The 121896-nt window shown below is 42.7% G+C and overlaps 1 protein-coding gene across 1 annotated transcript; it reads right to left on the bottom strand.

The window, feature by feature from the left end:
- Window positions 1-4141: 4141 nt before the first annotated feature.
- gria3b (glutamate receptor, ionotropic, AMPA 3b) lies at window positions 4142-85534 on the bottom strand (the record flags this gene model as incomplete). Its single annotated transcript, XM_084550185.1, has 16 exons — window positions 4142-5012; window positions 6917-7164; window positions 11498-11612; window positions 12397-12644; window positions 21606-21804; window positions 22297-22670; window positions 24814-25020; window positions 26856-26960; window positions 28996-29100; window positions 29510-29677; window positions 30392-30553; window positions 31456-31509; window positions 43688-43875; window positions 62613-62852; window positions 84839-84997; window positions 85456-85534. 15 exons carry the CDS (start codon window positions 85532-85534, stop codon window positions 6919-6921), a joined length of 2649 nt encoding a protein of 882 aa, XP_084406311.1. The 3' UTR covers window positions 4142-5012; window positions 6917-6918.
- Between the last annotated feature and the right edge of the window lie 36362 nt (window positions 85535-121896).

Here is a 121896-nt window from a genome sequence, read left to right as displayed (position 1 = left end):
TAATAAACACATGCTCCTCCATCTGCTTCGAACTGCACTTTTTATTGTAAACAATATAGTGTGTTTATTGTATTGCATTGTAGCGTTGGACATACAGTTTGTGTTATAATTTTATTTGTTTTCTTTTTGATGCTAATGATAAATGGCAAATTTAGATGATGCCACAAGCTCAGACAGCACAGCTTGTCGTTTATCAGCTTTCCATGCGCATCTCTCGGAATCAAAGCGCCGAGGCTTGTTACGCTTGGTACCAATACTAAAAACAGGACTGAAAACCTTGTTGTAGAGGGAGAACCACCAATTTCTCCACGGAGCCTTAACAATCAATAATGTAATGCAGCCGCAAGATATTTTGTGTTGTGTTTTGAGGAAGGGGGTTCAACATCTTCTCCAAAGCCTCCCCGAGCGCAGCTTTTTATTTTTGGATGGAAATGAGAGGAAAAAACATGACTCGAGGTATCAGGGAGGAAGGTTAAAGGAACGAAAACTGACGATGCGCTGTTGGGTTTATGAGAGCTTCTAAAAGTGGATTCTTTCTTTCTTTCCCTGGAGAGATGTGTGATGTTGGATTGTCCGTCCGACTGATCGAACAACTCCTCCAGCTCTCCAGGTGCTGATCATAAAAACCTCTCGTGTTCATGTCTGTTGGACAAGGAGGCCTTTTCATACCCTGAGCTGCCACTTGCAACACATGTGGTCTTCCTGTCAGCTTTGCTATTCTCACCTGACCTCTCACTTTGAGGTGTGACTCCTGTCAGGACTTTAGTTGACTGTATGTGTCTTGAACATCGGAGCCTTCATTCTCTATTAACTGTAGACTCTCCAGAGTGTCACGTGTACCACTCCCACGAGGGTAGCTGCCTCTGGAGACGCTGGGACTGGCACTCCTGTCTGCAGCGATCGCGCCGCGTTCAAAGTCACGCCACGGGTCTTGCCCATTCGGGTTTGATCAAACAGTAACAGAATCTCCTCTTGCTGTCTGCTCGGTCTCTGTGAGTCACACCTGTGTTATTCACTGTCTGGAGAAGTGAGGTTTTGCATAAACGGGAGACGCGCCAGCAAAACACGACAAATGTAAACCTTTTATGCTACGGATGGTGTCTAAGAATGAGTTGAGAGCCACGGTTCATGTAAATCATTATTTATGATTCAGCGCAGAATAGGCATGGTGTTTCTGTGCTAATATTATCTCGTTACAGCGGTGCCCCAGGGGCGCCACATATGATCTCCGCCTGTTGTCTCTCCACATCTCTATTGTCTTTGCATTCATTAAAATGCAGCTCAAAGAGCGTAATGGAAGCAAACGAGGGTTTAGTAACGTTCAAATAAATCAGGAATATTGGAAAACAGCAAAGAAGCAGCTGCACTTGGGAGGATGCCAATGTCAAAAAGCCAATGAAAAAAATAAAAAGCCAACTTCATGACAGTGACTTTGAACTTTTTTTTTTCTCCAAAATAATAGGGCACGTGTTTGGGAAGGTAATCAATGTCTACTGAACTTGTCAAGTGCAGGTCTCTTTAGGTGCACTTGAAGATAACTAAAGTGCAGAGAAGAGGGAAATGGAACAACTGAGTTGGAATCTGATTTATTCATTGTGTCCTTGAAGTGAGAGATAGGTGAAAGACTGCAGCACGCTGCAAAGTGGGGAAGCTGTTGAACCAGAGAGCCTTTTTTTTTTTCTTTTCAGCAGGGGCAATCAAAGAATCCTCCCCATGACACGTCCTTCTCCAGCCTTTCGAGCTCTCTCACGTGCTCGTTCGCCTCTTCCCTCGCGCGCACACATTTATAACCTTCTCTCCCCTCGGAGACAGAGTCCGTGTTAGATCAGATTAACTTTCGCAGCCACGGGCCCAAAGAGGCAGCGAGCACCGGGAGCCAGCCTCTGGTCGTGCGGTTCCACATGTTCAGGAAGTGTGTGACGAGACAGCGGGGGATGATTAGTTGTCCTCTTGTGGAAGGAACTGTGCTCTCCTGCCCCTGTGATTAAATTAACGGTCCACTGTCTGAATAACAGTCCTCATCCTAATGACTTGTTGCCTCTAGTCTTGTGCTTGCAGGACAAACAATGCCAATGTGTCGCCCTCTTTGATAGGTGAGTAAACTAATTCCAGACAATAGTCTCATGAGCATCATGTACTGCAGTGCAGTGCCATCCTCACTCGCACACCGCTCCCCCACGTTGTCTTATTCCTCCCTGGAAGCGGTCCAGGCAAAAGAAAGGGGGGGAAAACACCACAAAAGGACAGGCAGCGAAGCAAAGGAAGAACAAAAAAGCAATATCCTTTCATGCTTTGTCAGAAATGGGTTGTTTGGATCGTAGCGTTTCATACAGCCAGAGTCTGTTCCACAGGACTGGTGCGCTGAATAAATCCCAAATCATAGTGTCTGCATCCAAAAATGAATGAAAAAAACCCAAAACACTGGTGTTTTGCCACGTTTGCTGGATTTGTTATTTGAGCTGTGGCAGGCTGGATCTCTGGAAAGGAGGAATTCATTTTACCAGACAATGCAGAAGCAGGGACCAGTAAAATGACACAGACTATTGAGCATTGTCACAGTTTACTGTATATGTGAGATTTACACTGTGTGAATAAGCAGGGTTTAAATGATTAACTGTCCCTTTGCTGCATTAAAGTACACCCAGATGAAAAGGCCCTCCCTAAAATATCGCTTTAAAGCTTAAAAAATTGTGACGGAATTACAAGCGGCGCGGCATGTGTGTGTGTGCGCGCAGTATGCTCTGCCGGTCATGATAATATATTATTGATTATGTCACAATGCATCTTACGGGGAGAGAGAGAGTGAGAGAGAGGGAAAGAAAGATCACACGCCAGATGAAGCTGTCAATGGAGCCCTCAATCAGTGGATGCAAGGCAGGAGAGTGAGAGCGAAGCAGATGGTGCTCACTATTGATCCAAAACATGCACACACTTCCACCGACTAACGGCTCAATATTGGACTATTACAGGAAAATCTCCTCTCTTTGTGACTTCGTCTGCAGGGGGGCTTCTCGGGCTACACCACAATTAAAAAGTGTTTGACCTAAGCTGAGACATGCGCCTGTAATCCCTTTTTAAGTCCCAGCAGTGATTTATGCAACGCAGACCGGTTCAAACAAGTGTTGTGAAATGACATTAACGTAGACACAGGAACCTTTCTGTACATTTTTATTTACAAAATGTATTAAAATTCTCTGTACAGCGCCTCACTAACGAGGTTCAGCAAATTATGCATGCATCTTTTGCTCTTTTGTACCCACTACGATGCCTGGCATTTTTGTCATTTTTTTTGTGTGTGTTTTGTTTTTGCAGAAGGTGAGACGTACAAAAAAGAAAAAGGTGAAACTGATTTACAAAAGAATTACCAGGGCTGGATTTCTAACATCAACCTAAGGTTGGTTTGTGAGTAGCGGAGCTCTTCAAGCATCACTGGTTTCACATGCAGTTTCTTAGAAAAGAAAAACAGAAAAAGGGAAAAGCAGTCTTTCATCATGTAATATAAATAATTCTCATTTATCTAAATGTACACATCTTTATGGACTTGTTCTTTTTCTTTACATTGTCAATTTTATTTCTTTATTTTTTTTTTTTAATATAAAACTACCTGCCCATAGTTTCAGGTGATTAGATAAATATCTTCCTAAATCCTATGGAATCACAGTCTTTTTTGAAAGGACAAAAAAAAAAGTTATTACAGCAATATGGAAATGTGCTAAGCTTCAGGACTCTCCCTGGTATAACCTTGTAGAAATCTATTTTCCGTTGTATTCATATAGTTTTCATTTTCATTTACTAAGTGAAGTCACCAAACACTGTAATGCTCATTAAAAGAAATCAAATTAAAAGCAAACCACAGCTCATTGTAAAATGTGCAATTGTTAAACAAAATGGTAAGGTAATCCAAAATACTACAGTTTAAAAGCCATTACTGTTATCCTTTAACTGGATTGCAGCTGATCTACAATTGAATTACCCTTTTTGTTTGGTTTATAACTTTGATGTACAGGAGACTCGAATGACTCTAGACTTCAGGGAAAGACCGTTCGGAGTGACGAACCCTTAGCGACTCCTTTGATATATTTTACAAACTTCAAATCACAAACAGCTTTTCTTTTACTCAGGCATGAACACGTTGCTTTACACTCTCGTTGTCGTACAAAACACACTCTTGGCAGTATTGGAAGTGCGAACTATGACCTGTGGGTCCTGTGGTGCGTGAATGCCGAACCGAAGATCATCTTCTCATCTCCGCGAGTCCCGTCAAGCTTTCAGAAGACAGTGGCAGCAGCACCAGAGTTCAGAGTTCAAACGACACACGCCATTGTTTTGGGCTGAATGGCATTTCACTCCGATGTGGTCGGTCTATCTTTTAAAACAAGTACAAGGTCACTAGACGTGACTTACAGCAGTATAAAAGCTATCGTCTAATAACCAGTGTCTTACAGCGCACTGAGTAGGTCTAATAAAATAATTTGAACACATGTAAACCAGTGAAAATCTGGCAGCTGAACGATGAAGAGTAATCTGATCGTGTTGAATACAAGAAACCAATTTTGACACTTGTCACGTAAGATTCGTCGACGTTGTGGCACTTCAAAATGTGCTTAGGGTTGCAAATGATGGCTTTAGTTGTCTCATTCATGTTAAATGTATATCTATCTATATCTCTAAACTGCATTCATATACAGTAGATACAGGTAGATATATCTATACATAGTTTTTGTTTTTTTTAATCACTGCACCATTCTTCTGTTTTGTATGAGTTTCAAGCAAAAAGCAATATCATTGTGAATGAGTTGCATTGATTGGACTCAGAGTTCCATAAGGCACTGAGAGGAGGGAACCATGTCGGCTCTTCCCATCCGTGATCAGTCCAGTCGTGTCGTCATTGCAGATTATCGTGCTGTGTCCGCCCGAGCGGGGTTCGGGCCTGAAGCTCAATCCTCGTGATCCTGTGCCTTTCGTAGATGTTTCGTCACAGTTGTAAGGGACGGTGGACATGGTTTCTAAACCTGCGTCGAAAACATGGGAAGAGTTGAGGTTTGTACGTGAAAAGAATCCGCAAAACTCACGTTGAAAGCATTGTGAATATAATATATAGATTTATTAAAAATATAGGGACCTGACTTCAGTTTACTCGTTTCATAGCTTGGTCTGAAACCCTTTTCAGTTCACTCAACGACATCAAATACTTTGGACCACACTGACCTAAGTTAAATTTAAACTCAACTAATGAGCCTCATCAGGGACTTTGAGGTTTAATCAGATTTTTTAGCCCCCTCAGCTGTCATCACATTTTGATTACTTGATGTACATGACTAGTCAGAAGAGCTTAAAACGCTCCGGTGCCAGTCATCGAAATGCTTCTACTCTGGAAACCGTATGCAGCTGATTGACAAAATATGTTCTCTCTGCTGACGAGCCACGCTTTCAGCGCGAACACACGTGCGATCCATCTAATCAAACACAAGATTGACATTTAATTGTGTACTTCACAGTGCATATTTTCCTTTGTTCAGCGCAATGCCACTGAACTGCTGCGTATAGTTATCTTAAGACTTAAAACCATTCTCTAGTGACATTTCAAAGTGAGCTTTTACTGGAAATTCTGTGGAAACCTTTGTAGAAATGGCACCTACGAAAACAGTTCGCAGCATGTTCTGTGCCGTATTAAGTATTATATGGTCTCAAATTGCCTCATAGACGATACAATAGATGGTGCACAACTTTATTTATATTGGCAGTTGTTAAACGTCTGCATGCAATGTGGAACGGGTTGCTCGCAGAGATGGGGCCGTGGAGAACTATGGCGCAACCTTTAGCGTCTTTCAGCTGATTTTATTTGGGTTTACAACCTGCAACTGTATTTGCAATCAGTTCCAAACGTTTGCAGCCAATTTGCATGATTCGGCTACACTAGGACGCACACTGATTTATTCATGTTTTTTAATTAAATTAAATTTCATTTACCTAAATTGAATCAAGAGGGAAACCGAAATCTAAGAGGTGGGTGAGAATAATGGTGATCTGCTCTGACACCATCCGAATAAATCATCAACCCACCATCCACCCGAACGGATTATCTTATCCATTTTAGAAAACCAGCACCTGATCCCACTTTACCATTATTTCTCAGTGGGTTATACGTAAGCGTGACGACACTCTGACACTAATCTGCTGCCGTTTCTATTTTTCTTGAAATAAAAATGGCAGCAGGTACAGTATTTCCACAATAGAGTTAATGCAGGACATATTGAATCCCTTCAACTAAAAATTATGAATATCTGCTCATCCTTGTCGGACAAATATTCACATTTTAGAGAACCTAATTAAGTAATATTTTCCTCATAATGACATAGGCTATTATTTCACCCACCGGAAACCCATCCACTATTAATCAGATTGTTAATTTTTATGACCCGGCATGTGGATTAACCGCAGCGCCTGTGGATTTAACTGCTGTCCGGGTGTCATTATTGGGCAAGTGAAACCAAAACCATCTACGGCTAAGTGGGACTATATGTTGATGGGAAAACAGACCCATTAAACATCCAATTTCAGTTTTACACAGTTATAAATTTTAAACTGATAGTTACGCAACACAAAGCTAAACAACAATTCTTTGTCGCTGCACTTAACACATAAACTTCGAAAAGACACTGTGTTCTAACCGTAACGTAGCCCGAGGCCCTGTCCATGAACCTATACTCTATGATACAAGGCAAAAACAATATCTCAAGAGTTTCGCATTTGAGTGGGCATGTGTGTTCTGTTGCCTCCAACTTGACGACCATAAACAACTTCACAAGCGGCAGCTGAATAATTTACTCTCACTGATATGACTGGGAGCTAAATGATTCATCGGCCCACAGTGCACACGGGGGCCCCTGTTGGACGGCGGGGAGCGGCGACGTACCTCTAGATCTTAACGCTCTCGGTTCCGTATACGTTGTAGCCTTCTCTGTATGTGGCAAAGTTCTGGGTGTTGGTCGGGGGAGCCGGCTTAAAATTCTGGGCATTCTTGGCCAATTTCAGCCGTTTGGTTTCTTGCCGTGATTTATAACAGAACTCTATCAGAGCCACCATCATGGCCAGCCCCAGCCCTCCGACCAGAATATAGAAGACACCAGCCACATTGCTTAGGCTGAGAGCACTTGTCTTGTCCTGGGGGAAAGTGAATAACATAGTTAAGAATTTTGCAGTAGAGCGAGGGCAGCAGAACAAAATGCAGCCTGTATCTTTCACACTGAGCCTCGCGTAGCCTTGTCTCGACTCAACAGTAAAACTGATTTAATTGTAAAATATCCTACTCTATCTTGCTGATGCTACCAGTGGAAGACTGTGGATACTAACTGCTATAAGCAACAGAAATTAGACATGTAATGATGTGCTAATGATGTGATTTTCCTACAAGTGTCACACTGAACTAGCCTGCAATAGTCAAGCCATTCTCCACTAAGGAGAAAGAAGCCAGCTGTTAGTGCCCTGTCTGCTGGTGAACGCAGAGCTTTCCCTGACCTGCCTGAAATATATTTATATATATATATATGTAAAATGGCTTCTGCTCTTGACCATATAAGGAAGCTGGTCAGTATCGCATAGGTCTGAAAATCCCTGTCTTTTCAATCCTCATAGCGACATGTACGTATAACTCTCATGGCAACACTGTCATACAGTACAGTCAAATTCATAATATATGAATGATAGCTCAATTAAAGTTAAAAAAAAAACACTAAATATCAAACCATTTTGCTGCTGCTTACCTACCAAACATATTCATTAAAAATTTGTTCATTAGAGTTTTACTATTTGCAGTTTAACCCTATGAGCGTGGCGCTACCGCGAGGCTATCTTGCGACCCTAACCTGCAACCCGAAGCTTTGACTGTATCTCAGAGGGTTAAATAGTGGGTTTATTACATTCCCCGACTTCTTGTAATGTGCAAACAAAGCCTCTAACCTCATCTGAGAGCAGCCACAAGATTCAGAGGACACCCTCCGGCGCCATCGCCGCTTAGAGGAGCCGAATTTGCGTAAATCATCACAATAAGAGGCTTTGCTTGTTCATCACACCACAGGAGGCCGGAGAATCTAATAGACGCATCGCAATGCAAACTAGTAACAACACAAATAAATCAAATTTTCATTAACAGTTTGGTAAATAGAAACAGCAGCATAATGGTCAAAGTATCATGAATGTCAAGAATGAAAATGAGCAAAAATAGCATTTATCAACAACTGTTACTTGCTGTGATTCAATTCAAATAGTACATCTGAGAGGCACTGTGGCAATCCCCCATAGTCTTATCATTACAGTTTTCACAAAAAAAGGAGTTTCTACATTTTATACTGCATCAAAAAGTGTCTCATCTGTATGCCATAAAAAAAGAGAAGAAAAAATGGGGAAGCAGTGCCTTGGGTTAAAGCCACATATGAGCTGAGTTACAGCTTGTGGCATTAAAAAAAAAAAAAAAACTGAAACACTAAGAAAAAAGAAAAACTATGTGTAGCAAATAAACAAAGTCTTGTCTTGCATATGAACAGTACGTCAAAATGCAATTTGGAATCAGTACAAAAGACCTGCAGCGACTGACCTTACTTCCAGAGTCCTTGGTTCCACATTCACCCTTATCGTACCACCATTTGTTTTTCAGCTTGTCTAAGATGCCTTGTTCACTGAGTTTCAATACTGCAAGGTTTACAGGAGTTCTTCACGTGGGAAATAACATAAATAACATTATATTATGTTATTTTATGTTATTCAACTTTTAAACTACTACATACTTTACAAAGCGATAAAGCAGGGCACCTGGCTATGTCAACATCACAAAGAGCAGGCATTCTACCTATTACCTTCATAACCCCTAGTCTAAAGCCAGGACCTACCCATATCGCTTTGAGTAATCGGCAGACGCTGTTACCAGGTCAACAAGCAGGTACTGAAAGTACGATCTGCAAGTCTATGAGCACCAAAAAGCATAGAGGGGCATTGATTCAGGGGCAGATAGTCTCAGAGGCTTTGCACAGCATTTAACCAGTTCTTTCCAGCAGGAGCTTTGTCTTAACAAACAGAAAAACCTGAACAATAGACTCTACCGTTCCACGTACGTGGTGTTACAGTAAATCCTGTGATATCTAACACTTCCGTCACTGTCAGTTCTGGAGGTACTACAGCCAATTTCCGATTCAAGCAACTACACCCAAAAGTGAAAGCTTAATTAATTCTTGCGCGTTGTATTCCGTCACAACGCTAAGAAAACCTTATCTTCCAATTATGCCAGATTAGTGTCAGATGAGTGTGTCCCAACCAAACTGCACTGAGCTGCAGGACTAAGCTCAAAAGTATCAGCGGAATAATTCATCTCATACTCGCCCGTAGCTGCCTAATCTAATGTTCGTCACAGATGTTTACTTGCTGTTTGATGTCTCTAGAAGTTATATCATGACTATAATATTGAATGTCAACATGAATTAGCATATAACTCTATTGCGCTAAATAACTTTGGGGAGGAAAAAAATAAACAACTGAACAATTCCAAAGCTAGATAAAGATCACGTTTTGCAGTCATAATACAACAGCAGAGCATTTGTAATTTAAGTCCATCTGTGAAAGCAAAAAGCAAATTGGAAGCAAAGAAACACAACAGTGCATCGATAAATGACTGACCTGACTACTCCCTGGGAACAATGTCCCCCAAGGGGATCCATGCAATGCATAATGCACTGAGAGAAGATTACACCACTGTATATCCCTCATAGCCAATCTGGGGAAACGGACTGTGAAGACCAGACCATTGTCTTGGCTTGGAGAGACATTGATTAACAATGCAATTACCCTGTAACATGCTCTGTGTCTGAAACTCAATCTAGGCCGCGCCGCGTTGTGCCTCTGGGCAAGAAAGAGCGCTGTTAACCGAGTGTGAGTGGATGTGCATGCAGCTGTGCGCACGGTTATGTGCATCTCCCGACGTCTGCTGGAACGCCGAGTTGTGAGCAGGACCGGGCCAAGCGATCCACTGTTTTGGAACGCGGCGCTCCAGGCAGCTTTATTCCACCTAATCGGGCCTTTCCACTGAGTCCTGGAGAGCCAAAACAAGCCAGGAAACAGACGGACAGTACATACCTGTGCATGATAATAGATCGATGGCGGCACAAGAGACAGATGCTTTCAAATGCTCTGAGCAGCACGGGGAGGCTTCCTGAGCTCAGTGACAGCAAAACACAACAATGTTAGCATTTAACACATAACAAAATGGGACTTTTGAACATTTTTAACATGTAATAAAACATTAGGCGATAGTTGCCTCATGCAAGCTCTTGATTCTCAATCATTCATTGTGCTCAAAACCAATCCATGACAGATGACATTAAGAGTGCATCGGTGCAATCTGTACACCATGTGACCTTGCAGTTTGTCTGTAATCTAACCAATTACCTGACCCGCATCATAACATCTGCGCTGACAACACAATTTGTCATTAAATTGACCTGCATTGTAAAGAATACAATTCTCCCGCCTGTGCGTTATTCTTGTTGAAAATATCACAATTCCTCGTGGCACATAATCAAAGTAGCATTATACGAAGTTGTCACAGTCGAGTGGAGTTTCACACTTTGCGCCATTAGCTGCTCTAATGGAAAAATCATTCATCATTTAACCGTGGAAGAAGGTGGAGAGATCTGATGTACAAAAGGGTCACAGCTGGGTTATTAATGATTTGAGGTAGGAAGCGCGTGTGGCGCAATCAAGCCACAGGTGGTTCATGGGATCACCCGTTAAAAACAATCTTTTGTTTAATTAGAATTCTCACGTTTGCCTGCAATGCTTAGTCCCCTCAAGACGCCGCTGTTCCCCTTGCTTTCCTGTTGGCCTCGGCTGAGCAGCTTTTTTTTTTTTTTTTCGTCATTAAGTAGAATTGGCTTTTAAGCTCATAGGTTCTGGGCCAGTTTCATGGATGTGAAGCAGCCGTGCATTGAAGTACTGCAAAGCCATATTTTACAGGATTAGCAAACCTCACCTTCATAAGGGAAGTTTGGGGGATTTTGGCCTATAGTACAACGTCACTGGAAAATGTGTCTCTTCTTCAACTACAGCTCCGTGACTCCATCAAGTGGTTTCATTCAAACTATCAAAGCTACCTAGATAATACCTTTAATATCTAAAACTAGTGATCTGCCCTGCACATGTGTAAGGCTGAATAAACAAAGCTCAGCTTTTCACAAATGCAGGGCAGCCACGTTCCCACATCAACACCTATCCTCAATCTCCTCTAAGTCTACAGTAAATATATTTCTGTTGGTCAAGAAAGGGCTCCTTAGATCGATCTGAGCTGTTGAACCGTCTGGTCAGACTATCAGTAAATTTGCCAATCTGCCTTTGAGGCGGCAGCAGCAGGTTGTCGGGACGGACAGTTGGTTTGGTTATGGTTGGGTTGTTGTAACAGCATTGCCGATTACTCTGCACTATGGTACCCGATTGTGGTGACATCGAGGCTGACCTTGGAGTCACCTCCCCCGCTGCCGCACTCTCCCTTGTCGTACCACCATTTGTTTTTCAATTTGTCCAAGAGGCCTTGCTCATTCAGTTTTAAAACTGCCAGGTTAACAGCATTTCTTGAAACGATAAAACATAACTTGTAAGAAAATGCACAGGTCCGTGAGAAATCTAATGCAAAGTAATAATTGCACTAAGCATCATAGTAATAGGTAATGGTAGAGAGACTACCACTGTCAAAAGCAGGGGCTTATGCACAGAATACTATCCGTTAATCAGAATGGTCTAGGAAAGGACAAATTGTTTAAGAATTTAAGGAATATGGAGAGATAAGAAAGGCTCATATAAGGTATAGACAGAGTTAAATCTTGGAAAAGGTGGCATGAAGGGTTACGTAGTTTAGAACTGAAGTGTGCGGGATGGGGACACTTGTCATTGAGAAGAAAAGTAACAACAACAAACATCATGCAATTAACATTCGTCACAAGTGACAGCGCAGCTTTTAAGGGCTAAATTGAAAAACCATTGAACTGTTAAATTAAAAGTGACAACACAACAGTCAGGTAGGACGGCACACGGGACAGAAGGAGAGATCGAAGGAGAGAAAAGCAACAGTAAGAGAGACATAAATATGAAATGATTGTTAGCTTTAGCCTCATGATCTGGATTTGATTCCTCTACGATAAAACAGCAACAGTTAACACATGTAGAAAAATACTGTCAAAAACATTGATGATCATTAATTAGCCTTTGTATCCAAGTGCATTGAAAGACATACTACCGTTACCTCTGTGTCCATAAAAGAACAAAAAACAAGAAGAGAAGAGAATGACAACAGGGGGACATCAGGGTAGGTGGAATACTATAACAACATGGGGGATATTGTTATATTATTCCACCCACCTTAATGCAGAGCCTTTGGGCGTCGCCACACCGTAGCCTTTCGAGTCGAGGTTCCCCCCCACTTTCATGGTGTCGCACGGCTTCCGCTGCTCGATGTACTCGTTCATGGTGGATTCAAGGAGAAAGGCAAACTTGCCCTTCGACTTTCGTACCCGGGCTACGCCATCGGGCGTGGTCTTAACAAACACAGAGGGTTCGGCAGATTTCATGTACGACCACATCTTCTCGTACACTGCTATTTTGGATCGCTGTGCAAGGGGGAAGAAAAGGAGAAGTAGTTTAGGAACACAAAAGTCATGTGCACAGAATGGATTTTGTAGGATTCTTGTGCTTAATGATCACATGATTTAAAGTGGCATCACAAAGTATTCATAGACATCTCGGAAAGTGGCTGCGTGATATCTTTAAATACTTCCAGGAAATATACAGTTGCAGGCGGACTTTTACAAGATCATTAAGTACAAAAATTTACAAAATCCATTTCTCTTCATCAGCACAAATGGACTCTTCAAATATGTTTCTGCAGTCTCAGTTTCACCGAATTACAGTAAGTGATGCATGCAAGCTAGGTCTTGGTAGAAAATATGGCATTTGCGTAGTAGTTATGCAAAAACATCCTCAACAATTCAACGCTTGTGACAGTCAATTGCTGGTAATGACCATTTTATTTGAAAAACTTGCACAGGTTTTGGAGTTTGTTGAGAATCCTGCCTCAGTGAACCGAGCCTTGGTTTATGGTCCTAATTTAACTTGTAGAGCTTATTGCAGTCATTCATTTCACCAACACTGTTAATGGAATATCTCTGCCGCGACTCAAAGGCGATGTGCAGAAGGAGCAGGGGAAGTGAACAACAAGGCAACCCATCACAAAGTGACAAAGATGAGCATTTTCCCAGCGCCTGAGGTCAGGCTTAGCAAGCCTGTAAAATCTGGGGGAGTTGGGTGCTATCTATAATAAGCATCAATTAAATTATTCAGTGCCGCTGGATTTATTTTGGCATAGGCGTTTCACACATCCTGGTGTGATCCCGGTCCAAGCAGTGATGAGCCATAATCTCAAGTGGCAGTGTGTACTGAATACTGGATCCCAACTATAAAATATATACTTTCTTTTCAGTGAAGGCCAGATAAAGTCTAAGGGTTTAACTGAATTAAAGGATACCGTCAACCAAAGGGTTTGTGTGTACAATATGGACACTGCTATAGATATACCAACATCTGTGACTAGGGGCACAAGTCATTTAGTTTAATTATTGTGCGTTCATGTGAAAAATCTGTTCTTGGCCCCCCAAGTTGGAACAACTTGGAATATGATATACGCAGAAACGCGGCGGACATACGTAAATGTAACCGAGTTATGTATGTAGTCATGTTATCCATCTCTCACAAGCGCCGAAGTCCATCCTTTTGAGCACATACGGACATTTTTTTTTTTTTTTTTACGATTGGGCATATGGTTGAAATTAGTCATATGTCATCACACTCCTGATCCAGTTCCCTTCTCACGCAAATACTGGAAACCGCTATCAGCGTACTACTTAAAAGCTTGGAGGAAATAAGTACAAAACAGTTCTTGTTGCAGTGCCCATGTCATTTCCATATTTCAACAGAAAACCGCACGAACAAAACAAAGTCAGGAATTGACTTCCCGACTGAGAACATGAAAATGAGAACATCTGAGGAGCATGTGAATGCGCCATAATTCAACGACAATACTCGTTTGCAGGCACGGCGATGCCAGCAGCTACATGCTAATGTTAGCATGCTAACGTTTCTCACCAAGACAATGCTAACGTGCAGAGGTTAAGAAGGTGTAATGTTTCATTTTGTCAAGGGTTTTGCAGGTATCGATCCGCAAAACCAAAATCAAAGTAACGATCTGAACTGATAATGATGCTTATTTTTAGCCAGGCTGCTGGTTAGCATGGCTAAAAATACCAAATATATATTTTCTCTGGGAATTTAGCTTTGAGTGTTTGGACTGACACAGAATGTAATGATTTTCATCTCATATTATGATATTTTACAGACTAAATAAGCTTAATTGAAAAAGTAATGCAGATATTTGTTAGCTTATCTGCTTGTTAAATGGGCATAAAGCCAGTTAAGACTGCTAGAAAAATGTAAAGGTCACCGAATGTAAAGCTCTTTATTCAAAGTTTAAGATAATTACACTTGAATTACAAGATAAACTGAGCTCTGTGGCTTTGCGTGTCCAAACATACTGATCAGTACACAAACAACACTGCCTTAAATTGATAAAAGCCCCCATAAAAAGAGCATATCCACAGCATATCCATCTCCTGATGCATTTCTATTAATAAACAAAAGCATTAACCTTGACCTAACCAAAGTGCTTTACTGGCTTTATGTAATCATATACAATTTGTTTGCAGGCATCTGTCACAGTGAATCATGCTAAGGGTGAGGATGAGATGAGACAGCAACATAACACATATTAAAAAGTTTGCATGATGAATGTTCCCAGCTCAGATGACAAGGATTTGAAGTTTGGGTGATTGCCATTCTCCTTTTGATGCAAGTACAATGAACGGGGTGGGGTGGATAGTCAAAGTTAAATATGATGTTTTTGTCGACAGTCATGTTCAGTTTGCACGCGTCAAACATCATGAAAAGGACACAAGTTTGGAGGACATTTCCCCAAAGACACTGGGCTCATCTGCTCAGCAGAGGGAAAGCTCCAGACGCCTCCTCAAATGAAGAGAAAGGAATGGATGTGGGCATTGATTACTGACGACAGAGTGTGCTGCCTCAGTGCTTTATGAAGTCAATTCATCAATATCAGAGCGGGGACGAAGTGCGACCAAAACCTGAATAGGCCGATTTCACTGCAACTGCGAGATTCTTGCAGCGGACACACAAAGAGATACAGTGAGAAAGCCCAACGGGGAAAGACAGATATTTGATTATTGACTTCTCTCACACACATATTCATCCTCACAGAAACAAACACACACATGAAAGTCTGCCCCAACCTCCTTTAAACACGTGATCATTCACATTCTCATCTACGGCGGTCATTTAAAACTCAGTTACGGAATAATGACTGAAAAAGCCCATCATCAATGAGCAGACAATTTGTTGAGCAATTAAATGCTGCCATAAATACCGCTTTGTCCATGAGGCGCTCCTTCACGCCTTAATAATGGCCCTGTTAGAACACGCTGCTGCATTTAGAATGAGCTTCCTGCCCATTAACAGGAGGGGGCTACATTTGATGTCTGTTGTCTGAAGCATAGAGAAATATGGCTCTGTGTTGGGTAACTTGCAAATGGCCCAACACTCCCCCTCCTCTAAATGCCTTTAAAATCTGCACTAAAGCCGTCATAATGTTGCTCCCTTCATAATAGAGTGCCTCGGTAGTCAGTCTCAGCCAGCCCTCCTACCTAGCTGACGCAGTTACATCATCTGTGTAGGTGTTCCTCCTGCAAATCTGTCTGAAGCAGTGTGTTTCCTGCTGACTAATAGCCATGAAGACAGGTCTGTTATTCAAGCCTGCTGACCTAAGACGAGAAATAAAAAGAAAGTGACTTGCGCCGTGAGCGAGATAACATTAAAGGGGAAGTCAGAGGAAATCTGGTGGTTCTTGTAGCTCTGTTTTAGTCTCCACTGACTCCGGTGGGAAATATCTGGCTCCGTTAACTGTTTCAGGATTGGGTCTGAGGGCAGATGTTATTTTTCCCCGTAGAACTTAAGTGCGAATACTTGAACTGTAAGTGCTGACAAATGACTCACGCTCTGCGTTGCACCCTAAGATCTGAGGTTTAATTAATTGGCTGTCCACATATAAAGATAAACAGTGTCCTGCATCATTCATGTCTGAATGGAAGTACTGAATGAAGCGGATAATATTATCTGAATTATTTACTTATATTTTATTTATACTGTGACCTAAAGCCCCGGTTTGCACAGCTCTCCTCATCTGGAGGCGTTAATCATAGAGAAGTGAAACTTTCAGCTGCTGTTCATTTAAAATTCCACCGATATTTGAAACTTTAGTTTAATAATTTGTGTTTTAGGAGCCCTTATTATCCTTGGGACAAACACCACAGCTAGACGCTAGAGAAACATCCATGAGCGAGAAGAAGAGACTGTGGTTAGATCAAACAAATCATTGATAACAGCTAATAGAGATGAACTGTATATATAAAAAAATGACAAGAAGAGATGTTTTTGGGATATGGACGAAACCATGCTCCAGTTTCCTGCCTCACTTACAGTTTTTCTCACTGGAGCTGCAGTTCAAAGTGACCACGGTTTTGTTATAGCGAGTGCTGCAGTAGTGATTTGTCTAAGTGGGATTTACATCGGCCTCGTATTCATAGTGTTATCTGCGGCAGATTTATAAAAAGTCCCATAAATATTTTGATTAAAACCTTAAAAGGAAACCCTTTAGCAACAGTCAGCCACCGGCCCATGTTTTACTACAACGGCCTGAGAAGATTATTACCCTCTTACACGGGGTAGCCTGTGGATATATCTTCGCAGTCTGGAGATAAAATGCTTACTGCTTGTCGTGGTCTATGATGCAGACGAGAAAAGAAAGACAAGTGGGAGAGGACAGAGTCCCCCACATCGCCACTATGAAGAGATGAGTGATCAGAAAACCTCCTTTGAAGCGGCACTGATATTTGTACTTTTGCTGATAACAAAGGAAATCCTTCCTTGGAACAGAGCGTTTTCTAAACAGCATGCTCTGTGCTTTGCTTCATGTGCTTCGATAATGACACTAATATAAAAAAATATATATAATTTATCAAGTTAGCTGCCTTTCTTCCTCTAAACCAGAGGTGTCAAACATACGGCCTGCGGGCCAAAAGCGGCCTGCCAGAGGGTCTAATCTGGCCGGCATCATGAATTTACAAAGTGCGATAATTAGGACGGCAATCTTTGAATAAAACTAACTGCTATTCCTATTTTATCCACTGTTTTAGTAAGAAAGGCGGACAGTACACAACACTGAGATCCAGGGCTCAACAGCAGACACCAATGTGCCAACATTTGCTCTTATTTGTCTTAAGAAATTACATTTTTTACATTCTCCTAATTTACTTCTTGTCACAAAACCAACAGAAACAATCTGGAGTTGTCGTTATTCATAGGTTACTATGCTGTTATGTTACTGGTCCGGCCCGCTTGAGATTATTTTGGGTTGTATGTGGCCCCTGAACTAAAATGAGTTTGACACACCTGCTCTAAAGCCTAAAATGTGTTGAGCTCAAACATGTCTGTAATAAGAGTGGGAGTTTTTCTGGATATGAGTGAAACCATATTATGTCCATGTCATGTCAAATTCTTATAGCAATTGTTGCAGTGGGTGGCAATTTGAGTTGTAGAAGCTCATGGAACAAGATCCCATTTGGATTTATGATACACTGGCCTTGTATTTGTAGTGTTATCTGCAGCAGATCTATATAACGTCATAAAGTTTGGATAAAAACTTTAAAAGGAACACCTTTAGCAGTGGTCAACTACTGGCCTCTATTTGTTTATAGCTGCCTGAGACAATTATTACCATCTAACACTAAAACTAAAAGTCTTCAATGACGCTGAAGGGAAAATAAAGATAAGAGGGGTTTACACAGCTGATCAGTGGTAAATCTATCATTTGGAGATTTTGTTGTCCCAGAATCTCCACCAATGCCATTAAAATGTCCGAGAAGAGACGAGTGATTAAAGTCCAAAGTCAGAGAAATTGACCCCTCCATTCTAAATAACCACTTAATCTGTATTGATTCTGAGTTACGCAGAATTTCCAGACCTCTGTCCACTGCCCTTCGAACTGCAGCCTGTTCTTTATTCTTCCTTTGGCGTCGCAGGCTGCTTTCATTACAGTCTCCCTCGCATGCGCTCCACTGCTCGCGTATCTAAAGGCCATCTCCGCAACACCCGCCGCTGCATTTCATTCGACTTTCCTTCGCTTCCATTTTGTTTGTCGGCGTCGCCACTTTCCCCCAATATCCTGTGTGCCAGGACTACCTGTATCTCAAGTATGCAGAGATGAAAGTTGAGGCTCTGGGGGTGTACTTCGTCATTGAAGTGGTGTGCGCTACACACTGAATACCAATTGCTCGTCTTTGATGCGTCTTGCTGGACTCCAATAGCTCCTCTCGCGCCTGCTGTTGCTGCTCATCTAAAGTTCGCCGCGGCCCTCTGAGGGCAGCGCTTTTCCTCAGAGTTTAAGCCTATCTTGCATTAGTCACTTTTGTCAGCTCTCTCTTTTATGCAAACAGACTCTAATCTTAATAGGCGCCTCCCTTTTACTCGGCACTGTATCGAAACACAAAGTGACAAGGGCTCGGGGAGCTGCGCTACAACGTGCTGCATGTGATTGCGGGGCGACCTAAGGATTTTCTTGTGTAAATCTCCTTGCCGACTCCTCTTCATGCAGCCCTGCCCTAATGCAGGTCTGCTCTGCATAAAAAGCTACTTATTAAACACTGTGTCTGTGCCACAATAGCTGAGACGTGAAATTGATTTTCATGCTTAGTAAAATGCATTGCTGACTGCACTCAAGCTGTTGTTTTCCGGCCTCCACCACACCTGCAGATCAGTGAGATGCACGATGTTTGCCGTTGAGGCTTTGATTTACGTGTGCTCTTTTGAGGAGAACAGAAAACAATGCCGCGGTCTCATTCCTCTACGTAATTATCATTCTTTCATTGTTACGCTGTTAAATGAGGTGCATGAAGGGACAGCAGTGTGGTTGTCTTTTGATGGTCTCACCCCGGTCTTTACACGTAATTAAACAGCCGCATCAGCTCATTTTATCACCCCAACCGTTATTACAAGCCGGCTTCTCCTTCTATGTACATTTCAAAACGTAACTGAGCCAAGCTTTTTCTTTTCTTTTTTTTTTTTTTTGATGGAATAAAACCTCATCAAGAGGATAAACATGGCCTCGCTGGTACAACTCATCATTTTCTAATCATCCAAAACACAAATGTTCGACTGACTGCATGAAAAGATCCATGACAGGAATTAAAATGATGAAACAAACCGCAGTGGTGCAGCGGCGCATGACAGCTGCTGTGCTGAGGGAAGAGCAACACAAAGCTCCCAGCTATCCCGCATTGTCTCAAGGTAAAGCAACAGACAGGCTGGAGACAGAGGAGAAGAGGGCGCCCAAACAAGCAGGGTAGTCTGGGGACGGAGGAGCCAAGAGCGGGTAGCGAGGCGCTGCCAAACGCCTAGAGCCAGTCGGGCTTCCGCTGGGCACGTCAGCGAGCTCTCCCAGGCCAGCTGTCCTAGTTGGTTGTGAGCGGCGGAATCGGGGCTTTCTGAGGGACCTACTCAAACACCACTCTTTGAAAATTCCTTCACAGCCCTACCGCCAAATGAAGATGCAACCAGCGATGGGAATACTGTCACTGTCAGGTAATAATCCGCATGTCCAAACTGTCAGCTTAGGTAAAAAAAAAACAAACACCTGGTAGGGATGTCTTAAACCGAAGAAGACACAGGGATAATCCGGCTGATATTAATACATAAAAACCACCTCGGTCTGCAATCAGTGAGCACATTTTTCTTATCACCAAGGAGAAAACAAACTAGGTGCAATCATCAAAAATGAAAGGCCATGTGGTGTCAGAGATGATGACATATGTCGGGTTTGAAACTTTGGACTTGATTTAAAATTTCCAGCTGGCTGGTGCCGTATGGGTCTAATTAAGCCTGGATGTATTTCCTGAAAAACAGATCTGAAATAGAACTTGAACTCCTATTAATCAGTGTGTTTTTTTCCTTGTCAGCCCTCCACAGCTTTAATTAAAAGTCCCCTGGAATAGCGGTTCACACATGTCATTTCCTATTTGAAGACTTGGGGATGTAACTAAGACACTCATTATACCGAACGGAGGAAAACCGCGATCGCTCCTCAGATCGTCCCACCAGCAGACCTTCGGTGGCTGCGTTGTCAGGCTGGAAATCGAATCTGTAATTGGCATCCGTCACGTCTGCGACACAAAGGCGTACAGTACACTCTAAATAAACCTGTGCACCAACTCTTCTGTCTGATGAAAGGGCGGTGACAGGCTTTGCGAGGTGTTCTGTGGAGGATAAAGTGATGCCTGTCAAGCTTGTCAGTTGCCATGTTTACAAGAAAACACACTCACACACGGTTTGTAACCAAGTGTTTACAGACGTTAAACTAAAGGATTTTCAAGCTCTGCAGACGCTATCTTGTCCCTCTTTGTCTGGAAAAAAATAAAAAATACAGATTTGATTCTGCATTTTGTTGTTATGAGCAATTCAACCCAGGGGTAAAACAAATGAAGTGCTCTCTCTGCCAACAGGCTGCAGCTGTGAAACATATGAATTGTTTCTCTCCTGCTGATGAGTAATGAGGGAGCGTAAGATAAAAGACTGTCATATTGCGTTTTCGTCATCACAGGCAGAGTGCCGTTTTATTAATTCGCTTTCAGCGTCGGTGAAGCCACGCCACGAGCTGAGGCATCTATGGATTTCGCAGCAGACGGCTGATCGCGTTATAGACGTGCAGCACTGTTTAACTCCTGCTTAGCGAACATGTGGATGCCTTGCAGAGACTAATACACTTTCGCTTCAGATTTGAGTTCATTTATGACTTAATTGCCGGGCTGGTCCCTAATGCCGATGGACATATTGCTTGTTCCATCTAAAACGTCTTTCAGGCCGCTCTGTTCGACCTACAGGGCTCTTCTTCATCAGGTCCAATTTGCCAACCACGGCCAGCTAGCTAATTATACTTCATGAACTGACCCTTCTGAGTTTGAGTCTGATGTGGGTGCTTTGATTAGCCTCCTGCTTTTATCACCTCCGAGTCTTCCATGTTGTTATCACGCTTTCTGCTGACAGCCTCAGTGCCTCAAGGTTGCACACTGCAGTACTGCTGCATAAATTTCACGTTCGTGTCATAAGAGTTCAAGAACTGCTTTTCTGTCAACATGCCTCATTTGGAGCAATCTCGGGCAGGTCAAGAGTGCTGGACTGAAAGTAAAAAATGGAAAAGCTGCGAGGAGGAGTTGAACAAGGACATTACGCAGAGCGGTTTTTATGATTTAGTACGCCTGAGTGCAAAATATTTACGCCTTTGCATTACTTTCCATTTGAGCTAAAAGGCAAGTAACCACCGGCTGATTAGCGTTGTGTATATGTGTGTGTGTGTGTGTGTGTGTGTGGAACCAAACGTGTTTTCTGACGCCACTCACCCTAAAAAATTCTTTTGTGGAGCCTGAATCCAGAGTGCCATATGCTATCTCTGTCTGCTTGGCCAGATCTTCGGCGCTTTCTATGGGAGAGACCATTCTTTCCACTGTTAGGAAGGCAGCCAGGTTGGCTGTGTAGGAAGAGATGATGATGAGGGTGAAGAACCACCACACGCCGCCGACGATACGGCCTGACAGAGACCTGGGAGAGAGGGGGGGGGGTTGATGACAGGGAAACACAGAATGTAATTGCACAGAGACATGTGTTGCCTATCAGCCCACTAAGATCTACCAGTTGTGTTTAATGTACCTAATTGCATCAGTAATCAGAATTTCCCTGTAAATCGTTAGAACAACTGGTACTGCGTCAGCACTATAAAACAGCACATTTTCACGGAAAACAGTACAGCTGTGTAAAATGTACTCTAATCCAGATCTTTAATAGGGTGTGAAACGGTCAGGGTCAAAGTTCAGGTCATGGCCTGAGCTATTCTGGTAATTTAAGCGTGCAAACTACAAAAGTCATTACACGTAATTACCGCAATAAATGCAAACTGAGCCTAGCTTCATATAATGAACACAGAAAAGGAAAAAGGATGCTCGAGTGTACACGCATCTCATCCCTTGCTGTTCATGTAGTAGCATTTCTATTTATTCTGCCCTGCCGTCCTGGTGTCTACTGGAGCTGACCCACCTGGGGGAGATGTCACAGCCCTGCTGCATGAAGGCGCCCAGAGAGAACCAGAGGGAATTGAAGATGCCAAAGTCATTGGGAGGATCGGGGGGAGTCTGGGGGTCTTTGGTCTCATCCTGTTCCTCGAGGTTCCACTCGTAAGGACTGAACCGACTGACCAGGAACAGGACCACGCTCACCCCAATATAGGCAAACACTATACACATCCAGATCTCATAGGCCAGCGGGTCCAGGAAGGAGAAAACGCCGGGCTTGGACTTTTGCGGCTTCTTTATCATAATGGAGATGCCCAAGCTCATAAACGGCTTGGAAAAGTCTATCACCTCCTCTCGAACCAGAGTAATGGTGAGAGGTGCAACGGCTATATCTGCTCTCTGGAAACAGGGACATGCACAGCAAGCATTAGTCATGACCTGCACGGAGAAAGAGGTCACTCTAAAATGTATGTGTGAATGGCTGGAGCTGGGGAGAGAGAGAAAGTGTTTTTTTTTTAATCACAAATTTAACACAGAAATACGCCACCGACTGCTACAGTTGAAGACGGGCTGAAAAATAAAGCACAGGAGAACCAGAGCTGCGTTTGCCGGGGATATTAGCTAATACATCTGAGATTAGAACAGTAAAGTTAATTGAAATTTCGAGGTGGGGAGAAGAAAAGCTCACTGCACTGCAACACCGTGAGAGAGGCAGCTTGGAAATAAGCCACTGAGGCCTAAAGGGTATGTGAGTCATGCTTGACCAAATGAGAAACTTTTTTTTTTCTCTTTAAAACGCACAATTTCATTTGGATTTTCACAATGAAAAAACTAGCATGAAGCATTTGCAGGTTCAAATAAATGGTTTTCATTTGCAGAACGCAAAGAGGTCGCTGTTGTCTGCGCAGAAATCAGCAAACCCTGGCTGGGAACGCTTCATCACATGCCATTCGGTGCGCCGGGTTCCCCGAACACGGCCCATTCTGGCATTAGCCGCATTTTTTCCAAGCTGTTTCTCTTTATCCGCCTTCCTTTGCTCTGCTGCTTCAATCACATTATGCTATCAAAACACATCCATGGAGGTGGTGGTGGTGCTGCTGCCTTTTTAGAGATCACAATGGTGTTCTCTGTAAAAGCAGAAGAAAATAATTAATCACGCCAGACAGTGTTACTGCAGCCCGCGTGCATGGGATTAATTAAATAACTGCTCCTCTTCAAAGGAGCCGCCGCGCAAAAGGACAATTCTTTGTTTTGCGACGTTTTTTTTTTTTGTGTGGCGACACTGAGTAAACACTGGATTGAAGCAGCATGAGGCAGAAAATGTTTCTTACAAGGTCAGACCACTAGCAAACACAAATAGATCCAATAAACATGACTGCTTTCTTTACCCTGTCAACAACACAACAATGTGAAGGCCTATAACCATTTAATCCTCGTGCAGGCGTAAGCAACACTCAATCAATGGTGAGGGAAACATAGCAATAAAGAGCAGCCGCGGGGCTAACCTTTAAAAGACCACTAAAATCAAATTAATTTAATGGTCAAAAAGGTCAAAACGTACAAAACTATTAGTCCCGGCCCACCTGCTGTAAAATTACAGGCCTGGAAAGACTTGACAGAGATGTGATTGTGATATTTTTTTCCCCTTCCATCTGCTGGGAGTGGACTTTTCCTATTTGGAAGATAATTTGGTGGCGATAGCACATCAAACTAGGCAATCTCTCAGGCTGATAGTTAGGAAATTGAACAGATGAGGAAGCCTAACCCTCATGCATTTTGCATTTGGCCCCTGTTCCAACTATTGTGGCCTCGCAGAAAGGCCGAGGGAGGGAAGGAGTCGGGGGGGGGGGGGCGGGGGGCGGGGCTAATTTGGGAACGCTCGAGGTGTTGCGAGAGCCCGAGCGCTCTGTCAGATGTAAAACACGCCATGACCCTTCGCTAATGTGAGAGGTTCAACCTTTATGGAGCTCGACACATATGGATCTTGTTGTTTCAAACCGCAAGCCACCATTTAGCTGTTGATGCTAAAGCAGATTTTCTCAGCTGTGAATTTACAATGTGGCATATTCATCATACACATGAAACATTGAACGTAATTACACAATGACTTCAAAGGCATCCAATCTTTCATTCATCAAAGTGATTACTGTGTGTTTGCCATATGGACTCATTGTTTTCATGTACCTACCTCTGTTTCGACTGTAAGAGAGAGAGGGAGAGAGGGAGAGGGAGAGGGAGAGCCAGAGAGAGAGCTTTCTAGGCTAAGCAAGAAGGATTAATTGCAATGAACAGCACTGAGAAATGATTTCATTTTCTCCATCTCAAGACGATCACCAACTCCCCCAATGCTTGAGGCTGCATTTGACAAATTCACTCACAGCTGAGCTTCCTGAGACAGCATCAGACTTTGAACTGGGCAAGAGCTGATGAGTTCACAATGGGTTGGTGATGACCTCGAGACAGAAAAATGAGATCTCCTCTCATGTTGAAGTTCCTTGCAAACTGTCATGTAATCAGCGAAATCGAGACTCCCAGTACTCACCCCGTAGACCAGTTCACCCACCATCCCGTTCCACGTCTTGGTCTCAGGGTCTCGGGCTCCGTACTTTCCATCCATTACTATAGACAGTTTGTACTTAATTCCAACATGTTTGGCAATCTCAGATGCTAAATCGACGCAGTAGCCTTCATATCTGTCATTCCCCTCCAGATGCATATAATTTTTCTTGTACATCACATAAGGGGCTTCCTGTTGATTCAAACACACGCTGGTTTATTCACCCCCATGCCCTTGCACAGATTTATACACACAGAAATATGCATACATGCGCTCATATGTGTCCGTGCGCACACGCACCCTCCCACACACAGATTCAAAATATTGTAAGCTGCTATAAACACACCCATGCAGTCGTGCATACACAGATGATTCCCTGCAAATGCACAAATATGCACTGATAACAGCAGCGTGATCACGTGGTCGCGCTGCTTTCATCGAGCTGTGGGAGCCGGCAGACACCAAGCCTAATGTACGCAGCCCATTTTGAGCCACAGGGTGCAACTCTGTGGTAAAGTCGAACAGGGTGGGCGGGAAGGGAGAACAAAGTTTTGAAGTTCTTAAAGGAGAGCACGGAAGGCTGGGGTTGTGTTTACGTCGGGCTGCGAGTCGCTGGTAGGCAAGGTGTGGGTCAGCTCAGAGGTGGGTGGGGATGGGAATGGGGATGGGTTTCATAAGTAAATGCCAGTGACAGGAGAGGGATCAGAGAGTGCCCATAGTATCTCAACATATTCAAGCATATTGCACCAATGCGCAGTTAAAGGCCATTTCATTCCCAAAAAAGAAATAAATAAAAATTAAATATCTTTAAATAAAATGAAAATCAGCTGTTATTAGCTATCCAGAAAAAAAAAAATGCAAAAAAATTAAATACTCCGTAAAATGAAATAATTACACGAGGAGAGCAGGAGCGTGCTAGTGTTCCTCTCCTTTTCAAAACGCTGGTGCAGTTTGTCTTTTCTCTTTCTGAGCACATCATCATTATCAAACAATAGGACTGCTCGGGAGAGCAGGCATTGTCATTACAGCCACACACAATTAGAGTGCAAGTAGGAGAGCAATGGTTTGTTTGTTCTGTGCTGAACGTATCCCCTCACCTTGGATCCATTGAGTATTTCCCTCTAGTTAACACGTGTTTACCTCCTGACTGTATTGCTCATTTAGTGATGTTAAACGTTTCCGCTTGCTGTGGAGTGAAGCCGGCTCGGGAAACAAATGGAAGCTAGCGGTGCATAAATTTCAGAGGAGCTGATCGCCTTTGCAAACATTTTTCTTTATCGTTGTGAAATGTTTGTTTGCAGAGATAAGGTACTGCACCAGGTAATTAAAACGCCATTATACAGTCAGTAAATACATTTTTTAATGGAAGTTGCCCAATAAGCCTGAGACATTCAGTTGCGTAAATGCAGTTAAAGGAAAATAAATCTAAGATATGCCGTTTCTTTACCCTGCTTTGATCTGGGAAAATGATCCTCTTCTAAGGCTCTGACAGGAAGTTATGTATACTTCAACACAGAACAAGCGGAGGAGCAATACAAAATAGATTGGAGAGCGATAAAAAGGGAAGATACCACACCTCCTTATCCCCGTCCAATGCTGTTTATTTTGCTTTGCCCCGGCTTGAGACACCATTGCAGTATCATTCTCTTGTCATTCTGCGGCCAGTCTATCCCAAGTGTCATTGAACATTTACTTGATGAGGACAGACAGGTCTACTTACGTATGCGTTTGTATGCTTTTTGTAATTGATGGAGTCAACCATTATCATTTACCATTATTGTGATGTCACTGCTACGACAGGCCACTGAAGTATGGAAAATCAAAATGCTTTGACACCCACACGGATACAGTTGAAACACTCCCCCGTGTGGGACCGACTGTTTCAACGTGTAATGAGTGGATGGAAAGCAACACAAAAAAGATGTGGTTCTACCCGCCCAGGACAGAATGTATCACTCATTGGAATCAACACCATGACCTTGAGTGGCAGAATATGTGAAACATTTAAAACTGCATGGAAAGTGTACCATAATAGTAGTGACCACAATCGTTCGATTTTCCACTGAGGAGTCGTTGGAGACCTGCGGGTCCATAATATTTACAAATCGCGTGTACTCGTTCCAGTACCCAATCTGCAAAGAGAGAACAGACGTTAGTAGCGCTTCCTAATTTGCTGACAAGACACGAGCGAGCATATAGAAGGGACACTTGCATGTACCACTGGGAGCTGCAGTGATGCGGGCTTCATTAAAAGCAACACTGCATTTCCCAGAGGCCTGCAGTCTCTGCCCTGAAGTTCAACCAAAATAGCAGCAAATGAGCGTAGCGCTAGAGCATACCAGGCAAACAGAAGTTTCCCGGTAATTTAAGCATGCAGTAGGGAGTTTACACTTCTACAGTCAACATGCAGCTAAGTGTCATAATTACACATACACTTTGGGCTTTAAGATCTATCGCTCAAACCGTTGCCAAATGGCAAATGTGCAGAAAATGAACGGCTCTTGTGCAATGCAAGAGCATAAGAGCATGTGGCATACGACTCCAACCCCTCCCACCCTCAGCTTCCCAGGTTTAATGCTAAATAATTGATATTCTGGCCTGTGAACTGCACACACATTTAATAATTTAGCATAATATTGCAGTGGCTCCACAGTCTCCCTTGCACAGTCCTGCCATTGCAGTTAGCTCTGCATTCTGCTGTACAGATGCTTAAGTCAAACCAATGTCAAGTGTTTGTTTGCCCATCTGAAATAATGGCTGCTCTGGCTCACGATGAAACGTGTTGCATATGTTGCTGCCAATAGTCTAACTGTTGCTGGCTAGGATTTTCCCCTTCACATCTGGTCCGCGTTTCTTTTTTTTTTTTCTTTTCTTTTTTTTTTTTTCGCCTCAGATCTTTCAGTGTTCGGGACAAGCAGGTGTACAACAGTGCAGCGTGTTTAAGCACCGAGTGGAGGCGCTACACAGCAGCTAACGTCTCAAGTTCTAAACTGCGGGTCACGGATGAAGTTAGAGCGCTCCCCAGATTGGGAAAAAAGCTCTTACACGGTTATTCCGACTCTTGTCCGACAGTGATATTTGAGAAGCCCTGCTCGGGGGACCAGACTGCTGGGACATGTGTCACGGAGTGCTGCTCCAGAGGCAAAGTCCTGATCTCACCCTGAGCAGCTGGGACAGATATCAGCCCATACATCACTCGTGACAGTCACAGCTAAGAACCTTCATCCTCTTACTGTCACTGGGGTGACTGGGGCTTCAGGTCCTGACAAAGTGCTGCCCGACCTGTCTCATCTTCCCTCGCTCCCTCACTCTCTCCCGCTGACCTCCTTTCTCCTACTCCATCCCTCTCTCTGCTCTCTCTCTACGAGGCCGAGCGGGGATGGCTACGAGGGCTGCGCAGTGCTAATTGAAGTGTGTGCTTTAGAGGCCTGGGAGGCAGGCGGCATAATCACACATCATATCAGACTGAGCCCACACTTATCCAGCTAACGAGAAATTCACAGCTGTCTCTTGGAACTCGGTGAGGTTATGAAATAAAACCAGAGGTCATCATGTGGTACTGGTTATAACGCGAATGTACCACTGGGAATTACCATTTTGAAGAGGAGCCAGAGGAATTCTTGGATCCCCTTTACAGTAATTGGTTATTTGAATGGTAATTACTGTCAGGAGAGGACCAAAAATCATATCTGCGCTGTCCCACGGCAACGAAATGGTCTTATATCATTCTATTGATAGGACAGTTTTAGCTATCAGATCGCAGGCTGTGTGTGATTTGTGGGGCTTGTAATACTTGGCATAGCTCATCAGCGCAGCTACCTAACCGAGGTAGGGAAAGGCAATCAGCATTACTCTGTGCTGTCCTCTCAGCCCTGCAGGTCCCACATGACTGCAAAAATCCCCTCTATGCTTTAATAAAAGGAGGCAGAGCCTTGTTTGAGAATGGGTTCCACTTTTATACATTTCTCTCTAAATGGATTCTGGGATGTCCAAATATGCGGCCAGCATTCGCTCACTTGTTATTTAGTGCAGGGGATAAATAAACCATTTAAAAGGTGCACGTTGGCCAAACTCTGCCATTTTGACAAGTAACAAAGTTAATGTTGACGTGTGCCAGCTGTGTTTGTTGACGGATGAGAGCTGATAGAGGTCACCGGTCTGTCTTACCTTCCTCGGCCCGCCGGTTTTCATCTCGTAAACATCTATGGTGTAATTGGTCCTGCGGCCATAGTTGTCAAACTGGATGTTCCCTGTCATGCCTTGCACTTGGACCTGGTGGAAAGACAGACAGACAGACAGACAGGCGGACAGACAGGCAGATCGACAGACACATCAAAATGTGTAATAGCCATCACTTTGCATATATACATCCGCATGACCATGGAGCTACTGGAGTACACGCAGTCTGTTAATCAAATGATGAACTGGATACGCTTTAATAAAAGATGTAGTTTTATGGTAATGAGGGCCTGGATTTGAGTCGGCTCTGTGCAGAGATATCTGGAGGCAGAGGGAGGAGAAGAGCTCTGCTCTCTCTTCCCTTCTCTCTGTCACTTTCCATCTTTATCACACTCTCACTCACTATCTCTGCTTCACTTCTTCCAGCCTTTTCTTTAGTTTTCAAATTGCCTCTCTCTCTCTCTCCCTCCCTGTCCCCTTTCCCTTTTCCCCTCCCCCTTACCGTTTTGAGGGCTCTCTCGATGTCTATGCCCTGGCTCCAAGGTACAGCGGGATTGGCCAGACAGTCCCCGGCGCTGCCTCGGCGAGAGACGTCCACACGCTGGCGCCGCAGGTACCTGAAGGCCTCTGCGATCACCAGGATGGCGTCATGGGTCAGAGCTGAAGTGTACTGCGCAAAAAGAAGCGAAGCAAACGGCAAATCAGCAGAACACAGTGACACGAAATCACATGGTGAGTGGCAAGAGATAAAACTGATGTTCTGGTGGAAAATCTGCTGAAATGAGAGCATCTCGGGGCAAAGTGGGGCAGTCTGCGCGTTGCTTCCAGCCCCTGCATCACTGCGCCTGGAGGCCAGGTCAGCGTGGGTGGGACGGGTGCAAGCTCTGACGCATTCGCTTGTGATTGTTTGATAAGACCGATTTGATTAGAAGAGCCAAGACTTGTCTGAGGGTCAGGACCCCTTTCAAAACTTTTAGTGCCGAGTTGGGGAGAAAATGGAGAATTAATGTGGGATTTTATCTCCCACGCACTTCCCCTCCAACTTCGCCTGACCTTTTAACCACTGAGGGTTGAGCCACTTGTTTGTTGACCACTGCACCATGACAAAATCTAATTAAATGCCATTCAAGATCCATTTCTTTTTTGATCATTGTTTAATTAGATGTAAATTGAAGCTGCAATATAACCTTGGCTCGCACCGGCCATCAATATATCGATTGCTCTGAGGGATGCAGAGCAAAGGCGGAGGAAGCGAGGGGTGGTAGGACGAAAGGATGACAAAGGCAAACAGAGGATGAGAGGAGAAGAAACGATAGAGAGCACTTCAGAAGGGATGATCGTGCTGCATGCACAATGAAAATGAAAGGCCTTGCAAGTATAGTACCTTCAGAGGAGAGTTTCGGGCTTCTGGGAATTCTCTTTCATCTAGACGCTCCCAGCGCTGCATAAACTGCTGCACAATCGGGTTCTCGGGGTTGACTATCTGAAACCCTGAAATGTTGGCTCCACCGGCGAAGACTTTGTCCAGGCTCACGTTGGAAAATCCCTGAGATGAGACGACAGAGGAAAAGGAGACCCGTGTAACTTGTTTTTTCTTTGAGGTTTTTTAATATATCCCGGGGCAAAGCACCAGAACATATTAGCAGCTATCCTGGCAGTGGGAAAGGTGCATTTTATTAAGAATCCCATGTTGTATGAGAAAGCGGCATGTGCTTGCCAAATGTTTCTCTTCACACTTTACACTGCGGTGTAACCTGAGTTTGTTTTCAGATAAACATCCAGCCAGTAGATTGCTTCAGAGTTTGCGCCACATCACGTAAGGACAAAATATTTTACCTGAACCAGCTGGCCTATTTTCATTCAGAAACCATTTCCTTCTTTTAAAAAAAAACCAACATTTCCTGATGCGATTTAAAAAGTTATGCTGTTTCGACTGTCTTTAACTTCCCTTCTTCAACCCTGACAGTTATTTCTTTTAATGGTCAGTTTTTTAAGTGCAGCGTTGTATCATGGTGCGCAAGGACACGTGTCCGACTGCTGCATAATCACATCCTCTAAAGGAGGAGAAACGGGCAGCGGGGGATCAACGAGCGAGGGCAGGGGCAGCCTTCGCTCTAAAACTCCCATGCTAATATCAAGGCTAAATGAACATATCCTTCCAGAGTCTGTAAAAAAAAACCATGGCCGCCCTCCAAAGACAGCTGGAAAAGGTTAAATGCTGTTTGTTTATTGCTTAGGACGTTCGTTTCATTTAAGCAAACATGTAGTATAAGTGGCAGACTGTGATTTGCAAAGCATGTGAAAGAAACACAAAATACATACAGGGCTATAATCCGCTTCTTTTGCATGCACATTTGAGTTCACGGCTGAGACTATGTTCCATCACATGCAGCAAAAAGAAAAGCAGGTTCCACTCCCTCCCAGGGGAGCGGCACGGTTATTACTCACAAGATTGGCCAGAATGTAGTGGTAACCACGGCTGTTCTTTCCCAGGGTCACAACCTATGGGAGAAAAACATCGATACAGTAAACCACCCATGAGATGAGAGCTGGGAGCCGCGGCTAGGCTAAGCGGCTACGACAATCTGTGTAAATGCAGAAGCGTCCAGGAAGCCACCGCCGGATCAAAACGAAGCGAAGCCTTCTGCGGGATACAAAGAGAGGGGGCAGTTAGAGGAAGTGTTCATTAAGGTGGAATCGCCAATGAGGTAGAAACGGGACCACCCTTAAATATTCAGCCGCTGCTGGACAGAGGGTAGAAATTGGAAAAATATTTCAAAGGCATGTACAGTGAGACAGTAAGATGTAGATCTCTCACTCTGCTTTGAAAATATCACACCTTAGGAGCATAACAGCATGTTTCATCCCACGCAGCTTGTCTGAAAATAGTAAGTGGTGTTCTAAAACATTCCATCGCTGTGGTACAAACCATATGCTGCCTTTTATTCTAGGTATACTTCATTTTTTTCCCCTTTTGTTCTGGGCCTGCAGATAAATCCAATAGTGAAACTCTAAATTGTCTAGGCTTTCTGTGCATTACATGCTGGACAGGGTTTTTCGGCTAAGGCCTCGCGAGGTCTTTTTATTTATGAGCTTGCAGTCTGCTGCAGATGGACTTCTGAACGGCTGCCATGCAGAAACCTGTCAAGCATGTCTCGGTTTTCATCCGCGTTCTACAAACACGGCAACACAAGTTTACAGCAAAATCAGCGTGTTTGCACATGTTCGGGCCCTGGCTCTGTCGCAAAAACAAACTGTCAGTTTATCATCCGTTTGTGCGTGTGTGTGTGTGCGTGTTAAGGCCGGGCACGCCGGGTATTTGTTACGGCCCCGCCGAGTAGGCGAGAGTGATGAAAGGCGCTCTCGTATCTTCACATCTAAGGGTGCAAAAATCTCCGAGGAACATTTTTAGTTTCACCCATTTCAACTACGATTAGAGCATTTCATTTAGGCGTGGTAATTCTAGCTAAACCGGGTGCACTAGCATGCAGTAGCACCAAACAATTAAACAATCATCCCCGCTTGGCCCTCAAAATTAAATAAACCACTTGTCTGACTACTTGTGGACATCTGAAGGTTGTCGACAAAGGGGAGAGAAGATGATTTTTACGAAGATTGGCGCATGCGGGAGCACAAACATCCAAATAATTTCACTATCCAGCTGCTGGGGTGGGTCAGCACTCCCTGACAGCCTCATTAAGGAGGTAAACTTCCAACACTGCAGGATGTCAGACAGATGGGAACAAATCAAGAAAGCAAAATAGAAACAAAGACGAAACAAGCTGATTATAATGCAGAAATTGCAGGAGATGGCTTTTAGAATTCATCAATGTGATACTAATGAGTAAGCGACAGCAAGCTTCATGGAAACAACATGAACACTGCAGTGGTATCAGAGCTAGACATATCACAGCAGCTGCTCAAGAGTTTGCCTTTTTGGACTTTAAGCCCTGCTGCATTTTCTTGGACAAACCACCACAGATCCACACTCCTTCACCGTGTGATAACCTTGACTCTGCTCCCCTCACACCTGCCCCGGAGCTGGGCAGAGAAAGACCTCACCACCTGCCTGCAGCCCGCAGCTCACAGCCGGGCCTGGCAGCGGCTGCAAGCAGCAAGCCTGGGACAGAGCACAGCAAGACACTGATGACACAGAGATACACAGAACCTCCGGCCAGAACACACAAACCTTTCCCCTCAACCTCTTTAATTAGGCAGACGGCACGACCCGACTCCAGAGGAGACGGACACATTTCACCGTGGCTCGCCGCGATGCGCCGCTGACTGTTCATGAAACCATCTGAGAGCACAGATTGTGATAACGATCGCTAAATGATATTCATAAGGAGTCATTATGTTCTAAATTATCTTTTTAACAACCAATTTATTTGAATAATAACATGGTATTATCAGAATCAATATTTACTCAGATTGGAGAAGGGAAAATAAATTCTGGCTGACTTGACTACATGAATAAGCAGCTGCTGTGGCATGGTTTTAGTTGGGAGTCTAGTGGTTTCAGGTGGAGTTTAGTTGTGTATGCACACATGTATTCCCCGCTGTCTTGTTTGTGTAAAAGACGCGTGACCTTAACAGATATTTAAATAGGTTTACATATTTTATTTTTTATTTATTTACACAGTTTCTAAAAGAAGATGGACGACCACAGGGTGACAAGTGGCTAATAGTGTAATACCACCGATGGCCGCTAGGTGGCGCCTCCAAAAATCCTCTGTCTCTAATAGACTCCCATTCAAACATAATTCAATTCCTTCAAGTACTGTAGTACTGAGCCACTACATTTTATTTATTTATTTATTTTTCACATGTCATTTTGATGCCACTGTCAAAAATTCACTTATTCTCAGTTGTCATTCCAGACAGAGGTATTTTTGGGGTGGCATGTCTGGATTGATCTACATGCCTGGTCTGGATTGATTGACAAACCATCCGCTGTTATCAGTCAGATCCACCCCTTGCTCATCCCCAGCTCCTCCCTCTCATCCAAATATGGTCACTTTGGGCTCCAAAAAAGATGCCAAAATGCCAAACTCGATGTTGGTGCAGCTACATCAATTTTTCTATATATCTTTGCTCATATGCCGTGTAAGATTCTCATTTAATTGGTCAATTTAAATACAACACTATTAATTTAAGTGAATATGCAATGTAATTGAGTGCCCGATTGTGTTTGATAACGTGACGTGAGCAACAATGATTCCTGTGTTTGTGCCAATGGAGTCTTGACTTTAGCAGCTTAGCAGCATCTACTCCCTTTAAGATAATCACATGAGAGTGGTAATACTTACTTAATAACTCCTAAAAACAAATTGCGCCATTTCCCAAAATGTTCATCTTTGCTGCTGTGATTATTCAGTTTGTTCTGATTTCTGTTGCTGCTGATTGTGTGAAGAGCACCTACAAACACAAGCCCCCTTCTTGTGATTGTGTTAAGCCGTTATTCTGCTTGCCGGTGACATGCGTTCAGTGTGTCTACCCCTTCGATAAAGCGTTTCCTCTTTTCGCGTGCAGCGTGCCCCTCGCACATCGATCCACTAGCTGGCTCCACCGCATTTTATTCTGCAGCTGAAGCGGAGGCTGCACTCTGCAGCCTGGAGTTTCCTTTAAAGCCTGATGGGGACAGACAACTAGGACGACCTTGACTTCACCCTCGTCCGGCCTCAGCCCCCGCCAGACAGAGAGCCCTGAATGTAAAACTACAGCTACACATTTTTAATAAACGTTTTCCTCCAAGTTTGACCTTTCCTCTGCAGTTTGCCACAACGCAGGAAGAGGCAGACCGAAAATGATAGGTTCCCCAGAGTTTGTAAATATCATACCATTCATGGAGGCGTATAAAGGACGAGCAAATAATGATGCAATTATTTTTAGCCTCCATCTGAACTATGAAAACTCATAAACTGATATGGTGAACTTTTCTGGGCTCCGTTTAAATAATATCTCCATATTGATAATAGCTGACTATTATATATTTATTATTATTATTTATTTTTTGGCCATTTGTTCCTTCATTGGATTACCATCATTGCAGGAAGACAGGAAGTATTAGGGGGCTAGAGAGTGACAAGGACTACCACATCTCAATCAGTGAAGACGTTCTGGCAGCTACTAAAATTTATTTTCAGATAAATGTCTGAATGGTCAGTTTTGTCTAACCAACATTTTATATTGTAAAGATATTTACAAGAACACAGAACAGAGGAGCCTGACATTTGAAAAGCTGAAAACAATAATTCAGTTTCCCTTTGATCGCCGACTTGAACGCTTAATCAATATCAAAACCGCTAACAAATAACTTTCTTTCAACAATTCCATTAGTCAGCTATTGACTGTAGCACCAATTTGTTGGGCTGCTAACCCAATTGGAACAGAAACTGAAAAAAACAGCCTGAACTTTGCCCACACACAACATACTGGTGGGGAAAAGGTGATCTGGAGTCACTCTGTTGGGTGTCAGTCAAACTGTTTAGGCAGGTATGATAAACAGAGGACTAACAGCAACATAGCTATGAATGTCATGTGAGCACGGTGGAGGACAGTGGCTCTGATCGGACTATCAAGTTGCTTGCAAAGTTAGTGTTTCATACCATTTTTGTGGTTTTTAATAAAATACGTAAACGCGTCTAAGTGATAGCACATGGCAAATCTTCAGCACTGTGCAGCATTAGCTGTGTTTCCAGTGCTTTCTTTCATTACCACCAAACAGGTCATTTGGTCAAATCATTTTTAATTTAATTTCACTATAAGGGTATGTATTTTTTTTATCTCTTCTTACGTAATAGGATTTCATAAAATATAAGAAAAAAATGTATGTAAATTTAATAAAACACACTTCTACCCAGGATATTGTGTGTAGATTCACTACCATATATACACTGTGCATACCGTACTTAAGATTGTCATGGTATTGTTTTTTGATATTTGTGTTCATGTTTTGAGTTTTGTTCATATTTCATGTTTTTCAGTTTCCTGTTTTATTTTGTTAAGTTCGTGGTTTCCTGTCTTGTGTCCCTTCCTGTATCTTCCCGCCTTTGTGATCGTTGTCTTGATTGGTTTCACCTGTTTCTTGTCACCTTCCTGTCCTGTGATTTCCCGCCTTTGTAATTATCTGCCCCGCCCTGATTGTTTTCACCTGTGTCTCCTCTGCCCTTGTGTGTGTGTGTATATATAGTCCTGCTTTTCCCTTTGTGCTCTGTCGCGTCATACTGTTTTCCACCATTTCCCTGTGTTTCTGGTCTTGTTATGTTACATTCTTGTCTTTTTGAAAGTTTGGATCTTTGTTTTTGGTCCTCCTGCCGTCTCAGCAGCGCTTTGTGTTTCCTTTTGTTTAATTAAATTCATTTTTGCCAACTTCTGCCTCCTCGCCTAGTGTCCAGCATTTGGGTCTTACCTCACCCTGAAAATCCACGACAAAGATGCTGTGTCTCACTAGAGACTTTAGAGCCACAGGCTACTATACATTGTCAAACTGATGATCGCTGCGTGTCAAAGTTGAGACATTTTTTACTTTTTTCCACGCTCCAAATAACACAGAGATGTGACAGCCAATTGTATACGTTTGTTTTGGCGGAAGTTCCCACATTCCATTGGTTTTAATTTATATATATTTACTATAGATTGAGTATGTGGTTTGATTGTCATAAATATTATAGTTTCTTATAGTTTTAGCAAGGGTTTTCTAAACAAAGGCTACACACACTTTACTTCACCCTGACGGTGACAATAAAAAATCATGTGTATGAAATAATAGTAATGATAATCAAAAAGCTGTGCTGGAAAACGTTTCAGTCTATTTTAAGCCTTGATCAATCTTAAGGAGAAGGTGGATGTGTCAGCAAACAACAGCTGATTAATACTTATTTATCTGTTTGCTGCTGTACATTGTCTGATTGTGATGCTGAATGTAACAGCTGGTTAGTCACTTACGGTTACATTGGTACGTTTGGCAGTTTTCTGTCTCCCCTTTGGCTCTTTATATTAAATTTATAGACTGTAAAGCGACTTCTCATTTAGTGATTGTAATAAAGGGATAAATCGTATTTGCATTATTAATCACAGTTACGCAAAGTGGTCCATTTCACAAAGGGTGCGACAATAGGGTGAATTTGAGCTCTTTGCTTTGATGTAAAAGGACTTCCCTCTTGCTCAGTCTTCATTTTCAAGACTCTTGTAGAAGTACTTTTGGTGGAGCACTCTCAAATTAACAGCCAGCTCTGGCCGCGGCTGAGATGATTTTCTTGGCAGCGCTGATATACATGCCCCCGAAGAGGGCTCAAAGGTTGGCCTTCCCCCAAACACTGAACATTTTAGAAACACCTGACTCTTACTCACACCATTGCGTCTATCATTGCTGTGAGATCCGAGAACAATTTGAGACTCGATACCTCGGGAGGAAGGAATAACCGACGCTGCAGCTGACACCCTTGTGTTTGTGTGTTTGCGTGCCAGCACTTTGAAACGTGAAGATGCCCTCCGCTGTCTTTACTGAAAGTGATCAGGGTAATATTGCATGACTGATGAGTTGAAATGCGTTTCTCTGGGTTTTGGCTCTCTGATTTATGTGCAGTGTGTTCTTATAGCAGCGAGTTCAAATCTCACTGTCACAGCCTCACCGGTCTTAGCCTCTCATTGAGTCGTTGAGTCAGCAGGTCACATTCTCTTTCATGATAACATTATAATCCCACTTAATTCTATAATCGGAGTTAGTAAATTGCCCTTAACAACCAAGGTTGGTGGCAGGGATTTGAATTACTAGCTTTACATTGAGCAGGAAGGATTCGGGTTATATTTCCTCCAGTCCTACTTCTTTACAACAAGCGTCTTTCATTTCACTGCATCCTGATGACTTTGACTCATCATGACACTCCGAATGCCTGAAACGGTTTTACGTGGCAGACTTTGTATCTCATCAAAAACACTCATTTTAGTTTTTAATACATTTTCTTGCACCTGTGTTTGCCTTCGTGTCACACTATGTAATCCCCGGGTTTACAGAATGCTGATACTGCTCCCTTTCTCCGCGGTGTCATCCACAACATTGATTGAGGACCTTCTTTTTATTGCTGACATTTTGTTATCGGCTGCTTGCAATCTATTGTCCGTTCTCTCCCTCTCCCGCGACTTCTTATCTCCCATGGTCAGATTTCCTTCTCCTTTTTTTTTTTTAAATTTGATATCACACAAAGATTTCAGATTCCATAATACACCCAACTGTGGATTTTCTCCATTCAAGAGGAGAAAGACGGATATGGACGATCTCCAATTCTCCATGGGGAGGCAATATGGCCACCCTTAATGCCTCTACAGGCGGCAGAATGTTGTTCTAACAAATCCCCAGATGCACCTCTCTCTCTCTTTCTCTCCCTCTCTCTCATTCAGTGAATCCCTTTCACATCTTATTGTTTTTTCCCCCCCTGCATGAAAATGCGGCTTTGTGGCTGGCACAGTGCTCACCGCCTGCCTGTCTTTGAACAGCTTGCCTGCCCTGGGCCAGTCCCAGACGCCGTTTTTTTTTTTTTACTTTTTAAAAGTAAGTAAGTATTTTTTTTCTCTCTTTACACTGGTGATGAGCAGGTTGTTGCCTCTGAGCAGACTCCAGCACAGAAATCCCGAGAGGGAAGAGGGCCAGTAAGGGGTATAAAGGAAGATATGAGCAATCTCGCAGATGGATCAGATTAAGTATGACAATATATGCGGTCAAACACGCACGCTTGCGACATACACTCAGAGGCGGGTAGTGTATGCGTAGCAGGGGTTGGACGACTTCCGATTTTTTAAAGTTGACTATTATGTGGTGAAAGTCGAGTCGACGTCGACTAGTCGATGACGTCACACATAAAAACACAGTAGAAAGTAATGCTTTACAACAATGAAATCTATATTCTTGACCTGCATACATACTGTAGCGTCTCACACAAAATAAGCTATTGAAGCTGAAAAGATAATATAATGTAGCCGGGATAAAAAAAAAAATAAAAAATGCAGTATATCTCCAAAGTCTTTTCCATGTACAGCAGCTAAAAGTCTAATAACTATAGACAATGAAATTCACCAGCAAATTGTTTAGTGCAGCCTCCTTCTCCTCCTCCAGCTTCCTAAGTTGTTAATTTACTGCCGTTGAGAGGATTTGGACCATTCCTCTGTTAGCGTTAGCGGATGCCTTTTCAGATGAGTGTACATTGCAGTGGTACATTTATTGTATTTTAGAAGTGGACTCAGTAGAATGGGCTTCATCTTTAGTGAAGTATTTCCACAGGGTTGATGAACCGCTGCTAGTTTGCTGCAATGACCCACTGGGCTCCTCACCTGCCTTGTCGGAGGCGTCCATGTTGTTATTGTCACGCAATCGGTGACTAGTCGACTTCCTGCTTAAAGCGTCAAACAGTAAAGTTGACCAGTTGACTAGTCAGTACAACTCCTAATGTGTAGTAGTAGTAATGCTAAGATGGTTAACTTCTAGTCAGCCATAGCTCTTGTTGAAAGCACTTCTTTAATTCCACAAACGTTTAGTCAACGCATAATATCATGAACCTTTGTGGTTTAATGCAACACACTGATGTGGATATGTTTGAGAGAGCAGAGCTGGCAGAGACACCACCATTTATTTATTTTTTTCATAAAGGAACGACTGCCACAGGGTTAATTTATCTGCAGTGCAGTATTGATGGAGATGTGGCAGAGTGGTAAATCCTGAGCAGTTGTTACAGCATAAAATGATAATGGCCCCGGTGTAGCATTCTCCTCGGCATCCCAAAACAAATTTGCGGGGAGGTTCACTCTGCTCTTATATACGAGTAAACAAGACTGATGCAGCAGTATGCAAATACTTCCTCTTACGGCGCTTTTACATCATGTCAAATGAAAAAGGGAGCTAATAAAAGTGACACTTGTGTCGCGCTGCGTGTGCTTGGACTGAAAAAAAAAGGCACTTTCTTTGTGTGTGTATGACAAACGCGTCATCCACTATAAGGAGCTGGGATGAGATTTAAACACTAAAACTAGTCCATCAATAGTCTACCAGAACCTTAACAAGCAACCATTTTAATAAGTGTTTAATTGTTTGATTATAATTTCTAGATCCAGATTTCTTTTCTGTACAAGGGTTTTGTGTGCTTTAATTGCATTTCAGTGTCTTATTATAGTTTAAATTTGATCTAAGTGACCAGCAGTTTGAATGGCCTTGCTGTTGAAAGATGCTGAAAGATTAGCTAGTTAACCAGAAGAACTCAACACTATATATACACTAATATAGCATCATTTAATGAGCGATAAAACATGAAACGTCTTCGGTCTCACTTAAATTACATACTGTAGCAAAAGGAGAGTCTTTTCTCCTGCAGGAAACCAATAAACCTGTCTTCTTCCGTAGCTAATGGTATCTGAACATAATTGCACACTGCGAGCTCTGACTTTCAGATAAATTCTCCCTTACGGGAGGCTCTTCACTGTTGTTGTCCTTGTTAGTTTGTTCTTACCAGACCACTGAATCTGTGAGGACATTTCAGACCCCCCCAAAAAAGTAGAATTTGAAGATGTAACCTCAGACTCTAGTACACAAAACAAACTGTACTTAGCAGAAGTACTAATTATGCAGAAAGATCCCTTTTACTCTGTATAGAATTGTGTTATTATTGTTCATGCATTAAGATGTCAGCAGTATTTTAACGCTAAAGCTTCCCAGTTTTGAATTAAATGTTATTACACAGAAAATGGGCAAATGCAGTTTAAATATGGTTATATAAAAGTGACAAGCAAACCCTTCCCTCTGAATGTTAATGGTAGAGGAATATGACTGCACTTAAGTTCGGTTACATGTAGAAAATACATTACCACTGGATATCCTCTTTGCTTAAAAGGCAACGGAAGAGCATTTCAGCATTTCAGTAAACTAGTAAAGCAACAAAGACTCAGCAGGACCAAAGCATTAGCAGCTACCTGGATCCAAAGTGGCGCCTAATAAAGAGCAGCGTGGGGATTTTCTCTTTTCTGTTCAACAGTTGAACGAAATAGTGCAATTTCGACACTTGTCTATTCAAGATTACTCCACACTCCATGAACTTCATTGCCTGGTTTTCATTCTGCAGTGGGATTACTCAGAGTGGAATCATAAAACTAAGCCACTGAGCTGATTCCCATTTCCCCCAGCAATCAGCTAGTTGGATCTGCCTCGCCTCCTGATCCTCTCTCAACAGGCGGATTGAGGTGACATTACGGCACACAGACACCGGACCTGGGCGCGCGGGTTCTGTTCAAACTCTCCCACCAGTCCACCGCGGATGTTGCTCTATCTGTTTGCAATCGTTACTTAATAGAACTACGACAGCAGGTAGAAGCGGCGGGTGTCCGCATTGCTGACGATGGTCGGCATTTTTTGGTGCGATTGCCCTCATGGGAGACTGTCCCTTCCTGTTTCACTCTGTGTAATGATATGGAACAATAGGACGCAGCTGCAGAGTGAAGTCCAGCAGCTTTCATGAATGCCTATGACTCATCCACACTGGCAGAGCCGGCCAGATTATTTCAATTAGCGCCGATGAAAAAAAATCCCACGCTGAGGTCGTCACTGAAACGAGGGGCAAAAGTGAGTACACTGCTGCTTTGAAGGTTAGCTGCTGTAAAAGCTTTGATTTCACCTTCTGCGCTAAAACAAAGCACAGAAAAAATGTCTGATGCTGATGGTAGGAGGCTGAGGGTGGTGAAGAGCTCGCCAAGAAAAAGAAATAATTCATTAACAGAAACAAAGACAGGAACAGGAGAACATCAAACAGATTATGGCCCTGCTTTCTTATTATTGTTTGCAGGGGGGGGAGAAAAAAAAAAGCAATTAACGCTTCATATGCGATTTGTAATGAATATTCTAAGCTGTTTTTAAAAGCTGATGCATATTCTCAACACAAAAAGGAAACAGATTTCAGTATAGTCCCTGGATTGTAAAGGGAGGGGGGGAAATCTGCAGCTCAAGAACCGAATTAGACACAGCAAATTAATACTAAAAGCAATTCTGCTTTAAACTCTGACTGTGGCATCAAATTAGATTCATAAAAAAACAAGAGAAACTAACAGTCGTAGAGGGGATATTGTGAGACAAAGAGAAGCCAATATCTAAATGAATGTTAACGAGCAGAATCCAATCCAGGAACTGATTGCCTTATAAGCAGGCGGCGGCAAACAGGGTGGAGTGGGGCACAAGAACAGAGGAGATGCACGGCATAATAGCCACTCATCTATTCATGGTAATTGTGTTTCCCCTACTACAAGGACTGGTGGACCTTTCATTTCCTCCTCAGGCAACGGACGTGATAGAGGAACGGAGGGGTTTTGGGTTGTTAAATGAGGATTAAACAGGCTGCATCATCAGTGGTCTCTCCAAATGGCTGCTCACGCTCAGACCTCTTCACCCCGAGCTCTCGGGCAGCTTCGGCATAACACACGCACAGACACACACGCCGCTTTTTAAACATGTTAGCCGCAAACTTAGCAAACACCGAACGCAGCTCCTGGAACACGGTTACTCCTGGGCTTCGTTTGATTTATTACTCGGGTATGCACTCGGGTAGCATCGGTGGAAACAAATCAGTTTTCAGATCTTAGTACATGGCTGTTTTATTGATAATGTAGTCCAATTCTAAGATACTGAATTATAGACTGAATGGATTTCCCAGAATTAGAGGGTCACTCCCGCAGTTTAGCATCTCTGATGAGAGTGAACCTAATCAGTAAGAATGAATTAGTCCTAAAATGCTCTGTAGAGCTGAGAGAAACTGCAGGATGCTCTGCAGGTCAATTAATGAATCCTTTCACATTACACATCAGTCATTTGATTCTTTCTTTATAGTGAAATACTTATTGGAGAAGCTTGAAAATGGAGTGGTCTCAGCTGCTGCAGCATCAATTGCATTCTCATTGTGGACCAAGCTCCAAACATATAAAAAGAATTCCCACAATGCAACTGACTTTTGTTTGTCCCTTGCCCTGTTAAACGGCCTAAATGTCTTTCTTCCTTCACATGACCCTCGCAAGACTCTCTTTTAAAACTGTCAAATGGATCACAAGTGAGATCCGGATACTCAGTCCCATTGCTGATGTGGTCCTGAATGCATTTGACCACATACTGTACCTTAATGGTCTCTGATGGGACGATGTGATGGTTGTTTTGTGATCGCACACCAATGGCGGCGGTGTATGTTGGAAAAGGCAGCACATGAATATTGGTTCTTAGCCCTCTAGCCCCGTCCATCCATCATCTTTTATTGCTTATGCTGTGGAGGGGCGCTGGAGCCTGTCTCAACGGGCACTGGGGGAGAAAGGAGGGGTGCACCCTGGACAGGTGGTCAGCCTATCACAGGGCTGACACAGACACAGTCTTTGGAAGAGCCTCTGTTATACGTTTGTCATCTGCTCGTGTTTAGATTTACCCAGACATTAGGAAGCTACTCCACAGCGACAGAAGAAAACAGGCTCAGCGGTATTCACCGTAATTAAATTAACTTTGGCATGTAAAATTGGTGACTCTTGTTATTTTCTCGGTTCAATTTGCTTGGCAATTATGCGCCTAAAGCTGGAAGCAAAAAAAAAACAAAAAAAAAACAGGATACATGGGCAGTGTAGGTGTTATGGTGGTTATATAATCCCACATGCGCGCGCCGGGTCTGAGGCTCACCTGTTCCAATATGGTGTTGATCCTGCCCACCTCGCAGTCGATCACGTAGCGCTTCTCCTGCCTCCTGTCCATCTCCTCAATGATGCGCCTGAACTCCGCCGCGTCCGTCGTGCCGCTAACAGAGCGAGCGGTCACCTGCCAGTTGTTGGCTACCGCTGCCTCCATGATGGCCTGCAGTATAGAGAAACCTGGAGAGAGGGGAGCAATAAAGAGAGAGAGAGAGAGAGAGTGACCCAGAGGATTAAACACAAAAGAGACTGGCACACACTAGCAGTTATGCAAGAACTGAGTGGCTTCTAATTTATTCTGGAGAGGTTTTTGCTTGAATCCAAAGGTTAAAGGCCATCTCATTACAATCTAAAATAGCATTCCAAAGTCTGCAAGGCCACTAAAATATTGTCTGGAGCCGGGACTTAGCGTACCAGTGTGTAAGTGTGTGTGAATCCACATTTGCATATGGAGAAGCCAATATCATAATGAAGTGAAAGGACAGGAATTGTATCTCCATATTATTAAAAGATCAGTGGGTGATGTTATTGCGCTTGGCATCAATTAAATTATGGCATTTAGCTCGGGCGCATGTTAACTTTGACAGCGAGAGGAAACACATAGCTGCCAGTGTCTCCTGGGATTGGATTGGACCAACTCGTTTGAAGATAAAGACAATGAAAGATTCATCCAGGCCAGTGGTGGAAAGAGATCATTATGCCACGGGAAGAATGGAGACTGAGCCCTTCTAATGATTAATTCACACGTGAAATATTTCCATTTAACGGAGCGCTCAGAAACACTGTGGTCAAATCACACACCGCAGACTGAATAATGACGCCACTATTTCCGGGGGGATAGATTGCATGTAGCAACGAGTTGAAACAAAAACGTCTCGACTCTTCTCCAGTGTTCGCCAAGTGAGAACGAACATGAAGGTTATTAATAAAAATCAAACTCACTGCTGGTATTTCATTAAGCCAAGGACAATGCAAACCCTACGCACAATAAGCTTCTTTCCCATATCTCCGCTCATTTTTCACTGGCTGCCAAAACTCCAGCACACATGCGGACACGTGCAGATTTTATACGACGATTAATATATTTTGATGTGATTGGGTATTATGCAAATTGTCCGACACAGCCTGAACAGCGGTGGGCAAAGTAAACATTTTTGTCGTATATTTTTTATTCTGAGCCATTCCTCTGTACAGCCTTATCTCCATGAACCGGCTGCAGGCGGCTAACAAAGCCAGCACAGAGACCAAAGGAACAACAACAGCTATAACAAGAAAACCACTTTGTGACTCTCTTCATATCTCTGCTTTTGCGTTTCGCTTCTTTTCCATTCCATTTGAATGGTCAAGTAGCCTTTTTTTTTTTTCTTCCTTTTTCCCTACGGTGTGTGTGTCTGCGCTCCTCCTGGTGCAGCACACGGCCACATCTCCACCAGATGACCTTTGGGGCGAGTGGCAGAGCAAGCGGTGGAGATCGACGCACACTATGTCATCTGTCCAGAGGAGCCGTGGCGTACCGCCTGGAGATATCGGCATGCCAGACCTCAAGGTTATACGGCAACTCAGTTATCAGGTCACATCTCTGAGGAGTTGGTCTGTAGTTTATGAATGTAACTCACGGCACAACGCTGGGTTCAGATTATACCATATGTCGACGGTGTGTAGAGATACACATGAAGTCCCCCTGAGGTTTACGGGTCACAGAGCTGCTTTAGAGTGGCAACTACTGAGCATCCAACATCAAAGGTCTGTGACTTAACTGTGGTGGGATTACAGCAACATAAAAGGTGGTACAAATGTGTCCTCAGATTCTTTACCTGGACAAATCTTCAAAATGAATCTAAAAAAAAAACTAAAAAAACCCAAACATCTAAAGCTCGACTGAAGTATCATCATTTTTACACGAGCACAGCAGCCACAGCAGCCCAGCCTCTCATGTTCTACACTCCCTCACTTTCCCCCTACCCAAAGCAAAAGTTACAGAGTGAAAGTCTGGATATCGCGGATGCATTATTCATTTTCTTGAGGCATATGCTCAGAACCTCACCAACCACAAGCCAGCTGGATAGCATGGCAGTCTTCCCGCCCGGCAATAAAAGCTTCTCACATTACGGGATGTCATGCAGATTAACTGGGTCAAAGTGGTCTCTGTTGGTTTGGAAACTGTTGTGAAGGCTGATAAAGGTAAAAAAAAAAAAAAAAAGAAAAGACAAAGCCAGCGGACCATTTAACAGACGGTAACCGCGCCGGGTACATGACGTGGGTTAAAAATGACAGGCTGGATGCTTGTTGAATGGAAACAAGTATCTATTAATGTAGTGCATTATAATCACTGATTCCTGTGCAGTTTAAAAGGCACAACAACATGAAAAACAATACAAACGCTCACAGGTGAATCCTTTGGGGATGTGGGCTTCGTATATGTAAGTATCCTGCTTTCATTTTTGAGGAAGGTGCAAAAAAAAAAGAAAGAAGAAACTCAGGAATTATGCCAACTCTTATGCGATAGAAGTAAGCTGCGTTCTGTCAGTCAGATTAGCATCAAAGAGGGCTTTTATTTTGAAATTGCTGATTTGTGCACCGCTTGTCTCGTCCCTGCCTCCAGCAAGCCCTGAACTGCGAGGGAACAATTGGATTCATTTAAGATTCACAGAAGATTCCATGCCTGCCTAGTTTTACATTTGTATGGAAATTAAGAGATGGAATCTGGCGGTGGTAAATAGTCTGTCCAGAAAAAGGAAGACTTTTTGCTCAGCAGAAAAGTTTATGATTCAGACTTCAGAGATGAATAAAACCCTTTGAGCGGAGCTTAATCTGACAGCAGCAAAGAGACTCCCAGTTCTTCTTCATCTCTTTTAGGAGATAAAAAAAATAATAAATCACGCTGCTATTACGAGCTTCTCCGCAAAGGTTTACGTCTGCCACTCACCTTTCTTGGACCCGAGTCCATTTCCATTCCCAGCTTCACCCAATCAATGAAGCCCCACCTACTAAACAGCACTGGAGACCCCCATAAATGCCTTTGATAGTAATATTTATTTCCAACATAGGGAAAAGCTATAAATCCCATGCACCTCTGTGCCAACAGGCGCTCCGCCGCACTGATGCATCTGAAAATGTAATACAGTCAACTACATAAATTATGGAAGACAACAACAAGGTTTCCTTATCGCCACCTATAAATCCCTGCAGTACAAATGCAGCAGCATGCAGCGGCTTCTGCTGATCATGCTCCTCTGTGCTGATCATACCATCAAGGGTGAACATAAAAGGGTAAACACAAAGACATAAAAGCAGTGCAGCATAGTGCGGTGTGTACAGTGCATTTGTTCTGTATGCGTATTCACATTCAGTAAAGGGAGTCAATCCCCATAGACCTCCATGTTAAAATGTGGTTTTGGTCTATATAGCTAATTTTTGCTAGTCTGAACAACTGTGCATTTATTCATTTGAATCAGATGCCCCATTGTTAGGGACACGGTCACTTTGAGTGACAGGTGATGGACGGGCGCTGTCAGAGTCACTCACAGTGTGGGAACTTTGAGCGCTGAGTTTTGCACAAAGTTTTGTGCTTTGTAACTGTTCACAAATGCTTTTATTGTTCTGCACGTGCATAAATTATTATTATTTTTTAAATACCAACATGCACAAACTTGAATTCCTAAAGCAAATTTCTTTCTTCCTCTTCTTTCTCGTTCCTTCAGGTTTGCAGAAGTAGATTTTTTTAACAACAAACATCCTTCTGCAAACCCCGAATATTCCCCAGTCTTTTATAGCCAATAATTGTACTTAATGAACATTAACTTCCACATTATATTTTCATTTACAGCACAATTGCATGTATTTTATTATTATTAATCACACCGTCATGTTTCAGAACACAGTTTGCTGCATTTCACTGTATTTTATTCTTTAGAATCCTTTGCTACAGTGTTACCAAGTCATACATAAAGTGTAACCCACAAGGCAGTGACTAGTGGGATCATGGTGTTCAAACTGTGGCACTAAATCCAATTATTTTTTGTAGTAATTTAGTAATTTTTATGTACAGTGTCATCACTTTATTTTATGGTAAACTGATTTTAGTACCCGCTTTAATAGGAGATGTTAGAGCATATTAAAATATGTGGTGTCCTCCTACTACAGGTCCCAAAACAAAAAGGTGCATCATGCTGACCACCAATAATGCTGCAGTCCCCCCTCCCCCCCGATAAAGTGCATCAGTTTTCCTCTTGCGTTGCCAGGATACGAGCCACAATAAAGGTTAACTCTGACGACCGAAGATTGCGCCACAAAAAAAAGAAAACGCATGCTTGAATTCGTCAAGGCTGGAAAATGGTTGAGCTTCAGGTAAATGTACGTGGGGGGGAGATGGGGGCGCGGGGGGCGCCGATCCGATCGGAGATGTTTGTGTGAAACTTTGTTTGTTATTTGTTCAGGCTTGATTATAACGTTTATGCTTGTTTCTTTTTTTTGGCTTCCTCTGGAGCCTTTGTGACCTGCAATTGTTCATAACACACTTGTCTACATTCGGTGTATCTTCGCAGAAGTGTAATTTCAGTCTCGGCCCGGTGCATCATGCGAAGTGAATGGAAATCAGAGTTAAGGCGAGAAACGCGTGTTGGAGAAAGCATTTTAGAGAGAGAGGGGAGGGCCAGCGGCGGTGGGGTAACGGCGAGGGCAGAGGAATAGTGTTGTTTGTGCATGTCTCAGTTTTCGAGAACGTGAAAGTGGGTGTTTTCAGGCTGCAACTGGGTGTTAAGTTGCTCTTTAATCTCGAACACACTCCTGAAACAACTGTACAGATTGTGGAGCCGTGTGTAAACCGCTGCGATGGGAGAAAACTCAATTATTTCTGCATTTTCCTGCTATCAAATCCAGACGGAGCCTAAAGACGCCCTGCGTGCTTATAAATCAGAACTGCTGCGAATGAGATGTTGTGGCAGTGTAGCGTACAGTGGCTGAGTGAGAGCTGCAGACCTCTTCTTCGTCTGTGAACCGGATCTTAACAGGATGAGTTTTGAGGCGTCACCCGTGGCGGCTCAGCGGTAATTGAATTGAGTTGCATCTAATCTCATTGCCCAGCTCTTTTGGTTCCCTGCCTCTCATTAGAGTTCGGTGCAGAGTGTCACAGAGGCCTCTCTCTCTCTCTTTCTCTCTCTCTTTCCCTCTCTCTCTCTCTCTCACACACACACACAGGCCTCTCTCATATCTCACAGTCGATCCGGGCTAACAAGGCAATTCAGAGAAAATGTGGCAAAATCCTCTAAGTATACACCTCAGCATTAGCCACATCTCACTGTCAGCTTTAAAGACACAGCTATAGCAACCACTTGCCCATGTTACACTGTCTCAATGCACTGCATTATCACTGGTATTATAATAATACACATCACTCTAATCTACTAATCCTATCAAATAATGGCATATAAGTAAATAAGTCACTCTAAACCACACAACGGTACGCAATAAATAAAGGGAAGCGCAACCAATTGAAGCTTTCATCCAACAGCAAAGAGGAGAGATGAACTGCAAAAAACAATCTCGTCCCAGTTCTGAGGGATAAAAAGCAAAGGGATGCGCATTAAAAAAGAAGCTTTGGCAGTTAAGCCATCGATAAATGCGGCTGCGCTCTTCTCTAAATTGACAATCGTTTGGTAAATGAGGGTCTCAGAGGGCTTCAGAAACAACTGAACTGAGAAAAGCAAAGATCATGTCTTTGCTCCATAATTGTGGAGTTTGCTTGATAGTTTAGGAGTGAACATCTGCAGAGAGAGACGGAAAGTCAAGTCAGCACAATTCTAACAATATAGAAGTGCCAGAGATCAAGAAAAACGATCATGCGCATATAACATTTTTCATATAGGCTATGTACTCTGTTGGTATCAGGTTAACAAAAATAAGCAGCACGTGGCTCTGATCTGTTTCAAGTAATTGTAATGTGGTTGAGGCAGAATTCACATTGGTCAAAAACCAACCTGAGCTGAACAATAACCCAAAAACTGCAACTTGAATCTGGTTCCAAAAGTGAGTCAGTCCTTATAGAATCTTTTTTAGTGGGCGGGGCTTAGCTGGAGGCAAAACAATCCACAGGAATACACTTTTTCAAGTAAGACTTGTGGTCCTGGGGAATGATCGTACATATTCACATCAGAAAATTTGCGTTTTCTTCCACCATTGTAAAAAAAACAAGCCGACAGAAGCTGCTGGTCCATGTTAACTAACATATTCCTGTGGACTGTTTTGCCTCCAAACAAAAAAAAAAACGTCATCATGTTTACTGACACAAAAGGGGTCTATAGGGAGTGACTCACTTTTGGAACCAGACTCGAGTTCCTCATGACCAACTAAACAGCAGAAATAAACATGTTCACATCCTGGTACGAAAACTAGTTTGCTTTCTATGGCTAATTTCCTCAATCATGACAATTTGATGCATAGTTAAGGGTATGATCACTCAGAGTAGGAGGCAGGCTCGCAGACAGCTAGATTGCTAGTTGTCTGCAGAGGTGTCAGCGGCCCACCTGAGATCCGCTCACGGTACACCTCTTTGACTATTTTTGAATTAGCTGGAAGCTAGGAGGAGTCGGCCTTAGGAGCAGCACACTGAACTTGGGTGGGCTGTGGAGTGGTTGTTAGAGAAGCAGGTGTGGGACAAAAGGGTCGCAGGTTTTCATCACCCCCCCATGTCTACCAAATTGATCCTCGGGCACTGCACAAGCGGCAGCTCACTGCTCTGAGCATACACCACAGTGTTGCGTGAATGGGCCAAATGCAAAGAAGGAAGAGGGATCAATTCAAGAAAAATTTATATTATTGAAAACCAGTCATCAGTAATCATTTAAGTGATGTTAATAAGTTTGTCCATCTTTATATAGAGCCCAGCTTTCTGTATAGCTGGATTCAACAGGGAAGGTTTGCTATTATTCAACCTGTCTAATGTGGCAGTAGACATATGGATAATATATGGTGATAGGTGCAAGATCTAATTAGATGCATCAGTATATTCTGTATATGAATGTTTTAATATGAGCTTCACTTGTGTATTATATCATAAAAATACATTTATATTTGCTATAATTACCTTGTGTGCTAGAACACAGGTACATTTGTGGTGTTAGAACAAGCTGTGAAACAACACCTGAGAGCTGCATTCGCTGTAAGAACACAACCACCGTCTATTTAAAAAGCTGTCAGAATCTCACTCTTCATTAACTGCGACTTTAAGTATGATCTAATTAATCAATATTCCCAGAGACGCTTTGTCTCCATTGTCTTTTGAGGAAGCTAGAGTAAATACTTAACAATATTCAGGGCCTGGTGAGTGTTTGCCTCTGGGCTAAGTATGCTCACGGGGCGCTGAAGTTCCCTCCACTCTTTGTGCAAAGGAAATCAAAATCTTGGGCTTAGGAGGGAGGCTTCACGTCTCCTCCTGTTAGTATCACCCGGCGCACAACGTGTCCTGCCATTATATGTCCCGCACTCTTGACTTCACCAACAAACTTTACTCCGTAGCATCAAACGGGAGTCGTCAAATCAGTGTCCGTGGAAGGAATTTACAGCAGCTATAAAGACACAGCAACAGACGGAGAAGGTTTAAACTCCTGACAATTAATAGCGGGAAAAAAATAGACACGGGAGAAACGGATCGATGCAACTTATGTAATTTAAAGAGAAGAAATGTTTCAGGGAAAATGTTACAGATAATGTGGAAGCTGCTTGAGCCTCGGTGTGAGCTCCTCTTCCTGCCCGGCGGGAGAAGAGGGCTTTGGACGTTTACGGGAACGGAGGAAGCGCGGCGTTCACCGTGAAGCAAATTCCGAAGTAGCCCCAAAAGTGTGTAGCCAAGGCTTTCATGTGGTATTTACAGTCGGCCTATAACCAAAACAGTTTCCCTGCCAAGTGTTGTCCTAATCAAAAAGACGGCGCATGTCAAATCAAACAGAAGCAGCATGCTGTCTGTATCTTTAGAAGTGCATACATGCAGGAGAGGAGGAGAGTGGCGCTTTTCCACAGTGAAAATCCACCCACAGACATTTTCAGAGCTTCTCCATCTCCCTCTGTCAGTCTTTGTTCCCTCTCCTTCACTCTACATACTCTGACATATCAGCACTGACTGTAGCACGCACGCACACACACATACACACCAGTGCATCTGCACCAACACACACTTAAGAGTCGTGTGTATAAAGGGATTGATAACAAAAGTCTCCGGGCAGCTTCGGCTAATCAGCTGAAACGGAAAGAGAAGAAAAAAAAATGACGAGAAGGGAGAGACGCATCTTTCGAGAAAAAAGTCCAAATACTTCCCCACCCTTGTGTTTACTCTCGAGGATGACATATATATTTTATTTGTTGTTTCAAGCAAACAAATTGGCCCCTGTGACACAGAGTAACATCAAAGCAATCAACCTCCACTGTGGCTGCTTGAAGCAAAGGCCAGGACATTTTGTTATAATGAAAAAAAAGAAGAAGAAGGAGAAGAAGAAGCTCCCAGCAGTAATTTCATGGCTGCTGAAGCTAGCAGTGGGTAGGTGGTAAAATGGCTTTATTCCAGGTTCAGTTAAGAGGACACAGAGAGAGCATGGAGGTTTATTGTGTGCTTATTGTGACAGACGATGGCTCTCATATCACGTTTTTCTTTTCAGGTACAGGTGCTTGACTTGTAGTTTCTCAGTGGGTTGCTGAATTGCACAGGACGCCGCTGCAGGTTGGACTATCTGTGTCTGGGATGTCACTTTGGTAGAGGGACCAGTTTGCAGTATGTGCGCAAAATAAAAAAGAAAAAAAAAAGAAAGAATACCGGCGGTGCACGGCTTCATCCATATTTCTTTAATATTATTTTTCTTGTGAATTTTATGGCTTCTCTGATGTGCCCTTTCTTGTCAGCGTGTCCAAGCTGATTTACTCTCCTGATGCATGCATAATTTAGTTGTTATGAAGCCGCCGTGAAGGAGAGGGCCGGAGAGGTATTTGTGTGTGTGTGCGTGTGTGTGTGTGAGCGCGCGATTGTGTGTATAAAGTCTCAGCTGGGTGCAGCTGATGTGCCATTACAATGGCTGTGATGAGACCAGAAAGCCGATGAAAGAAACTGCGGCCTATGATATAGACATGGGTGCAGTAGGGAGCTGGCATTCACACTTATTATCTCACATTGTGAGCAAAGAGAATAAATCGACAATTGTGGGTGGCAATATTGGACTTGACTAGATATTATTTGTGTGGAAATGTGCATGAAAATTGCTTGTATAACACATAGAGAGGAGGGGGGAATAAAAACAGGTGACGGTTTGGATCTTGCATGATGAAATCCAAACTACGGAGAGAGTTAATACCACAACTTCTTAATTGGCTTTGTAGGAGTAGACAGCAATAGTGTTTTGTATCCTCTATGGGTTGAAACACTTCAGTTTAGACCATCCTCAGTATGTTTGGTAACACTCCAATCAAATTAAAGCGCTGACTTGATTTGGTTTGCCATCAAAGGCATCCAGGAGAGCAGCGGGAGGCATTTATTGTTTGACTCTTTCAGGGAACAAAGACATCTGTCTTCGGATAGCCAATTAGAGGGGTTGCTGAAGAAGAGGGAGCAAAGTTTCCTTTAGTTGCAGTACATCTAACTCTGCCTGATTGCCCAACCCCTCATAATATCTGCCTTTCTATCTACTGTAGCTTGGCAGGAACTGGAAGAGATGAGGCTAACTATGTGCGGTCATCCTCCCATTCAGGAGCCTCCTGGCACCGTTGGCACATCGCTCTGCCAGTTGTGCCAGGTCATGAGTTATCTTGTCCGCCTTTTTGACAGTGTCTGTGGTGAATTATGAGAGTTTAACACAAAGCCAAGTGATTTTTTTTTATCATTGCAGCCAGAAAAACATCAATCTTTTTTGTAGTTTTTTTTATGTTTTAGCATGTTTGCATGTAAAATTAAACACTCCACCACTGACAGTAGCAGCCATGTTAGAGGTAATCAAGCATCTGCTCAACAAACGGAAACACAATATGTGCAAGCACCAAGCCTATTTTGCATCAAAACGACAACCGTGTCTGGGCTCTGAACGTGCTGAAGAGCTCAAATCATACCATTTAAGACGTTAGCTAGTATAGTACTGTGCATTACTGAAGCCCTACACATCACACAAGCAGCGTGTCAGCAGTGTGAGCATGTCCTCTGTCACTGTCACACTTGTTCCACTCAGTCATTTTTGTCACATGCATTTAACATCTCCCGTCTCAGGCAACACAGCCCGGACAGTCTTAAGAATTATCCTTCACAGGAATCACATTCTGAAAAATGACAATATTAGAGTGTAAACTTGGAGGTAATATTTCTAGCTGTGTCTCTTTTGAAGCTGATGGTTAATTACATGAGCGGTTTCTCCACTGGGGCGATTTGGCGAAGCTCCACCAAAGTGGGAAGGACCACATTCAACACTAAACCTTTTGGGGTGATTTAATTAAGTCGGCGAGCCACTCAGATGATTTTTCATCGTCAAATTAAGGGAATTTATTTCAGACTGCAGACACAGCAATGCAGTCTGAATGGGCTCCGGGAGGGCTTTCACTAATGTGCTTTCATCATATGCCACCTTTTTTTTTCCAGTCGCTGTGAAAACCAGTTAGCTAGTAATCCACACATTCCCGTAAAATGCAAGAAACCAGTAACGCTCTGAATGCACCGTTTGTGCTTTCCATGGAGAGTGTACTAGTCAGAAACATGACTGATTTCGACACGTGCTGGTTTGAAAGAGAAATTAGCAAAATTTCAATACAAGTGAGTAATGTAATTACACTTATTGTATCGTAAGTGGCACGGCTGAAATGTAAACGTTTAAACTTCACAGATCCTGCTCTTTATTCTGGATTTACTGTACCTAAAACAAAATACAATGAACTGAATCAGATGATAGTAGTTGCCTTTAAATCTAAAGGTGCAGAAATGATAAATGGAAACAATCTAGTAGTTACTGGTGGTATTTATAACTTAGAGAACATCAAAACTAATTGTTCAATACAGTGTGATCAAACCTAGGTAGGCTGTTGTAAATTTACCAACGAACATAGCAACATTGCCAGCAATTATGTACCATATTTGATATTTCTGGCATTACAGTGGTAACTCAGCCATTTTGTTCTTAAAGTTGAACTACCGCTTTTTACAACCTGGACCTTATTTCTGGCATATAATACGATCGTTTACTCACCCATATAACTTTGGTATCATTTTTAGTCCTTCAGAAGATATTTAGCTCCAGTGGAGTGCCGCGTATTTCCATATAGTGGGAGTGACTGAGGCACTGAAACGCAGCCTCTAAATAACACATTATCTGCCGCGAAACTTGTGCATTTCACCAATATTTTGTTGTGATACACTAGTGTTATTCCCCGTTGAGTCTGGAGTTACCTGTTATCTATTCGCAGCGATTTGTTGTTCTTTGGCCTGCTGTTCCTCTCTCTGCCTCATCATCCTCCTTTCAACGAGCTCCTCATCCATATACTCTGGCTCAAAACGGTAAGGACGTCCATCATAAACAAAGTCGTCGTCCACAACCTCAGAATCGGAAAAATATTTAGCCAAGTTGCAAAAAACTAGCAGTAGCAAATTACAGGTAAACAAGCCTCGCGGGGTGCGTGCGGCACTCAAAGATGACATCATCCAGGTCAGAGGTTAGTAGGTCAATCTACAAAGCCCAGATGATGATAACAGGTAACTCTGGACTCAGCAGGGAATAGCACTAGCATTTCATAACAAAATATTGTTGAAATGAACGAGTTTCGCAGCAGATAATGCGTTATTTAGAGGCTGCGTTTCGGTGCCCCACTCACTCCCACTATATGGATATACGCGGTGCTCCGCTGGAGCTAAATATCTTCCGAACGACTGAAAATGACACCAAGTTATATGGGTGAGTAAACGATCGTATTATATGCCAGAAATAAGGTCCAGGTTGTAAAAAACGGTAGTTCCTCTTTAAGCAAATTACACTGCAGTTGGATTTTGCTGTATTTCATCACCTGATCATCACTGGCTCACACGAGTCTCCCTTTTTATCCCGTTTTTATCCAACAACCTGTCATCAGTAACCAATAATTAAGGGTATGGAAGGATTCAGCCATAGGACATGCCCGTCAATTAAACACACTCTTCAGGTGCTCCGATAAGTTTAATCACTGTTTTTATTTATTCACTTGTTGGATTTAAGATGCCGTGGAGCACATTTATAGTGATGTCTATAGTGTGACTATGCTGTGCTACACAATGAACGCAACTACAAATTTGCACTATTTCATGTTTTTCCTTGTATTTCAATGAAAATCATTGGAGCACGACACAGCACAAACTAGTTATAACTTTACTGGAAGGCCAGACTGGTTTGTTTGATCTGGATTTAGGTTCAGGCTGTTGTCTGGGAGACAGCTGCCTAGCTGCTGATGAAGGAGCAAGTAACTTTTTATAGAAAGAAAACTAATTTATCGTGAGGACAGATTGAGTGTATTCAGAGTCCTCCACTGTTAAGTAAGGCCTCTTCTATTTTTCTTTTATAAGAACAACTGTTTAAACACCTGCACATACACTGGAGACCATATAATAGATTTACACATACTGTAGCAACCTCCAATGATCAATATACTCTACATGCACCTTACTGTGCCAGATATGTTTGCTGAATTGACTGAGTCGCAGTTGGGGTCATTTGAAATATTGACAGACTAAATGAAAGAAATGCCCTGCAGGTATTTTAAGACAGAAGGCTTGAACACAGCTCCCACCTGGCAGATTTTTGTTCAAAGAGCATTTGAGTTCCTGGTGCTATAATGACACTGTGACATCGAGCACTATTTCAGCTGTAGTTTCAACTGTCAGCAGTTAAATGATAAAAGTAAATAGCTCTGTGGTTTCCTGAGCAGCAGCCACGTGTCGGATCGTTTTCCCTCCGAACTGTATCGCATTCAGAATATTGATCGGTAGAGGAGATGACAGGAGGCCCAGCATTGTTCTCAATACGTCATCAATGGTGTGGCAATGGATATTTTGTCTCGCAACACCATGATGGATTTAAAGCGACGGAGGCTCCAGGTTTTACCAGAGAGTTATCACGGGAACTGCTATCTGCAGATTGGTATTCGCAAAATGTCGCTGGAAAGCGCTTTCAGACTGTCAGAAGGCTCAATCAGTCATATTTACATCTCCATTCATGCCGTTAGATTTGCAGTTCAAGGTGAACTGGAGCTCCAGTAAAAACAATGCAAAGGGGCAGATCAGTGGCATAAACAATGAAAGAGAAGAATGAGGAAGCAGCAATAAAGGGAGGGGAGACGCGCAATGGATCCCTTCCTAAACCCCTCCCCCAAATAGATTGATCAGTTCTGGCTTAGCAACTGTTACTAGGCACAGCAGGCCTGTCAAGCTTTGGATTTACAGCTGTACGCTGCATTTAAAGTGTTTGGGGTGGCGGTGTCTTTTATGTCCTTGGAAACCCAAAGACACCAGCGTTAGGACGGCATTATCTGCTGCCAGATAAGCTGCAGTCATCAGCAAGTCTTGATATCTGTTTTAGTAAACGTCATAGCTAATGTCAATTTTAACACAGACTTAGGCCAATATCGCGGCTGCAGGGTGGATTGAAAAAATATTCCATTCGTGAGTAATACACTCTGTTGTATTAAGCGACCAGGGTAAATACAACTGGAGCGTGGACTGATATTACAGTACGTTTGTCACGCTTACGGGTTAGTGATCATCCTGTTACAGCGAACAGAGAGGTATGTCTAGTGAACTAAGCAGCCAGACAGGGCTGTCTTTGAAATAATTGCCTGGTCTTACATATTTGTTTGTCATACTAAGATTGGCTTGCTTTACATTGTAAAAGATGCTTTTGTTTGGGACATATACTACTATATCCTCAATAACATCTACCTGTTAATTTAATATTTGTGTGATCATGTGAATTTCGTGCCAGAATTTTGGTGGTTGTTGTCATTTTCTGAGAAAAACGGTGCACAAATGCAAAGGTTCGGTCGATTAGCTATTACAATTTGTCTCTCACAAGCTGAATGTCACAAGTGCTTCTGAGCAAATACAGACGTTTTTATGACTAACTCTGCATTTGTTTGATCCCATGGCTCTCCTGATCCATTTCTGTCGCTCTTTGTTGTCATTGCAAATACTGGGAACAGCTATCAACACATTTTTTTAAATGCTTGAAATAAACCAATAAAAAAAACCACACACACAACTTGTTTGCAGCCTCCCCGCTGCTGTCACATCCTGATTTAAAAGCACATGAAAAATGGCTTCACAACATGAGAAACAATCCAAGAAAGCATGTTTAAAGCCCCTTTTACTTGGGTCCTTGTTTTAAAATGAGCCATTAAAAAGTCGTCTGGAAACAGTTTTTCCAACAAACTCATGAAACTAACCATGGAAGTACACCGAGTTTAATTAGCTCACGACAGCTGAGAAAAATTACCAGAGATTTTCTCCTGCATGCAAATTTGACAGTCGCCGGGTATAACGAGACATCTGCTTTTGACCAGTCTTTTAAAAGAATTAAGCCCTGGAGGACGGACATTCAAGCTGATGGATCCTAAAAACTGAAATTTAAATTCTGTTGTCGAACACAGCAAATCTTTTGGCTCTTTGTCATATTTTCGGTTCCTTTCTCGGTTCATCCTTTTCCCTTTGCTGAGGGAGGAAAAGTTTGTGACTGCTGTGCATCTACGGTCTCAATGGGAGATGGACACTCAGGCAAAAGGGACATACGGTGAGAGAAGGCTAAAAGCATATAAAGAAGAGGTGAGGAAGGGAGAGAGACGGAGAGAAAGGGAGAGAGCAACTCATAAATCAAGTAGAGGTGAGATTGCTGAATCAGGGTTGATTGTGCCTGGGAGAGACAATAAAGCCTGTAATCATCTGTCTCTGCTGCACAGACCTGGCAATTATCTGCCCATACCTGACCGCCAGAACAGAAAGGGCAAGAACCGTCTACTTTCACCCCATCACCCTGTACAGCTACGTTTTTTAGGGGGGGATTCGTGTGCTGACGCAAAAAAAAAAATAAAAATCTGTCACCGCAGGAGAGGTAAGAAAACCAGTTTCTCCTGGTTTATTCATATGTGATGTTTGGGGGTGAATAAAAGGAAAGAGTGGGGATATCTGTTTGGATCTTTCATCTCTCTCTACCCACACATATATTAACACACACTCACACACAAGATACCCAGTCAATATATTACCTCAGATAAAAGGAGAGTAGCCACTCATTAAGCTGGTATAACACTGCCTACGGAGGCTCCATTTGCTTCCTCCATCATAACGTCTGCTTTCAAACAGCTGTCTGATATTGGCATTTAGGGGACAAATTTACCTCCATTTCCCTTCAATACATCTGAGCCTGAAGCATATGGACCATCATTCTCTGTCTGAAAGCACCGCACCGGGGCCTAAAAGCATTTTTAGCTTTTTTTTTTTTCTTTTTTTTTTTTTTGCCGATCCAATAAGAGGGCCAAATGAATAGTGTGGCTGTAATTAATCTTTTCTATTGACTGAATAAAACCTCTTGGTGGAACTCGGCAATGTGAATGTATTATTTTTTTTTTTCCTCTCCCTGCAGCGCTGTGTTTTCTCTCCCTAATAGGAGAGTTTGGAGAATAATTGCAAAGTTGCTTTCAGTATTGTGGACGATCAATGCTTTTATCAAACGCAAATTAAAAGGCAAAAAAAGGCACTCAAGAAAATAATACGGTGCAACAGGTGCTCCGTGACGCGCACCGTGTTTCAGTTTGTCTTCCTCAAAATCTGAAATCTGTCACAGCTGCCTCCATGCAGCGCTGTCCTGCTGGATAAAAAATTTATTTTTGGCCATCTTGCTTATCTGAAGATTATTTACATTAAAGATTAGAGCTCATAAAGGGACTTCACTATTTTTTAAAAATCCTTAATTAAATCAATGAAATGTATCAGTGGCTCTTTAGATGGAAAATGTTTCTTCAGGCTGATTAAAATCATTCGAGAGTCCCACTCTTCACAAGTTATCTAACTCAAATAATTAATAAGACATATGTGTTAACATGCCCCCTCACAAAAAAATTAATCAGATTGTAATTTCTTTGGCAAGTGCAAAGTGGTTCATCCCCACGTGGAGCATAAAATCTGCTGAAAATGTAACACCAGATGTTGTTTCCTCATCTTTATCAACAACTCTGAAGGGACCTACAGACTTCGACGTTGCTACCAGCACTGACTCTGGCTCTGCTCTTCTTTCTATACACTCGTTTGAGCAACTTATTGTTTTGCTGACGCCATGTTTTTGTCCCTCCCAGAAATTTGCCTTCCTGTCATGTGCAGACATGTGCACTTATACTGAGCTGAGAGAGTGATCGATCAAGAGTTTCCATGGTTATTTGATTAACAGATAAAGGTTTACACCAGCCCTCTCGGTCCGATTGAAAATGACTTCCAAACGGGAAAGTCTGTTCCAACTGAGGTGATCATATGAGGTATTTTTCTTCTAATTGGACTATTATTCTGATTGGAATACTAGCGTCCTCGTAAGCGTAAGAAGTGAGTCCCAACCAGGACTAACTATAGCCCAGGGGGTCTTCTGAAGTTGCATATAGGAAAGTATTTGACAAAGCTAAATTAAACTGTTTGATTTGATTTGAAAATGAAACAAAGAGCCAAAAACAATCAGAAACTGACGTGATGCCAAAGAAAAGCTACTGTCATAATATAATTGCACAACATACCTCCCACTCACATGAGTCAGCTGTAAGTGCATGAAAATGAGTCAGTAAGGCAACATAGCTTGCTGAAAAGTAATGGATAGATTTAGGGTTAAAAATTAAACGTTAAATTTGCAGTAAAAGTTTCATTTACCAGAGAAATAAAAGTGATCCAAAGGGACAATATGTGGCTGTTTGGTTGAACAGCAATAGCAACAAGGCAGACAGCTAGAGTAGTTAAAATAATAATGACGGATAATCGGTTAAACTTGATCTAAGCTGTGACAGTTCAGATGTCATGTTTTCAGATGTGAACACTAAATATCAACTTTACAATCATTTCAAATGAGCTGGAAAACGACCGGCATTGTTGATGAAGAGGTGCGGCTCATCAGACATGGCTGTGGGCTGTACATCCATCAGTTTTCTTTTAGCTTCAGAGCTTGTGTGTTAAAAAAAATAAAATAAAGTGTACACCCTTGAAGACATTTTATCCACCGTCACTCCTCTTGGTATAGCCAGCAGTCAGTGTCCTTATTGCCAGGGGAGCTGCACTACCTGATAAGCGGAGGTAGAGGCTCTCTGACACATCTGTCTGCTTGATGAGCCAAGTGTCAAAGCCCCCCAAAGTGTTGGATGGAGTGCATCAATAAACGACTTTAATCCCCCCCGGGGCCAATGTCCTCCCACTAATAAGGGATCGTCTTACACCACTGGCAGAAAGGGGAGAGGTAAAAGTGGTTTGGCACGGGCCTCAGCACGGGGATGTACTGTACACAGGGAATTGTCTGTACACAGGTAACAAGCTGTAAATCACATGCGCTTGCTGTTGCCTTAATTGCAAGGCTGAATTGGTGCTTTGTTTCCACCTCCTCCTCGTTTTTCCCTGCCTCTTTTGCCCTCTGTCGTCCTTTTCTCTCTTTAAACGATACGTCTGTTTGTCGTCACTCCCTCCCTCTCTCTCAAACACCCATTCTGTTTTTGTATTTCAGGCTATTTTCCCCACCTCCGCTGTCCAACTCTGCCCTAGACAGTCTCGCTCGCCAGACAGAAGTGGAAAGCAGGAGGATGGGGGCCGAGCAGTATTGGTTGAGCTGAAGGACGTATGGGTTGCTAGCATCCGCAGGGAAGATTCAATGAGTGTCCTAGTCAGAGTGACCCTAATTAACCACATATTATCTGCAGGCTGTGTGGAGGATTAAGGCCCTCAGCTCTGGACCCTGCAGGCCTGCAGACCCGTAGACACAGGACTCTGTTCTGAAGCACACTTCATATTCTGCCTCAAAGCAAGATCCAGAGAGAGGTGGGAGTGTGACGATGGACCATAAAAATGAACCGAGCGAGAAAGCATGCTGCAGGGAAGACGGGTGGCTTGAAGCATATCTGCAGGTCGGGACCTTTCCATAATGAGCAAATAAACAAAGCAAATCCGAACGGCTATGCACGGGGAAGGAGAAATATGCGGCCACTGGTCTCTGGCACCGTCACAAACGCGGGAGATGTAATTTGGCTTTGTCTGTCATATCCCGAACATATCCTTCCCTCCTGCCCAGGTGCTGTTTGAACAAATTGAAGTTTCTGTAGGAGGAGGGGATCATTATTCTATTGAGAGATAATGAGCTCATTTTCTAGTCCGACATTAGAAATCCCAGAAACGAACACTTCGCCATGTTGACAGGTTGTCACACGCGCGCCGTCAACGAGGCAATGCAATCTGGGAAGTACACAGAAACCCCTCATTGAGGCAGCACAATAAGCAGCCCCCACAGGCAGGCAGAGACTCTGGTTTCTGTAGAAAAAACATTTTAGTAGCAGCTGTGACACACCTCATCTCGGATGAAAGACGAGCCAATATCAACAACACGATTAAACAGAAGATTAACTGACACCAACCAGCCAAATATTAGAGTAGACTCCATAGGTTGTAGCTCATAGGGCATGCCGCTCCTTAAAGTGTAACGCGTTATTACGAGTGTTACGAGGTGCTGTTGAATATTTCTCACATTTACGTAACACCATACCGCTGTGTAGACTAGTGCAGTGTTAACAGTTCGAGCATTTACAGGGCTTTCATAAAGTATTACAGGGTGAATCTATCCTTTACTAACCCTGCTGTGCATCTGCTAGTCTGAGTCACTGTTACATGCTGTAATTCGAGCTCTAATTCCTGACTCAAGGCTCACGTTGTCACCTACCTCGGTCGGTGTCGTAGAGGTAGACAAACTTCTGCCACTTGTAGTGAGAGAGCAGGCTGAGGACAGCACCCCGGAGGGCAGGCCGCATCTGGATGACAAACTGCACCTCATTATCGGTGGGGTAACTGGGCGTGACGAAGGAGGTGTGCAGCGCGCCGCAGAACGAGGTCAAGGTGTTCATGGACTTCTTGTCGTAGAATCCGAAGATGGCGTACACCCCGCGGGAGAACTGAGAGCAGACTGCAGGGGGGCAGAAGAGGGGTCGGGAGGACACGGGCGTTAAGACAAGTCGTCAGCAAAACACATGTATGCACTTTCACAAATGTGAGCCTCATCACTTTCGGCAGTAGGAGTTCGTCCGGGTCATTTGACTACTGATAGCCAGTCAAAGGTTCATGTGACTCTAAATGACCTCCAATACGCTTTATTATTGACAAACAAAAATGAAAAGCCAGAAGGGGTCGTAAACTCGCCGTGTTATTATTTCATCATATTACTGCAGTTGTCTTCTGTGATTGAGGCTGTGTGTCGCAAATTGGCGAGATGCAGCTCGAAAGAAAAAGCGTTTACCGAGCAGGAACAGTGTAATGAAAGATTTTCAAGTAGCCTCTGTGGCTACAGTTATTAACATTGTTTAAAATCTGCCCCTTGCGAGTCCCCCAATGCTGGAGTATCCCTTTAATTTAGAGAAGTAGTCAATAATGAAAATAATTGTTAGTTGTCCCCTGATAATGCTACCCGGTCCTTGTGATTACGGGAGAAAATCCCATTTCCACTAAGTATTTTCCAGCCTGGAGGCGCCTGTGCTGGACCATGGTCTCTGAATGTCTAGAAAGCAGTGCTGTGACTATAATTTAAAGCAGATTTTGTACTTAATATCCCTTGCACCAAAAGTTGAGTTGCAAACAGTTCTTGTAACAGGTTCAATAGCATCTGACTTATTGTTACAAATGTGTTTTCTACACCAGAGTTTTGATTAAGCTGAAGTTATAATGTCAAACGTCTCACTCTGGCCTTGTGATGAGGACAAGAATGCTTATTGAGTTTCAAATTGCTCCCAAGTATCTCTTATCAGTGCAGCCTAAAGTTGTTCATTTTTGTTGCTACAGACTTTTTTTTTTACCAGGTGTAATATTTCCAAAAAAATAGCCCAGGGCTTATTCATTTATCTGCATTTGGCTGAGAGCAACGTATGCTAATGCACCACGCACAAAAACACAACGTGAATTCCATCCGAAGGTGAACGGATCTGGTAATAGCTGCTCACAAAAGTGCATTGTGTGTGTGTGTGTGTGTGTCTGTGCTTGCCGGCGGTGGAAAAGTGGCAGCCAAAGGATAGAAACGTCACACCATTCACCGAAGGTCTCCAGCTCCCACTAAGAGCTCCCACCAGTCATCGCTCTGCTCCTTCATTCACGGCGAACCGCTCGCCGCGGCATTCACAGCAGCTGCGAGCTCTGCCGGTGCCTGTCACCGCTCCTGTTGCCTCCCACGAAAAGAGCTGCAAAAGACAACTCTTTCTGCCTCGAGTGAAAAGTGAATGCAGCTTCGCTCTCCGTGACCTTATTCCCGGCGTTTGTTTTGCTTGATGCCACTTTGTCAGTTACACAGTTCCCGTGTTTTCATAGCTTGGATGCCAAATGAGATCTGGTGGGAACTAAACAAAAAGGCTGAATTATAAAAAAGTCAAAGAAGGGATTTTAATACACTGCCCCACATCTTCTAAGGAAAACTTTCATGGCTGCACAAAAACTCGACCCTGTGCAGAGAAATTACTATTCAAGGAGACCAAAGGTACAAAAAAGAAAATAAACAGACAATCATTTGAATGTTTTTCACTCTAACAAATCTATAGCAACCACTTCAGGGAGTGAACATCTCAGTAATAGAAGCATTTTTTTTTTTTTATCATCATCATGTGCATGTGACATTTGTGGAGAGGCAACTCACAGTGTTTCCATTTATTTGTGCATTCATTGTGCACTCTGGCGGGCAGCGGCGACTTCCATTCAGAAGGAAGCCATTAATGTGCAAACTAATATTCAGAGCTACAGGTGTGTTTTGCTTTCCTAGCCTATCATGAATGACTGTTCACTTATTCTGATTGACTCTCAAGTGTTCCCGCTGGGTAATCAAGCGTTCTTAACATCCGTAAACACTTGGAATATTCCAGTGGAGCGGTTGGTTGACAGGAGGAAATGCTCCCTCCAGTCTAATGGCTGTGTTAAATATTTGTTTCTGATCGGATGTAGGGACATCTGCTTAAGACATACAGTAGGATATGTCATATATTAAACAATCCTTTGTAATCAGGCAGAAGATGCACACACGTAATAACCTTGTTTCCCTTTCTTCTCCCTCTGCTCATGAGATTTCATGCAAACCTTTGAGGACGACATGACAGCGCACACGTATTTTGGTTCTACAGCACAATTGCTGCGCGAATGAGCGATCTAGTCGCTGGCGGGATTTGCCTCATCCCTTTTAATTCTATTCCGCCCCCTATCTGCCCCGGTACAGCCACCTCTTCCGAGGTATAAGCATCCATCCTCTGTCGCAGATACACACAGTGGCAGGCGCACGCACGGACGCGCACATGCAATGGCATACACACGACAGAGCTCCTTGATAAGTGAATCAACAGATGGACAGCAGTATTGTGGGTAAGTGCTGCAGGGTGAGTGGTGCAATCTCCCACACTGAATGGGGAGCCAGTAGGAGTTCCAGCCCTTGTCAAGGCCCAGTTTCCTCTGCACTCCCTCTTAATTTGGGCCAGTACTGACACAGAACCTGTCCTAGGGGACCGGATCTGGCGGCCTCTTTCTCTCTGCTCAGCTGTCCTCTGCTTATTAGGTTGAACTTTGAGCAAACCCGGGCTTCAATAACAGCTATGTCCGCGCCATCCCCTCTCCCCTCGCCCTCATCTTTGTCCTCTCATCTTCCCCCATTAGCTTCCTTGTGCTGCACCCTTTTGAGGTATTGTAGTGGTGAGGTTCGCGTGTTGCGCTGATCCCATGAGCAATTCCATCTAGAGCAATCTGAGCTCCGGGTAGGTTCTCCCATGGCAGTGAAATTTATAAGGAGTTTCCAGACAAGGAACGATATGTTCTGCTTTGGGGGCGCGCACCGGTCAACCCTCGCTGCACCACATCTGCCAGCACCGTGCAACTCTGCCCCTCAGATGTTAGTCATCCCCCGACTCTTTTTTTTCCTCAACAACTGCACACTCCTTACAGCACAATCTCCATCTGCACCTTCTCCAGTGTCGGCCCTCGTGAGAATCATTTGTGGCGGGCGGAATATTCGCAGCCACGTGTTTGTATTCCCATAAAGACACGACCACTGTTAGTGTAACATTACATACAATTAATGGAAGCAGCATTATTGATTTTCAGTGGACTGCCGTGAGCTGAGTGTGCACAAACCCCCCACACACACTCTTAATCACTACTGGCTCATTTGCCTGGTTAGAGGCCGACCAGCCAAGCCACATATTGGAGCTTTGTGGGTTCACAAGGCGTTTACTTACCGACCTCGGCAAGCTAGCTAGAGTCGCAGTGTTATAAATTATGATTAAAACATGTCATCAGAAAAATGAACCTGATTTTGGCAGGCAGTCTCATCAACTGCTGTGAGAAAAGAGTGAAGACCAATTTGCTTGTTGCTGTTTCACCCAGAGCTAGTGAGAAATAAAGAAGCGCTGGCTCTTATCACCAACAGCAGGGAGCTGCTGTAAGAGAATGAGCAAGTGTTTCTTTTTTTTTTTTTTTGTAATTTATTTATTTAAATCACATGTTTGTTTTTTTTGTTTTTTTTTTTGCAACTTTCTAATTAATCTACATTTTAGCTTATAAGCTGCACCACGTTTGCTGCCTCGCTCATTCACTGTACATGTAAATCCCTGAACCTTTGCATCTATTTAAGGGTGAATAACGAGATATACAGTATACGCCGGCTGGTCCGTTAATAGGAAATAGAAAACAAAAAGAAATCGTCGGGAATGTTGATGAAGTCCAACTGAGTGAAAAGAAAAGTCAGAAAGGTGAAGATTACTGACTTAAAAGAGAAATGCTTGCAGTTTGACCACAGAGGACTGATTGTGCCGTCATTTCTTTACCTTTATGTATAGAGGCGCATGACGTTTGGGATTCTCTAGAGAGAAACGCAGAAGGGGCACTAACGTAGTTCTAAATTACCCCACTCTGCATGTACGCCCTCGCTCACTTGCCTCTGTCGTGCCTCTCCATGCAGTACTGATCCCCTCCTCCTTCAGCACCTCGCTGTCACTCTGCACGCTCCTCTCCTTGATCCTCACTATTCTATTTGACCTCTTCTTTTGTTGCCTGTGTGTTTTTTTTTTTTCGCCTCAGCCATCTGGCCGTTCCCCCTAAAGCACACATCCTCTTCAAGCGTGGCAGTATCTCTCTACACCTGAGTGCCTCTCTCTTTCCCCTTTTCAGATTGTTTCCCCCATAATATCGCCCCGCTCCATCAGCAGACCAAGGAGTGGTGCTGGAAAAAACAAAAAAGACAGAAAAAATTAAAATTAAAAAAAAGACTGCACAGTGGTACAGTCATGCTCTGGCCTCAGCTTGGGTAATTAAATAAAAATGGAATAAATGTTGTGTGCTCTGCGTGGAAATAAGGCGGCGGGGCCTGTCTCCAACTCCAAAATATAACACATCCGTTGATGTAATTCAATTTTTCTCCGAGTGTCACCTTGAATTTCAATAATGCTACTTTGCTCACAAGTCACAAGGCGGCCGTGTGCATGTTGACAGAGTCGCTACAGGAGCGTTAAAGCAGTGCTAAACAACACCGCACAGACAACGCTCTCTCATCTGCTCCTTTTCTTTTCCCTCTTTTCCAGTCTCATTTGCCCTTTTTTTTTTCCTTCCTCTGCAGCTAACAGCGCCTCCTCCTCCTCCTCCTCCTCGTCCCTCACTCCCTCCCTCTCCTCCCCCTTCCTGCTGCAGGGAACCATGCATCCCATCTCCAGTTCACTGGTCAAACACACACAGTGTGCCGCCCTCATTCCCTTCTATAATCAGGACACTCGGCAGTGCTACGGGGATGTTACATTTCTGATGCATCACTTGAGATGGCTGGCCTGGAATGCTAGTTCAGAGGGATATATGGCATCCTGTAGGCTTGCTGGGCTAATTAATAACACACAGAAGAAAAAAACCTTTTCATGCACTCAGAGTATTTGGACATCCATGCTTTTTTGCGGCCCCTGAGCCAGACACTTGCACAGCCTCGGGAAGGGGTCCGGGAACAGTAAATGTCAATGATGATTGCATCTCTTTAGCAGTTTTCCTCGTCTGTTTCACAAAACCCACACTCTCGCTTCCTTTCTCTGGCATTTCTCCTTTCAGCAACTTGTCCTCCATTTCCTCCTCGCGTCTCTGCCTCTTTCTCCCCCCGGTCCTCGTGGCTCCCCTTGCTGGTACCACCCGCCAGACAACCCCCACTCACCCCGTCCCACCTACATCGGGACCAGTCAGTCCCGCTCAGAAGAAGGGATGCTGTCACAGAGAGATAGCTCGTAAGTGCCTCGGGGAATTGCATCAGCTCTTGTCACATAGAGATGTGAAGTGCTTCAAACTCGAATGGCAGACCCAGATTCAAGAACTACTCAACTGCCGTGGTGCCGTGAAACGCTAAAAGGAAGCTGTTACTAGTCCTGCTGAATCAACTTCTGTGCATTTGTACGCCGGGTTAAGTGACACCAGTTCACACACTGTGAGAACAGTACAAAAACACACACTTACTACAATAAATGCATAGACGATGGTATAGGACCAGAGTTACATTAAATAGAAACTTATTTTCAACGGAATTATGCAAAATAATGTTTTTGAAACACACGGAAATAGAAAACATGCAAGCGAAGAACGCCATCTCCAATCATGGAAACAAGGTGATGCGGTATTCCTTATTGTTTTCATGCCTTTGTAAAATTTGCAGAAAAGTTCATTTAAAGGTACCCTGTGGATATGTATCTACCGCTAGTAACGCCGTAAAGAAGAGAATGCCTGTAGGAGATGTCATCAACAAACCTGTGAATGGTTTCACATAATTAACAGTAATCCGCAAAGAAACTCAGGCAATGCTTGAGCAAAATGCGAAAAGGGAAGAAAATAGATGCTAGAAAGCAAACAATGCAGGTTTTAAGATGTAAAAAAAAAAAAAAAAAGATAGCTTTGCTTGTCTTTAGAGGACAGGAAATGAATTCCACCAGTGTCATGCATTAGGAGCAACTTGGGCTCCGGCGTCTTGCTGAAGGACACTTCTGCATGTGGTCCGTGTACCTTGCTTGGATCGAACTGCTAGCCCTCTGGTTTATGGACAACCCTCTCAACCCAATGAGCCACAACCGCAGAGAAAGAAAACACATTGTCTCTCATGGGGCAGCTCTGTTTTAGTGAACTATAAATTTCTCATTTGCCCTGTGTTCACCCCCACCAGGCTGGGGATCCCCACTGCTACTGTAAGTACCTCATCTGCTGTTTGGGTTTGAAAAAAAAAAACACACACACACACAAGCAATCCACTGGTGGGTTCAGAGATGCATCTGTGTGTGTGTGTCTTTATACACGAGTGTTTGACTGGTGGAGTGCGTGATGGATGATAGAGAGGGCAAGGAGCCCAGCCCAGGATGCTCCGTCACCCAGGCTGATTAGCCTGGAGCTCACCCACCGAGACATCAGCATCCTGTCATCTTGAGGACAGGTCTCTAACATCCTGTGGTCATATTTAGTATCTACTGTTCTCAATGCATATTGTTTCTGTGACTGAATAAGCCCGCCTCAATACATGTCTCATATGTGCACGTACTATAAAACATCATATACAGATTCATAAATGATGCTGTGTCCTTATAAAGCTGCACAGATTTAATAACAGAAAATGGCCGGGTATGTCTTATTGTATCTATAAAGCGAACACAGCTGCAAATTGTAAAACTCTTTGTGCGACACATTAATAAAAGTCGCGCGAAAAAGGGTTACTGCCCTGTAACTTTAACAGTTCAAATTAGTGTGTCGCTATCGGAGCAGGGTCCGAAGAGGCAGCCCGCCTCTAATGCTGGCTCTCAGCAGGTAATGTATACACATCTCTCATTCCCCGGGGCCTGGATGGACAGAGAGTATAACAAACGTTATCTGATTCCACTGTGGCAACACATAGCATGTGTTCAAATTTGGTCCAAATGTGTGCGAGAAACAACACAAGCTCGCTTTGCTAAGGATATTTGGAGACATTTTAATACGTGTAATTTAGTTATTTTTTTTGACACCCTGCTTCTGGTATTTTTAGTTCAACACAACAAGCCCACAACATAACAAGCCTCCTTTCAAATATAACAGCAGCTATGTATGAAAATTAGTAAATAGAAATATTCATAGAAATAAGATGCACAGGTATTACGTTTTAATAAAACCCAAGTTAAAAAATGTAATTTGATTTGGGCCAGTTTCTCCATTTTCTAACAGCTAAAAGGTCAAATATCCTTATACTATCGGCACACTGAGGGAGTTGATGGTAATTGATGGTAATTTGTGTGAAATGGTGATAATAAAATCTAAATTTCACTTAGTTCGTTTTGTCTGAGCTCAGCGCGGTGTATCCAAATGAGAACATTATGGAAAACCGTGTGAATGCATAAAATTCAAACATTAGTTGGAATCATTTACATTGTCAAGGTTCAGAAACTAGACCTAAAAGACACCCATAGAAAAACTACTCTTCCTCTGTCACGGCATTCAGATAGAAAACTCATATACGACCTCCTCAACCTGGCAGTGGAGCAGGACAGAGATAGCAGCCTGTCGCTGAACGAGCTTCTCTGCTTGACTATGGTGTCGTGTAGAGGGTGGTGGACATTGTTCATACTGGTCCGGATTTTGTTCAAGGTCCTTGCATCTGCCACTGATGTCAGGGACTCCAGCTCTGCCCCTACCCTACCCTACCCCAATCTGGGAAATCAGATACAAAAGAAGCGATATGAATCGGTTTAGTTTGCCAAAATAAGATAAGAACCTACTACTTATGTAAAACTGTTTGCTTCACAAAATGGCCAAATATTCCAGTTAACACAATGTTTAGAATTATTTGAAGATGAGAGTGAATTATAATTGCCACCGGAAATATTGTAATAAGCTTAAGTACTTTTAAACAAGACGACTAAAACCAAAACACTAAAAAGCAGGAAGAGGATGATATAAAATGAATATCACTGTTATCATGATTTCTTTGAAGGCATATCTTTTTCTTCTCAGTACAAAGGTAAATTCACGGGATTAAGTTCCATCCACGGTCTGCATTCAAAACCTTTGAGTCATCACTAATAATGCATGACACATCAGAGGTTTGACTGCTGCGAATCACTAGAATAGCACTGTGCTGTAAAAGCAAAACCGACTCGAGGAGTCACTGAGGTCGGATGTGGTGCACATTCACATACGGTACGTCCCTATCTCTGAAGTTCATTTACAATTCTCTTTCCTCTCCTTCTTCTGTCTGCTGCCCTCCAACCAGCCGCTCCCTCTCCTCTCCGCCTGCCATCTTGATGATATAGTCCCGTACCTGAGAGAGTGGCCGGCGAGCAGTCCTCAAGGGAGTCGATGACTCTCAACTCCATCTCTTTCTGACAGATATTTTCACCTTCAAGGTCTCACCATCATGCTTTTGTTTGAGCACAGAGCAATAGACTGGGCTGAAAGCATTTCGCAGGTCAAACAGACATACACTCTAAAGAGGGCCTGCACGTGTTGATGTCTTCATTCGTTTTGCAGAGCAAAAAAGCAAAAGGTTTGACCAAGAATTATGTTTGAATGTTCAACATATTACTAAATGTTAAGAGAATAGTGTAGTACGGTAGGTGTGAGACCATCTGAATAACTTAGTATGATACATGCAGAAATCTCACTTTGCATGCCTTCGCCCGCTGCATGCCATTTCCTTGACACATGCAATTAAGGACTATCTATGTGAGCAGATAACAAACCTAAACCCTTGGCCCCTCGCTTCACCTCGACAGCTACGATTACGCTGAACAAATAACAATCCTCTCTTCGACAGGCTCATGCAGTCCACCATTTGCTGCAATGCAGAGGCAAAAGGGGTGCGAACAGGAATTGTCTTATCCTCTCAAAGATGATTGCCCCTCTCACCTTCAGGAGGCACACAGAGGACAGCCGCTAAACACTGACCCTTCGAGCATGGCTGTGTGCATTTTTAAGGAGGATTCAGCAGAGTATGAAACATGTAAGGCTTATGATATTCTGTAATTGGATTTCCCAGAAAGCTGGTGACAAAGTCCCTCACACACCACTAATCCTCCCAATCAGCACTGCAGGCCTAAAACGTGCTCTTCTTTGGAGATGAATAAGGAAGAAGAGAATGGCGCATGGAGTGAGGAGTAACAATAACAGTGATTGTGGATGGAGAGGGGTGCGGATTGCGTCACGCAAGCACGGACAGACACTCGAGGTGTGCGGAGGTGTCCTAGCACACAGTGCAATCACTGTCTGTCTGGTGTTAGTGTGAGACGAGCTAGAGGAGGCAAGGTGCCAAGGACACCTACGAAAAAAGAGCGAGAAAGACAGAGTTCAACATGTCAGATTACAACGGCAAACACTCAAACTGTTGCTGTCAGAAGTGGTCTTGGCCTCTGTCTTCTCTGCAAACAGGGCAGATTTGCCGTGCCGAATCACAGGGAACGGTTAGGAAGAGAAGAACACATGGAGGAAAAAAATCTCAGCCCCATGATTAAAGGAATATTGTAGTTTAAGAGGATGCCTTTAAATGATATGACTTGACTGCAAGAGAGCTGGGCTCGCCTGAGTACAGATTTGTTGTGATATTTCTGGTATAGAGCGCCTCACCCGACTGACTTGTTTTGAATCCAATTCCACACAGCAGGGGAATACCTGGCAGCTGAAAACCTCCCCTGTTCCTGTTCTCATTTGGATGATTGAAAAGAACAAAAAAGAACAAACAAAAAACAAGCCAGAGTAAACTTTGTGGATGTCTAGCAGGCACATATATTTTTCCATCAACGTCAAAACGCTAGATTGTTTTTCCTGCTCTCCTGTATAGAACGATTCTATCTGTACTTCATAAAGCCGTTTGTGTTTGTCATCTTCTCTTTTCCTCATCTGCAAGACAGGTCGGCAAGTACTCTTTACAATTTCCATTTCCAGTTAGAGTGCACACCATCTGAGTTTAATTCTCCCTGACTGGCTGTTTCTGTCCTTTAGGGGGGGATTTTAGATCCCCGTGTCGCATGTATGTCTTATGTGCACATGCACAAGTGCGCTGCACAGAGACACCAAGAGGGGTTGACTTTCTGCAAATCCGAGGTCTACATTCTGCGCATGTAAACTAAGCCTTTGCCCATCGTGTTGACAGTCAAATGACATATCGCAATCTATATCCTATGGTGCTGGCGCAATCCAAGCTGAGCCACTGAAGAAGGATTTCCATTGTGAAACTTGATTACAAGGCTGAATTTTAAAACAGCACCTCTCCAGCACCGGTCTCTCCCAGCCAGCCCCCTGTCTTTCTGTGAAGAATGACAGAATAAGTCAATGAGGACGCGAGATGGGACCACTTGTTTAACCTTGAAGACATCACTTAAAGACTTCCTCCCCTTCTCAGCTTCAATCCGGGCATGGTTAAGTATGTAGAGTCCAGCGCCACTTTTCATCTTATTAGTGCCCTTGCTGAGACGCCGCTACATCCCTGAATGATAATGTCGGAGGAGGCAGCACAGAGAGACTGAAATGGAAAACAGGGGGCTATGTAGGTGAGTGAACTGTAATCCCTTTATATTCCAGAGACCCAGCATGCAGACCCTTAAAAAAAAAAAAAAAAAAGTGCCGTACTCGCCTTACTTTTCTCTAACAAACCTTAACAACAGAATCCAATATAGGTTTTCAGCAAGTGGCTTCACTTTAGAGCCACTCCACAAAGTCACATGGAAAGTAGAGCGCAAGAAGTTTTCTCACATTAGATAAAAAGATGTGCTCGGTTTTATTCACAGTGTGCCTTCTATTGTCTGGATATGTGCTTGGCCACCAATGCCAGTGAAAAGGATTGGATGCAGGCTGATGACTTGTCTGATATGGTCACCGTGCTGCAATTTGTTCACATCACAATACGATGCTTAAGAGATATATGTGTAGCTGACACGCTACTGGAGGCCGCTATATGTAGCTGTATGTTGCTGTATGCTGTACGTAGTTGACGCGGATGAGAGCACTACATGAAGACTGATATATGTAGCTGTATGTAGCTGTATGTTGCTGTATGTAGCTGTATGCTATATGTAGCTGTATGCTATATGCAGCTGACGTGGATGAGAGCACTACATGGAGACTGCTATATGTAGCTGTATGCTATATGTAGCTGTATGTTATATGTAGCTCTATGCTGTAGCTGACACAGATGAGAACACTACATGAAGACTGCTATATGTAGCTGTTTGCTATATGTAGCTGTTTGCTATATGTAGCTGTATGTTATATGTAGCTGTATGCAATATGTAGCTATATGCTATATGTAGCTGTATGCTATATGTAGCTGTATATGGGTGTATGCTATATGTAGCTGACCGGATGAGAGCGCTACATGGAGACCGCTATATATATGTAGCTATATGTAGCTGCATGCTACATGTAGCTGTATGTTATATGTAGCTATATGTAGCTGTACGCTACATGTAGCTGTATGTAGCTGTATGCTATATGCAGCTATATGTAGCTGTATGTTAAATGTAGTTATATGTAGCTGTATGCTATATGTAGCTGACGCGGATGAGAGCGCTACATGGAGGCTGCTAATTTAGTACATATTTTTCCGTGACTGTTGCCTTTTTTTTACCTTTTTTGAATTTTTGTGCAATATTAGTATGAAGTTGGCAACTCTGTGTGTATTGTTTTATGCTGTGTTGGTCCAATTTGTGAAGTTTTAATTGTTAGTTAAATGAAGTGAGATACATGGCGCTCATAGGTGAAGAACACATCAAGGCGAACAACAGACTTTTACTCTTGTCTCTTGGCTGGCAAACAACTGGCAGAAATTAAATGACTTTCATTTCTTTGTTGTTTAAACTTTTATGCCTGAAATCATTTACTTGTACTCTAGTTTCATAGTGTTTCATACTACAAGGAAGAATAAAAGTGAACCTGAACATCAGTAAGAAACATGGACACTTTTGTAACCAGTGTAGTATTAATATGTTTGTAACATGATAAAGTTAGGTTCTAGTAGGTGGGATCAAAGCCAATATATTTTCAATTTATTTACCTAGAACTTTACATTTTTATTTAATATAGAGAAGTCCCTGTGGTGATCTCAGCACCATCTTCTCTGTCTTCTTTTCTCAGGAAAAGCCAATGCTGCAATTCCTTCACACCAAAGATGTATTTTCCTTAAAATTGTAAGGTGGAAACTATGGTTTATTATAAGCTGTGTTCATTTTTTTCTTTTATTTTGGGCCACTGGTGCAAACTCATCACTGTGCAACAAGTATGACGAGTACAAGAGGTGCAATTTGACCGAGAAAATATTTGCACCATTCACTTGTTTTCTCTTTCAATTGGACCTATTGTTAGTAACGCGGATGTGTTCTGTAAGTGTAACCGATATAACGAACAGCTTTAAAGGACTAAACTAAAGCTCCACTGTCTTCCCTTAAAGATGCGTTTTCCTTTGCACTAGGGTGGATGATTCACTTCATAAGCTAAACTGAGTTATACTTTGGCTGAGGGTGAAAATAACATGAATGGTTCACAGCTTCTACAACAGGAAACTCTTCGTGCAACGGGGGTCTTCATTACATCTAAATATTTCATTCAGTTACAGGGTTTCCCGGAGCTAAAATGCTTTACTCAGAGACAAACCCCTGAAATTGGAAGTGAAACGTTCACCGACTTTTCTCAAACTTCGGCCACTTGAGAGCAATTTCCCAACTTAAGCTTCTTTCTGCATAAAATACCCAAAGTCTATCCCCCTTGCAGCTTAGGGATGGAACTTGTACAGTGGCAGCAGCACTACAATAGGCAGGAGGAAAATACGCGGCACAACATCTTGAGAGGAAAGCAACAGAACATAAAGTAAATCTGATGAGACTTCGCTGTGCCCTTGATATATTAAGATAGGTATGGTATTCAGTCTCAAAGTCCTGCCGCTTTTCAAACACACTGTATATTCCATCACAAAGTGCTACTTTTAGCTACTGTACGCGTTAGTCATTATATGTCTGCTGTACAGGGTATGGCATTCATCTGCAGAGGCACGTAAAACCCCACACATCCACTAACACTATATTCTGGACATTGAATTTCAGCATATAGGACAGGTATGCGGAAGGATGAAGGCGGGGGTGATACTCTGCTTACAATCTAGTTCACATCACAAGCACATGCACACCCTGGCATGCACAAACACTGTAGCCAATCACTCCATCTCTCCATCTTTAGCCCGGCGCCTTTCTCCTCTACTATTCCCTTCTTTTATAAACATAGCTAAGCCACTGAACTCGTTCAAGTCCTTTTTCATCATATTCTAGCACTGTCAGGGCTGCAAAGGGCACCGGCATCCGAGAGAAGCTTTCCATTGAGGCCTTGTGGAATGGATTCACTCCAAACGGTCTTTTCATTCTGCAGCTGCGATGGATTAGCTCTGTCATGGGTCCAGATGAGGTTTGCCTTCCTGATCCGCGCGCCACGCTGCGGGAAAAAATAAATAAATAAAGAAGGCCACACCGCCGAGATAAAGAAGGGTGGAAGAATAAAACTTAGGGACGGAAACGGTGCTGACGGCTACCCAACGGTTTATGATAGAATGATAGGACACTTCAATATTTCATCACGCGGTCATGCATGGACACACAAACATGGACAGCAGCCTGGGAGCAACCGCCCACAGGTTTTACGTAGCCATGTGTGAAATGGCAAGAGCCGCACAACAGCACTTTCCGAATTAACCATTGGAGGGAGAAACAGAGGAGGGTCATGGTTGAAAGAGCACATCATGTTCATTTAATTCTCACTCATGGGGATAGTGAGCACTAAGGACAGGAGAACAGCAGTAAGAAACATGTAAAGCGAGACCATTCCACTGTGCCACATTTAAATGCTTTTCCACTGCACGTATATACTTATTCTTAATAAAAGTTGGACAGCAATGGCAAACATCATCTTCATGGTCAAGCACCAGTGGACCGTTACAGCCTATTATTCATAGCTATTTGAATATCATTCTACTCCTTACAACATTCATGCTTTCCGTGTGAATCAGTGAACACACGTATGTGTTGGTGCTTGTTATGGTGACAACACAACTGAAGTGATAGGAGTGGTTCTGTTTCTCAGCCTTGCTGGAAGCTAACTCTGTTTCATTGTCATGAGCAGTTTATTCCATCACATCAACAGACCTCTCAGCTGAGGTCCTGTCCTTCCCCTGCAATCACAATTGCAGTAATTATCTATAAATTCACCCTCTCTCCAGAGGTGTTGGTCCGCATTATGTCTTCCATTATATAAGATGTGTTTAATATTAACCACAGAAGGCTATTCATGGCACGGCGAGTCTTATTTGCATCTTTGTAACACTGCAAGGAATATGCTAATATTTCTTTCCTCCTCCTCTCCTTCAGCTTGTATGCTAGATTGCCCATCCTCTAGTTTCACAAGGTTATGATGCTTCAGTGGCCCGGCGACTGTGAACTGTCACAAGCAATCAGTTATGATGGAGCCCTTGTTTCTGCACAGACATGCCGCTTTGGCAGGGCTCTGCTCGCGACTGCCTCTTTTGAAACGGGCCAGAAACGTGCAGATCAATCTGCTCTGTCGGCAGACGGCGAGCTGGAAGCTGGAAGCCCCGTCGCACTGTGATCCAATATTTACTAGTTGGGAGAGTACATGGTGACACTCCCTGTTGGTGTTTTGTATTCATCACAGCACAGCCCTGACGTCCTCTTCATTTTTTGACCATCTCTAGCACAGGAATTTAACACAAACGCGCACACACACATACACGCACAGGAAGAACAAAACAGTAGACAGCTGACAATGTAGTCCAAGCAGTCTGACAAGATTTGACAGCTCGTAGGTGCAAACTAAATCTTTGTCTGGCTTCTTCTGAAACAATAGGTTTTTTGGGGGTGTTTTTATTTATTTATTTACTATTTTAAGTTGCCTGACCTTGGTTAGGACAATGCAGTCTGTAGCTCCTATTGAGAAAGACTACAGGGTTTCCCTCTTTTTCTTCAGGACCCAACGAAGCCAGACCAATGCAGCAACATCCGATGAGGCACGATGCGGATGTGCTATCCCAGCTCAAGTAGGGAATTACTGATTCAGTGATTACGGGTATTGTAGGGGAGTCTAGTGAATGGCCAATAGCTAGCTGAGTGTGACTGCAATGGCTGCGGGAACATAGCTGTAATGGGCTTTGTGGGAGAGATTAAATATATATACAGAGGGGGGGATAGAAATGAGGAAGACAGAGAGGGGCAGTAAAAGTAAAAATTGCTGACTGCAATGTCAGAGATCTTTACAAGTGACAAGTTTTGAAAATGCTCCTCCTCTCTTCTTCTTTGTTACCTACTCCCTCCCTGCCTTTTCACAACTGCTGTATGAGGGGAAATGACATTTTGAAATGAAAAATAATCTTTGCCACAAACAACACAGTCCACTCTCCTTGAGAGGTTTTGCTCGCTGAGAAAACAAAATGGAAAGCAGCCATCACAAAGAGCTGGACCGCTGGCATACATATCCATGACGCACCTGGGAGGAACATTTCAATGAAACGGTCACTTGCCCTGTGTTCATTTTGCTAAAAATGTTCCACATGTAGAGCTTCTCTCTTATCAAAAGCATTTTTTTCCCCCTTGCACAGCAGCAAATGCCTGTAATGCGTCACAATACACCTCCTTGTGTGGTCCCACATAGTGTTTATCTCTGCTTTTTTCTTTTTTTCATATGGTCAGCCAGCCCCTCTTGTTCATCACAAGCCAGTGTTGATATCATCTTCAATAAGGGAACACAGACTTGGCCTGTCATTGTTGACTTATAGTTCAGAAACCACCCCGTTATTTGAACAGTGGTGAACAGATGTGCGGAGCATAGATGGGCTGTCATGCTGCATCATGTCTGCTGACGAGAACGGGGCTTGATCTACGCCTCATCTTCATAGCTTTGCCATAAAGCTCACATATGGGTCAGTGCTGCACAAATAATACTTAAATCTATTCTTGGTAGGCTGTTAATGGCTACACCGGGGTTTCATCTGTGGCATAAATAGTTTTTATAGACGCAGAAATCTGTCAACGTTATAGCTTTGCATACGCTCATGATGCATTCAAAGCCTTTTTTTTTCAAACCCAGAATTATCTAATTAATTCAGTGTTATGCTCAGTGAGTTTAAAACTACAAGTCAGAGAGTGATGATCTTCAGGGTGACATGGCATTCCATCCATAATCATTTCTTCCAAATCCCTTTTCTCGCTTGCAATGTTTGATATCTGCCCTAGAGAACAGATTGGGGAGATAAAGGGCAATCCATAGGAAATTCAAAGGCATGGACATCTTCACAGAAGGTCTGAACATACCACAAAAGATTGATAACTGTCAGGACTAGAGAAATCTGTCGCGTCTGATGTGATTTACTGATCTCCCCGAATCAGAAGCCTGTCCGTGCACTATATACTTTTCATTCTCTGCAGCTGCTGAAAATGGCCAAATGCCCGGTGTTTGTGAAAGATATATGGAGATTTGAAGCCACCACAGTAGCAAGGGAGAAAATCTGTTGTTTTACCAAACAACATCTGCCAGCGTCGTTGATTCCAAGACAAATAACGCTCCGTCAGCAGCCCTTCTCCTCAGGTTGGGTTTAAGAGGATCTTTTGATATTCTAATTAAAAATTCATTGTGTTGAATCTGCCTCAGAGTATGTTCTATGTTTTGTTTTTTTGAATCTCATTACAGCCCATGTGCCTGACTTAAATTTTTATTTTTATTTATTTTTTTAATACAGAGGAGGGCATTTCATGGCCAGTAAATTAGGTCAAAATAATCTTCCCTTTGGAGGTTTGGCCTTTGGATCTTTTCCAGGCTTTTATGTGTTCGGTGTATGAAAAAGCTTTAGCTTCATGTGACCGTAACAAACAGCCGACGTTATTGTAGCCATGCCAGTAAGGCTTTAAGAAAAGTGGAGGAAATTCAGGATAAGCAATGTGTACTAAAATTCAGAAAGACATGCAGGGTGTTGCCGTAGTTTTAATATATTATATTAAAAGCTTGTGACATGTAGAGACTGTATCCGACACAGTCACCACCCTCACTGTGTCTCATGTGAACTACGCTGTCAGTCTCTCACGTCTGCTGACGTCCTACCCCCGTCTCACAGGCCTTGCAGCTCCCAGAGCATGTAACCCCCGCTTCTGTAGCACTCATTTGACTCAGCCCCATATCAAGCCACCTCTGAGACCGACTGTCCTTCTGGCCTCAAAATCACACCATTACATTACTCTACTGTCGCTCAAGTTTCTCTCTGAGGATTTTGCACTGTCATGCTTTATTTCACATGGAGCCTAGTCTGCACATATGTATTCAAAAACTGTTTTCTGAAATTATACTGTTTGAAAGGAAAGAAGTCTGCAATATATATTTTTTTTACCTTGACCTTTACTTTGGATGGATGATGAAGTGTGTCATGGGAGATTCGGTACAAAACATTCACTCACAAAGGGAGACAGGATGTTTCCGTCTTTGTATGTGGGACTGCATGCACCTATAGCGTGATGTCTGTGTGTTTGGATCTGTGTATATGTGCACACACAAGCGTGCATATGCACATGCCCGTGCATCCATAAACAAGCCCCCATCTGTGCCTCCAACACAGCTGGACTGTCCCGGTACAACCCCCATAGCCCGGAGAAGTCTGTCTCCCTCTCCCTCTCTCTCTCTGTCTGTCTCGCTCTCAAACACATACACTTGTGCACGCACATACTGTGAGGAACCTTCCTCAGAATGTTTCTGCCTTGACTTACTGCAGTCTCTATCCTCCCACAACTCAGCTTCTACCTACCTCTCCCCTCCCCGTCTCCCCCCGCCGTGTTTCCCTCGTCACACCTTTCAAGCTGAGTTACAGCCTGCAAGAACAAGAACTGTGGCACTACTACAATCACCTGAGGAGCGTCTCTCGACCATAGCCTGTCTCTGTCAGGCCAGGCACCGCAAAAACATGTCTCCCTGTCGCTTTGTTTACCATCCATTCACACACCTCCACAATAGCCGCAGCCCCAAAAGCTATACTCCACGATACTTGCAAAGATTTGGTAAGGGCCCTTTCCGTCTGCGCTTCGCAGCATATGCCATTTGCCACATGTGCTCAGTCATGGAGCAGCCCGGCAGTGTAAAGAGACTGTTGGTGTGCAGAGCTAGCACTCTCTGGGTAGGCGTAAAGGTCAGTAAGGAAGACGTTTCCAGGGACGTGTCTAGACAAAAGTTCGGTCTTCCTGAGCATTTATGCTAATCTTAATCAACGACACGCAGCATCCATGTGAATCCAGCATCTGTTGGAGGTTTTCTCTTTTTTTTAAATGAAATAAAATGCGTTAAAATGGGCTCCGCATACTTTGTTATTCTCATAGTGCACAAACAATATGCAAAGATTAGATTTCTAACTGACGATGCGAATGCTGAAGTGTGAAATTTCTAATATCACACAGGTCAGGTGCCATTTCCTTCAGAGCCGTTTTAAAAGAATTGTTGCGCGATTTCCTTCCAACAGCAGAAGAAGAGAATTTCACAAGCTTGTGTTTGTAAGATTGTAACTCTAGTCAGCACCCAGATATGTCATCTTAGCACAAAGAAAAGAAGAAGGGGACACGGTAACAAAATCCACCCAGCCTCTGAAACCCACAAATGATATTCACATCTTGTTTACTTAATTTGCACAACTGCCAAAGTCTAAAATTGCTGCTTTAACTGGGGCTTGTACACCATTTAATTTCATGGGTGGGCCAGTCACTTCCTAGAGTCTCAGCTGATTGGTGTGTGCTACGTTAAGCTAACGGGCCGCTCTGTGCTGTGTGTGCACACACGAGTGCGTACCTCATCTGACTCGCAGGAAGGAAGCTAGAAACAACCTCAAAGTTGATGTTGTCTGTATCTCGCCCCTCCACATTTTCTTATAAAAGACAAAACGGAGCCAAAGTGTCTCGTCTGATGATGTGCTAGCTCTTTCCCATGCTCTTGATGTGGAGCCATTTTGTCTATAGCCAACAACAGTGGGAGAAGCTGCGTGAACAGTGGATTGCCAAGGAGGCAGCTGCTACTGCCAGGGTTTAAGGACCAGGAGGATTCAATAAAAGAAGGGTAGGCACATGTAAAAAGGCTGGCTGAGAGGACACAGACCATTAGCTTAATGACAGAATGAGGAATGAGGAATAGCGAGATGAGATTCAAAAGCCAAGCAGTGCAAAATTTGCCTTTAACAGGAATCAAGGCGAGTAATCTAATAAATAGCGTGGCAGGGAGAGGCAGAGAGGGGAGCTTGATGTTTTTTTCGCCTCAGGTAAGGGGAGAAGAAGAAGAAGGGTAAACAGGAGAGAAAAGGATGGTGGCGGTGTCATTAAGTTGGCTAGCCGTGACCATCAGGAACATTAATGCTGTCTGCTCTGCTTTCTTCAAACTGCTACCCTTTGCTTTGAACTACTCCTGCCTCCTCTGTGAGCATACCTGACTCCGAGCTTCCATGGCTATTATAGACCCTGCACCGGTAATTACACATTTCACAATTTCTGATGTCACTTCAAAGCAACAACAGTCTTGCCACGAAAGCGCATGCCATGCCGCTGTAGTACAAAGCCAAGCCTTAAGGATTACTGAAGCCACACATTGTTTTTCTGACGGTCACTAATTCAATTAATAGCGAGCGGCTTAAAACGGACTTGAAAGAAATTGTTCTGACACAACACTGCGCCTTCATTATACCTAAGGATTTCCATATTTTGTTTCCAAAAAAGCTTAAACTCTACGCAGCACCCACTCCTTCTTTGCTCTCTAGCATCATACGTTGGGAGGATGTAGAGGAAAATGAGGGGGCGGGATCTTTATGATGAGTCAGAACAGAGGGTTTTGGAACTTGCTGTCCCGGAGCAAAAGGAGAACACACGCTAAAGCAACAACTGGGACAACAGAATACAAAATTAAATAATTTTACTTCTCAAAACGACCTAAATGCCACGAAGCACATGCGTGCTGTTGCTGACAAAGACCTGAGTCACTCACACGGGGCTATTGATGACGAAGGTAACCTGAATGTCCACTAAATAATTGTGACAACTTGCAGAACAAACAACAGCGTGGACAAATGTAAAACTCGGGAGCTCAGGAGGGCTTCACTCACCAGAGGCAAAGTCTCAAAGGCCTGGCAGTCAGCAGATAAGTGATATTTAATAACCGTCATCTCTATTTTGTTCTCTATATCGGTAGAGACAATCTGAGGTGCTTGTGGACTGTTGTGAGCTCAGCATGAGCTGTCTGTGGTTTGCAGGCTCAGCTTGACAAGAGACTCAGGGCTCTCTCTTGACAAAAGTCTTAGATCAGACGTTACACAAATCAGACTTAAAGGAAATCTGCAATTTGGAGAGATTTAAGAGCAATTAATTACTGTAAAGGACTTTTAATGTGTTAAATATAAGCAGATAAACATTTGGTCAGAGTAAAATTTCCAAGCAGAGCAGTTTGCATCTGATAGGAACAAACACAGTTACATCTGATGATCCCCCCTCCTGTTTTTGCATCATTCACTGCTACTAGTTTTCTCATTTGAAGTTTAAGGCAGTATTGAGAGGGTACTCTTGATGGAGATGCTAAGACGTGGCGGCAAGGAACAAGAAACGGGGTCACGGCTCCCTCAGGAACCCTTTCCTTTTGCTAAAGCTCTGTCTGCCCCTGAATTTAATTAGATTCTGATATCAAGCCTTTCCCTCCTATGCGCCCCTTCCTCTTCAACATGCGTGAAATTGCACAGCACTATCTATTATTTATTCACTCTCATTTGCTTATTGTTTCTTATGGATGCCTTCGTTAAGGCACTTGCAGCTCTGCTGCTTGTGATATGACGCTCTGCTTCATCTCCCTCACTGCTCAGACCCACCTCCTCTGCAGGTCTGAGCCCAGCTCATTTGCTGGTGTTGGTTAGGGAGCTATGGATTTTTTTTTCTCCCCCCCCCATTCACCCAATGACAGCACGGTGAGGTGCTATGAGGGCTGAGTGCTAATGAGCTGACTCTGCAACGGTGGGGGAGATGCTCAGTAACACAGGGGGAGTGAGAGGACGGAGCAGGCGGAGACGCTGTGGCACTTGGAGAGTCAGAGGGTCTAGTCCGACCATGCCACACAGGGGTTAGAGGGACGCAGCCGCACCAGTCAGACAAGGCTGTGTGCCCACAATCAGCCACTCGGCCGAACTCAACTTGTCACTTAAAAAGATAAAATGGCACTGTCAAGCCAGTTTTTCCACATTTTTGTCCATTTGTCTTATTCTGCTGACTTAAAAAAAATGCAGCTAAAGGATTTATAGAAAGAATATATTTGCTACATGAGCCACAAAGAAAAGTTACACCAGTTGCACCATGATGACAATAATCACCAAAGACAAAAACATGTAAAAACAACAACACCAACAAACAAGATACTGCATAATGTCAATTTGCATAAATTATGTACCATATGTGATGAAATCAAAGACTGAGCACATGACAATCTAGTCATGTGCTTCTAAAGGCTGAGTCCTTGACACTGGCATTGTGTAACTGTTAGCATGTTTATTGCATGTTGCCAAGGGAACCGATTTTTTTTTACAATGTGGAACTCACGCATTTGCCTCAGTCTGTAAAACTGAGACATGAGGTTGGAGTAGTGTGGTTATTGCCAAATAAAAAGGTTTAATATGAGGTATACATCGTGCGGTAAATCTCAAGAATAATATCCAGGATGACTTGCAGGAAATATGCCTTGCATATATTTCTGTAGTTCCCACTGGTACTTTATGAATCAGAGTGAAGTGAAGAGAACTTGACCGCTCCCCCTGCTCTGAGCGGAAGCCTCTATAAGCTCCATATGAGTTTGACATAAATAATTCTGCTCCCTCTCGGTGGGTAGAAGTGTTTCTGGACACGACTGACAAAGAAGCACACTTACATGCATGGGTGACCGAGAAGCTGTTGGACGACTCGAGGTTGTCGACATTGTAGTTGAGGTGGAAAGGCTTTTCAGTGGTGTTTTGGTTGGTGTTGTAGAGTTGGACAGCGAACCTGAACGCGCTGTGCTCCTGCACCGTGGAACGCATGAACAGTCCCCCTTGAAAAGATGAAAAACCAAGATCAGACAACGCTTTCACGGTCTAGTGTGAGTTTTGGATCTTATATTGTTGACTTAGGAGGAGCTTTAGACGCCCTGGTCGTATAAATGAGATCATTGTTATTCAGTAGAATAACTATAATGTAATCTTAACCAGCGCGTCTGTCTGTAACTCTTCGGATCGAGCAGGATAACTGACAGCCTCCCGTCTCCCTTATCCAAATGCTACATATTTCCATGCAGTTAATACGGTGACACAATCAAGACTAGATGTAGCTTTGATTTAGTTTTCAGAAACAACCGGTTTTATGCTGTCAGCATATGGAAAAATCAAGTTGGTTTCTATCGTTGCGCAGGGGTCCGCGCATCGTATCCGGTATGAAATTGCAATTTTTCCATCTGATTTTGTTCATATAAACCACAATCTGCAGTCGGTTAACACAACAAAAAGCACTTACCGATATTTATCTGGTTGGGAAATCCAGCGAATGACCGGTCAAAGAGCCACAGCAGAAAGAAAACCACGCGCTGTGCCATTTTCTCCGACCTATCTGTTCAACTCCTTAAAAGGGTCTGTCTAAGCAAATTCATATGTTCGGGATGAAAGCCGGGTGCAATGGAAATCCAGTGGGTAGATGATGGTCGCTCACAGTGCACCAATTCATTCATTGAGGTGCAGCCCAGCTGCAGAGAATTTTTTGCAACTAAGAAAGAGAGAGAGGGGGAGAGAGTGAGCGAGAGAGAGAGAGAGAGGGACAGAGGGAGAGAGAGAGAGAGAGAGAGGAGAGGGGAGGGGTGGGATGGTGAGGGAAGAAGGGGCTGATCTGAACTCCGATTGGACCCGTCGCGGCGGGCCAGTGTTGGTCAAACTTGACCTGACGTTACATTAAAAAGCCTCAGCCCGCTAGATTGCGACAGCTTGGAATAAACGCGCCACTTGTCAATACTGGCCCACTGTTGGCCCAATCAATAAAAACACTGCAGTCTCAGGTGGTCAATGAATGTGAATAGCCTGGACACGTCCAGCTGTGCAGCTGCTGCATTTCAAGCATCCGCGAGAAGGCTGCGTTTGCACCACATGTGGCCAACATGGAGGACTGTGGTTCTTTTCACACAGCAGGAAGTGATACACAAAGTTTGTGATCTGGGGGTGTGGGTGGTTCTTCTTCGTTAACTCAAACGTTTTACACTAGCCGTGTTTACATCCACGGGGGTTGATGAAACAGTGACATTTAAAGCTCAGGCAAAGCAATGAGGGACTATATGGATGCAAAGTTAAAAGCTTTAATTCAGACAAGCACATAGGCACATGCTGGCAGAGGGAACAGAACTGTCCATGGTCCTGAAAAAATGCATTAAAGAGACTGAAGAAAAAAGCACAGGCTTGTTACATTTTATTTAATCCTAATGTAATTCTTCTGACCGACATCTCTCAGTGAACACATCTCTTTTCTGACGAGACATCTATCATTGTGATTCTGCCTAAGACAGAACAATTAATTGACTACTGGTCCATTTACCACCCAAACCAAAGCAAGTTTTTAAATTGCACTGCAAAGGCTTCAGCTATTAATGCTGCAATGCACAGAGTTCCCTTTAACATAGGAGTCCTGTTTTCAACTCTGTAATATTGTTTTTAGCAGCGACATTGTGCGATCTGACCCGGTATCACCCAGCTTCGAGGGATCTGCTAGCGAATCACACGTGGGTATACAGAAACGAATGTTAATTATGTGGGAAATTAAGATGATGGATGAGTTTGATCGGTTTCCATGTTGACACCTGAACAACACGACCGGGTTTATGCATCGGGAGGTGAGCTGTTAATCATCAGTGTCAATGGAGTAATGATGTGGCATGACCTCGTCATCGCGGAGGGGGGGGATTTCCTTTCCAAACAGGGTCAGAGTGGACGTCCATTCCCACAACTCACCGGGTCTCCGGGGATGAATCTGCTCTGACATCACACTGATCCTCTGGTCCCCCCACCACCGCTGTGTCAAAGTCATAGGATGTTGGCTGCTTGACCTTAATGGGTGAAGTCATTATGAGCAATGTCAAACCGTAACCCGCTGACTTCTGTGGCCTACCAACTCTCATCACACCGCGATCTTAAATGCTGATGGCAGCGTGAGTGGAAACAAGAGGCCACCTGTGATGCCATGGCGCAAAATAAATAAATAAATAAATAAATAAATAAATACATAAAAACAAATACAACATAAATCAGTTAACTGAGGAGAATACCAAAGGAGCATTTTAATTGGTCATTTACATTGCACGCTGATACTCTGTGTGAAATGCGCTAATCATGCATCATTTCAAACAAAACCCATGAAGAAAAAATATTATTCGCTACAAGGGGAGCCCAAGTCACTGAGATAAGGCCTCGATATAATTGATATTAAATGGTGATGATTGTGCTGCTTTACTTGTAATTAGGACATTTTGGCTATGCCGCATTATATCCCCCAGGCTCCACCTCAGCAGGAATCCCAGTCCGTCACGAGTGTAAAAATCCACAGATACGATCTATCTGAAAACAAATAATTTCTAAGATGTGCCTTTCTCTGAACCGAAAACACTCACAGGAGTGCTGCTCAAGCAGGCGAAATGAAAAGACTGAAAAACTGATGAAAAGATGTTGCCTTTTATCTCATGATGACGATGATTCACAGGCTATAGCTCACAGCGGCGCAGGCCTCACCAGCAAGAATTATTCATTTGCTGCCTGCCTGCTACTCCTCACACAACAGGATGAAATCTGCATCTCTGCCTCTCGGAGGATACGCGAGCAAATAACTTAGAAGCTGTAACATTTGTTTAAAAATGACAGTCTCTGCTTCTGCGGGAGTCTAGAGGCCACGAACGTAATGATTTCTAGAGATGATTTGCTCCTTATTGACGGATAATTATGTTTCCTTGTGATCACTAAATAATGAGACTGCTTCCTGCAAGTTTTTCCCAAACTTTCTTGGCTTGTGTCTACAGCCTGACAGACACTTGGCTTGTCGAACTTATTCAGTAACTATAAAGGCCCATTTTTATTTTTACAAAGAAAACATTTTTCGACAAAAATATGTTTACATGAAAGAACTGTATGCCCTGACATTTTAAAGCTGAAAACCAATATTGTCTTTGCTCTCTGGAAGACAAGGCAATTAATGGTACCACTGTTTATAAATGATATATTTACGTCTATGCCTGTACAATAAGTTCCAGCAAAAAGACAGTTTTTTAAGCTACATTAAGCTACATATGTGGTAATGTACAAGTAATGTTGACAAGGAAGCAGGTTAATTCATATTGTCGAGGAAGTTGTACTTATTGGTTGGTTGATATATTTTATGGTCTGTACCATAGACTGTGTAAATATGGACAACATGTCCCCACTTCCTTGCACTGGCCAAACTGATGCTATTTTTCCAGGCATACGTGGCAGCGCCATCTTGCAACTTTGGAGCCAGAGTCTGCGCACTACGGTCCGAGAGTGGAGCTACGCAAAGAAGCGATATCGATGACCCAACCACACTTGCGCGGTTGGCGTGGCAACTGGTATTTGCCATTACGTCACATCCTGTTTCTGTAGCTACAAATAACTAACTAAAACTAAACTTATCCAAATAACTGACACTTGAACATACATCAACATCATATTAACTACCTGAAATGACAGAAACCATCCGGCAAAAATTATTTCACATGTATTTTAGTGTTTTAGTTTGGCCCTAGTCCCATCCACTAACATGGAGGGGGCGGAGCTTATGACCTATACTGCAGCCAGTCACCAGGGGGAGCTCTACTTGCTTTGGCTTCACTTTTGAGGAGCTGTTCCGCCATCCTTCTTTGTACTGTCTATGGTCTCTATCAGCTTCACTTGTGACCATTTAAACTGAGGAATGTCTAAAACACAGCCCACATAAAATTAAATTTGCTCACCGTTCATTTCTTTGTAGCCGACATTTTGACGCTATGTGGACGTTCCAGGCTCTGGTCACCTGGGTCACAGTCTTGTAGTACCACATGCCACAGATTTCCAACTGAAACAAGCAGAACATATACATATCAGAGCCAGCTTTGCTTGCCGTCACCAAAAAACGAAACAAACCATCTGCTCCATCTGGGTTCACCTATTGCTCCAAACCCGCTGTCAACACGGTGAATTAGATAGCAGGAACCAAAGTTGTTGACAGTGTTACTTTGCTTTTGTCCTTAGTCAGTCAGCTGTATCAATTGCTCCCATTGGCTGACGCCTCAGTCACAAAGTCTCTGCTGACAACTTGGTACCTGCCTTGGCGCCACTTCGTGCCTATTGTAGGTAGTAATACTAACAAGTAAGTTATTTAATTCATATTGATATGATAAGTGTAGCAACTGAGGCAAGATGAAAAAACAAACAATCAAGTTAAAAAAAAACTTATGCAAAAGGTGCTACAGATTAAGCTAGGATAATCCAAACAAAAGTGAACCATCAGAAATAAGTACAACGAGAGAAAAGTTTAAATAATTAAAGACGGAATACAAAAGAACCACAATGTGTGAAAAAGGAACCAGGGCAAACATGCACAACAAAACAAGCAGTATGAACATAGCATCAGTTTGGCCAATGCAAGGAAGTGGCGATACTTTGTTCATATGATGTACAGTCTATGGTATGAACAGAGCTAGCTTTTCTTGTGTGCGTACCACATAAATGCAATGCCTGGCTTTCACACAACTTGACTGTCAAATAAACCATCCAAACCAAATCAGTACTAATAACTAACATCCATATATTTTCTTTCTCTTCATTAAAAGTCTGAAGTGATAAAAGAAAAAAGGCAGATTAGAGACATGTTCATGTTCGATATTCAATCAGAAAATGAATCCGAAGATGTGGAGTATCTGTGGATCTGCAGGAGATTCTGTGAAACCCCTGCGTGCACAGTGAAGCTCCTCGTTGTCAGGTCAAAAGAAGCAGCTGGTGACTCCATGTGTGCTGCAGACAGCCATCCACAGGTGAAAAGGGAGAGTTGGCTCAGTACATCGAGATTTGGCCTTTATAACAGGGGGAAGAAGGGTAAAAAACAAAGAAACAAAACCAGAGGAAACCAACAAAAAGATTGAGAAAAGAAAGCCATTTTGGTCTTTATTTTATGAAACAATAATTTTCCGATTACAAAACAAAAGGCTTATTGTGCGGAGATGACAAACGAATTCTTCTGCGACCCACAGAAAACAAAACATGAACATAATTGATTTGTCCATCCTGCTCATATCTGAGGCGACTAGAACAAAACCGGCTCAATATGACACAGCTGCTCCAGCCCTCCTCGTGTGTGATCAGAGGCTTGGCACCCGGCGGCTCGCAGATATCGGCCCAGGTGTTTGGATAAATTCTTAAATCTGGTGCAGATTACCTTAGAGCTTTAATCTAATGTGCTGCAATGCATCAAGGCCGCACGTTTCAAATCGGCAATGATGACTTCAGTTTAGCAAGGCTCATTTTCTGTTTGCCTTTCAGAGAAAATTGCTTTTCATGTCAAAGATTTAAACTCTTAACAGGCTGAAAATGCAATATCTTTCCTGACTTGTAATGTATAATCAGGGTTGGTCCCACCACGTGTCATTTCCTTCGCTCACATATGATTTAACTCACCTTTCAATCTCTCTTTTTTCCCACCCTTTAGAGCACTACTTTACATCAGTACTGCCCTGCTGAGGAACTAATTTCAGTAATCATAGAAATGCGTTCCTCTGGTGAAAGACGTGTAATGAGAGGGGTTGAATTAGTATTGTAGGAAGGATGCAGTTAAACAAGCATTATGCAGCTCAAACTCAATGATATTTGGAGAGCTATTCCAAGAGCCCATCAGTCTTGGCCAGATGTTGGAGGCTGATAAGAGCGTCTGCTCTCAAGGAGCTCTTCTTTATTCTGTCACTGCCTCTTTCCATGAAAGAAGCTGTGGGAAGGCAATGGCCTAAGGAGATAGAGAAGCACATCCCATTGTGGTAAAGTGTCACACAGATGTAAAGAAACAACAAATCTGGCTGAACAAAACTTTCACTGCAAACACTATGCAACGCGGAAATCACATTTGGTTAACAAAGTGTAAAAAAAAACAAAACATCTACACTGGGATAAAACTCAGTATATGTCAAGTGGCGGAACATTGTGATGGAAAAGATGCTCGGGCATAATCGCTGTGAACTCCCCATGAGGAAAATGAAAACACATCATGTGGCATAAAATAAATGACGTGACACAGTTCAAGGGACGAGGAAGGAGTGCGCACCCCAATTTCACTATTTGAATGCCACATCGTGCTGCGTCACAAACCCATCACGGGCTTTGGCTCCCCAGTAAACACTCTTTGGCCTGAGTGTGACAGAGGCGGTGTTATCAGCTGCACAGGCTGACACACTTCACTCTCCCGCCTCGGGCTTTCCACAGTCAGACGCATGCGACCGCGGCAGTCAGCGTGGCGTGGCAGGAAGACATCTTCACCACATGAGGTTTCGGCTACGCGGAGCAGTCTGTCTGCACGCAGAGGGACGGGCTGCCCCCCATTTCACACACAAATATGTACAGGGCAAACATGTTTACACACACATGCATGTGTGCACAGCATAATCACAGGGCCTCTCTGGTTAATTATGCTATAATTGCATATGTGTGTGCATTGCGGTCTCATTCCCAGGGCGTCAAATACTGCCTTTTTGTCACCGTGGACTTCTTGTTCTTTGGTGCTGGTGCCATGATTGGCAATTGCAACACACACCTGGTTTGACTCTGATGTTAACACACCCGCTGCACGCACATAGCAGTGTTTTCCACTCCCTTCAAGCACAAGTCTTGTAGGGGATTTATTTTATTTTTTTATCACTGAGCTTTGTCTTTTATTAAGATTAGGTTTAGGCTACAAAGCTCCTTGGTTTACGTTAAAATAAACCACATGTCAGAAGGAAAACCTCTTGTTACCTGAACAAGAGCAGCACTGATGAGAAAGACACAAGGGAAAACTTTGTCTATTAACTGGGAGGCTACAAAACAGTCGTACAGACTGGCGTCTACTTAATCGTGCTGAACAGTTGGTCTATAGTTTATTCTTTGTTTTAGATGATTATGTTTTTTCATGTCACGCGCTGGTTCTCTAAGCTGACCAGCCAATCAGAGTGACCTCTCTGGCCGACTCCTTCCGGCCCTGGATGAACATGCCCAATTGATCCGAAAGGGATCCACCTAGTGCCAACAGTGTGGGAACACAGCTCTAAAACTAGGGCCACAGGCACTCAGAGACGTCCCTGCACTGGCGAATGGCCGAACACCAGCTTGGTGTGTCGCAGCCTTTAGAAGCCAAAATGCAAATTATTCCAGTTCTAGGTTGAGAATCGCCCCCCCCCCCCAAAAAATAACATTTGAAAATGTTACCTAGTCATCTAAAAATACTAGTTTTTTTTCAACGTTCCAACTAGCTTCTTCAGTGAAACTTAACACTACTTATACTATGTCCCATTTGAGGCAGTAGTTTTTTCTCTTCTTTGTATCCTGAAGTATAATGCATTCAAGATCAGTATTAGGTTGGAAGCATGATGAGGACATATGTCACATAAAAATGGACAACTTGTACCTGAGAAGATGTCTGACAACTTGAACATTTTTGACTATTTTCAAAAGGATATAGACCACTTTGTTTGGAAAAAGCACAATCTTTGGGTAGGTTGTTATTGGGTTAGTGTTTTTTTAATCCTGAACCAACATGATAAAAATGAATCTCAGAACTTCTTTGTGGTCATTAAAGAGATGTCGAACAGAGCCGCCCTTCAACTTAATGCAATCTGCACAGCAACAAAGGTAAAAATCAAAGGCAATATAAATGGAACGTAGAGGTAAAATAATAATAAAAAAAAGCACACCATGTCTCTGACTAGGGTCAGGCTTCTCTGACCCAATCATTTCAGACATGAGAAAAAGGGAATGACAAAGGTTTAACGGTGGAGCAAGTTGCGGCGGAGAGAATAAAGAAATGAAATGCAGCCAAGAAATTGCTCAAAACAATCCCTCAGAGGCGGCAGCAGCGGCAGCAGCAAGCAGCAGTAACAACAGCAGCCTGTTATTTTCCCTTCCCCCATGGCCTCTGTTGCCATATCCCAGTAATAGGAGATGGGTGTTGTTCACTGCCTGCGTGCCTAATTGAGAGGAAAACAAACTGGTTGCTACAGATAATGGGAAAGGTGAGGCGAAATACCATTAATAGTCAGCAATCCTTTTAAATAATTACCGGTGTCCACTGCGTCAATTTACCAAACACTGTTCCTGTGATTGATGTTTCGGCTATTATGATAAGCCTGGTAATGTAAAGAGAAATCCGTCTCTCACATTATAATGTGTTACAGACCAAATACAACAGTTAAAGGTGATTTAACAGCATTGTTACGTAAGATTTTGTGTAGGCTGAACGGCAAATGTGACGAGCGGCGCTGCACATGTTCACCAAACTGTGTGCAAATAATAACTGTGGGCCAATTAGAAGAGCAAGGGAAATATTTATCTTTACAGAACACGTTTTCGGGGCAGCGCATGATATTAACTTAGCGGTGCTCCCCCATGCTTTCATTTCCAACGTACACGGAAGCATGAAAGCGGAATTCAAGGTCAAGCATTTCGTGGAAATAATAACACACCGAAGCCAACGGCACATGATAAATGATAAACATTCTGTAGATAGTCTGCGCCGTGCTTCTTAGTAATGCCCTCAACGTCTCTGTAGTTGTAATGAAACATTCAGTAGCGGGGAGAATTAATATTGCATGTCATTAATGGATCAAAGAAGGAAGCGGTCAGGAGCCAATGTATGTTTTTTTAAGTGCGCATCCATGTAGCCTGTGCATGAGTGTGTGTGTGTGTGTGTTTTCCAGTGTTTGTCAGGAGGGATGCTCCTCCTGTTTGTTAGTCCCACACAGGCTGTAATGCTTCGGTTATCCCATTGTTAGCCGGTTCTACTGTACCTGCAATTAAATTTCCAAAGTCAGAGGAGCTTAACTAATTACTCCCAGCAAATGCCCCCTCTTTCCAATGCAAATAACGCCGCAATATGCTCTAATAGAGCAGGAGGCCATGGTGTGGGCTCGATGAATCGCACCCTGTCAATCAATACCAAATTGGATTCGCAACATAATGTTATGTCAGCTATTTCTGTGCATTCATTTGACAGATAAAACCGTAATCAGGCTAATGCAATGCTCTCCCCGGAGCAGTTTAGGAGTGCACGTTTAAATGACGCCACCGTTTTTCTTTCTCTTTTTTTTCTCCTCTTCTCTCCTCGTCCCAGCGAACAGAACCTCAACTGCAACTCAACTGCAATAACTCTCAAGTGTGATGCCGACAAGCGCTTGACAAGGCCAAAACCAGGGCCCCCCCCCTTCCCTACCTTTACAAGAATGAAGCATTTTTCAAGTCACCCACGAAGCCGCACCTTGGAATATGAACCCTGATTTGTTTTGAGGCGCATTAGCATATTCTCACGTAGAGTGCTGTCAGCGGCAGCGGCAGGTGACTTCAGCGTTGAGTCTGGGCATTCAGCTATGTCTATAATTATATTAGAACGCCTGCAAGGCCACCGTCAGCCTATAAACATCACCTGCGGAATACAAGGCCTTCAAAACTATCTCTGCGCCATTATGTGACTCTGTAAAACGCTGTAGCCTGAGCTTTCTGGGAAAGGTCAGTGGTGACTCATGCGAGATTAAATAACGTGCAAGAGAAAACAAATTCACACCTATGTTTGACATTGCAAGTAATTCATGTCTTAGATTTTATACAGAGAAAGATCAGCGTTGGGTAATATAGGGGGGCGGCAAAGCTGAACAAATTGTGATAGATTTACGTCGCATCTCTTGCGTGTGTGAATGGCAAAGGGGTTCCCTCAATGCATAGAGTATGTGAATTATATAAGAGGTCCGGGCTGCAGATGCACACAAGTACATTATTTACTTATGCCAGCGGAGTAAATGCAGATGCACTTCTGTGAAGAATATGCAGCAGGCAGCACCTGACAGCTGGAGGGGGTTCTTCTAAGCACTTTCTTCTGCAACTCATTGCTCTCGCCGATAACCGCCGAGCTGCCATGCTTACACGCTGGGGTTTGTAAAATAAACAACTCGACTGCAATATTGAGCTGTTAATGGAACTCCAATACTAAAATAAAAGAACTCTTACCATGCTCGCACAAGAGTTTCTAGCCGCGTGCTGTGTTTTATTTTTAACATCCTGCACTTGTGACATTTTATTTTTTTTTCTTTTGGACATGCAGCAGTTTATCACATTTCTCACGTCACTTTTCCTGAACAGCGTATTCCTCTTAGAGCCATTAAATTTTCACGTTTTTTTCCTCTTTTTTTTTTCGTTCCAGAGGTAAAGTGCACTGGATGTGTCAGCCGCATGATCGAATCCGCTCTGACAGAAGCCTTTATTGCTCAGCCGCGTCTACTCTACATGTACGCATGTCCTTGCAAAATAACCCTTATTCATTTCCATTCATTCTGACCAGTGGTGGCGCCGTGGCGACACCGCCAATAAAACACCTCATTTATTTGACATGAAAGCTGATGATCACTAAAGACAGCTCGAGAGGTGACAACAAAGGCAGAGGAAATCCAGAGAAGATAGAGTTGGATTGATCTGCCTCGGTTCAAACAAATGGCCCTGTCACCGAGGGGAATGGCTATACTTTGTCGTCTATTGCCCATCAAGTAAACTTGGAGTTTTGTTAAATGATTTGCTGAAAAAAAGCACCCACGGACATAATGCGACAAATTTCGCTAAGTTCTTAAAAAGTCCGGAGAGCTGGTTGTTATGTGAGGCCTCAGATGGGTCAGTCCAGCTGAGTGGGAGTTCTGCTTTAAAAGGGATTTCCAGGAAACGAAACTGAACTATGACAAATTGCTCCGGGCTGTAGGATTCATCACTGTCAGGCCTTCTTTTTACCACATGTCTATAGGTCATCATGAGGCACGTAAAAATGAGAATTTTCTGAGAATACGGCACACTTGTTTTAAAACCTCTTCACCTGACATTTTAAAAGGTTAAGCTCCCCAGAAAGGGCAAGCTAATTAAATAATACCTCCTCAAAGAGAAAGAATATCAGCTAATCACCGAGGAGATGTATCTCACAAACATTAGATCATAATTTAGAAGCTCATTGGAAGGAGCGTGGGAGCGTGTCAAATTGAACATACAGTTTACAATATAAACATCATTATAGGAAATCCAATTCCACGAATCAGTTTTTGTGGAAGTTAATCGCGGTGGTTCATTTCATTTCATCGACAGCTAGAAATTAAAGATCAACAATTTACAAAAGCCCTCGCCCAAGATGCACTTGTCTAATTGTAGCTTACCGAACACAGCAGGTCTCCCGGCTTCGTTTGCCACATGTCAAAGCAGCGTGCGAGGAGCTGTAAGAGCGGACTGCACATTGACAGCTCATGGACAATGAAAGAAAACACTGTAGCCTCTATTTATATATTTTTTTTTGAGCGAGCTCCATTCTGTGTGATTACATAGCATAAATCTTCAGTGAATCATTTCAGTTTTCCTAGATTTTTCGAAAAAATAAAGATTCAAGCAGTCGTCGGATTTCTGGATAGTTTTTTTTTTTTTATGCGTCTGCAGCTGAAATCGTTATCTGAGATAGTGTTACATTTGTCATGCACTGTGTACCGGTTATTTGTCATCCTGTAGGCCCTATTCTTGTAAGTGAAACATTCAAAACGCAAACGGTAAAGCGTAAATATAACCCCCTGTCCTCTTTGACCAAGTATGCACTGTGGGCTGATACATACATATATTTTTTTTCCTTATCATACCTAAGCACACACTTAAAACTCATGGATTATCTAGGTCTTCTATAAGGATACAAGAACAATGCTGCGTCTTTATCTACACAACTAGATACTAGTGACTAGTGATGCAGTGCCTCTGGGTTTTCAAATGATAACATGCACCAGGCTGTGAAGTAAAGTTTAATATGCTTTCAGTGGGTTTTAGTTCAGCTTCAGAAGTCATCTGAAGACCACGTTCTCATCGAACTCATGGAGAAAACATTAGTTTAACTAGCTTTGTGGATATACACTGCCTGGCCAAAAAAAAAGTCACCACCTGGATTTAACTAAGCAAATAGGTAGGAGCCTCCTACTGGATAATTACTGCATGGGTGATTATCTTTCAGCTGGCAACAAGTTATTTGACCCCAACTGATGCAATGAGTAGCTTTTCATTTCTTAAACAACCATGTCAGAACACACATCCTGTGGTCGTGGGAAAGATGTTAGTCTGTTTGAGAGGGGGCAAATCATTGGCATGCATCAAGCGGAGAAAAAAATCTAAGGAGATTGAAGAAACTTCTAAAATTGGGTTAAGAACTGTCCAACGCATTATTAAAAACTGGAAGGATAGTGGGGAACCATTGTCTTCGAAGAAGAACTGTGGTCGGAAAAAAATCCTGATTGAGTGTGATCAGCGATCACTTAAACGTTTGGTGAAATCAAATTAAAGAAAAACAACAGTAGAACTCAGGGCTATGTTTAATAGTGAAAGTAAGAACATTTACACACGTACAATGTGAAGGGAACTGAATGGATTGGGACTGACCAGCTGTGTAGCCTTAAGAAAACCACTAATCAGTGAGGCTAACCGGAGAAAAAGGCTTCAGTTTGCTAGGGAGCATAAAGATTGGACTCTGGAGCAATGGAAGAAGGTCATGTGGTCTGATGAGTCCAGATTTACCCTGTTCCAGAGTGATGGGGACATCAGGGTAAGATGAGAGGCAGATGAAGTGATGCACCCATCATGCCTAGTGCCTACTGTACAAGCCTGTGGGGGCAGTGCTATGATCTGGGGTTGCCGCAGTTGCTCAGGTCTAGGTTCAGCAACATTATGTGTCCAAAGAATGAGGTCAGCTGACTACCTGAATATACTGAATGACCAGGTTATTCCATTGAGAAACGATTTTTTTCTTCCCTGATGGCACGGGCATATTCCAAGATGACAATGTCAGGATTCATGGGGCTCAGATTGTGAAAGAGTGGTTCAGGGAGCATGTGACATCATTTTCAAACATGGATTGTCCACCACAGAGTCCAGACCTTAACCCCATTGAGAATCTTTAGGATGTGCTGGAGAAGGCTTTGTGCAGTGGTCAGACTCTCCCATCATCAATACAAGATCTTGGTGAAAAATGAATGCAACACTGGATGGAAATAAATCTGGTGACATTACAGAAGCTTACTGAAACAATGCCACAGCGAATCTGTGCTGTAATCAAAGCTAAAGGCGGTCCAACGAAATATGAGAGTTTGACTTTTCTTTTCTTTTTGGTGGTGACTTTTTTTTTTTTTTTTGGCCATGCAGTGTAGTTGGTAAATCTGCCAAAGACAGTCAGCCAATAAAATCAATATTGGTTAGTTGTTTTGTTTTGGAAATTGACACTTTTGAGTAGTAAATTTGCCAGACTGTAGTCACTGATGTACAACAATAATTTAATCTTGATTTAACACTTTAAAAGCCACTAAGACAGGGAGATTATGGCTTAAAGATAAGGTCGATCATTCCTGCAGCTCTCGAGGAGCTAATTGGAACTGGGCAACCTTTCATAATACTGTAACATCTGATAAAACACTCCCAACAATCCAGTGAAGTGACAGCTTCAAGAGGTGTTTTCGGATGACTGCTCAGATATTAGACATTAGTCCCTGACGGAATGAAAAACTAACAATATGAACAACGTGGTCTCCACACAGACACCTGCACAAACAAAGCTAATCTTCCCTTCCAGCTGTCGGTCATGCAGAATTCTCTTCACGTTCCGTGTTTCTGTGCTCTTTTTTATTGGTATTCTCTTGGTCAGTGCAGGAGGAGAGCCAGACCTCACCGACCCTTTGCAGTCTCCACTCAGATAAACTGTTATTTTCAGAGCTAGGCCTCATCACGCTGTCTGGTCATGTGCGACACTGATCGGCTGCGATGCACCAGGACCCTCATGTATGAACATCATCTTGATATTTTCACCGAGGCACATCATGTGCAACCCTTTGCATAAAAGAATGCATTAGCTTGATTAGAATCAGAGCCGGGGCAATAATGCGCAGTGCAGTCTGTGTGATTTCTGATTTGACACAGCGGGTTATGATCTAAGACTGCATCCTATCAGACAGGATGGAATGGACGAACGGGGGCGGCTGGACTAATGCAGAGTGACACTCGCTCTCTCAGTGACTCCCCTAATGGCCCACAGATAGACGTGCAAAACAGAGTGGCATGAAGGGCACAGGGTTACACGTTTATACAACCATCTCCCCATCCAGTCAGGCGTGTTCTATTATTGTAGTCCTCATATTTAGATAGCAGGCAGACAAGATAATATTTAAACCATCCTTTGTGCAGTAGCCTATATTTTTATCCTTCTTGTTTGGTGTGTGGAAACGCTGAGGAAGATTAGGGTTTTTCGTATGAAAGGGGGAAAAATCTGTGTGCTATTTCGAGCGCTGCTCCAAACAAAAGGAACAACGGAACACTGAACTACGGTACATGACTGTAATAAAAGTGCAAGTAGGTGTTTAGCCGAGTGACAGTGTTCATTTGTCACCTTGCAGACTTCTGTTTGGTGCGGAGGAGAGGTTATGTGTGGTTGTTTCTGCGAGTTTCCAGGGATAAAGTGCTGGTGGCAGGGATGCTACATAGAAAAAAAAAAACACTATTCAGCAGGAAATCTCATTCATCAGAAATAAAGAAGAGAATGCTTTTTCCAGAGACCCTGACCTATACAGTCTATACATATTGTATATCTGTATTTAACCATGAAAATGCATGTCAGTTCATCAATCCAAGAGATTCCAAGAGATTCACATTTAATGTAATATCACCGCAAACACTGTCCGGATCCTGCTTCTTTATCAAATGTTGTTGTCTTTTGTTTGTCTACCTTTATTAGTTATCACGCCGTATCTGCATCAAGGGACGAACAGGCGCCATCTCTGAGAGACCTTATCTGCCTCGCGCCGCAGTATTAAGATGTTATATAATCTGCCCCTGACTGGCCCTGAGCACCATCCAGGCTTCCAACTTCAGAGGATTCACCTGCCCGCAGACGGCGTCCAGAAACTGAGAGAAGACCGCTTTAGCTCAGCTCATGATGCTGTCGTGAGACACTGGGTAGCCTGTGGGCTCCTTTGAGGTATTAGTGAACATAAACTCGGTAGAAATATTAGTATTTGTGCATATTAAGATATTAATGTTTGCATGTTTCTCTCGTTAAATAAACTATGAAGTATTGGAGCATGAAAGACTCGTCTCAAATTGTGTAATTTTCTCGCCGTTTCAATATTAATCTAGATGGGTTTTCTGTGTACTGTATTCCCACTGCAGGTCCCACCGCTTCTCTAAAAGAATTTCGGCTCCACTGAGACGTGACGGCACGTCTCTTTCAAAAAGCCCCTTCCAGACAAAAATATGTTAAAAGCATTAGCTAATTATGTCTAAATAAATCCACACTGACATTGTTCCCTTCATTTTGTTTTAAGTAAATATTGAGATTATTTTATGAGTGAAATCAACACAGCGCCGACAACTGCAGCTTGTCCCGCTATTATTCATCAGTGCCACTTACAGAACTGATCGTGGCAAAGCAACTGCTGACATGTGTTGTAATGACAATGTTGTGATTTTATATATACATCAAAAAGTATGAATTGTGCATCATAAAGTGTCTCAGTTAATCAGTGTAACATTTGAAATGATCTGAAAATCTGTATATCTGCATACACCGTCACCATCAGGCATAACATAATGACCACCTTCCAAATATTGTCTGTGTCTCCTTTGTGCCTCCAAAACAGCTGTGACTCAGAGAATGGACATGGGTCTTTTGAGGGTGTCCTGTGGTGTCTGACAAAACAATGTTGTTAGTGGGGGGCCTTTGTGTCCTATGGGTTGAAGGAAGGGGCCTCTGTGGACAGATACTTGATAAGTTTTGGATCTCGGGAATTTGGAGGCCAGGTGTGTGTGCCTGTGTCAGGTTGTATCCTGCTGGGGATGGCTGCTGCCATCAAGGAGTGTCATTACTATGGGGTGGGGGTACCTGGTCTGGTCTAGGTGGGTGGTACTTGTCTAAGTAGCATCCATGCGAATGCCAGGTCCAAATGTTTCCCAGCAGAACACTGCATTGTCTCAAGATGGTCAAGGTTATTTACTTCTCCTGGTCATAATGTTCTGCCTGATCCGTGGAAAATCTGACACTAGACACGAGTGCAGAGCATATTATATTAGTACAGCCTAAGAATGATGAGTCACTTTTACTCTAAAGCAGTCAGATCACCATATATACCGTATGTGACACTATATTAAAGCTGAAAAAAGGTCACATCTGCAGTATGTGAGAATCCACAGTATGGTTAGACCTTTGCTTTAACTGTATAATCTGTGTGACATTTCTTTCATGTTTACCATGCAGGTTGGCTTTCTAGACCGAGACGCACCATCTCCTGCAATAAATCTAAAAGTACATACCGTTGACTGCAGCATGCGTACACCTGGGACATAATAAATTGTCGCAACATTTCAACCTTGTACTTTGACCCTCTTGCCCGTAGCTCCAAATCTGAATATTGTTCTTACCTTAAATGCGCCGTTAAAAGTTGTCGTCTCACTGTGACTCAGTCATGTGACGTGTTCTCCTCTGAGGACTGTGGGTCAGAACAGTCAGAAAGGCACACTGGCTTGCTTACTACAAAATCTGGCCAGATATAGAAGGACGTCCCAGTACTTTTGTTTTTTACAACCTGGACTTTATTTCTGACATAAAATATGATCGTTTACTCACCCATATAACTTTAGTGTCATTTGGAGTCGTTCAGAAGATATTTAGATCAGCGTATATCCATATAGTGGGAGTGACTGGGGCACCGAAACGCAGCCTCTAAATAACAGACCCCGGATGATGATAACAGGTAACTCCGAACTCAGTGGGAAATAGCACTAGCATATCATAACAAAATATTGGGGAAATGAATGAGTTTCACGGCAGATAATGAGTTATTTAGAGGCTGCGTTTCGGTGCCCCAGTCACTCCCACTATATGGATATACGCGGGTCTGAATATCGTCTGAACGACTCCAAATGACACAAGTATATTGGTGAGTAAACGATCGTATTTTATGCCAGAAATAAGGTCCAGGTTGTAAAAAACGGTAATTCCCCTTTAAAGTGCAGTGCAAATATAATTTTGTTTTATGTCAAAGAAATACAGCATCAACCACTTTGTTCAACCATACTGCGCAACACTGCCTGTATACTGCAGTGTATGTGAGGGAAGCCGCAGCACATACTAAAGGAGTTGTGAAAATGTGATTTGGTGTGCAGGGAATGTTTAAAGTCAGATAACTAATGAGAAAAAATGACAACAGAGTTGCCCCTTTACACAAAGGAGCCACATTAGAGGTTTCACCGTGCGCAATAATGAGTTCCTGCTTTAGATTCCAACAGCTCGACGGTAGCGGCACGCGAATGCAGCCGACACAGTATCATCACAGACATGTTCAGATGTTGCTGCCATGGTCTTTGCTCATTCAAAGTCACAAGATAAAGCCACACAAGTAACAAAGCAAGTAAAAAAATCTGATAATTTCTGTTGGAGTCGGCTGTGACTCTAGTTGCTGCCGCCGAAATGTTTTGTCTGAAAATTGAACCTGCGTTATAATAAAGGCTTTACCCTCATGTGGTAACTTGTCAGGCAGCTACGGTAATTGGTAATGGGATTTTCACTGAGCTCTAAACGCAGAGTCAAAACACCCATGTACTATAAAATGATTTATTTCTACACGGGGCCCCAATTGTAAAACTTTTGTTATTCCACAGAATTAAGTTAAACCCTGACACAAGCCACCCACAGCACTGAAATAGAAAATGATCAGATTTAAGGCCATGAAATTAGTAGGTTACTTTTTCTGTTAAAGACAACATGTTGTCTTTTTAAATTGCTCAGATCTGAGCTAGTAGATTTATCCTGATTTAGAAGGGACACATGTTTTCATCTGAAGCTTTGAAATCTAATGTAGCCCCATCTAAATACTGTAAAACGCACCGTGGGAGGATGTGCTGCTTGCATAAAAAGTGTTACAATATTCATGTCTCGAAAAGGAAGCGGTGCACAAACAGCGCACAGGGCTAAAAATGTTGATTAATGTCTACGATATTAAAATAGTGCTGCATCAACACGTTGCACTGTTTATTTTCATCCTCAATCATGGCGAATCCCGCCGCCAGGCTTGCGGTAAAAGAGACTTTGGTCGAAAAAAACCTGATTGTGAAAAGTGTGGGAATCATTTAAAAAAATAAAAAATAAGAAACTGATAAAATGTGAGTTCAGTGAAAACAATTCAATAAAAAAAGACGCAGTACACACGCTATACACGCCGTGCACCTCAGCAGCAAAGACCTGTAGACCCAGCGGCGTTTCAAACTCAAATCAATGAGATAGCAGCGTACTACTACAGTGTGTCTGATTCTTGGTCGGTGTTCAGTGCCTACAGGAGGTCCAGTTGCGTCCTCATCTGTTGTGTTTCAGACAAGAACTCAGTGGAGACTATCGAGAACAGATGCTAATGCTTAAAGCAGTTTGTTTATGTTGCTTATAGACCTATAAAACTGAACAACATAAATTTCCATTAACGCTATGCTCTTGCTTACATCGGTATGCTCGGCGTAAGCAACCTCTTGCAGATAAATAATGCAGATGCATTTCTAGTTACAATCAGCACAAGCCATTAACGTAAATCATACTCAACCTATCTAAGCTAATTAATGGCAAAATAGAGTAAGGACCTTTCCTAATGAAGTGTGCACTGTACTATTGCACTGATCAATAGTATCATTAGGCAAAAGTTAAACTTTTAAATGATTTCTTCATCATCCATGGATTACATGTAGAATAAATGTCTGAACAAAAAGGTTGAAAGGTTTAAAGGGTTTAAAGATTAAAGAAGCTGTGGGTAATATTACCCAATAATAATCAATAAGTTAATCGACTAAACAATGGCTAATTAATATATAAATCAGTTGACTTTTTTTTTTTTTTATTTCTTGTTGCAGCCATAAAACAGTGCTAGAGTCCTCTAAATTAAATAACCTTATACCAGTTAGTTAACTGTTCATGCTCTCGTGTTCCAAGACCATTGAAAAATACATCTGTGGCAACTGCATTGGTTAAAGGGGAACTGTTGTTTTTTACAACCTGGACCTTATTTCTGGCATAAAATACGATCGTTTACTCACCCATATAACTTTGGTGTCATTTGGAGTCGTTCGGACGATATTTAGATCCGCGTATATCCATATAGTGTGAGTGACTGGGGCACCGAAACGCAGCCTCTAAATAGCGCATTATCTGCCGCGAAACTCGTTCATTTCACCAATATTTTGTTATTGCTATTCCCCGTTGGGTTCGGAGTTACCGGTAATTCCCCTTTAAGGTCACTTTTTATTTTGATACAGTTATATGAGAAAGATCTAAATTTATTTGTATGTCTGTTTTCTACATAGATTAACATGCACTTGTTCATTACGTGTTGAAACTTAGAAGGACATTAACAGTTCAAGTAAACTTGTTCTCTGATTGACAAACTATGTAATGCAAACGTTGTTCAGTGAAGACATGTACATCTTTATCTTCCACAAGCCAACGTCACTTCTATTAGATTTGCTTGAACCCAAACCCTGATCAGAGCTGTTTATGTGCTCAGTCTTGGTCTGCAAAAAGCTTTACGCAAAGTCTACGTCATAGAGGGGCTACGCCGGTGAAGGCATTAATATCTGTGCACTGGTGTGTCGGCAATGTTCTGTAATCGCGTGACAAAAAAATGCAGTATTTAGTTAATCATTTAATTGAGAAACGGCTTAAAAGTCATTGTCTGGTCACAAGATCCGGTCAGCAGTGGACAAGAACAAAGTTCAAGCAATTACCGTGCAAATGTACGTCTGTGCTCTTTCCATAAAATTGCACTGAAAACAATCCATGCCTTTTATTTCAAATGACGTCTGGCAGTGTAACACACTCATCATCGGACCTGGCGTTCCCCCTGCGGTTCTGCACAGCCTAAGCTGTGTCCAGTGGGGCGGCGGTGTCTCTCAGAGATCACAGTTCATTGACATAAGCGTGTCTAAAGTGAACAGCTTTCATTCCCTGGGCACTGATCCCTTCTGCGGCAACACTCCTCGCGTGCTGTGCTCTGTTTGGGTTTGTCACCCAAAGCTGCTGTGAACAAGGTGAATGAGCAAAGACAAGGCAATAGCACAGAACCAATCCAGCCAAGAATACAGATTACATGCTTAGAGCCAAGAAAATGTTGAAATCACGTTTAATTTTTTTTTGCAATAGAGAAAGTTTCATCACTATTCCTGCTAGTTTCTTAATATAGAATGCAATGTTATATAGAGTGAGTGTACGGTGTGTCAGTGATTTGTGATATTTAAAGGACATAAGGGTAATCTATCACATTATCATTGACTGAGAATCATTTTTCTGTCAGCTTTGTCCTTCCAGGTCTAGATTTCTGCTGTTAATTTTTTCCTAATACCATGACTCCTTGAAGTTTTCCTTCCTGATTAATTTAAGCAAGAGTTGCCATTTGGCACAGTGAAGAAACCAGTCTCTGGTATTGTTTTCCTCCACAATTGTTTCAGTTTATCTTGCGAAAACAACTGTTCCTGCAAAGGTTTCTGTGAAACTTTCTGGTCGTGATGCTGGAAGTGTTGCACTCGGTTAAATCAAGGCGTTCGTAAACACTGGCGTCGCGCTAGTCTGCAGAACTAGAGACCTTGCTGACTTCAGCCTGCACACGGAGCGATAAGATAAACTACTGAATGAGCTGAATTGATTTCCACGAACGGGCTAAACTCCGTCTGATGCATTTTGTGGTTTGTTATTTCCATTTTCTTTGTTTTGTTGTTGATACCTCTTTTAAAAAATGAAGCTGCAAATGTAATCTCAAAGTCCGCATTACCAAAACTTTCTCTAAATAATGTTTTTGCAAGACACTAGTTTCTATGTGAGTAACCAAACCAGATAGAAGGCTGGTTTGGAAAGTAAAAAGTCATGGAGTTTATGGACCTCGGGAGAATAGTAACACTGCTGCAGTTAAAGCGGAAATAAAGTTGGTGTTCCAACAACTGAGCATATGCTGGTACAAGCTGGACATATGGGAGCATACGAGTGTGTGGTGGATCTCGTTTTACGTTACTATGACAGCTTTAGTGCAATGTAAACCACAGCAGACCTGCAATATCACACCCAAAAAAAATCTATTCCAAGTACTACTTCTCTATGCCATGTTCCTCATATAAAATCTTCTCATTCTGAAAAACCGACCACTGAGTCAAAACCTTATCAACAAGAAGTAAATAGCGTTGACTAATCGTAACAAGGTAGGAAATACATTATGTGGTAAATGAACTCTCGGTTGAGAAAGAGGCTGCAAAATCTTAAATGGGAACTACTGTTTTTTTACAACCTGGACCTTATTTCTGGTATAGATCTGCGTATCTCCATATAGTGGGAGTGACTGGGGCACCGAAACGCAGCCTCTAAATAACAAATTATCTGCCGCAAAACTCGTTCGTTTCACCAATATTTTGTTATGATACACTAGTGCTATTCCCTGTTGAGACAGGAGTTAGCTGTTATCATCATTCAGGGTCTGTAGATTGACCTACAGAACCCGGATGATGTCTTCTGACCTGGATGTCTCTGAGGCTGTGTTTCGGTGCCCCAGTCACTCCCACTACATGGATACACACTGATCTAATTATCTCCCGAAGGAATTCAAATTACACAAAAGTTATATGGGTGAGTAAATGATCTTATTTTATGCCAGAAATAAGGTCCAGATGGTAAAAAACAGCAGTTCCCCTTTAAGATACTTAGCTGCTTCAGCAAGGTCTAAATATAAATTAATTAAAATTTGCTAATATGTTTTTCACTATATCATAGGAAGGTAAAAGACGTTTACCTTGATCAGTCACAACATTAAAACCACTGACAGGAGAAGTAAATAACATTGACCATCTTGTGACAATTCAGTGTTCTGTTGGGAAGCTTTTGGACCTGGCATTCAGGATGCAGCCTGACACAGGCACACGCACAAAAATGGCTTAGGACCAAGTAAAAAAAAAAAAACATGAAAAACAGCACATGGTGTTGACCTGGCCTCCAAAATCACTAGATCCCTGTCTGTTGTTGCAAGCGCCCTGTACTTTGCTGTGGTTCGTTGGGCGAGCAGCACCAGCAAAAAGGACAGAAGTAAGATTGGCAAATTGATCCGAAAACCTGTTCATGTTATTGGCAGCCAGTTGGAGACGTTCGTCTCCGCGAGGGACAGGAGGACACTGGACAAACTGCTCTCCGTCATGGACAATCCATCTCATGCACTACACCAGACAATAGAGGGGCAGCGGAGCTCATTCTCCAACAGATTGATCCAGCTCCGCTCCCACAGTGAACGCGACAGGACTTCTTTCATGCCATTCTCAGTCCGGCTGTACAACAACCTGCCTTTCTGTAACAGATAACTCCATTTTATTCATGTCAATGGACACTACTGCACCTTACTATCATTCCTCATTTGTTCATATGCTAATTCTGTAAATTTTTTGCTTATACTAATTTTATTTTACTAGATTTGACTTATATTTATTTTATTTTACTCAATCTTTCTTTTACTTGTGGTTCTTAAGAGTATTTTTTTTTTATGTGCAACTAAGCTACTGTGACCAAGTAATTTCCCTTGTGGATCAATAAAGTTTATCTAAATCTAAGCCTAAATCTAATCCCAAACTGATCAAGTATCTGTGGGATGATCCACAGAGGCCCCTCCTCTCAACCCATAGGACCCAAAGGCCCCCACATTCTGTTGCCAGACACTACAGGACACCCTCAGAAGGCCCATGTCCATTCTCTGATGAGTCACAAGTGTTTCGGTGGTCATAATGTTATGGCTGATCGGTGTATTTGAAGTAGGCTTGCATTATTTAGAATTCTCTAATATTCTATAATAGTATAATAATCATTTGTCACATTTTAGTGCAAGGCTGTCTACGCTCGTTGTAAAAAGCACCACTTCCTGTAACCGTTTCAACTCAAAAGCCCTCAAGTGTTTTAATGGCCTGAAATCCTTCATCTCTTAACAGTGTTTTATTGTGAAACGGCTGTACGTTTGACAGAGCATATACGTATACAATATTAATCGCCGTGACTAAAACGGGACAGTAATACTTAAGATGAGTAATCCCGAACAGAAGTCTTTAAAACAGCATAATTATATTGCTGAATTAAGTTATTAAATTAGAGTGGTAGAAATGTACATTATGCCTGGCGGGCAGGCTCATTATTTGAGACCATGGCTTTTATAAGGTTTTATCCATCCTCTGTTTTATCCCTGGTCTGTATTTTGGGCATTCACTTAGTCATGTTGGCGACAACCTAAGGACTTGTCTAACATGTCTGATTTTAATCGTGGACTGCAGTATACAGAAAAACCCTCTCTTACATCACCTATAAGTTTCAAGAAGAGGCGGAAAGTTCACCGCTGTATGGTTGTCATAAATTGAGAAACCGGCTACAGAGGCCAAATCGTTTTTTGTACCAAAACTTGTTTATTTCTGTTTTAAACTTGGGCATTTTACCATGGGGCTCTGTGGAGACTGATTCTGAGCTAGTTGGCGATTTGAAGAACTGCTGTATGATTTTTATTTTATACAGTCTATGTGTTTGACAGCCAGGCCTGACATGTGCGCCGTGCATGCTTTCAGAGCTAATAACTGTTTAACACAAAACTGAATGCACGATAGGAGCAACCTCTGCCACTGAAATGACTGCACGCCGAGAAAATGCATTTAGGAAAATACCGCATGGCACTCGGGTTAGTTATGAAAACGGCAGCGCGAAATAGTGGTGTTTTCCTTTGAGAAAGCTGTCTTAAACACTTCTGTTTACGACAGAAGTAACAGCCGATTAGCGTGTTTCTGTGTCAGAATCCACCCATTAAACAGACAGTCATTTTTATATCCCTGTCCACAGCTTTTAAACCACTTACTGTACTGTAGGAATTTAGACGCCCCCGTTAAAAGGATTCGCTTTATAATTCCCGTTTGAAATGGAAAATAGTGACTATCAACAAAATGAGGGGAGGAAATTTACATTTCCTGGATGTGAAACCCTGCAGTACGATGTGTCTCCCAGCTGGTTATTGCAAGTGTTTCAGTTTGAATTATATATGTTTTGCCTTTCCTGCATTTAATATTTGAGGTTTCAAGCCACTAAAAAGCTTAAAGTGGAGAGTAAATAAGGTGAACGGTGATTAAGACAAAGAGAGGCCATCTCTCATTCTGCCACTACGTGTTGTAGCACTAGTGTGACTAACAGCGGGGCTGAATGTCTTTTGTCAGTAAATGAGAGTTTAATATGTTGCACCATGGAGATGGGACGTCGAGTGTGTGGCCCCCGCTGTTTCCTTCATCAGAGCCCAGCCTTGTCACGGACCGCGCCGCATGGATCCACTCTCATCTCCAGCCACAGGAGTCTGAAAAAGCACAAACCTGAGACCTTTATAACGACTTCCTGAGCTGCTTTCTGATGTACATTCATCAATGCTGCTAGACTCAAAGTTACCTTAAGCTATGAATCTCCATTAATATTCTCACAGATGAGAAAGGTCATTTGTCTTTTTTCCATTAAGGGAAACGAGCTGTCCACAAAAAATAAAAAAAAAATAGAGAAATAAATGGCTCACAATTATTTGCAGCTGCTCTGGTGAGGGGAAAACATTCATGCTAAATGCTGCTTTAATTTGAGAAGTTTGGAAATACTGCATGGGACATGGCCCTAATTAACCCGGATTCATTTGGTGTTTATTAAGCTGGGAATCCTGAGAAGGCGAATCACTGAGACTTTAATTTTCATATTCAGCTAAAGGCAAAAATGTGATATTTAAGTTGAAGTGTAATTAAAATCCACATACAGTGCTGCTTCAAAAGTACTTGCACCGCTCAGAATATTCAACATTTCTGCATAGAAATGACTCAAAACATCAGCGGATATTCACCTACAGTATGTCCTAAAAGTAGACAAAGAGAACCAAGTGAATATTATATTTTGGTATTTGTCCATTCAATAGGACACCCATCTTCTAGTAATGCTGTCAGTGGAAATGCTCTTCCGGGGCTTGAAGTTTAGATACAGGTTTGAGAGGCTATTTTAGGTGTCTAATAATAACAATATACCCAGAAATCAAATATCTTTTTCTCAGTGACAATGTTACATGACTCTGGGTCTGAGGAAACTCATCAGTATAAAGCTTTATGAACAGTGTACATAAAAAAACATTGCACATAAAAATCCAGTCACAAACCTTGTGCTGAATACCACACAAACTCCAACTAAAAAAAGTACAGTGCAAACTTACACCTATCAGCCACAACATTAAAACCACTGACAGGAGAACTAAACAACACTGACGATCTTGCGACAATACAATGTTCTGCTGGGAAATGTTTGTTACTTAGACATGCACCAACCACCTAGACCAGACCAAGCACCCCCACTCCATAGCAATGACACTCCTTGATGGCAGCAGCCATCCCCAGCAGGATGCAGCCTGACACAGGCCCAAAGGCCCCCACTAACAATGCTGTGTTGCCAGACACCACAGGACACCCTCAGAAGGTCCATGTCCATTCTCTGATGAGTCATAACTGTTTTGGAGGAACAGGGGAAATCTGCACAATAAGAGCTGTCACAATCCGCCATGTTTGTTATTTGCATTAGGCGTCTTGTGCTTGCAACACTTTAAACCTCTGATGATGAATATTAAACTTCTTTTGTGTACTTGTAACAGCAGAAAACAGTTCTACACTTTGCACCTCTATTACAAGTAGGACAGGAAAAAAAGGAAAGAGTATGTGAAATTGGCTAGCTATTAAGTTTTTATAAATCATTCACCTGATGCTGCTAGTGTAAAAAATATCCCATCCAACTTATTTTCAAATATAACCATGACTTCCAAAACCTTTGTCTAATTAATGACATGAATAAGATTGTTTTCCTGGTTGCACTTTTTCATCATCATGATCACTGACTAGCAATAACTTCAGGTAATGAAATGCTCACCCATCTTTATCAACAAAATAAATGTCCATGCTCCCCTAAACCACTTTTGTTGCCTCGAGTAACGTTGCTTATACTTCACTGGCATTGTAAGAAGGATGGTTGCAGGGTAAATTGTGTGATGGAGGACGTGGGGGCTATTTGTTTAAAACTGCACAATAGACCCGACAGGGAACTGTGATGAGAAAAGTACATTAAGTGAGAAGCAATGTCATTATCACTCAAGAGAGATTTACATAGCTTTAAAGTCTCTCGCAAAGAGAGCCATCAGATAAAGTGGATATCATGAAGGGCTTTCTTTGAACTAAAACGTCTCAAGAAGAGTCACTTTTTCTTTGATGGCTTATATAATGATCGTTATAGATGTCTGAGCTGATTGTGTACATGCATAGTTTATAACCACAGATTAAACACTTTGCACATTACAATGTCCATGGATACCAGGCTGCATACTGTATATGATACTTCCTGTCTTGTGTCAGAAAATAAGTCTGTGATCATGGGTAAAACTATGCACCATAATGGAAAAGTAGGAAGTAAAACAGAGACTAAAGGCCAAGCAGAAGGGTCATCAACGGTCAAACAGTCATCATCCTATTCTGCACATACAATATCATGTAACATATACAATCTCAGAGACTGAAAAATTAATCCGACGTGTTATTCCATTTTTATCAAGTTATGCAGAATTTAAGGGAAGTGCTGCTTTGAGTGACAGGTGCCACCTCAGGCTGCTTGCTGTCAGCCTCAGCATCATGCTCACACCTCAACCCTACACACACAACCCCTCTTTGCCCATTTCTGGATTGCACGTGATTTAGGAGAAGGCTGCAAATATGGCGACCCTCAGTGCCACCCACACTGAGCTTCAAAACCACTCTTCAGGAACCCTATGGGAGATGTCACATCAGTCTCTATACTCAGGCAGTGATACTGAAAAGTGTCATCTATGAAGTTCAGTCTACAGTAAGATATACAGCTACTAGACCTGCATTAAAAAATGAGTAGTTTGAAATATACCAATGCAATTAGGCTGTATAGATGTGTGTGCATCGTAGACAGTATAAAGATGGATGGTGGAACACCTCCTCAAAAGTGAAGCCAAAGCAAGTAGAGCTCCCCCTCGTGACTGACTGCAGTAAAGGTTATAAGCTCCACCTCCTCCATGGTAGTGGATGGGACTTACGCTAAATTAAAACACAAATTAAAAGTTTTTTTTTCAAGGATGGTTTTGGTCATTTTAGGTAGTTAATATAAATAAATAAGTACAGTGTATAATCCACTATTTCTTTGTAACTGGTGGAGGTAGAGCAGAGCGTAGTATTAATTGAACAAAATCGTGAGTGAGTCTGGCGAAAGTATGGGCGGGTCATCCATATTGTGGCTCCACGTGACTCCACTCTCGGGCTGCAGTGCGCAGATGCTTGCACCAAACTGGCAAGATGGTGCTCCCCATATCCTCGGGAAAATAGCATCAGTTTGGCCAATGCAAGGAAGTGGGGATGTGTTGTCCATATTTATTTTTTAAGATTAAGATTAAGTGTCTGTCGGCCAAGTATACTTGTGTATACAAGGAATTTGGTCTCTGCAACCGTGAATTAGGGAGATGGGAGATGTCACATCAGCCGGCTTATATACAGTCTATGGTGTGCATTCATAGTGGTCTTACTCTAAGTATCTTATTTTCTAAGTAAAGAATCTTCTAAGAAATCAAGCCTTCATATCTCTGTTCTTTCCTTTATGTTGGATCCCAAAGCAAAGCTTGTCTAAAATAAGGCGATGCTTTACCATGCCCAGGGAGTGACATCACTTTTGAATTTGAACCAAGTTAGAGCTGGTCCAACTTTTGAAATGTATTCTTGAGATTTCCTCCGGGACATGGAACACAAAAGGCCCCTGTGAAGAAAATTAACATTTTTCACAGTTCGTTGAGCTCATTTAAATGAATCAAAAGATGCAACTGACTCATTTTCATATAATGTGGCAAGGTCGATGCCAAGCAACGCGCAGCATTAGGTCTCACTGTATATTTGTTGTTATGGAAAGTGTGGTTTCAGTGGGAGTTGGCTTCAGATTTGGGTCCGGTTTGCTTACTCTAGACATAAGCACATTATAAATCCCATCTACTGTGCATGTACTGTATCTTCCTGGTGGTGTTTTACAGTGACCCCTAAGTTAGATGAAAGTCTCTGTTAAAATTAAGTCTCTTGGCAGCTCGTCAGCAGAGAATAATACATCTGTCTTTTTTATCCTATCTGGAGCACATTCCTTCTAGATTAGCAATAACAGTGGCAAGATTTTGCCAACAACTATATGCATGCCAGAATTTCCTGGACCAGAGGAGTATAAATCAAGAAAGAAACCTATTAACAATCTCGCCCGAAACTTCCTCCACAAAAAAAAATGTGTTCTGGGTTATACTTGATGTTTGTTGTTTATTGTTTCTTTGGAGTGGTGGGAAAGAAGAAGCATGCTTAATTCTCTTCGAGGTTGATGTCAGTGTTTGATTTACAGCACATTTGGGGTATTTTGCATAGCCTCCGAAATATTGCCACCAAACCAATCCAGTGAAAAGTTATTTCCCTCTGAGGACCATTTATTTAGTCAAGGCCAGAGTAGTTTAGCAGGATGGCTTTCATTTCACGGTTCATACTCTCAATGTGATTAATAAGTAAAATGCCGTTGAAGAGAGAGGAAAGCCGTCTTTCAATCCTATCACCCCGGGATGGTAGGCAGACCAAATATCCCCAGGCATTAGGGGCTGTTGTCAATCAGTGCACGCAAAATCAAGTATATTTGGATCTGCTCTGACAAATGCTCATCTGGAGCTACCACAGATAGTTAGAATAAGCAAGGTGATACAGGAGGAGGTGGTTTGCGCACATCACTGTAACATCAGTTCACACCAGTGTAATGGAAGAGGATGCGCCGGATTATACGGGATTATTTGCAAGTTTGCTCAAATATGAGGATGGGCTAATCTGATGTGTGTGTGTGTACGTTTTCTGGTTTTTATTAAGTTGGCAGGGTGGGGGTCAAACTCTGAGTGTTACAAATTATCAAGACTTGGTTTTAGGATAAAGGTTAAAGTTAGGGTTAGAGGTAGGCATTTATTTGATATAGTTAGGGTTATTATTTTTCTGAATTGTTAAGCACTACCAGTTATTTTATGAGGAAAAAGGAAACACAGGAAAGGGAAAATGTGCACTTAAACGTCCCCTCAGTTCTTCCTTGCTTTCTCTCTGCTAAAGAGTCAGCCCCTGATGGCTGGGCTGATAACATTTTGCCCACATTTTTCGTCACTTACCAGCTGCGGAAACAACCGATCTAATTGCTTGTTCCTTCACACAAAAAGGCAATGCAGCACGCACTACAGATTTATGTAGCAGTTACTTGGAAGTCACAACACTTTTTCTTGGCTCGGCTTTCTTGTAAAGACGTTTGTTCCTTTGCCGTCTTGACGACAGTTGCAGAAAGCTCTGCCTTTTGCATCAGGCTAATATCTCCCTGAGGTGTTTAACTAGACTGGAATCCGGTGACCTGCGAAGGATAATGTTGGTGATTCACATTATTTGTCAAAGTCACAAGGTTATTCAGTGGCATTTTGTGCCCTGTATGGGAGCTACTACATTTTGCTTCTACACGTTCTGCGTTGTTTTTCAAACATACCAAACTGCGTGTCCTGGTGCGACCCAGTAGCTCAGTGGTTAGGATGCATACCACACTGATGAAGTGCCCTCAACAGCCAGATCCCTAGTTTAGACTCCTAGCTGGCAGCAGGTTTGATGTATGTCACTCTCCTGTTCTCTTTCCCTACATTTCTTGTCCATGTCTCCACTGCACCAGTCAATGAAAGAAAGTGTTAAAATAATAATCTTCAAAATGCAAAGTTCCAAGGGGAATACATCAATCATCTTTTCACACAGACGGACACACCGCACCGGATACACTGGATTTCTCCAGACAAATTGCTGCGACAATTATCCTTCACAAAATAAAGGCTTTAGACACAGATAATAAATAGCCGGTCAAGGTGTGCAAGGACCTGTTGATATATTTCATACTTATATCATAGTGATTCACTCGGTGGCTGCCAGCTGCTCTTAAACCAGCCTGTTCTTCATCGCTACCACCTGCCTGCTGACACCTTTTTAAAGGCTGCTGTCACTGTTAACACCGTGCGGCACAGAATATAAACCTTCCGGGCAAAACTACATGAACCTTAGCTAACTACAGTTTCTTCCCACAGACCATCACTCTGACAAACAGTTAAGAGTCATACAGAGGCAATCCCCCTCCGACAGAAAAACACCTACTTACATGACAGACGAATGTATTTATGTTACCGTTTGATTGCACTGTCCACTTCTTATTTTACTTTATGGCCAAACGAAGCCGATTCCGATGTACAGTCAGACAAACTTCAAATTTCCGAGATGCAACGAATGCAATGTGATGAGATAAATTCTGAAAATATGAGGATGATTATTTAAATTTAATCAGTGGAAATCTCCCCGCATCCTGCTACAGATCAGGGTTCATCCTAGAACACAATGACTACATAATTAAAGACAAATATAGCTGAGTGCTCCACAAGCTGATGAATGACAACCAGCGCTGCCAACGCAGACTCTCATCACTCATCACTCAGTGATTTCAAGCTTGGCAGGTTTTCAAATGCAAACACCACCACCACAACAACAACAGCAGCACATCATATATAACTTTTATTATGGATTAGGTTGAGAGAGGCATTAAGTACGTTAAATGTATATGGAACAGTGACACCACACACCACATCAAGCCAAGTATATGTGTTTTATTGTGTGCCTTACACTTTGGTGCCATTTCAGCCGGTTCCTTTTCTACTGAAATCAGACCAGTGCATTCAGACTGGCCCTTTGCAGGAATGTCTTCATCAGTAGCTAGCTGGCTGTCCTAGTAATCTAGAAACAAAAAGGTTGTGAAGGAACGTAACCCGTTCAGATTGTGATTCTGGCCTGGAGTACGCTATGGAACACATATTTAAGATGATTGGACTACATCAGGAGGCACAAGTTTATAACAGTGACAATCATTAACAGCCATCCAAAAAATAAAAAAATAAAAATCATTTTCTTTCTCCCTTGGGCTGTGTGTCGCCCAATCATCCCGATGGAGATATCGCCCATGGTTTCTGTAACCTAGAGGACTCAGCACGGCTGTGCAGCAGGTCCATCCGTACAATCCATCACTGCGGCAGCACAGAGATTCCCAAATGGCAGAGAAATTATGCAGCTGGATTGCTGCAACAATTGGAACAGATGAGATGTTCTGCAGAAAACTATGAAATATCGCCGTCGTGTTTGTGTTTGAAGGCCGTGCTTCGTTTATACTACCTGTTCTCCCTTAGAATACTAGTAGTAGTAGCACGTAAGGAGCATTTATTAAATATGCAGCAGTGCAGAGCATTAGTAATTATTTTAAAATGCATGCTCCACGCTAACTGAACAACTACACTGCTGATACTCTGATCATTCCTACATTCCTACACAATCCTACATTCCTGCACCTCTGGCCAAGCAAATTATTTATCAACAGAAGTTCAGCTTAAAAAATCCATACACACCCCACGGGAACGTATGCATGATTAATTCTGCTTGTGTGTATACAGTACTCTCACCGTGTAACTAGTATCTACCGTGACTCATACAGCCCTTGGCAGGTGGGACAATATCCATCTAATTTCTGAGCAGTGTGTTGTTGCCATCTCCTGCTCTGTCGTTTTTAACGGTGTACGATCACCTGTCATTTTGATTAAGTAAGCTCTCGAATCTCCTCTGGTGTTATTAACTTCAATTTCCATTTTCCCATACATGCTCAAATACAGTAGCTAGATAAAGAAGAGAGGGGGGAAAAAACTGTGACCTCTTTTGAAGTCTAGTCTCTAATAACGTGTCTCTTTCTGAGCACTCAGCAATGTTTTAAACATCGTGTCAACGGCACACTCTTTTACGGCTGAATGATGAATGATGGTCGGACTAAATATCTACAGGGAATTGGCAAAATGGATATTAACATTACTGTTTTTGACCAGTTTTAGATGTGTGTGCGAAATAGAGAGGGAGAGAAAGAAAGAGAGAGAGAGAGAGACTGTAGCTGGACACTGATGTTGGATTCAGGGGACTTTGTGAAAATGTCAGCAGGCCTCCCAGCGCCTCCTAAGCAGTCTAACTGGAAATGGCACAGAGACGCTGCTGACCATATGGCTCTTGTAATTAATCGAGCCGATTAATTTTTGGCTCGCTCTCAATGTCTGCACAGTCACTTATGTAATACCAGAACCCTAAGAGCAAGCACTTCCCCTGGCCTTCCATAATGGATGCTGCAATATGAACAGAAGGTCATGTGGCGCCGAGGTTGACGCCACAGCAGAGAGCTTGGGTTCATTCAGCAAAAAAAATAACCCAAAACAGTTTAATTATTTTATACTTTTCAGTTCTTCAAATGAATGGAATACATAACTTCATGATCGGGTGAGAAAATAATGCCCTTCTTTGAGGCTCAAAACAAATTTCACTAGTCAAGTCATTAAGTCATAGTTTCATCTATGATAGTAACACTATAGTACGGTAGAGCAGTTTTAGTATGCCATTGTTACTTACAGCTATGCTCCCTCTAAAACAAAAACAACACAAATATCTTGTAACACATTATTTTAACTAATGCAGCAAGCAGAAATGACATGGCCAACAATATCACTGAGACGATCCCTCACAGAAACAGTTTAACCTTCATTAAATTTTCCTTAATGCTTTTTTCCCCCCATCATTTGATCTATCTTTTACCATTTTTGTTGTGTAGATATGTTCTTGTGGGAAATGTTACAAGGAAGACACAAACCACTTAAAGGATAAATATTCTGTAAAAATACAGAAAGCAGTTGTACGACAAATATCCCATCCCCACCCCCAAATTAATCCGCCTATCTACTTTCTAACAGCCAAACCGGGAAGCACTGTTGCGCAAACACAAGTGAACGGTAGACTTTCACGACGGTTTCGACTGTGTGGCGGCCGTCTCCGTCTATTTATATCCATGGCACGATTAAGCATGGCATTTGTTCAAGCCCTCTGGTGGGATGAGTCCGAGGTGGCAGTCTGGATTCAGTGGTAAATTAAGCCGTCGTAAAATCTTGCGGATGTGAAAGAAAGTCTAACTTTTTTCAACCTTATTTTAGCGCCACTTTTAAGCAATTATTTTTTTTTTTTCAGCAGATTTGACTGGTGATTCTATACATGGAGATTTTATGTCTCTGAGACCATTGTCTCATTGTCTCAATTAAGTTTATGGCACGCTCCCCATTCCTTTAGATAACAGCCTCTCAAGTTGAACCCAAATAACCACCCTGTGAGATTAAGGTGGCTGCTGAGTGGTGAGATTTACCTAAAATAACCCTAACCCTATGGTCTTAAACTTTCTAATAATATTGGCAACTATAGTCACAAGGACATTGAAGATGATCTATAGTCATTAAATTAACCGTGCTAGGAAATATTACTACAATGATACTGTGCATAGCATGCAAGATTTCAGTACAATAGCTTGATCAATTAAGCAGCAACAAAGGTGATAAACCCAACAGTCAGTGTTATGTAAAGATAATTTAAGCCCATTTGCTTTGTGGGCCTAACTTTTTTATTTGTTTTTTATGGACATTCATTTAATCAACTGTCAGCAGTCGAGCTGCACGGAAAGCAAACAGATAAAAAACATATTTGGTTCTGTTGTCAAATGACTTCCCGTATCAACAAGTTGATAGCCAAGTTACAGTGCGTGCGTGCTGTCACTGCACATTTTGGGGTTTTGGCATGTTATTTCACGCCATGTCATCCCAATGAAAGACAGCTTGCCCCCGTCCTTAGCTCTAACCTTAATTTCCTTACGGGAACAGGATGACATGTAAAAACACCGCTGCAGATGGGGGTGTCATTTATATGCAATTCTACGGCATCCTCCACCTGACCTATGGAGCACCATAAGCCAAAGTGGGCTGAGTAGAAACAAATGGCAGGAAGATGACTAATTTCCTGCACACTGTGCCCCTGATCGAGTAGGCTCGGGGTTTGTTACAAGGCCGCTCATCCAAGCAGCATTTAACGTGTGACTGAGGTGGTAAGACATTCTGAAGAATCTCCGCCCTTCTCCACCCAATCTTACAGACAGCTTCATTGAGGTTTGATGGTGTTCTTTTGTCAAATTGTCAAATTGCAGCCGTTCCGCTACTCACCAGTGTTTTTGCATTTGTCACTTTATCCTCCCCTTGAGAGCAGTCATTTGTAATCTAAAGAAAATTACACAGATGGTATTGCTTTTAAATATGCCGGTATATATTAGGTTAGCACTGATGCCTCACAGCAAGAAGGTTCTGGGTTCGAATCCATCGGCCGATTGGGGCCTTTCTGTGTGGGGTTTGCATGTTCTCCCTGTGTCTGCGTGGGTTCTCTCCGGATACTCCGGCTTCCTCCCACCATCCAAAGACATACTGGTTAGGTTAACTGGTGATTCTAAATTGGCCATATGCGTGCGTATGAATGGCTGAATGTACCCCGACTCTCGCCCAATGACAGCTGGGATAGGCTCCAGCGCCCTCGCGACCCTCCAGAGCACAAGTGGTTACAGAAAATGAATGAATGAATGAATGGTACACATTACACACTAATTAAAAAGTAAGGCACTGCAGTAGGTGACAATAAGAAATAAGAAAGGCATCGCCATCTCCATTAACTGCAGAAATTCTTGCTCATGTTGGCTCACTGTCGCCCCACTAAATTTACGACAAGCAGCGATTACACATGGTCTCGATATAGGCCACAACACTCTACAGTACAAGTGTTATCTATTATGCATTGTTTCGCACTCGGCGAACATAATATATCCACAAGAAAGGTGCAGAACAGCCTGGGGGTATTTACTAGAGTTTCATTTATAAAAATATATTCCCTTACAACGCCTGACTCGCTTCAAAGTCAGCCCTGCCTTTTGTTTGCGGTGACTATGAACAAAAGGCAGCGCTGTCTTGTATTTTAGGTATAAGATAACCATGGTGATAGTATCTTTGCGATAACCTAACGATGTCATATAGTGAAGACAGTGATGCATGTCTGCGCCGCAGTCCATGAATCTCTCTCGCGCTCTCTCTCTGCGTCTTATCATAACGCTCTTCGCGGTTTATTCTGGGCATAAATAAAAAAGAGCACAACTCCCGCAAAGAAGGTGCTTGTTCGCTTTATTACACAATTAGGTTCACTGCTTTCAATTCTTCAACCTTTACTGTGAATCAAATGCTGACGTCTCATATGCTTTCTCTAGGATCCATCTGTTCCTCCACGTCACAGTCCTCACAATATTCATGCCATGGTTGTCAGCCTTGACCTATGAGGTGGTTTTAATTACTTTATTTGTCTTCATCCCGATGGTTGGAGGTGACCTATAAATGAGGTGTACAGTTTGTCTACTTTTGTACTTTTTTTTTTTTTTTTAATGCATTGAGCCATCAGCTGTCTGAGTCACCTGCTGTGTTGTGGGGCGCCACGCTAATTGCCCTTGGATGAGTAAAGAGCTCGGATTACTCCCACTTTTATCCTAATAGGAATGCAAAGGTCTGACCCTGGTAATATTATTTGGGCTATCTGAGTGTGGCAAGTCAGGAGGTGCTTCTGAGGGATGCCTGAACGGCTTTCGAGTCTCATCCTCCTGCCGCTCTCTCACATCAGCTCTGGGATTGATAAGACTTCTACTCCTGCAGCTGTGCAGCTCTGGAGCATTGCACAGTGATAACAGACCAGCGAGACGTCAAGCTGTTATCTCCTTGATGCTGACATTCACCTCATATACTTGGTAACATGTGCCCAAAAGGTACAGAACTCTCAGGGAGAACGCTGCAGGGAGCCAAAGAGGCAAAACACAGAGACGACTGCTCACAATGACAATTACTATCACAAACAGAGGAGCTTTATCCACCTACTGTAACGCATATTTATGTTTTGAACCGAGACTTTTTTATATTAGCAATGCTCCTACTTATTAGCTTTGCCTGGGGTGTCAGACAGCAGAAAATCCGGCTTAAGAGGAGGGCTTTATTGTGGTCATTGTGAAGAGAGCTGGCCCTAACTAAGATCCTTTTGGCAGTTTCAAGTCATAGCTTTAAACTGAATTAGTTAGATTTAATTTTACATAAATCATGATGACATATCCACAATCATTTGAACTGAATGCAAGTGGCTCCAGTTCCGCCCAAAGAATTGGAAGGAAAAAAAAAAGAGTCCATGTAATTCAGAAACAATCTCCAGTCAGAAAATGAGAACCGACACAATACGCGCTTTGAAGCCATCATTCCTTTTTGTTTCAAACATGACACAAGTTGGACAGAACCTGCTGAGAGACAACGCGTTCGGAGACACTTTGTTCATCAGAATTAAATTAAGTTTTACATTAAAAAGAGGTTTGTACTTCATAAGCGCCTGGCAATAAAAGGGAGGCATGTACCTTATCTCTGCCTGTACTCTCGCTCGCTTTTATTACAGAGGTAATTTGCATTTTAATTTGGAGCTTGAACCTGTGCTTAATAGAATTAAACAGAGAGACACATTGACATGGTTTGCTGACCCCTTCAAGGCCTGCAAGTACAGAGGGGGCAGAATCACTCAAATTGTAGTGGGGCACGGTGTT

Source organism: Chelon labrosus (genome assembly GCF_963514085.1).
Source record: "Chelon labrosus genome assembly, chromosome: 8".
NCBI classification, from domain to species: domain Eukaryota; kingdom Metazoa; phylum Chordata; class Actinopteri; order Mugiliformes; family Mugilidae; genus Chelon; species Chelon labrosus.
Note: the sequence above shows the minus strand (reverse complement) of the source record. Positions and strands in the feature narration are given on the sequence as shown.